This window comes from Nuphar pumila, chromosome 4 (assembly GCF_984573655.1).
Source record: "Nuphar pumila chromosome 4, dmNupPumi1.hap1.1, whole genome shotgun sequence".
NCBI classification, from domain to species: domain Eukaryota; kingdom Viridiplantae; phylum Streptophyta; class Magnoliopsida; order Nymphaeales; family Nymphaeaceae; genus Nuphar; species Nuphar pumila.
In genome coordinates, this window is record NC_143252.1 from 142,502,530 (window position 1) to 142,646,708 (window position 144,179).

The 144,179-nt window shown below is 37.8% G+C and overlaps 4 protein-coding genes and 2 pseudogenes across 7 annotated transcripts; 2 read left to right on the plus strand and 4 right to left on the minus strand.

Moving 5' to 3' along the window:
- Positions 1 to 4,675: 4,675 nt before the first annotated feature.
- LOC149841410 (transcription factor MYB25-like) lies at positions 4,676 to 7,366 on the minus strand. The gene has a single exon (XM_090003820.1). The coding sequence runs from the start codon at positions 7,317 to 7,319 to the stop codon at positions 6,678 to 6,680; it is 642 nt and encodes a 213-aa protein (XP_089859946.1). The 5' UTR covers positions 7,320 to 7,366; the 3' UTR covers positions 4,676 to 6,677.
- A 9,002-nt stretch (positions 7,367 to 16,368) lies between these two features.
- Positions 16,369 to 43,361, minus strand: LOC149841411 (peptidyl-prolyl cis-trans isomerase CYP40-like). 4 transcript variants are annotated; one of them, XR_016431650.1, is made up of 10 exons: positions 43,027 to 43,361; positions 40,864 to 41,364; positions 40,614 to 40,701; positions 40,465 to 40,517; positions 32,353 to 32,457; positions 17,208 to 17,283; positions 17,082 to 17,119; positions 16,949 to 17,002; positions 16,733 to 16,828; positions 16,369 to 16,652 (listed from the first exon to the last, which is right to left on the minus strand). XR_016431650.1 is itself a non-coding variant. In XM_090004793.1 (9 exons), exons 1-8 carry the CDS (start codon positions 43,195 to 43,197, stop codon positions 16,949 to 16,951), a joined length of 1,086 nt encoding a protein of 361 aa, XP_089860919.1. In that variant the 5' UTR covers positions 43,198 to 43,322; the 3' UTR covers positions 16,369 to 16,828. The 4 variants fall into 4 exon arrangements, 1 of the variants encoding a protein (XP_089860919.1); XR_016431651.1 differs by having other exon boundaries at positions 16,725 to 16,828; positions 43,027 to 43,322; XR_016431652.1 differs by having other exon boundaries at positions 16,480 to 16,652; positions 16,729 to 16,828; positions 43,027 to 43,322.
- A 6,581-nt stretch (positions 43,362 to 49,942) lies between these two features.
- LOC149841412 (pentatricopeptide repeat-containing protein At5g39350-like) lies at positions 49,943 to 52,408 on the minus strand. The gene has a single exon (XM_090005257.1). It carries the CDS (start codon positions 52,406 to 52,408, stop codon positions 49,943 to 49,945), a length of 2,466 nt encoding a protein of 821 aa, XP_089861383.1.
- A 1,651-nt stretch (positions 52,409 to 54,059) lies between these two features.
- Positions 54,060 to 54,461, plus strand: LOC149841413 (ribonuclease III domain-containing protein RNC1, chloroplastic pseudogene; annotated as a pseudogene).
- A 21,831-nt stretch (positions 54,462 to 76,292) lies between these two features.
- Positions 76,293 to 76,841, minus strand: LOC149841414 (secreted RxLR effector protein 161 pseudogene; annotated as a pseudogene).
- Positions 76,842 to 112,054: 35,213 nt separating this feature from the next.
- LOC149841415 (putative BOI-related E3 ubiquitin-protein ligase 3) lies at positions 112,055 to 114,390 on the plus strand. The gene is made up of 4 exons (XM_090004794.1): positions 112,055 to 112,205; positions 112,389 to 112,486; positions 112,581 to 112,870; positions 113,816 to 114,390. Exons 1-4 carry the CDS (start codon positions 112,165 to 112,167, stop codon positions 114,344 to 114,346), a joined length of 960 nt encoding a protein of 319 aa, XP_089860920.1. The 5' UTR covers positions 112,055 to 112,164; the 3' UTR covers positions 114,347 to 114,390.
- The last annotated feature ends 29,789 nt before the right edge of the window (positions 114,391 to 144,179 follow it).

Here is a 144,179-nt window from a genome sequence, read left to right on the forward strand (position 1 = left end):
AATCATATTTTGGAGAGACTCGCAAGACAAAGTTACTTTTGCTTTCTTGATGGATATTCTGGGTATAATCAAGTAGTTGTCCACCCCGAGGACCAGGAGAAGACAACATTCTCCTGTCCCTATGGCACCTTCGCATTCAGGTGTATGTCGTTTGGGCTATGCAATGCCCCGGCTACTTTCCAGAGGTGCATGATGGTCATCTTCTTTGATATGATGGATAATGTACTGAAGATTTTTATGAATGTTTTTTCGGTTTATGGCTCATCATTTGAGAATTGTCTTTGTAAAATTCAAAAAGATCTTCAAAGATGTGTGAAGACCAATCTAATTCTTAATTGGGAAAAGAGTCATTTCATGGTCTAGCAGGGTATAGTTCTGGGACACATTGTGTCCAAAAAGGGGATCGAGATGGACAAGGCAAAGGTGGAAACCATTGCCAAGTTGACACCTCCTCAGTCTGTGAGGGAGATCTGGTCCTTCTTAGGGCATGCTGGTTTTTATCTATTACTATACTTTATAAATAAACAACATCGTTTTCATCATAAAGTCATCTCTTTAATCTTATCATCGATAAGATCCACTTCTAGGATTGCCTAATTGGTTAGGGTTAAAGTCATCATGTCTAGAGACCTTCGATGTGGGTTCAATTTATGTAACATCTCTATCCAGGACCTCACAAGTTCGGGTTCGTAGGTATTAATTCTTAAAGGGAAGAGTTCAAAGTGAGCACAGTGAAACCATGATAATTTTTTTTTCTAAAACAAAACATCATCATTCCATAATAAAAGCCGACTACATTATCCATACATATATGAGTTCAATTAAATAAGAACATAAACCAGATGAAAGTCAAGTCTTTATCTAGCCACTTAAGAACACCTTCTGAAGTTGCGACTACGTTGGTCTGTCTCTTAAAGACCTCTTAGAATCTGCAATTGTAATTATTAAAGGAAGGTGAGTCTATAACTGAGTAAAGAATATTTATAAGCAATTTAAACTTTGACTTACAATTGTAGTTACTCTAAACTCCTAATCTTAGTTTAGTTTTTCATCATATAACACAGGTGTTTGTCTCTTTTAAATCCCTATTAACCTTCTCAAAACTTATAAGTTAGCATATACCCAATATTAACTATTTATCTAGATTGACTATACTAAAAATAGCCTATTATGGGCGTAGCAATCCATATAGAATACTACAATTCTATGATGTTGGTCAGACTATGAACCACTCTAAGCAATCCCGATCAATATCAGTAAACACTATAGTGAAAAAAACTCATTGGTAGCTAGTCGGAGAGTCACACTGAGGAGTTATACCTGCCCCTAAGGTTCATGACTCATGCTATATCCCAATCTGCCTAGTGTCTCAAATCATTGTGTGAAACATAACTCTTATAAAACATTATGTAACTCTTGTTTTTCTCACATAAACTCCCTCAAGTTCATTTTCTTTTTATTTCAAGTAAGTTTCTCATAGTATTCTTGGGGTTTTGATATTAACAAAAATCTTAACATGTAGATGATGTGGTGTCTCTACATTAATAAATCGTTGGTGGCCCACGCCTATGGTGACTCTCACTTTGACTGCCATGAGATAGCCATTTTTATCTGTCGCCTTTTTTGAAATTTATAGGGTTAAGTCTAACATGCTAAGATATCTTAAATTACAATAAATATAACTAAAAGAAGGGACTCAAGAAAATCATTCAAATACTCAATTTTGTTCACATACATTAGTTATATATTCTCAAGAAGCATAAAATATAAATTTTTGTCTAAAATAACATAATTTTCTCATATGCATAAAAAAACTCAAGGATACAAGAAATCATTCACAACATTGTAGCTAATTCACATGCATTTGTCCAGTCTCTCAAGCATACATAAAAATAATTTATAGAATACAACTACATTATATGCAAAGTAATGACTACATTATCAAACAATACATGATTTCATGCAAACTATCTTATACTCACAAACAAATACAATGTTTATTATTAACTAGAAAATGCTCATAATATCTCTTACCTCGAATACCGACACTGAAATCTAACTTGCAGTCAAGTTTCTCATAGTAGTAATAGAATATGTTTGTACATAAAGACTCACTTAATTACTAGACAGATATCTCTTATGTTTTATAAAATTATCAAACTACCCCTCTCAACAGTAGTCTGTCATAGGTCATTTTTCATGTTGTGTATTTGGTCATGAAAACAAAACAAACAAATTTTCTTTTGTGTCTAAATTCAAACGAACTAAACCTCACCCAATTATGAGTTTGAGGTGAGGAGTTATGACCAAATTACAAAGCATATGCTATAAGGGTATTTTTGATCTTTTTAGTAGGTTGTGGGTTAGACCTGACTTCGTCCATGTCATAATTGGGCCTAGTCTGTGTTCATTTTAGACTTGATTGACTAGGAACAAGTTTGGATGTCCCAAGACTCACTCAACTAATATATATATATAAGTAGTATGTATGTGAATAAAGTTTGACCCAACCCAAGTGGATCTTTCCTGTTTTCTTATTTTCTCATTCTTACTCATTCTTGAATTTACTGATCTTATCGAAACCTAGCTTGGTTTGGGTTCGGTCCATACCAATCATAAAAAGATTCAGTTACCAAACCTTTTCTAACAAACTAGGTACAGATCTAGTTAGACCCAGTTGGGTCCCCATATGGTACAACCTAACCCAAAACTGATTCGGTTTCTGTTTGATACCAACAAGATTCAGACCTAGTTCAGTCTGGATTTAGTTCAAACTGAATTCAAACCCAACTGGACCTGAGACCTCTATGGATAATCGAAACTAGACCCAGGGTATGGCTATCCATAGAGGTCCTTACCTCAATTTTTTTCTTCTTCTTTTCTTTCATGACCACACTCGGTATGGCTATACCGAGAATGCGTTGGTCTTGTGCAGACCCGATTTGGGTCACACCCCGACCTAGACCGAGTTGGTCTTGGCCGACTCAGGCTGGTTCAAACCTTGACCGAGTTGGTCTGAGTTTGTTTTAAAACCCGCGACAGAGGGCCGCACTCCCCTGTCGCCTCTCTCCTTTGAGCCAAACAATGTCGGCAACCACCCGGTTGTTGGCGGTAGTGGCAGGGGTGCCACAGGCGACCCCTCCGGCCGTTGGCGGCTGAGACAAGGGTGGTGCCCCCTTGTCTCATGCCCTCATCTCTCTCTCTCGACTAATCCTCACCGGCAACCAAATGGTTGCCGGTGGCTGAGGCAGGGGTGCTCCGCCCCCTGTTCGGTACAACGACAGCGGTACTGGCAACCAGTTGCCGAACGTAGGGATGAAGGCTTTGCTTTTTCCCAGTCCATTTGCAGCGAAGCTGCATGTTGGGGAGGGTGGCTCCACCTCCTTCTCCCTTGTCTCTCGTTAAACTTTGAAGCTGAGGGTGAACCCTTCCTCCGCCTCACCTCTCTTTCTCTGAGACAACATCGGCAACCTCTTTGGTTGCCGGTGTATATTTCTTTTGAAAGAAAAAAATGAAACACAAAAGAGGATGGTAGGCTACCTACTTGTCGCTCTCCCTCATCGGACGGTACTACATCCGACTCTCTCTCTATCCCTCTCTGAAAATGGAAAAATTGAGAGAGCTTGTGGGCTCTCTTATAGAGCCTACTAGAATCATTCCTCATGAGGAACGGTTTCTCACTACAACTCCCCGGCTCACCTACTATCATTGTGGGAAGCATAGGCGGGGGGCGGGGATCTGCCAGCTTTCTTCATAAAAAAAATAAAAGGTTAGCAGATCTAATCACCTTAGGTTGTGTTTGAATTTTTTTCCTTTCAAAAAACACGGATCTTTGGCAGGGCCACAGTAAAAGATGGAATTGCATCTACAGTTTCACCAGATTTCAAAAGCAAGAATGAATTGAACGAGTAAACATTAGGTGGGTGTCTGATAAAGCATGTGTTAAGTCATTTGTAATGACTTTCTTTGATCAACCATTATTTCCTCAAACCAAAAAATGCACCCTCTTAGGAACGGGTTTTTATGCTTCTATCCGCGATTGAACTCAAGAAAATATTGGTGTTACTCACAACTGTCACCGACTTTCTTTAGGCTTTGTTTGGGAAGCAATGTTAGGAGAGATTTGCAAAGAGTCAGAAGAACTACAAAAAATGAACTTCAAGGAAAATGGATTTTAAAGGAGCTGTTGATTTATTTTTTTATTTGAAAGATTCAAACTTTCAACTCTGGATTCCTCACCATGTTTTGACTGTAAGCGGGTGTAGTTATAAGTAAAGGCGGGCAATGAGTCAGACTGCCCAGCCCGTCATGGGGCATGCTCGGGCCTATAACTTAGGTCCAAGATTGACCCGAACCAAAATACATTGGACTGCAGCTCAGCTTGACCCGTGTTATATATATATATATATATATATATATATATATATATATATATATATATATATATATATATATATAGAGAGAGAGAGAGAGAGAGAGAGAGAGTAATGGATCGGTGCTAAACCCATTTGGTGCTAAACAACATGCTAAGTAGGTTTTTCAGACTTTTTCATTTTATTTTTATAGGGATCGGCTCTTGAAGCGTTTGATTCCAATACATGGGTGGATTTTTATAAAGTTCAAAAAATCAACAGTCCAAAATCTTTGTAAATTTTTTATGTTCTAAACATAATTGTTTTCATTGAAAACACATGATCCAGGTGTGGATTCTTAGTAAAACCATCATGCCCAACACATTTATAGGGCCAAAACTGCATAAAAAGCACAGGAAAAGCTCAAAACACATTTAGCACCAAATGGGTTTAGCAGGGACCCATTACTCATTACATATGTATATTACATATAATATAATAAATCCAGCTTGACCCGATTAGGCCCATGAGCATAATGGGCGGGTTGTGGGCCAAAGTTTTCTCAATGGGTTGGCACGAACCGAGCTGTTTACTCAACCCATCAATTTAAGAGTCAAGCTTTGACTGGGCCGGCTGGGTCAATGCCCAGTTGGCCTGAGCCATTTAGCTGGTCAGGTTGGCCGGTTGCCCACTCCTAACTGTTAGCCTCTTAACTGCACCATTATTACAGTTAATAATGAGGTAAAATAGATGAATATAAGATTTACTGAGATAAAATGAGGTAAAAAATTTGAACCATTGAAAATTCTGGACATAGAATCCTTGTGTGATTCAAGGAGTTGTTGTAAATACCTCCTCTTAGAGGAATTGAAATTTGAAATTTTTGGTATTTAAAGTTGGCTGACTCGCAACAGACATTAATCACTTCCCTCTCCTTTAGACCCCGCCCCTGATGTAACCGTCTCCGACATCCTCTTAACTCCTCTATACCGTTCTCCCAATCAAAGCCTTTAATAACATATTCTAAAAGGGTGCTTGGAACAGTCACTTGTTCAGAAAAGTGAGATAAGTTGGGATACTATAAACGAGTGAAGTTTCTCAAACATATCTCACTTTTTCTACAAATGTAGGCTCACACTGCATTCCATCAAATAATGCAGTTATATAACATCGAACTCTTATCAACTTTTAATTTTACCAATAGGCACCAAGGCTCGGCCTACCTGGTTCCTGTGGAATCATGGCTCTGGGCAGCAAGGGGGCCACTTCTGAACCAATACGTGATGAAGATGGCATGGGGAAAAGCCATTGTTACTAGAAAGCTACTATTGATAGTGGGTAGGCAGTGGGGGACCGGGGGGGACACTACCCCACAACCACAAGCATTGTTGCCAGATGGTAAACGAGGACTACACGCCCAATGCCAAATACAAACATACCATATACAAAGGCACACTCCATGCTAGTGTGTACCTTCAGTGCGTCTAACAATAAAGCTTTTAATCTAAAATTTAAGACAGGTTACTTGTCTCCACAACAGGGATCAGCCTCTCACTCTCTCTCTCTCTGTAAGACAGAGTAGCAGAGCAGAGACCACCCACCCTCTGAAATACATGAGCACAAAAAAAAATAGTGTACCAGTAGAGGAATTTGAAAGAACCAACTTTTGACATAAATAATGGCAGACGGTTAATCCCTGCACAACTAAAAATCGTCATCATAAAAGTTGCAGAAAAAGAAGAAAAGGGCTTTCTAGAGTGTCTTAGCTGAAGAAGAGGCCTTAGTTTCAGCAAAGCAAAAAAAAAACTCTTCAAGATTGTTGGCTTCAAAAGTTACACAAACACATCACAACAATGCAATCTTTCCCCTCAATGGGTATCTTTTCTTGGTGAATTAATAAACACTACAAACACGACTAAACTAAACAAAGTTCTTCATGGTCTGAATCTAGTCTTCTCTTTTTCATTTGTAAAACTTTAGATGAAGAAAGATGGTTGGTCGAAAATAGGAATCAAAATAAAACAGCAAAGTCCCTTAAAAGATTACCTGTTATACAAACCATGTTTTATATGACATTGAAGCACACTAACAAACAAAAAGCGTTCTCACAAAAACTTTTTTTCTCCCCTTTCTTTTTCATCTTTGCTTTACCCCGAAGTTTTCCTTTATTCTCGGCTGTTTTCCTGCATACTTTCTTTTTTCCCTCTCTTTTTCTACGTACATGCGTGAGAGAGAGACTAACAAGAAGAAGAAGACGGAGACCAAAATCTACCCCCTACGAGGAAGCAGAAACAGGGGAAGAGAGAGAGAGAGAGAGACGATCACTCACGTCGCAGAACCACCAAAAATCGATTCCATGTAACTCTTCACCTCCTTCGCGATCACCTCCCTCAACACCTCGACGCCCATCCTCCCCACTACCTCCGCCGACGGCCCACCACCACCACTACCATTTTCCGGCGACGGCCCGCCTCCCGGTGGGGACAGGCTCAGCACAGTGGCAGAGTCTGGAACGTACTCCCTAAAAGCCGACAGCCTCACCTTCTTCTTCTCCTCCACCGTCACCACATCCTCTTCCTCCCCACCACCGGCGGCGAGGAGGGCCTTGCGCTTGAGGGTGGAGTTCCAGTGGTTCTTGACGGCGTTATCGGTGCGGCCGGGGAGGAGGCGGGCGATTGCGGCCCAGCGGTTGCCGTGGATGGCGTGGGCGTCCATGATAGCGCGGTCCTCCGCCTCGGAGAAGGGGCGGTGCTCCACCTGAGGGCTCAGCTGATTGTACCACCTCAGCCGGCACGACTTCCCCGACCGCCCCGGTATCTCCCGGCTGATAACGGACCAGTTGCGAGAGCCCATCCGGGCCACCGCCCGGCTCAGCACCGCATCCTCCTCTGGGCTCCACGGGCCTCTCACCCTCTCCCCACCACCGCCCTCACCTGATGACGTCGACGACGTCGGCGAACCGCTCATCTCCCTCTCCCCCTCTCTCTCTCTAACGGAGAAGAAACAACCCACCGACATCCGTTTCTCTAAGCTGTCTCGCTCTATATATAGAGTAGATATTGGTTTCTTCAAGAATTTTCAATGTTTTGTATATCAAATTTGTTTAGTACGAGTTTTCTTTTTAATTAAAAAAAAGTTGTTTTGAATCATGTGATCATGATAAATCATCAAGTCTTTAAAGGTTCAAAAATCAACGGCCCACAATGTTTCAAATTGTATAACTAAAAAATACCTTTTTACATAAAAAAATACAAGCACAATTCAGATGCATAGCAAACAAATCATGCTGAACATATCTAACCGGCTTCATTGAGTCTATGCAACTTGACCTATGATTTCTTGCTCATTAGTTCCTTACCTTTATTAGTATATATATATCATAATTACAATAAAAGTTATTGTTCTTGCTCCAATGTTCTTTTTAAAGATATTTAAAAAAAAAACACGCACTAAAACTTGATACTAAAAGGTTCAATTTTTTCTTTAAAAGACTCCCATCTAAAGTATTTTTTTAATAAATAAGCTATGATAAAGACATCCCCGTAAATAAATAAGTTAAAAATAAAGCAAAAAACAGCATGATTTTTTGCAGGATCTTACACACACGCATTCCCGTAAACAGTTTAGCTTGGTTTGTTTGCCCGGAAATAAATTTTTTGTTATGATTTTTTGAAGTAAAATCATGATTTGTTTGAGTCCTAAAATATTTGTATGCTATAGTGCGTTCATTTTTTTTAGTTCTTGAAAATCCTTACACATTGCAATTGCATGACTTAAAACCTATTTATTACTAAATAAACCATGGAACTCACATCTATAAGATTGATGTAAATGAATATAAATATAAATAAATATGCATGTAATATGTAAATGATTTTCACTAAACCTTAAAATGGTAATATTATAGTCAGCTGCATTCAAGTGATTGAACTCACCAAAACAACTTTAAAATATAGTATTTTTTAAATTTCATAGTTAGGTTTTATTTTTATTTTATTTTTTTGGGGGGGGAGGGGGGTCAAAAAACTTTCTTCATGATCCAATTTCAAATTTCTAAAGTAAATTTTATTATATTTAAAAAAAAGGTGTAACCTTTTGTTTTCTTCTAAGTGCAAACTTGTTTATTTGATAGTTACATGGAGAAATTGCTCCCAAGAACAAAGACCTAGGTGCTGGCTTTGTCAGATGTACTTAATGCCTTGTTTGGAAACTAATAACTGGGATAGGAAGCGCCATTTGAGTAAGTGGGAACTGCCAAATCTTGGATTTGGCAGCTAATTTGTCAGCTACCGCCTCCTGTGGATTCCGTTCTTTAGTGTAAATACAAAGTTATGAGGACCTCACTTTCCATTCCAAATACACAAACAACTATCCCAGCTACCAGTTTCCAAACAACCACCACAAGGTGGTTTGGCCAGTTTTGGCCGAATGCTTTAACTCCTATCCCAGCTCCTAATTTTTACTTGGGCATACACAAGGAATGATGCCTATGTAGGGGCGTCAATGGGTCGAGTTTACCCAGACCCGACCCAAACCAAACCCCATCTGATCCGAGTATGGTGATAAATAATAAGACCTGACCCAGGCATGTACCTGAAGATCCGATTAATACATAAACTTGGGTATAGTTTGTGAAATTTTATCCGAGACTCAGGCTTGACTCGAGTTTCGATTAAGACCTGTAAATTTTCAATGTAAAAATGATACAAAATATGGTTTTAAAAGTATGACACATAGCCGCGAGTGGCTGAAAAGACCCCGTAGCATGGAGCATGAAGTTGAGCATATGCACTTGAGAAGTAATGTGCACACTAAAGCTTGATTGCTGAGCTTCTTAGGAGCAATATTGTGTTTTCTCGTACCACCACCTCATGTCATAGTTGAACTATAAGAATTTTTTATTCGAATGCATAGCTGTTTCTATGATCCTCAATTGCTCGTGTGCTCATCACAAGAAGGCGGCACACCCATTCCTCGTAAACTTACACACTCGTATGCCAAAGACTTTGGTATCGTCCCGTTCTATGGACCCATTTAATTATGTCGCTTTAGATATTTAGGTGTGCTAAGCGTGCATGAGATATACATGCATCAAATTCGCTTACGCCAAGCTTACGTAGCTCCTCCTGATCTGGTTCATGTAGTTCTTATGAAGTTGGATTATGATTTCTCTTACGGTGAGTTTGATTAGACTCATCCAAACCCGATACCATAACAAAAAATCAGGGCCAGAGGTTTGGTGATCCGAACCAAACCGGACCCTTTGACACCCTTACTCTCCTTAAAGTGCAAACTTTATACCATTCATTTGAGCAGCATTCTTTGGGCATAACTTATTTATATTGTACTTTGAGTCAACTAATTTCCACTTTAATATCTGTGTTTTGAAGCTTATGGTGGAGGACAGTAAGGTCAAGCTTTTCCATTTGGTGCTGCCAATTGTAAAAAGTAAAAGCACAAACGGATGCGCTTTTGATTTAGGAAAAAGGAGGAGGAGAAGACCTTGAGAATAAATTTCCCAAAATTCTACGTTGCAGAGAATGACAGGAGGCTTATCTTATAAATTCAACTGATGATGTTGGCGTAACCGGAACGACGAGTTATTAGTGTTTGACGGAATTGCCCATCAACGGAGGGAAGATTCCTGTGTTCAGTGAGAGGTATTATGGGAATTTAGAGCAAATGGGGGAACATTAGGTGTGTTTGTGAGTCATACGGCGGTAAATGATCTGTGGGGCCCACCTCGGCTGATTGACACCGTCGGGGATACAGCTGGACCGGAGGACGTTGACACGTGTGTGCCAGGCTTTGCAGGAAACGGACGGCTGAGATCGGTCTCTTGTCACTTTCGAGATTTTTTTTATATTGTAAAATATAAGAGAAGAGAGAGGGCGAGAGAGGGAGAGTGGGCCCCACGACAGCCTGGACGAATCTCGCGTGAAGGGGAGGGCGTTGAACGGTTGACCGCCCGCGTCCCCCAAAGACGACGCGGCGGTGCATCTGTGTCCGTCCACGTGGAGATCTGACGGTGAAAAACGCTGTTCCGGCAATCGCCAGGGGGAAGTCGTTGGTCAGTTACAAGCGGGGGGGCATTTTTTGTTGTTTTCCTCGCTGCCCCGTTAATCCCATAGCTGGCCTCCAGTCGGAACCCCCACCGACTTCTCTCTCTCTCTCTAAGTGTCGACATCCACGTGGCAGGGCACGGAACACGTCGGAAGGAATAATGATCTGGAGGCCCGCCTGGCTGCGGGCCCAACTTAAACGAAAATAGGTAGGTTTCCGTTGGTCGATTTGTTGGATGGGACCCACTGCCGGTTTATGGCTCCCTTATGTTGTGACCTCTTTTATTAATCAAAATTTGCTTGCTTACGTAACAAGGCCCTCATCGGAGAAAAAGCGAGGTAAATATATCGGCACTATTCTAGACGCCATTTTTTTTAAAAGGTGCATATATATATATATATACTAGAATATGTAAACTGATATGACAGATTTTTATACAAATACAAGTAAAAATAAAAATAGTTTTTATGATAATAAAGCAAGTACAAAAATAAAAAAAGATTCTGGTTCCAACCTTTGATACTGGGCATGATCCCATTTTTTGGGTTTTGATCCAATTTAGATCTAGAGAGTTAGAACCAATTATTTAGGATTGGGACCCTGAACCTATATATTGCCTAGATTTTGGGGTAAAAAAATTTCCAACCATGGTGCGGCAAAATAGGCCATTTGCCAAGAAATTGGGGATTCTGGATCTGGATCCAACAACTTTCTATGTTTCTATGTTAAAATCAAGGGTTATAGGGATGTAAAAAGTTTGAATTTGGATCAGATGTAGCCAATATCAGATATGATTAGATGGATTTGAATTCAAATTTGGATGTGAAAAGCTCATACCATATCTTGTCTTTTACACGTAATGGGATTCAAATTTCCATCAAATCTGGATATTTGTCAGATTCAGTAGCAAAAAGTCAAAACCATATCCACATCCAATTATAAGCAAATTTGGCTTACCAAATCAGACTAAACAGAGTGCCAGTTGTTGTATAAAATATGATCCTTTGACATCCCTAAAGCATTCCACCCGTTTTGGTCAAACTTGATCCATGTAAGGATCCGGATCCAAACTCCAGTGTCCACTTTTTGAGTAGAGATGGCTCGAGAACAGATCCTATCCTAGTCGCATGATCCCATGTTGATCCTTGCCATCCAACTGGAAGGCTAGAGTTAGATCCAGGTCCGGGTAGCAGGGACTAATCCCAAGCGCTAATTGGATGGCTAGGATCAGTATATCCAAACAAGGGCACACTGAAGAAGTCTTAGGGTTAGTTGGCCTTATGCATGACATGAGTTTGGTTAGAGATTAGGGATTTAGTTGAGAAATGGGAGGGTCAGGACTCGAGGCTCGTTGGGCACTACCATTGGCCTTCTGTGGTTAGGGTGGAAACTGCCCACCCTGACCCATACCCCCTTGAGGGGTTTCAGTACCTGCTCACCCTCAGCCCTTGTTGATGACAGAGTGACCTAATAATTACTAGAAAGTAGAACGGATACGAGAAGCCATGCATAAAGTGGGAACAGGAAAGCGATGCAACATGCATGATTGGTTTTAGAAGCAACTGTGAAAGAGTGAGAAACGATAAAAAAATGTCAATAGAACAAAGGGAAAACAAGTTGGAAGTGAGGGGGAGCAAAAAAAAAAACAAAAACAAATAATAACAAAGACCAAGAGAGAAAAACAAGAGAAAAGTGAGTGAGAAACAAAAGTCATGCAAGTGGAAAGTTTGCTTCCCATAAACAGAAAGTGAGTTTTCCTCATGCTTCCACATTTTAGAGGAAGTATGGTGCTTTCCACTTCGGAAGCACGCTTCCCCCTTAGGGAAGCGCTTCCTGTAACTATAGTTAAACCACTCCAGTTGTATCCACTATAAACCAACCGCCCAAAGGGCAAAACCCTGAATACGAGCCCTCTTTTTTTTTTTGAAAGGCAAGCTGGGGTTGGACAGACCCCTACCAGAACAACAGCCGATCCACGCAGCAGAGGGATTCGATCCTGGGCCTTCTGCTTGACACAAGACCCCGCTTACCACATGGGATAGCAGCCGTCTTGGCTAATGGGAAAGTGCACCCATTAACCATACTGCCCCCCTAATTGATTTGCTTCAATTCTCAATTGGACTTAAAACCCTAATGAAAACTCTTTAATTCATATCCTCCCTGTCCACGCATATTGTATCCTCAGAGATTTGGAAATAACAGGAAACCTAACTATTGCCAAACATTTACCAAATTTCAGATAGTCTGTTAGGATGCTAATTGTCACCATATTCAAGTGCAAGCCTCAATATGTTGCCCACAAGGGCTCCATGCATCATGAGCAATGTTGTCAGTATCCGATATCGGCCCTGTATCGTTTGGCCAATGAATCATTCTGAATCAGCCAAAAAATAATTAAAAATATTATGTGCCAATCAGAACGTGACACATGTTACAGCCATTAAAATAATATTTTAAAAATATTTTTTATATTGATTAAAAATAGCCAATTCAGGGGTAAAGCGTGTCGATTTTCTGCCGAAACTGACAACATTGATCATGACAGTTCGATAACTGTGGTGCATCTCTTGCCTTGTGATCAAAGCAGAAGCTCCTTGCACTCAAAAAGGAAAACCAAAGGGGTTTTACTTTTAATGGCCTGGCGGGTCCCTGAACCGGCAAAGTTTCCCTTAGGAAAAAAATTTGAAAAATAAAAGCTATACATTTTAATTTTATGAAATAAACTAACAAAAGAGAAATAGGCATCACTGAAAAGGTAAAAAATTAATTATAATTGGTTAGCAGCCTAAGAAATAGGGCGGCAGATCAGGTGAAATCACATTGCACACTTTGAGTGTGCTGCGGAACCTGACTGCCCTCCATTTTTTGCAGTTCATCCCCACAACTGACAGGCTGTCAGCCAAAGATAGAGGGTAACCAGGTAAAGTGGCACAATCAAAGTGTGCAATGTGATTGCACCTGATCGTGCACTCGAGAAATAGATACCCATCTATACAAGAGGATGACATGCAATTTAGGCCCATTAGCCTAACAGCCACGCTGTTGGCTGCGAACTAGGCCAAGCCCCACCCGGTCAAGCCCATCCATGAACCGGGCTGGGCTGTCCAGGCGGGCGCATTGTCTGGCCTCCACTTTGGCCTTTGCAAAAATGTGAACCATTTTCTAATATGAAAGTGAATCAAATTTCTTTTTTTAGTTTTACTTGGAGAAACCGCCACAGGTGCAGAAACCTAACCGTGCTGGCTCAGCCTGCCCTACTATGCTCTCTGTCCATGTCGGCGTAAAACTCTGAGGGCTTACCCCTAGACCCCAAGGAGTTGGCAAGTTTCAGCTTGCGCAGGGGGTGACACCCATGGGATTTGAACCTAGACTGCCTGTCTAACAGTTTAGGCCCCCATCCCAGTACGTCAAACCCCTTGGGTCTAAAAGTGAATCAAATTTATACAAGTAAAAATGAAGCCCCATGAGTAAGATTTTCCGTTCCTAGGATGGAAGCAACTAGGGGCCTAACTGGGTCGGATCCGGTTTGGGTCTTGTCAGACTGATTGTGAATAAGGTATAAAAATAAGATCCAATCCCAACCCCATCTAATTAGGGGTACAGCTTAAAACTGTTGAGCCATATGGGTTAACGGGTTCAGGTATAACCAGGTCAGGTCTTTAGTAGACCCGTTTTGATTTGGGTCGGGTTCAGGGTCTAGGTATGGCTGAAAAAAGTAAACCCGTATAGGTTAACGAGTTCAGGTTTTAAAAGTTTGGGTCTTAATGGGTTCGGGTTTCAGCTCGGGTCTTGATATGATCAGTATTTAAGACCTAATTACTCGCCAATAAAAAATATGTAAATTAATAAAATCAACTGTTCATTACCAAGATTATATGCTAACAAAATAAAAGCTTGATATCTATTCTAAATAATGTCAAAATCTGAATATAAAAAAAATACATTCACTCAAACCAAACATACTAAAAAAATCAATGATATATTATATTCAAAATGTATCAAATCCAGTATTGTTCTGGGATTCACTTGAAATCCGACAATTTTCATCACAAAAGGGTAATAGGAAGTATATGCAAAAATTAATTAAAATTTAGATTACCAAAATTGCAATGCATATTAATTTTAAGTTTATCAACATCTTTAAATGTTTAATTGAATATATAATGTTTACCAATTGAAAAGTTTCATATGGATCAGGTATGAAGCGGGTTCACGTACCATTAGGGTTCAGGTGTATAGTTGGGTTGGTTTGGGTTCAGGTGTATAGTTGGGTTGGTTCGGGTTAAGGTATATAATTGGGTCAGATTCGGTTTTAAAATGTGGAGAACCATTTGGGTCTGAGTACAGAATCAAGTCGAGTCTATTCGGGTTTGGGTCTTCAATTACAATACCCAAGACCCAAACCATTTTCACTTCGGGTCTATATTTTGAATCCGATCCAAACCCACAGGTCCACCTATATTGGTTTGGGTCGGATATAATCGGTTCGGGTATACACGATCCAGTTACACCCCGAGAAGCAACCAAACCCTCTTACATGTAAACTTGTAAAGGAAGAAGGGTCCACACAATTAAGAGTCTAACTAAAGAGAATAAAATAGCTTTAGCAATTATCTTTATACAAAAGAGCAAATAAAATATGTAAAAGTTTATAAAATGTAAGAAAGACAAGCAAACAAGAAAAGTCATGTCTAAAATAAGCACATAAACTCAAAAGCATGACATTGACATTGACATTGACATTATATTTTCAAAATATCCACGAAACCTACGCATGCATGTACTGTGTTTCAAAATCATGACACCATGTAGTGGTTGACACTCTTTTTTGCTTGAATACATTTTTGATCAATGTAAAAACTCATGAAGTTTTTATACATACGTCTTACCCATTATGGACCGTTGAATTTTGAAGCCTTTAGAAAATCTGCTTATACAATTGGGCGATCTAAAACATGATTTTGACTAAACAAACCATATAAATCATATCCTTAGAGTTTTTTTTTTATTTACACCAAGAAACCACCTCCAGGATCAAAGACCTAGCCACGATGGCTTTGCCTGCCATATTTACCGCCTCTGCCTTGGCAGCTTAAAACTACGTGGGCTTATCCCTGGACCCCATGGAGTCTGCACGCTTTGCAAGGGGTGACACCCATTGGATTTGAACCTAGACCACTTGTCTACTGGCCTAGGTCCCATCCCACTCCTTTTGGGGCTCATATCCGTAGAGCTTGAACCACAAAAACTTCAAGAAAATGTGATGGAATGGGTTGTTTATATTAGAGGGTATGGTACACTTGAAGATAACCAATATTTTCATATATATAGATTATTATTGGCTACTAATGAAGGTATGAAACTAATGAGCTAGAAATCATAGGTGCAAGTTGTATCGACTCAATCTAACCACAGATGTATTCAGCATGGTTTGTTTGCTAAGGATCAAGCCTTGAATTGTGCTTTTCTGATGTAAAAATGTGATCTTTTGAGTTATGAAATTTTGGCACATTGTGGGCCATTGATTTTTGGATCCCTTTAAAAACATAATTACTTGTCATAATCACATAATTCAAAACAAGTTTCTTACTAAACAAACCACGTAGATCTCATATGTAACATTTGATCTACAAAAAAATGGAAATTTTTTAAGAAAAAAATGATTTCTACTCATTAGTTTCGTGCCCTCATTAGTAGCAAATATTAACCCTATATATATATATATATATATATATATAGAGAGAGAGAGAGAGAGAGAGAGACCTTGTACGGCTCCTATTTCTAGATATAAGGAAATATGACTAACAATGGTTCAAATGTATATACAAAGCATTTCTTTTTTACACTTAACCCGATAGTGATCATAAATCTCATACACAGTGGAACTAATGCACAAGCAATAACGGCTACAGTAAAAAGAGTAAGCCTGGAAAAGTTGGACCGCAAAGAGAATGAAGGGAAAGGCGCCAAATAATGAGACTTCATGGGCATCAACAATTTTAGTAACATCTTTTATCCATGGAATCTAGACATAAGTAAAAACAAGAAAACAGCCAGGATTAATCAAATGTTAATTATGCTACATTTCACTTGCAAAAGAGAAAACATTACCAATCCATTCACATCCCACCCTAACCGTAAGTAACAACTACCCACAACAAAAATGGTGCAATTGAGCTTCCTGCACATATCACTCAAGGGATCCAGAATTATCCTTGGCCCTTCCAAAAAAGGATCCTGAAATTTGACGAACTTATATGACCTGATAAAATGTCTGTATCAAGGAAAACAAACAATGGGAATGCTTACCTACCCACCTAGAGTTAGTGCAAGTTGACAATACTGTATGGAAGTGAAACATATCGGATGCTGCTCGGTGCAATGTCAGCTTATTTCCTCCCAGGAATATTCAACTGCAAAGGTGAAAACCAGAGCCAGCCACAGGTACTGTGCATGTTATCCCAGGATAAGATCATCTAAAGAATTTTTTAGCAGTAAAATTTCAATTACAAATGAGGATAGTTCCTGCATACTTAATGAAACATTCTGGAATAGGCTTTCCGCTCCTGTTCGCGTCTGTCAGTAATCTGCAAACCATTTTTTACATTAAAGGACGTGTCACATTATAAGCACCCATGATTCCTTTTCAAGATTCATTTCACCAACCTTTTTCCTTGCAGCCGCAAGCTCCTTCTTTATTCCTCCTGTAGAATACAAGGAAAAAAATATAAACCATAAGCCCCAGAGATAAATTGTGTCACTAAATTCCCGAATAGTTGAAAGTACACCAACCGTCATTTGGTTCCAACTCTGAAGCCTTCTTAAAACTTTCAACAGCAGCATCAACATCATTGAGAGCCATGTAAGCCTGTAAGTAGTTCCATTAGAAAAATGAAGATAAACAAACATGTATAACAAATATGAGGCACAAGCTCTGTAACATGGGCACTTCTACCAGCCATTCGTACCCATGTACCCACACTGGCGCGGGTACTTCGGGTATGGGTCAACTGAGTCTCAGACTTCATTCAACACATGTTATCCATTAAATGATCCAATGAATGTGTAGTTAACACTCGGAATCAAATGAGTCCAATGTTAACTGTATACTTTTTTATTATGAATTGTTAGTTATATTTCTTTAACATGTTTTAGACCATTAGTTCGAATTCACCCTCTACAACTTCATGTGCAAAGTATTTTGTAAAATATAGTATAGTTGTGCATCTCTCTCTCTCTCTCTCTCTCTCTCTCTCTCTCTCTCTCTCTCTATATATATATATATATATATATAGCCATAGGCCCATACGCATTGTTTCGGAAATTCCTGTGTCGTACCCCAGACCTGTACCTGTACCTATGTAAGATAGGGCACAGGAAATGGATATAGTGGAACCTTTTTTTTCTTCTTTTTAATAATCAATCTTGGTGTTAAACCCAATTTGGTACGAACCTGATATCCTTCTAATGAATCATTACTAAAATTGCACATAAGAAAAATATGAATTTATTTAAAGTGTTTCATCACTTATTCAGAGGAACAAAAACACAGTAGGCGTGAAAGTTTCAACACATAACTAGAGAAAAACTGAGCTTGAGGTGCTAGAAAAAGGAGAGTATTACACTGATATAGTGTACATCAGACCAGATTACATCAGGGTTCAAGATACAAGACTGGCCCAAGTCTTACAACTGGGTAAACCAAAACTAAATCACAAACAAAAGTACAATCACAATGCTACTAAGAGCATACAAGAAAGTGCGTAAGCACAAGCCCACAAAGGCAAAACACTAGCCACCAATGGGCAAATACAAGGCCACTAGGCACACTCACAATAGCACACAAAAGAGTATAAAAAATAATATTGTATTCACTGTAGACTGCTTAAGAAAAGCACTACAAAATATATGGGAGAGATCACATATATATAGAGAACAAGGAGAGCAAGAGGGCTGGTCCAACAGCTAGTTGGGCTAGTCCCAACGGCTAGAAAGAATTCAAAAAATGAAAAATAAAAAAGTACAAAAATGCCTCTACAAGGCATGATCTACTACAAATACAAAATAAAGAAAATACATAAAATCCTAAAAATATATACATATATATGTATATATATATATCAACACATATACATATGTATATATATATATCAACACATACATATGTATATATATATATATATCAACACATATACATATGTATATACATACATACATATATATAATAACTATATAATTTAACACTCTCCCTCAAACTTATAGTGTGATAACCAAAAATTTGCATAGAAGATAAATGAAACGAAGTGAAGGTAAGGCCTTAGTGAAAAAAAATCTGTCAGCTGACACTTGGAAGTCTCATAGGGCAATTCAATTGTTTCTCTTAAGTACTCTTCTCTAACATAGTGGCAATTCATCTTTATGTACTTTGTTTGTTCATGGAAAGTATGGCTGCTCGCAATGTAGATATCACTCTTGTTGTCGCAGCACATCTTCGAAGGACTAGAGATGACGACTTCCATATTTTTTAGAAGATTTCTCAACCAAATAATCTTCATAGTTGTCATTGTCATGGCACGATATTCAACTTTCGTTAAAGATAGCAAGACCTTTTATTGCTTCTTGCACCTCCAAGATATTAGAGACTCAAGTCCCTTAAACACACACAAAATCGAGTAGTTGAGACTGTATCATTAGGATTTCATTTCCAATCTCCAACAATATAAACAATTAATTCCAAAAAAGAGTAAGAGGATAAGAAAAGCCCTTTAGTTATAGTATTTTTGATATATCTGACTATCTTCAAGACTGCATTCATATTGGGATGTGATCTGGATCGGATCCATACCCAAATCCAATACATTCAGCTTGGGGTGTTATTTTTATTCACATGTGTCTTTTAGTATTATTTATGTTTTCTTTATTACTCCTATTTGTTGTGTATTCTCTTTTGTATTAATGGGCTAATGTAACATTACAAAAAGGTAAGTTCATATATGATAGAAAGTAGACCCACACGTTCTAACATTAGGAAAACGTGATTTCAGAATTCTGTCCAGCCCTATTCTCGTCTTCCTCTTCTCAGCAGCATCTCTGAAACTACAGCAAGATACCAAAATCTTTCATAGTATGAGAGCAAGGTTCCATTGATTGGGCTATCCAAGGTAAGTTCTTAGAGATTTTTATTTTTTTTCCAGATCTCTTCTTCTTATATTTTGTTTTTGTTCTCTCTTCTTCTCCATCTGGTTTCTTTTGAATATCTTATTTTAATCAGTCTCTTAGTCTGGTTTTCATCCTTCTTCCTATCATCTCGATTTAATATCTTATCGCACTAACTTGCTTTACAAGTTAGGTTCTTTTGTCCTTTCTTTCAAGGATCAGATTTGATATATTAAAATATTGCATATCATATCTGATCTGCGTGTTTTCTTTTGTGATCGACCTATTGTAAAAAACTTTCTTTGTGATTTGCATGAATCTTATCCTAAATCCCTAGAATCTTTCTTGGTATTTTCTCTAATCTTGTGTAGCCTACATCCTTTTGCGTTAAAAGGTTGCTATTGATCCATATTGATTATAACAAAGTTGTTGATACAAGGGATCTGATTTTCTGATACTGCACGGAAAAAAATGTAGCTTTTATGATCCCATTTATTTCTCGTATAATGATGGACCATATGGAGTAGGTTACTTTTCTCATTGTTTCTCGGTCTTTCCTTTTATTCTTGAATCATCCCTGCCTTACTTTTCTTTATTTATGTCATTATTACCTATATCGTGTCATGGATTCTGTTCAATATTCTCCAAATCTTTTGGTTAATTTTCTTCCACAGTTAGTCTTAGAAAAGCTCAATAATTCCAATTTGTTGATTTGGAAAAGACAAATTACTCTTTTCATAAGGAGTTAGGATCTACCACGACACTGGGATGACTCTGTCTCGGTCCCTCCAGATTTTGTTTTACAAGAAGAAAAAGATGAGAAATGACAGATCATCAAATCTATGCTGGTTAGAAATCTGACTTTTATCAATTGGATGAAGAAGGCTCAAGCACTTGTTGCTTATATCACTTCGACCCTTTCTCAAGAAGTTTTGATTAGGATTCCAGATGATTGCACAACTATGCAATTGTGGATACACTTGGCTCAGGCATATTCTCAGATATATGAGTCTAAAGTCATGTATTTGAAGCGAGAATTTTAAAATTTTAAAAAGGATAGAAATACCAGTATTTTAGATTATCTAAACAAGATTAAGAGAATAACAAATCAGCTTGCTCTTATTGGGTGTAAAGTTTCAGATAAATATAGTATGCAGCAAGCCCTCAATGGGTTAGGTTCAGAGTATCATATTCTAGCTACCACCATGTCATGCCTTGAGAAGCTCTCAACCTTTGAGAATCTGAGACTCAAGTTACTTGACTATGAGATGTCACTTAAAGGTTTGTCTGATAACTCAAGTTCGTCTCCCGTGGTTTTCATGGAGGCAGAGGTTGAGAAAGGAACAATGGAGGTGGGTGTGGCTTGTTGCACATGCCCAATATGCACCCTTGGACAAATAATCAGAGGACGTGGTGTTCCCACTTGCTTTTTGTGCAAGAAACCTGGTCACATAAAGGCGAATTATTGATACAAAGATGATCCTAGGAAAGTGAAAATCAAGGTCAACAGAAGGCTCAATCGAGTGGGACAAATAGTTCCACCAATATTACCTTGGACAAGAACGTGTTATTAGCATTACCAGGCTGAATATGAAACAAAATGAGCAAAGGATATGGTATATTGATTCTGGTGCAAGAAATCATATAAGTGGTGATGTGGGTAATTTTTCTAAATTGATTCCTTATAATGGAATAAGTAATGTAACTGGTGATGGAACTCAATATCTCATATCACATATTGGTCAAATTTTCATTCTCATGTCTAATTTCAAGTCTCTTACCTTGTCCAATGTCCTTTAATCACCTGAAATAAGTATGGAAGATGAGCAGATAGGTATAGAGAGTGTTGAACGAGGTAGTGTACAACAAGATGCAGCTGATCAGCCCTTACCTGAATTTCACTCGTACAAAGAGGGTGCAGTGTACAGTAAAAGATTCAAAGCTGCAGAAAAAGGACCGGCAACCCAGGAGATTCTGCGTGTAGGAGAAAACCTTATTGAGCCAAGAAGACTAGGAAGGATCTGACACCCAATAGAGAGATGGGTAAGTTATGATAGTTTCTCTATAGATCATCAATTGTTCTTAATTGAGATAACTAAGCATGATGAGCCCAGATCGCATAATCAAGCTGCCAAAAATCAAAGATGGGTGGAGGCTATGAATGAAGAAATGAAGGCCCTTTATGAGTGTCGAACGTGGGAAGTTACATAAAGGCCTAATAAGAAAAATATAGTCGGTTCAAAATGGGTTTATAAGATAAAGTATAAACCCGATGGCTCAATAGAGAAGCACAAAGCTAGACTTGTGGCAAAAGGCTACACCCAGGGGTATGGTCTAGATTATGATGAGACGTTCAACTCTGTTGTCAAGATGTGCACCATAAGATTGATTTTATCCCAACGGTCATATTTTATGGTATGGATTATGATGAGACGTCCAACAATCATATTTTATGTATGATAGTTGGAGACTAGCCCAACGACTAGTTGGGCTGCCCCAACAACCATATCTTACAAAAAAGAAAAAAAAAAGCAATAAAAAGAAAATTCCCCTATTAGGCTAGTACTTATTACATGAGTGAAATGATTGAAATACCACTGATGGGTATTTCAGTTTACATAGAACATATATATATAATTTAACATACACTAAATCATTTAGGTCACTGTTTAAAAAGACATTCTTAACATCTAATTGGTAGATAGATCATTTTCTAATGGACGCTAAGGCAATAAGAGTCATTATACTAGTCATCATGTGCAAATATTTTCTCATAGTCAATACCATACTCTTGAAAGTAATTCTTGGCTACTAATCTAAACTTGTATCTCTCTAAAGATCCATCTCCTTTAATTTAAACTTTATAGACCCACCTACATCATCTTTTTCCCTATAGGTAGTGATTGAATTTCTCAAGTTTTAGCTTTTTCTAAAGCTCCTAATTCTAGGTTCATGGTATCTACCAATTCGAGAAGGGCTTCACCTTAATTGTAGGAAGAGGGTTCATGAAAGGAATGAATGGATATCAGGCAAACTCTATACCTAGGCACAAAGGACTCATAGGATACAAATCTATCAGGAGGCCTAAAAATACAATCAGATTTCCTAATGTTAGGTCCTTCAGAAATTTGGGTTTCAGTATATCTATCAAATGCATATGGAGGATTTTCAACCGTTCTTTGAGAAAATGTTGAATATCATGAGCCGACACATCAACATTTATAGAATCACTAGAGTTATCAATATGCATAATTACATCATTATCATGCTCAATCTCTAATTCACAATCATCATTAGATTTATCAATTTTTAAAAATAAATCAAATAAGAAGGGTACCCAATGCCATCCTTAGGTTTATCTATACAATAACCACTTTCATTTTCAAGAAAATTTACATTTCTTGAAACATACAATTTGTCATTTTTTAAATCATAGCATCTATATCCTTTTTGGTTTTCCGCATAACCAAAAAACACATTTTAGGGCCTTAGGAGAAAACTTATCTTTTCCTTCAATAAATATAAAGCAATTACATCCAAAAACTCTTAGGGGATGTTTGGTTTGTTCCCACATAATCGCTTTCTCAGGAGAACTTGAGAAAACAATTCTAAAAGCCTGAAATCTCATGTTCAACCGAACATGAGATTTCAGGCAGCCTGTGATTTTGAATCATTCTGATTCGAAATCACGGTAACCCGTGAGATTTCAAATCTCACAGGTTGCCCTGAGATTTGGAATCAGAATAATTTGAAATTATTTTGATTCCAAATCCCGTCGAGTTGAGGCACCCCAAGATACCCTTAGTCTACTAAAATCGAGAGTGGTTTTATAGAATTTTTCAATTAGAGAAATGTTTTGTAAAGAAGATGAAGGCATTCTATTTACAAGATATATCGCGATAAGTGCACCTTCGGCCCAAAAATTCTTTGGAACGTTTTTAGAAATAAGTAAAGTTCTCGTGGTTTCAATTATATGACGATATTTTCTTTCGGCCAAACCATTTTGTTGTTGAGTTTTTAGACAAGATTTTTTATGAGTAATTTTATTTTATTTGAAATAATTTTTGAAGTCATTAGGCAATACTCTCCTCTAGAGTCCAATCGAAAAATAATAATATTGGATTAAAATTGATTTTTCACAAGTTCTTGAAATTCATTAAAACATGAGAACGCTTCGTATTTAAGACTAACAAAGAGTATACCGAGTATAATCATCAATAAACACAATATAATAAGAGAAGGTTCTTTTTTATACAACAGGAGTTGGTCCCCATACATCCTAATGCACAAGTTCAAAAGGTTTTTGGAAGACAAAGGTTCTATAAACAAAAAGAATGAATTTCATTTTCCCAAGAATAAATCAATACAAATTCTTTTTCAATATAAAAATCCTTCAAAAAATGAAAAATGAAAAAGAAAAAGTTAGACACATTCGAATGGCCCAACCTTTTGCGTCGTAAATCGATATCCTTTTCTTTTACAAAATTACAAAAATATTCTTTGGGAATGTGAAGAAAGTCCACGTAGTAGAGATCTCATTGTAATGAAACCAAATTCACACAAGTACAATGCCACTAACGGGCTACAAAGAGTGCACAAACACAAAAGCATCCAATGAGCAAAATACAATAAGCCACAAAGGCTAGCACAAATAACTCACAATGAGTATTAGAGAGAGAACACACAAAATATAAAAAATATTTTATATTGAAAATGACTGAGACAAGCATCCCAAAGAGAGGCAAAAAGCCTCTTTAAATAGGCCTTTATAAGACTCTACGAGTCATTGAGGAGCTCTCAACGACTCTAAGGGCCATTTACAAGAATGTCCTATCACAAATGTGAAAGGGCCAAAATACAAAAATAACAGAAAAATAAAATTAAAAAGTACAATGCTGCCCCTAATGGACAGCTCCTATTACATAATAATGAAATGACAAAATGCCCTTATAGGACATTACTAATTACAAAGAGCATAATCAAAATATATATAAATAAACAAGTCAATATATACATATATAAATATGTATATATTTTAACACTTCCCTCGTATGCCCTTCCCCAATCGGCGCGATCTGGCACCCAACACTTTTTAGATGAGAAGGAGACCTCATACCCATGATCCAAAATTTGAGAAGCGAAAAACAAGTTTAAGTTAAGTTTAAGAACAACTCTAACTTTAGGAACTTGAAATTCTTTGAAAATATTTTTAAAAATCCTAAAGCTTTTAATTTCTAAAGTGGTACCATCAACGGTTGAAACACAAGAGTTATAAGAAGATTTAGTGCATTCGGATAGAAGAGATTCAAAGGGTGTCATATGAAAGGGAAAAAGGACATAATGCCATTGGCCTGACAAGTGCCAAGAAGTCGGACCTAAGGCAAGCAGTTGCCCAGGAGCCTGTGCTACGATTGCAAGACCATGTCAAGACCTTCGAAGTCCATACTGATGCAACTTTGCTATAGGAAGTGTCTTGATGCAAGAAGGCCAACCGCTGGCAAGTATCGAAGAGCACATACAGAGAGAAAAAGATGTGGATACCACAACTCCGAAAATGAGTTGAAGACAACTTAAGGAATTGTTGAAGAGCCTCCACAAATTGGTTAATGGACATATCCTTAAGATCTTTTTTGTTTGTCTCATCTCTCTTTTTGGATGATTCTTCAACGCTCACCTTCTTGAGTTTAGAACATTTTGATTTGGTATGTCTTGGTTCATTGCAAAAATGACGTGATTCTTCTTCCTCCATAATTGTTGTTTCTTCCAAAGTGAGAAAGTTTATATGTTCTAATGTTGTTGTCAGATCTTGATAAGGCAAGAACTTACTCTCCTCCTTTGGACATACCAAGCCACGTTCCAGCGAGGTATACCTCGGCTAGAGTTTCATCAAGAGAAGTAGCAATGGTCCTATGTAATATAGAGGGCCTAACTTGTTCAAACTCAAGTCTTAACTTGAAGAGAAAAGTGAATAGATCTTCTTTTTCTAATTGTTTTTGCCTCATTTTAATGGTCGGACATTCTCACTTAGGTTTTAAGTAATGCCAACTCAACACATAAAGGGGAGAGGGATCCATAATAATCCCTCATACTTTTATCTCCTTGTCTCGTAGTGAGAATCTTCTCTTGAAGAAAGTATTATCGCACTAAATCTTTTTGCAGGAACAAACTCTTGAAAAAAATCCAAGCATCAGACGCCTTTTTAAATTTTGATAATATTTGCGGCAATCTTGAGTTCCATGCTATTTAGGAACCAAGACAAAATTTGGGCATTCTCGGCTTTCTAATCCTTCATCTTGACATGATATTCTTCAAGGGCCTTCTCTCATTCATCATCATCAAGCACTTTAATTTGATCATCTTTCTTTGTAAGTATGATTTGTGGCTCACAAGTACAACCACTAACATACCACCAAAGCTTCTTTTTTTTAGATGATTTTCCATGGTAGCGGCCCACATAAGGTACTTGGAATCGTTGAACTTAATGAGATCACCGTCACGGGTTCCTTCTCGGCAATCTTTGGAAGAGAGAGCTACAAGCAACACTTGAAGATTACCGCAACCACGACCCTCGAAGAAGTACAATAGGATCACAAGAGCCTATGGCTCTGAAACCATGTAACGAAATTACAAACAAAAAGTACACTCACAATGCTACTAAGAGCATACAAGAAAGTGCTTAAGCACAAGCCCACAAAGGCAAAACACTAGCCACCAATGGGCAAATACAAGGCCACTAGGGCACACTCACAATAGCACACAAAAGAGCACAAGCAATATAAAAAATAATATTTTATTCACTGTAAAATGCTTAAGAAAAGCACTACAAAATATATGGAAGAGATCCCATATATACAAAGAACAAGGAGCGCAAGAGGGCTAGTCCAACTAGCCATTAAGCTAGTCCCAACGACTAGAAGAGATTCGAAAAAATGAAAAATAAAAAGTACAAAAATGCCCCTACTAAACATAACCTATTACAAATACAAAATAAAGAAAATACATAGGAATCCTAAGAATATATATATATATATATAGAGAGAGAGAGAGAGAGAAATGGGTCCTTGCTGAATGAAACATGCTAAATGATGTAATGAAGTGTCGAATAAGAGGAGCGATGTCTCCAAGAGCAAACAAGAGAGCACACACATACACAAATAGCCACTAATGGGCAAGAGTACAACAAAACCACAAAAGTGGCAAAAACACTCAAAAGAAGAGGAAAAAAATATATTTCACTCAAGAAGGCTTCAAAGAAGCATACTTTACAATGAGGGGAAACCCCTTTATTTATAGACAAAAGAGGAGGCCTTGGAAGGGCTCCTAGAGGGACGTTGGAGCCCTTCCAACGGTCATAAATATGACCGTTGGATGCTCCACATTCCTTCTAGGGGGGCCTTTCCAAGGTGAAAAAAGAAAAAGAATAAGAAAAGAAAAAAAAGAAAAGGAAAAAGGAAGAAAAGAAAAAAGGAAAATTACAATATGCGTGAAAATGTAAAAAACTATTTTACCCCTAGTGAGTATTTACAAAAGAAGTATATATTTACATATGTAGATATACACATAGACATATATATGTAATATATATGTGTACGTGATATATATAGAAATATATGTATAACATATTTTAACACCCCCCCCCCTCAAACACACGGTGAGACCACCGAGAGTTTGTTAAGGAGAAAGTAGAAACGAGGCGATGGCAAAGCTTTGGTGAAAAAGTCCGCCAACTGGTACTCGGTAGGAACATATGGCAATTGAATGGTGCCCCTTAAAAACTCATCACGAACATAATGACAATCCATCTCAATGTGCTTTGTTCTTTCATGAAAGGTGTGATTGCTGGCAATATAGATAGAACTCTTGTTGTCGCAGCACAACTTTGAAGGAGTTGAGAATGAGACTCCCATATCTTTAAGCAAACTTCTTAACCATACAATTTCAGTGGTGGTAGTGATCATCGCACGATACTCTGCTTCGGTAGAAGAGAGAGAAACTTTATGTTGCTTCTCACACCTTCATAAAATAAGTGACTCTCCAAGAAACACATAATAACCTGTGGTAGAAATACGATCATCGGGGTTACCCCCCAATCAGAGTCAGTATAAGCAAGTAAAGTAAGAGGTGAAGAAGAGGGTAAGAATAATCCTTTTGTTACGGTGCTTTTCAAATATCTGATAATTCTCATGACAGTGGCCATGTGAATGGTGGAGGGAGCAGTCTGAAATTGGCTTGCATTATGAACCACATGAGAAATATCGGGCCTGGTGATAGATAAATATGTTAGTGACCCAATCAATTGACGATAAGGTGTGAGATCTGCTAAAGGAGTGTCATCACTGGCTCTCATCTTGGCGTTGATCACTTCTGGCGTCTCCACCTTCTTGTCATCTGTCAGCCCAGACCGATCAATAATGTCGAAAGCAAGCTTACTCTGAGAGAGAACATACCCCTTGGGGGAGTATGCAACTTCAATTCCTAAAAAATACCATAGATAACCAAGGTCAAACATATCAAATTTTTTTTAAGAATATTTTTAATAAGGTCAATACCCTTCTTATCATTACCTGTGATAATCATGCCATCAACATATAATAACAAAATTGTAATGTGCTCATTAGAATTTTTAACGAACAAAGCAGTATCAGTATAACATGAAGAAAAACCATTATCGAGAACTACTTTGCTAAAAAGATCATATCAAGCTTTTGGTGCTTGTTTAAGACCATAGAGAGCTTTATTTAACTTTAGAATATTTCCTTAACCAATTTCAAGACCTGACGGAGGATCCATAAGAACTTCTTCACATAGAGTTCATTTTAAAAATGCATTTTAAACATCAAGTTGATATATCAACCATTGCTTAATGGAAGCTAAGGCAATTAATGTTCGCACACTAGTCATTCTAGGTACAGGAGCAAAGGTTTCTTCATAATCAATCCCATATTCTTGGGCATAGCCTTTTGCAACCAAACGAGCTTTGTATCTCTCTAGAGATCCATCACATTTGGTTTTGACTTTATATACCCATCTACACCCAATTGCCTTTTTTCATAATGGTTGACGAATAATGATCTAAGTTTGAGCTTTGTTAAGAGCCTCTAATTCAACTTTCATAGCTTCAATCCAATGTGTATGATCTTTAGCTTCTTTAAATAAAGTAAGCTCATGATATGAATGTATTAACATGAGACAAGCCCTATAATTAGGTGAGAAAGATTCATAAGATACAAATTTTTGTGGTGACCTACTATTACGAGAAGATCTCCTAGGTGGATCAATAGGTTCTTCCAAGGAGGAGTCTTGGGAATATCTCTCAAGAGCAGGTTGATGATCATTTTTCAACCACCGGGTATATCCATTTATATCATTAAGGTTCTCATTTTGAGAAATATTACTATGTTGTGGCATATCATTATGATGTGAAATGTCATCACAAGTATTATCGCAAATAATTGCATCAGGAGACTCAATTCTAGGAGCTAGATCAAATAGGAAGAAATAGTCAATGTCTTCTCTAGATGTGTGAACATCAAATCCATTTTGTTCTTCAAGAAAGTTTACATTTCTTGATACATAGAGTTTATTATTTCGAATATCATAGCATCTATAGCCTTTTTTATTTTCACCATAGCCAATGAATATGCATTCAAAAGCTTTGGGTGATAATTTATCTTGTCTTTGAACAAGCACAAAGCATTTACATCCAAATATCCTTGGTCTATTAAAATCTGGAGTAATTTTAAATAAATTTTCAAATGGTGATACATTTTTTAAAGAAAAAGAGGGCATAAGATTGATAAGATATGTTGCGGTAAGAAGAGCTTCGGTCCAAAAAAATTTAGGAACATTTTTAGAGACAAGAAGTGTTCTTGTAGTTTCAATTAAATGTCTATGTTTCCTTTCCGCAAGACCATTTTGTTGCGGAGTTTTAGGACAAAATCGTTTGTGTAAAATTTCATTTGTTTTGAAATAATTTTGAAAATCTTTAGACATGTATTCACCTCCAGAATCGAATCTAAATATAGCTATATTGTTTTGAAATTGATTTTGAATAAGAACATGAAATTCTTTAAAATTAGTGAAGACATCGGATTTGTTTTTAATAATGTATACCCATGTATATCTAGTAAAGTCATCAATAAAAGTAACATAGTAGGAATAACCCCCTTTGGACATAACGGGTCCCGCCCCCCATACATCGAAATGCACAAGTACAAAAGGTCTTTTTGACACAAAATTACTATGCGAATACGGAAACGAATGAATCTTTCTAAGAATACAATCATTGCATGTAAATGTATTTGTATTACAAAAAATTTTCAAAAAAGGAAAAAGATACAACTTGGAAATACTAGGATGTCCAAGCCTCTTATGCCAAGTCTCAATATCTTTAGATAGAACATGATTACAAAATGATTTGGATGGCAAAGACAAAAAGTCCATATAATAAAGATCCCTTCTTCTATGGCCTTGCCCAATCCGCTTCCCGCACCGGAGATCCTGCACATAGCAATGGGTAGGTGAAAAAGAGGCATTAAATTCAAAATCAGAAACTTGAGAAACAGAAAAAAAATTTAAATTAAGTTTTGGAATAATTCAGATTTTGGGAACAAAAAAATCTTTGTTTTGGTCATAAGTTTTCGCAAGGTTTTCAATGCCTTCAACGTCCAAGGATGTTCTATCGGCGGTGAAAACATATGATTCAAATTTATTGAGACTTGGTTTTGACAAAAGTGATGCATTTTGAGTCATATGAAAGGAGGCACCCAAATCAAGAATCCAAGATGTCATATCTGGAAAAGAGGAGATGGCGGCACCGGGAGTGGAGGGTGAGGAGGAGGATGTAGAGGTGTTCATCTTTATAAATTGTTGAAGAGTTTCGGTCATAAATATGACCGTTGGAAGGGCTCCTAGAGGGACGTTGGAGCCCTTCCAACGGTCATAAATATGATTGTCGGATGCTCCAACGTCCTTCTCGAGGGGCCTTTCCAAGGTGAAAAAAGAAAAATAATAAGAAAAGAAAAAAAGGAAAAGGAGGAAAAGAAAAAAGGAAAATTACAATATGCGTGAAAATGTGAAAAGACTATTTTACCCCTAGTGAGTATTTACAAAAAAAGTATATATTTATATATGTAGATAGACACATAGACATATATATGTAATATATTGTATGTGACATATATAGATATATATGTATAACATATTTTAACAAATGAAACGTGCAAAATGGGTTTTTCTGCTCTTCCGGTGTTTTTTTCGCAGTTCCAACCCCATAAATGTTTTGGGCATGGTCGATTTACGAGGAATCCACACCTGGATCATGTGTTGTCGATGAAAAAAATGATATTTGGAGCCTCAAAATTTACAAAGATTTTGGACCGTTGATTTTTCAAACGTTATAAAAACTCACCCATGTGATGTGTCGGAATCGAACACTTCAAGAGTTGATCCCTATAAAATCAAGTACATAGATCACATCTGTATGGTCATAGAATTTAAAAATAAAACGAAAAAACCTGAAAAACTCATTTAGCATATTTCATTTAGTATGGAGTCTACGGACCCATTACTATATATATAATAACTATACAAATCAGGCATAAAGTGCAGTACAATTGTGGTTAGTTGAGCTATCCCATCTACATGTAATATGGAGGCCCTACACAGCAAGCCATGGACCCATGGAACGTGAGTAGATCCACCTGTGGAAGAGTGTATATGTGCAAGAATGCATGTGAACAATTTCACGTGCATGTGTGCTTGCATTCATGTGTATGTGCATGAGAGAGAGAGGGTACAACAGTATATCCCTGTATGGAGATTTTATGTGTTCAGTCTCAGTCTCGACTCTTTGAATATAGTTAGATGTGCAAAGGTTGTCTGCAGTTTGAAAATTCTCTATCTTCCTATGGTATCGTGGAAATAAGATATTCTTCGGGAACTAATCAAGCCCCAAAAATTGCTGTTCACCAGAAAAAAACCAATCGCAATGCATCAAAAGAAATATTCAATCTCCCTCTGTTCTGTTCAGTCCCTTTTTTCCTGTTGAAAATGAAAAAATGTAACTTTATGGAAAATGAAAATTTTGAGCAGTGACAATATGAAAGTATGAGGTAAACATGCAAATACCAACCAAGACAACACATCTTTCACTACAGGAACCACCTGTGCTCTATTTGCAGCAAGGCGTAGTATGTTGCCAATCTTTTCTTCCTAATATTTAAGTCCAACAGTTATAATTTTCATTTCAGAAAAGTTATCTGGATTATATTATATAATTCTAGTAGCTCTTCAAATGTTCACAACAGAATACAAGGAGGACGCAATTTGTGCACGTGGATGCAAAGATTTTTACCACATTCAGCAAACCCAAAACTAATATCTGGCCCAGCATATTATAACTCACATTAGTTTTGAACAAGTATATATGACTGAAATGAGATACAATCAATCCCTGTTAAAATGGCAGTCCATAATTCTTCATATGTTTTTTATATGAGGATGAATGCCTTCAGGTCAACATGGAACAAGCTTGCTACAGAACTTCTCAACATTAGGGCCATGGCATTTGGATGACCTGCTAAACCTCACAACTGCTACCAAGCAAATCTTTATGCATGAGAAATTGTCCTAAGAAACTATAAAATAAACTGGTTATCATAGCTTTCACAAGCATAAATGTGTTTATACTTGAATCATCAATGACAAAAAACCAAGTGCAGCTGGTTCACCAAAAGCCAATCTCCAAATTTTTGAGAACTCACATTCAAAAGAGACTAACCTGACCCTGGCGGAAAAAGGCTTTGACATTGTCTTCTCCATCACGCATTGCAAAATCAGCATCCAGCAAAGCACCCTTCAGATCACCCAGTTTCAGCTTACAAGCCTATAAAGAAGTTTAAGGCTTTAAGCCAGATTGCAAACTTAATTCTTGAGAAAAAGCAGCTAGCCAAGGTTAAAAGTAAAGCAAATACATGTATAAATTTACTTAATAGTGGAAATCATTTGATGATGCACTTCACAGGCGCTCCATCGTTACAGGTAATAAGGAGGAAAAGATTATAGCTATTCGTCCTTGTTTGGCCGACACACTTGCCACAGAGTAGGAACTGCTCCTTTATTCACTGGAAGCTAGGTGAGGGTCTAGTTGATGGTCTAGCCAACCTAGGCTACCTATGTGAGCCACTAGGTGACCTACGCAACAACTTTGTTGATAATTGAATTATTGCTATCTTTAGTTTTTCATGCATTATATTGCCAGGTGATGCCAAGATATGGTTAGATAGGCACTTAGGATTGCCCAATGACTAGGCATTTGGCATACACAATGATTAGCTAATAAACTGCTGCCACAGCAGGCTCATTCTAGAGGACAGCCAAAATGAAATGGATAGTCTCCAAATTGTCGCATAGGTACCTAAACAATGGACGATGTGGCAGCTAAGGAAGGGCTGTAGATGAGTAAACATAAGTAAAGCTTAAAAGCTCAAGACAACCTAAGCTTGAATTGAGCTCAATTGCTCAAGGTTGAGCAAGGCAATGTTAAAATACATGTAATCAATATATATATATATATATATATATATATTCAATCATACCCAATAAGGGTATTCCTGTAATTCTGCCCAATAGGGGGCATTGTAGTCTTTTTTATTTTTGTTTTTGTTTTTCTTATTTTTCTTTTTCTTTCTTTTGTTTTTTGTTTTCTTTTTCCTAAAATGCATTTAATGCATTCACATTGGAGGTCCCAACTAAGAGTCGTTGGGCTCCACCTTGTTGGGCCTCCCAATGTGGTCTCTCTCTCTTACTTTTCTCCCTCTCTCTCACTCCTCCTTGCCTATAAATAAGTGGGGTATCCCCCTTTGTAATGTATGGCTTCTTGAAGCCCTTTCTTGCATTTATAAGAATTTATGTTTGCAAGCCATTGTTGGCTTTTGTGTATGTCCTTTTTGGACTTGTTCTTTGCTTTCTATATGTGAATGTCCATTGTTGGACATTTTTTTATTCCCGCACATTTCATTACATGGTATCAAAGCCAAGTGTATGCTCTTGATTCTTGATATAGCCAGTTGACGAGTTATATTTTTCATATTATATTTCTCTTTCTTGGTTTGTCTTTTTGAGTTTAAAATGGAAGGAGAACAAAAGATTGATCTCTCCTTCAAACTTAATTGTTCAAACTACATGATGTGGGCCGCCGCCATGGAAAACAACCTCAAGGGTAAAAAGCTTTGGGGATACGTCATGGGCACTATTCCGTAACCGCAACTCCAACTCACCAAGATGGATGGTGATCAAGAAAAAGCTCTTTAAGGAAATGTCTTCATGAAGGCCATTGAAGTGTTAAAAATAAAATTGTATTCAAATACCCGATAAGGGTATTTTTGTCTTTTATCATATAGTACAATCCACTAAGGACTGAAATGTAATTTAGCATTGTAATAAATAAACTGCCATGCAGTTCAAGCACAACAGTCATATCTTGACTGTTGTGCACAACAGTCAAAATATGACTATTGGGCAGCAGTCCAACTAGTCGTTGGACTGCCACCCAACAGTCATAATAATGACTGTTGGAAGGCAGTCCAAAGAGCTGGACTATCTCCCATGTGTTGGAGTGAGGCTCTATAAATAGAGCCTCACTCCCTTGTTATTCTTCAATGCTTTAAGAAGCATTTGAGGGTTTTCTCTAGAGTTTTTTCCCATCTTATAGGCTTGTATCCTCTTTTGCTGTTTTGGTATTTTTATCTCTCTTGAGATTGTATTTGGTTCATTAGTGACCAAGTGAGTTTATTAAAGCCCTTTGTTGGCATTGTGTTTGTTTCACTATTGTTCCATTGTACCTTGTTTCATTACGAAAGATCACCAATCTAAAATGGAAGATTGGGAAAGCAAGCATGCAAAAATTCTTGCTTGGTTCATGAACAATGTGGAGCTTAAAATTTGCGCCACCATTGCTAAATTTCGGATGGCAAATGAAGCATGGTTCTTTATGAAAGGTATGTATACTAAAAAAGACCTTGCTCGTCAATTCTTTCTCCAAGAAAAAATTCAAACTATTACGCAAGGTGAAATGGGAGTAAGAGATTACTTTAGCACCCTTGGACCCTTATGAGATGAGTTATCTCTACTAAAACCAAAGTGGGTTTCTAGTGAAGATGTGGAACTAAGAAGAGAACAAATGAAAAAAGAACACTTTTTCCAATTTCTACATGGGCTTAGGCCCAAATATGAACAAGTTAGATCTTCCCTACTTCATAGATCTAAGCATATTCCTTTGGAAGACGCCATAGCCGAAATATGCCAAGAAGAAACTCGTCTTGGCATGATTAAGGGAGGAGATGAAGTTTTGGCTGTATCTAAACCATGGTTGCCAGTTGAGGAAGCGGGAGCGGGAAGCGAGGCACTTTCAAAATTTTAGGAAGCGGGGAAGCGTGGGACTACTTAGGACCGATTCGGGAAGCGTCTCGGAAGCGACCTAGGAAGCGTCTCGGAAGCGACCTAGGAAGCGTCTCGGAAGCGAGGGGGAAGCAAAAAAAATAAAAAATACAAAAAATTGAAAAAACAGGGGAAGCGTGGGGGAAGCGAGGGGGAAGCGTGGGGGAAGCGTGATGGGAAGCGCGCTTCCCATTAAAGGGAAGCGCGTCCCCCATTAAAGGGAAGCGCGCTTCCCAAAAAAGGGGGACGCTTCCCCCCACGCTTCGGAAGCGCGCCGTTTCGCGCTTCCCCTTTTAGCTAGGCGCTTCCGGTAACTCTGATCTAAACCCAACAATCATGTAAGAGCCTATAAGCCTCCACACTTTGGGAGGCAAAATAACTATAATGACAACTATAGAAAAGCCATTTGCCATCATTGCCAAGAACCGGGTCATATAAGACCTAATTGTCCTAAGCTAAATAAAGCACCAAAAAGTAAGGTTGCCTCCGTTCAAGAAATTACTCAAAAGGAGGAGACTATCAAAGGGAAGGAGTTCTTCTCTCTAGATCAACTATCAGAAGCACTTCAAATTCTACTCAAATCGCCATCAACTTCGGGTGCCGCCATAGCTTCTTCTTCTCCTCCAAGTATGTCTTCTTGAATTCTTGATTCAGGAGCTTCCTTTCATATGACCCCTCTTGAAAATAGGCTTTCCGATTTATGTAATAACTCTAAAAACTCTTATGTTTCAACCGCCGATAGTACATCTTTACAAGTAAAAAGTTTTAGAACTTTAAATTTTTCCAAAGATTTCTTTGTGCCAAATGTAAGAGTGGTACATCAACTTAATTTAAATCTCCTTTCTGTTTCTCAAATATGTGATCAAGGATGTGAAATCTCCTTCTCAACTATGGATTGCTCTATACAGGATCTCCAGTCCAAGAAGCAGATTGGGCAAGGCCATAGAAGGGAAGATCTCTATTACATGAGCAACTTGAAACTTCCCACTAACTCTTTTTGTAATCATGTCCAAGATAAAAATATTGAAACTTGGCACCAAAGACTTGAACATCCAAGTTTCTCAAAAATGTACTCATTTCATTTTGGAAAGAAATTTTGTAATGAAAAACATTTTGTTTGCAAGAATTGTATTTTTGGAAAAATGAAATCCACTCATTTTCCAAATAGAACTTTTGTGTCCAAAAGACCTTTTGAGTTAGTCCATTCGGACGTTTGGGGCCCTTCTCCGATCATATCGAAAGAAGGATACTCTTATTATGTTACTTTCATTAATGACTACACTAGATATGTGTGGATCTATTTTCTTAATTTAAAATCCGAAGTCTTTGACTTCTTCAAGAAATTTCATATGATAGTCAAAAATCAATTTTCAAGTAATATCGCTACTCTTAAATCCGATTTGGGTGGAGAGTATCTATCAAATAAATTTCAAAATTATTTGAAAACAAATGGAATTTGTCATCAAATATCATGTCCTAGGACTCCTCAACAAAATGGGTTAGCCAAAAGAAAGCATAGACACATTTTGGAAACCACTAAGACACTTCTTATTTCCAAAGAAATTCCAAAAAGTTATTGGGCCGAAGCCGCTTTAACTTCAACTTGATAAATAAAATGATATCTTCATCCTTACAAAATACATCTCCATATGAAAAATTATTTGAAAGAAGACTCGATTTCAATAGATTAAGAATTTTTGGGTGTAAATGTTTTTTCTTTACATATAAAAAAGATAAATTATCTCCTAAAACTATTGAATATGTTTTCTTAGGATATGAAGAAAATCAAAAGGGTTTTAGATGCTTCGACCTTAAAAATAACAAATTATATGTATCTAAAGATGTAACCTTTTTAGAAAATGAAAATGGTTTTGAGAAAACTAAAGATATTGACGAAAGCGAATATGCTTTCTTATTTGATCTTCTCTCTCAAGAAGATGTGACTCCTCAAGAAGAAGAAATCTCTATTGATTTGTTGAATGATCTAGAGGATATTCCTCTTAACAATATTGAAAATGAAAGTGATAGACCCATCCAAACCTATGTTAGGCGTGGTCAACAAGTTCCCATGAGTGCCTTAGAAAAATACTCTCAAGGTTTCAACATAAAATAAACCTCTTTAAGGAGATCCGGCCGAATCTCTAATCCTCCTAATAGGTTTGTTTCCTATGAGTCTCTAACACCGAAGTATAGAGCGTGTCTAATTGCGTTACACTCTTTTCATAAACCTTCACATTATAATGAAGCAAAAAACATTCCCCATTGGGTTGAAGCCATGAACTTGGAACTTAGTGTCATTGAAAAGGCAAAAACTTGAGAAATAACCTCATTACCCACCGGAAAGAAATCTATTGGATGTAGATGGGTCTTCAAAATTAAAACTAAAAGTGATGGGTCATTAGAACGCTATAAAGCCCAGTTGGTAGCAAAAGGATACGCTCAAGAATATAGTATAGACTATGAAGAAACCTTCGCTCCCGTAGCTAGGATGACTAGTGTTAGGAACTTAGGACTCTTATTGCGGTTGCGTCAATTAAAAAATGGCATATTTATCAATTAGATGTTAAGAATGTGTTCTTAAATGGTGAATTAAATGAAGAGGTTTACATAGATCCTCCACCAGGAGTATGTATTGGTGAAAATAAAACTCTCAAACTTAAAAAGGCATTATATGGTTTAAAGCAAGCTCCAAAGGCTTGGCATGATAGATTTAGCAATGTAATGACAATTTTAAATTTTCGACATGCTATACTGACACTGTTTTGTTTGTGAAAAATGCAGGGTCTTCAGTAGTTATTCTACTACTTTATGTTGATGATATGATCATCACTGGAAGTAATGAGCAAGGAATCAATGATATTAAGAAAGTTTTAAAAGAGAATTTTGATAAGTCTGACCTTGGTTTCTTAAGATATTTTTTAGGAATTGAAGTAGCATACTCTCCCCGATGGTACATTCTCTCTCAGATAAAACTTGTTGCTGACATTTGTTTCAAGTCTGGCATCTCCGATGATAAGAAGACAGAAACCCCTGAAGTTATCAATGCAAAGTTAAGGTTGGAAGATGAAATACTTATCGAGGATCCTACTCCCTACCGCCAACTTGTTGGGTCTCTGACCTACTTATCCATCACTCGGCCAGACATAGCTCATGCAGTTTACTCAGTCAGTCAGTTTCAACATGCACCTACAACTGTGTACATGAGTACAGTCTTAAGAATAGTCAGATACATTAAAAACACCATAACTAAGGGAATTTTTCTTTCCTCTTCGTCATCACTTGATTTAATTGCTTATACTGATGCAGATTGGGGAGAAAATCCCAATGATAGAGTCTCAACTACTGGTTTTTGTGTTTTCTTAGGTGACTATAATTTCTTGGAGATGCAAGAAGCAGCACAAAGTATAATTGTCCTCAACAGAAGCGGAGTATCATGCAATGGCCACTACAACTATGGAGCTTGTGTGGCTTAGAAGTCTCTTCAGTGATATAGGCATAGTGATCTCTACTCCTTCGAAGATGTGTTGTGACAACAAAAGCGCAATCTATATCGCAAAAAAATCACACCTTTTATGAGCGTACTAAACGCATCGAGATGGACTGCCACTACGTTCGTGATGAATACCTAAGAGGAACCATAGCACTGCCTTACGTTACATCCGAGTACCAGTTAGCGGACTTCTTCACTAAAGCCCTTGCTGCTCCTCGTTTTATGTTCCTTCTCAACAAGCTTTCGGTTATATCCCAGTAAAGCTTAAGGGAGGATGTTGAAATACATGTAATCAATATATATATATATATATATATATATATATATATATTCAATCATACCCGATAAGGGTATTTCTGTAATTCTGCCCAATAGGGGCATTGTAGTCTTTTTTATTGTTGTTTTTCTTTTTCTTATTTTCCTTTTTCTTTCTTTTATTTTTTGTTTTCTTTTTCCTAAAATGCATTTAATGCATTCACATTGGGGGTCCCAACTAAGAGTCGTTGGCCCCCCAACGGTGACAATTGTGACCGTTGAGAGCCCAACGACACCTTGTAGGGCCTCCCAATGTGGTTTCTCTCTCTTACTTTTCTCCCTCTCTCTCATTCCTCCTTGCCTATAAATAAGTGGGGTCTCCCCCTTTTAATGTATGGCTTCTTGAAGCCCTTTCTTGCATTTATAAGAATTTATGTTTGCAAGCCATTGCTGGCTTTTGTGTATGTCCTTTTTGGACTTGTTCTTTGCTTTCTATATGTGAATGTCCATTGTTGGACATTGTTTTTATTCCCTCATATTTCATTACAGGCAATCCAACAAATTATAATTTTTATTTTTGTTTTATTCAATAATGGGATTGAAAGGAGAACACTCTGGGTGTAAGGCTATTAATTAAAAAAAATGCTATATTTACATACATGTGCTTTGAAATTCTTGTATTGGTAGCACTGTGCCTAATCACAGCTTCTGTATTGAAAAGCACAAAAAGTACATACAAATTGCAAAATAATGCAACAATGGCATCAAGCTAAAACCAAGCCAATTCCAGACTTGCTCAAGCTCAGTTTACTTATGATGCTCAAGAGCTAGACTACAACTTGGCCATCAGTGTAGATCCCAAACTTCAACAAGCTTTTAAACAAGATGGTTCGAGCTACTTACTAGCATAACTCAGAATGCTGTATCAAGTGAAGAGGGAATGGCATGGCAGTAGTATGATCAAGAGAAAATTTGAAGTTCTCGTGACAGTACTGGTTTTTGGGGCATCTAAAGAACAGAACTGTAACAGAAAGTGGCAGACCAAAAATACTAAACTCTCAAGCAGGCTACACAAGAGAGAGAGAGAGAGAGCTGCTTATTGAAATTGAAACTATAAAATTCTCACTCTTAGAAATCACTATGACATAAAACCGACAACTTTCATTTGCCAAAACATAAAAGATGTCTTGAAAGTTTAAATATTACTTTTATTTATCACTTCCTGCATTAGAAAAATGAACATGCCCTGCTCATACAAACCCTCTGTACAGGTGCATGGAGATACTTAGCCACTTAACATGTAGAGAAACATCACAAGTACAAATGCAGAATTACATGGCAGCAGATTGCCAAACATTCCTAAGTTACAGGCCCTGCTTCAGCCCCCAGACAAATGATTGTGGATGTTTGTGTGTGTATGTGTGTAACAAATAATGAAAAATAAACAATAACCTAATCAACAGTAAGTACACCAAGAACAAGCAAAACCGTGCAAACATCCAAGAAGGCCATTTGTTCTTTTCAGCACATCCAATTGAAGACAGACATTAATTGCATGCCACAAATTATAGATGTATAGCAGTAGTTTCTATGATTCATCAACTACTAGAGTAAAGATAAAAATAGAAAGAAGACTATTAGCAACAAAGACACTTGTATACAAAGAAGAAGATTGATATTTTGCATGCACTAAGTGAACACACAACTTACAGAGCTGTTGGTAAAGATTTGTGACTTTATCTTCCTCAAAATTGAGCTCTTCTCTGAAAATTTCATATGTCACGATTGATTAAGAAACAGCAATATGGCAATAAGGTTGTCTGAAATGAAAAAGCACATGAATAGAAAAGGATGTGTGCCTTCATCAATGTCTTCTTTCTCCCAACACACATCAAGATAGCGCAACGCCTTCCTATACTTCTTGAGAGCCATTTTGTAGTCCTGCTTCTGTTGCAGTAAGGCTTCAATCAGTTAACAAATAGGAGATGACTAAGTCAATTGTTTCGAGTATCCAAAGGCAAGTTGCATAGTACACCATTCTAAAAGAAAACAATTAACCAACTAGAAGGGGCTACAAAATTGCAAATCCTGACATTTGATCAACTTCACCTTGTAGTGTTCATTCCCAAAAGTCTTAGCCGAATCAACAGCAACCATCCACCAAGCAATGCCTGCTGGCTTCTCATCGAGGTCAGCAGGCCAATCCGGATGCATGTCACCATCCTTGAAGAAATTGGTGATTCTGTCATCCTGTCCTTCAAGAATTTCTCCACAATCGACAATCTCAACATCTACATTTGGGTGGTCATGCTCACCCGTAGGAGTGTGCTCAATCGCCCTGACCACTCCCATACCTTTAACCACCTTGCCAAATACAACATGCTTCCCATCAAGATGTGATGTTCTGGTGGTAGTGATGAAGAATTGAGATCCATTGGTGTTTGGACCAGAATTAGCCATTGACAACATCCCTTTCCTCTCATGCTTTAATTCAAAATTTTCATCATCAAACTTTAATCCATATATGGACTCCCCTCCAGTACCATCGCCTGCTGATATATCACCACCTTGAATCATAAAACCTTTGATAATCCGGTGGAAACGATTTCCCTGAATCAATAATGATCCAATGTTAGTGCATATTCAACAAAACAAAAGAAAAACCAGCTAATTGACCAAAAAAGACCAACAAAGAAAATTATTTGTTCCACACAGAAAGATGATACCATCTGATATTGAAGGCATCAAAATGAAATTGGTGGTAGTGCAGAGATTGCTAAAGCCTATTTATCCCATGAAAAATGAAGACAGACAGTATAACAAAAACGAAAAAGAAAGGATCCATGAAACTTATTTAATAAAAGATGATGAATAATAATGAAAAGTATAACTATAGAAAAAATTAAAAACCAAAATCAACAATAGAATCAAACATAGAGTGCTATATATGATATAAGACGATGGGTAACTGAGATTCTTTCCTGTATTACAATGTGCAGAAGGGAGGAGCGGTATGAGATGGAAATCTCACGCATGGTTCTGGAACAGAGATCCTTGGAAGGGAATGAATGACCGTAACGGATGTCAGCTCAAGCTGAAGGAAATTAAGGGAAGCTTTACAGAATTATTATGAAGCTATGAGACCAGAAATTGATCCCTACGATCGAAGTTATACTCTATAATATAGGCCTTATAAACAAAGATCCAGAGCTTTGATTCAAAATCATATGGACATGGAATCCAAGGCGGAATTGCCAAAACATTTGACTCTGCACTCATTGCAATATAAAGGGGTAGTAAATCAAATAATAGATAGTAAATCAGTCGGTTTGAAAATCAATGATTTGCTAATCATAGAAAGGTTCGGACAATTTTTTCCCCTTTCCACTGAAAGAAGTGGATGGATTTGATCCAAATTTTGATCCCATTCAAGTATCGCAAATGGATCAGCTGTGATATTTTTCATTCACTGTATGCTCTTCTTTCTGGCCCCCTCTTTCCGTTCTTTTCCTTTTCGTATCACAGTAATGAGGAATAGAAAATAAATCTCTATAAGGAAAGGTCTCTCTTAGAATAACGGTATCAATTGGTATTTGATACATTGTGTGGTTGGTAATGTTGGTGAATTAGATGAGGATACGTAAAGAGAGGGATTCTAACCCTCGGTAAACAAAATCCCACATAGCATTTCCAATGCTAAGCCTCAAACCACTTGAACATCTCTCCTACGAAACCTTATTAATTATGACCCAGAAACCAAGTGAATAACGAGTCACTCATATTACTGGGTACAGGTACGACCGATCCATTATTCATATCAAACTTTTCGTCAAGGAACGATTCATTAAAACAAACATGGTAGTGATGCAATGCACACTAGAATCTCTCTCTCTCTCTCTCTCTCTCTCTCTCTCTCTCTCTCTCTCTCTCTCTCTCTCTCTCTCTCTCTCTCTCTCGTAACATGAAACATACAAACGAATCAAGAACACGCAAGAAATGCAACAAGACGAGAAGAAAAGCACAATCAAACATCAAGGCAACCAAGACAAAGCGAAAAAACGAAATGGGTACTCATCCATCACCCAAATGCGATTACTCCCTTTTTTTGAGAGAGAGAGAACCCAAATGCGTTTACTCCTCAACCCGAAAGAACCAATCAACCACCATTCGATTATTATCTCACCAACAAGGAAAGAAAGAAAGAATCGTACCGACCGTCCCATAACCTTCGGAAAAGCAAAGAAAACGAAAGAAGAGGAAGAAGAAGAAGACCTTGAAATGCAAGGGTACGCCCGTGTTTGGTCCGATACCCTTCTCCCCTGTACAGAGCACTCTGAAATTCTCTGCCGTTTTGGGCACCACGTCGCTGTAGAGCTCCACCACTATCCTCCCTTCGAGCTCTCCCCCGATAGCAATGTCCAGGAAGCACCTCGTATTCACCATCTCTCTCTCTATATCTCTCACCAGAGAAAAAACCTAGAGTGGAGTTCTTCTAAACTCTCTCCCTCTCTCTCTCTCGCTTTTAGCTTTGCCTTACCTCCTCTCTCTTTCTCTCGAGGGATTCAAACATTTATTAATAACACAGAGAGAGAGGGGACTCCCTCCCCTTCCCTTCCCACCACTTGCTGCAAATCTATTAATTTACTATTTACTCTGAAAACTCATAATTACAAGCCAATCAGATAATCTAATAAAATAGAGAAATGGATTATTTAAATTAAATTATGGAATAAATTTTGAAATGGCCTCCATGTTTTCCTAATAATTCATAAATGCGACTATCTTTTGAAAAAATATTAGTGCGCACTAGACACGTTATCGCTAGTAAAAAGGAACTTATCGATGAAAAAAAAATAAGAATTTAGGAATCACTCTTTTTTTTCTTTTCTTCCCCACTAAAGTTCGATCCCCCTACTTTTTTTTACAAGTTTTAGCCAATTTGTTGTAACACAAGACAATGACAATTTGAAGATAAAAAAATAACAAAAACAAAAATTAAAAAAAGATCTCAATTCAATACTCGTCTAATTATTCTGGCACTAAAAACCAGTTTGAAATATTAATAGTAATTGCAGTTAGGGGTAATTTATATATAGGCACCTAAAGTATGGAGAATGCATGTTTAGTGGCCTTAGTTTTCAAATATTCAAGATAATGACTTTCTTTTTAAGAAATTGCTCATATGAATGTCTATCATTCATTTCACCCTTTAAAATTACTCATTTACCCTAAAAAATGTGAGCAACAAATGTGGCATCCATATAGAAAGAAAATAAGGGTGTCAACCAGTTGGGTTTTGTTCGAAATCAGGTAGAACCAGACTTAGACCCGATTTTCGAGTATAGAATTAGGTTCAAACTCAAGTTTAATCGGGTTTACTATAAGAGAAACCATACTCATACCTGATAAGAACTACATGAACTAGACCAGGTAAAATAACATTTTTTATCATTTTTACATTGAAATTTTGTGGGTCTTAATCGAAACTCAGGTCGAGCCTGAGTCTGGTATAAAATTTTACAAACTATACCTGGATCTATGTATTAATTGGGTCTTCTTATTTATCACCATACCTGGACCTTATAGGGATCTGCACAAGAAAAGGGTTAAAAGTATCATTTCAAAGAGTAAAGTTTACTCAGGCCGTCATCATCGAGCAATTTCCTGAAAAGTAGCCCCTATCTTAAATATTTGAAAAATGTGTTAGTTTTAGTTACTTATAAATTCGCCTCATTTTCTAAAAGCATTTGTGTTTCATTTATATTATCAAAACTTTGAACCCTTTTTTCAAAAATTTCCAAACATAGAAGACCTTATTGAAATATGCTATACTTTAGATGCAATTTTGAAACTTGTTCCAAAATAAAAAATATTTAAAAATAAAACGAGTGTGCGGAGTGGTGGTATAGGAACAGTGGCGAGTGCAGACGACAATGTCAGGGTCTGGGTCTGGTCTGGTCTGGTTGGACAGTTATTACCTAAAAACAAGGTGTACGTTAGCCACAGTACGGGTGATTTTCTTAACATACGGACCCTGAAAGGGCAGAGCATAAAGACATGGGCCCTGTCATACCTCTAGAATTACCCCCTACTGTCCCCTGGAGGATGGTGGGAGTGATTGGATCCGGTAGACCCGATCCAATTTGAAACATGATCTCGTTTCCACTTCGTGGTATCCGGAAATGTTGTCAATATCCGGAAATGTTGTCAATTGGGAAAGTAAACTATTAGGGTTGGGATAGGGTGCCACCAATATCAGATCTGACCAATCGGATATTGGCAAAATGGATTCAGATTTGGATCAGATGTGACTAATACCCGATCCAACTGATCGGATATTGCCTAAAAGGGTTCAGATTCGGATCATATGTGATGAATACCAGATCTGACTAATCAGATGCTAGATGAACAGATTCAGATTTGGATTAAAACTCAGGTTGTGAAAGCTCATAAGAAGTCTGGTTTTTACATGAATTTGGATTTGGATGTCCATCAAATTCGGATATATATTGGATTTGGTAGAAAAAACTCAAGACTCTATCTGCATCCAATTATAATCGGGTTTAGCTTACAAATATGACTAAATGGAGTAGGATTCGAGCATATATCAAACAAAATCTGACCAATTCTTGATCCCACTAATTGGATGCTAACTAAATGGATTTGGATTCAGATTCAGACTCATATGAAATGTGCATATATAAAGTTTGTTTTTTTTAGTAATTGGATTTGAATATCTTTCAAATCCAGATATCCATTGGATTCAATAGTAAAAAAAAAACACCAAATCCAAATCCGCATCCGGTTATAATCGGGTTTGGCTTATTAAATCTGACTAAATGAAGCCGGGTTCTGACATCAGATAAAATCAGATCAATTTATATCCCAAGTAATGAGGCTAAGAGAATGGGGCAGTAAGATTATTCTTACCTTGACTTTTTGTGAAAGTTTGTCACAAGATTGACCTTGTGACCAACAATCATTTTTAGTGAAAATTTGTTCATTCTGATCAAAGTTATCATAACCTTCCGGAAAAACTCCTCATTTTCCCCAAGAAGCTTTGGCAAACTCACTTCCAAAATATGAGAAACCCGATTCCTTTGAGTGAGAAGCTTGGTTCCTTTTTGTTTCCCACATCGATTCTCTTTCGTTTGCTTAAAGTTTTTTCTCGCGTTTGTCACTCATATAAGCTTGAACCAAACAAGCTGAGTTCAAGTTGACCGACTTAAGTAAAAAAAGAGTGTTTTTTTCTAATCAAAGAGTATAGAGTAAAAATTGAATCCTTGACCTAGGGGTGTCAATGGGTCGGGTTTGGTTCGGACCCCGGTGAAACCAGACTTGAACCAGATTTTTGGGCATGGTATTAGGTCTGGACTCAGGTCTTCTATAAGAGAAACCATAGTCGGACCCGATAAGAACTACATGAACCAAACCCGTACCATACCCAGTAAAATAATATTTTTTATCATTTTTACATTGAAAATTTGCGAGTCTTAATCGGAACTCAGGTCATGCCTGAGTCTGGTATAAAATTTCATAAACTAAACCCAAGTCCATGTATTAATCAGACCTTTCGGGTCTGGACCTAGATCTTAATAAGGTCTTCTTATTTGTCACCATACCCGGACCCTATAGGGTTTGGTCCGGGTCGGGTCTGGGTAAAACCGACCCATTAAAACACCAACCTTGCCCTAGTGATTACAAGTATATCCACCTAACCAATTAAGCTATCATCCTTCTTTAAACATGCATGATATATAAGTACCATATGAATGATCTAAACAAGATTATACAAGCCCGGCCTAGATGAACAGCTCCTGTTTGTGACAAACCAAACACTAATGAATTTAGAATGAACTGATCCGGAGCTGACCCACGAGCTTTGTGGTAATTATTTACCAGCCCTACTTGCTAACATTTTAAAAGTGAATTAGATGTGTGGCCCAAAATATTTTTAAAACTGTTTCTTGTTGCATTTATTGCGTCTTACAAAGTGGGGACACATGGCTATATATACAGGGAAATGAAAATCTCTCCGATGAAAACCCTCCCAAACCTTCTCAATGAAATTTTTTTGGTATTTTTTTTCAAAATTCTCGTCATACAGATGTGTTCAGCATAATTAATTTACTATAAATCGACACTTGGATCATGAATTTTAGATATAAAAATGGTATTTAGAGCCTTGATAAGTGTTCAACACGATTGATTTATTATAAATCAACACTTGGATCATGAATTTTGGATATAAAAATGGTATTTAGAGCCTTGATAAGTGTTCAACATGATTGATTTATTATAAATCAACACTTGGATCATGAATTTTGGATATAAAAAATGGTATTTATTTTGCCACCTTTTTGCCCATAAAAGACTAGGAAAACATTCATTGTGTTCACTTTTTCCGGAGGAAGAAGGCTCCCCTTAACCCTGAGAAAGGCTTTCATAGGAAATGGTCTCACCGGAAAACATGGGGCCCAACAAGGTGCCACCTATGCACTTTCCCACGGAAAAGTAGCCCTTTTCCTGCAGAACCCTGCCGGTTTTCCTGTGAAACAAATGGGCCCCAAGTTCAAGAAGTCCAAGTCATGGACTCAGCCGGGAAACATGTGCATGTGCACAGGAACCAAATATGACCTTAGGTTAGCCTCATCTAGTATAAGAGGATCCAGGTCCAGGACGGGTTTTGGCCCAACTATATATATGACCCAACTTCATCATTTTTCAAGTGAAAATCTTTCTCGTCTCTAGATCATGAAGGACCTCGATGAAATCCTTGTCTGGGTTAGGAATACTTAATCCGGGTCATCTTTCGACCAGATGAGGACCCCACTGCTGTTTGTCCAAACCTGTTGGACCTGTCTGATCCAAATCCAGGTCCGAAACCCGATGCAGGGATGCGTGTTTGTGGCTGTGGGTGCAAATCATTCACAAGTAGCAGGTGATTATATTGGTGTAAGTGTGATCATAATTTAAATATTGCCCTTATCAGGGCCTGCATGCTCCAAGTATTAGCAAATGTGAGTTGAATTGGATCTGATCCAAACATTACAGTATATTTTACACCATAACATAGCATCTCGATCCAGGACCTTCATAATAGACTGTTTTAGGTCAGGTCCAGATCCGGACATTGCACCGACATAAGTTTGAGGGGGCGACAAAAAACCACATAGCCCTTTTAAGCATACACTATTTACTGATATCCATCGCATGTTTTGGGTTGTTTTAAAAAAATTCATTTGTTTTTTTTTTCATAATTCAAATTCATACCTCAAAATCTAGTTAAAAAACACAACCAACTTTATCTTCAGTTGCTCAAATTCACACTGCCACCCGGTCGCCCGTGTGGCCAGCAGGGTGGCTGAGTGTGCTAAGATGAAGGTGTTGGATCAAACCCCGCTGGTGCATGGGTGTGTCCATAGTTTTCAGAGGCGGGCCAGGCAGAGTAGTCATGGGCCCCACCCAGGGTTTTCCTTGCTTCAACAAGGGATGATCGGCATAAAAAAGATATCTGGTAAGTGGTAACCATTCAACTTTAATTTAGCCATAGTAAATAGTTAATTCAAAACTATACCAGTGTCGTCTCATTGAATGTGATGAGTTGTGGAGCCTGATTCACTGTTTTTGCCCCTGCAGGAAGGGGGTCCGGGGGCTCCCCCCGGCACGGGCCCCGCTGCGCAGTCAACGGGCGGGGGTCCAGGGGGGGCCGCCCCTGGCGGGGGGTTATAGGGGGCAGCGCCCCCCAGAAGAAATTTTTCTGGGCCTTATGTTTGGGACCCGGTTTTCAGTGGATCCGACCCGATTTGGTTAGGGTTAGGGTTGTCGCCCTTGCCTTGTTTATATTCTCGCTTTTCTTTCCCGAGTTTGTAACTGTATGTTAAGAGTAATAATATTTCTCTCTGGGCGGCCGTGATTTTTTACTCTCTCTCGGATTTGAGGAGAGGTTTTTTCACGTAAATCTGTGTTCTTCTTGTGTTTTGTTTGATCGTTCTTGTTTTTTGTTTTCTTTTGATTGTCTCTTGCTCGTGGTTTTTCCTAACAGAATGTGCTTGACTTTGCTTATTGCACCGTCATTAATCACAGTAAAGCCAATTCCTATCAGCTTAGTCATGAACTCATGGTGGTCAAGTGAGGCTGTTCAGTAAAGTTGTTTACATTGAGGGTGCACACTCTGCACGATTGGTTCAAACCAAAAGATAACTTGAAAAACACCCATTTTTTTCATATGATGTGCAAGAGCGAACATGGGGTAAGTGGCAACAAATTATTTAGAAATGTCAATGAATTGGATCTTACCCGATATCCAGCTCAATTCAATTCTGTTTATTTGCATTTAGTAAGTCAAAACCATATACAATTATAATCGGATGCGGATATGGTTTTGATTTTTTGCGACTGAATCTGAAAATATCTGAACTTGATGGATATATGAATCCATTTACATGTAAAAAAAAACGGAACTGCTATGAGCTTTACACCATCCGAATCCGAATTGGAATTCCCTTGGACTTTAACCAACATCCTCAAACATAGTTCAAGGAACTTTAAATTTGTTTCGCTCTTAGTATGTTTTTTTTTCAGAAAGGACACGAATCTCCCTATTTTTTCGACCCTCTTCCTTATTTTTTTGCTAAAAAGTTGCAAATTCCTTCAACAATGGTTTCTAGAATTAAAATCAAGTCCATCCCAAACCACCCCCCACCCCCGAACTGTGTGTCTGTGTGTGTGTGAGAGAGAGAGAGAGATCATATGCAAGGCCATCTAGCTGGGAATACATTTGCTATAATTGTTTGTGTACAATATAGTTGGATCTCATGATGCAAATAGTTTTGACTCAATCTGACATGATAGATATGTTCAGTATGGCTAGTTTGTTAGGAATCGACCATTGAATCGTGCTTTTTTTCAACCAAAAATATTTCTTAGCAGTCAAGAAATTTTGAAGTGTTTATGGCTGTCAATTTTATAGATCGCCTGAAAAACCCAATTAAGCATCGGAATCCAGCGATCCAAACATTGATCCTTACAAAATAGACCATATAGATCATATTTACAGGGTCAGATTTACCAAAAACAACAACAAATAAAACAAGGAAAATCGCTAAGTCGTTTATACATACAAACTATTGTAGCAAATCTTTTCCCCATTTAGTTCCCTAGATAACAAATGCATCTTCTCACACCTTCAAGATCTCACCTCAATACAACTCCATCCAGGAGTTCTCATTAACCGTCCTGACTCCACAGCGCATCTAACTTCTGCCACGTTGCTCCACCTACCTGTAGCAGCGTATAAGTTCGACAACAGTACTTGGTAGCCACTGTCTGTTGGTTCCAATCTCATAATCTCTGCTGCAGCTATCTCTCCTAGCTGCACCTCACCATGAATCCTGCAAGCACTTAACATGGCACCCCAAACAGCTTCATCAGGCTGCACAGATGCTGCCACAATCATTGACCTTATCAACAAATACGCTTCGTAGATAAGGCCTTCGCGCCCAAGAAGATCAACAACGCAAGCATAATGCCTAGACGACGGTAAGATCTTGTATACACTCTTCATAGCCTTGAAGTATGACAGCCCTTCTTTCATCAATCCTGCATGACTGCATGCAGAGAGTACCTCGAGAAAGGTTATATCATTTGGTGTGGTGTAACCCTGTAGTTTCATCTCCTCAAAGAGAGCGACAGCATCATGACCACAACCATTGATGCCATAGCCTGCAATCATGGCAGTCCAGGATGTAGAGTCCTTATGAAGCATTCCCTGAAAGAAAGACCATGCATCTTCCACAAGCCCACATTTGGAATACATTGTTATGGTAGCATTTCCTACTGTGACATTTCGCTCTAATGCCCTTTTCACTATATAAGCATGCAACTGCCTACCCTGTTCCAGAGATCCTGAATGCGCAGCAGCTGAAACCACAGATGCCACTGTGATGAAATCTGGTTCAGGTGTGGAAACCTTATCGGCATTCATCCGATTGAAAAGAGCCAAAGCTTCATCAGTAAGTCCGTGCTGACAGTATCCAGCAACCATTGCATTCCATGCCGCAATGTCTCGGTCGGGCATCTCGGCAAACATCCGGTATGCAGAAAAAATGTCACCACACTTTGCATACATGTCCACTAGGGCAGTTGCAACAAAAGGATCCCATGATAACATCTGCTTGGCAGCTAAAGCATGAACGCATAGCCCATTCAACAGATCCCAAGTGCATGCAAACACTTTCAAAACACTGGAAAGAGTGACCGAATCAGGAGCGACACACGCCGAATGCATCTTGTTGAAGATCCTTACAGCTTGCTTAGGATATCCATTCTGTAAGTAGCCCCGTATCATACAATTCCAAGAAACTGAATCTCTTTGATCTTTTAGAGTAGAAAACAAGCACTCTGCATCCTGCAAGTCTGCTGCCTTAGCATAGAAATCAACAAGAGAATTGACAGTGTCAACTTCCAAGTCTAAGCCATTCTTGACGGCATAACCATGGATGCATCTGCCAAAACAATTAGCTGCTACCAAAGAAGCTAACCATAATAAACTCCTTATTGAAATGGAATCAGGAGATAAACCACTATGTTTTAGCTCATGAAAGATCATGACAGCATCCTCAAGATGACCTTCTCGAGCATACACATTCATGATCGAATTCCAAACCACCAAGTTTCTTCTAGGCATATGATCGAAAACAACCCGTGCAATGCCCAGCAATCCACAACTCGAATACATGCTGATCAGCCCTGAGCCAACATACTCATCACACTCCACACCAGTCTTTACAAGAAGGCAGTGAACCCACATTCCACATTCCGCATCACCACAATGTGCACATGCAGATAACAGATCCACCAATGTGATCGAATCCGGATTCACGTCGAATTCCCGCATCCTAACGACCACGGAAATCGCTTCGGCTAAACACCCGTTTTTAGCTAACCCGGAAACCATGACCAACCATGAAACCGAATTCCCATCTTCCAAGCCGGCGAACACAGAGACCGCTCCCCCAACGTCCCTGCACTTAAGATACATGTCAGCAAGCGAAGTGCCCACCAGAGAATGGGATTCCAAGCCCATTTTAACAACACATGCGTGGACACACTCACCATCTCCAAGCCGGCGACACGCAGGGACCAAGCTAATCAGTGAGACGGCATTCGGCCGCACACCATCTCCAGTCTGCATGCATTTGAACAACGCAAACGCATCACCGGTGCGCCCCATACGCGCATAGCCCTGAATGAGCGCCGTCCAGGAGACGACGTTCCCGTGAGGCATTTCGTCGAACACTTTGTGGGCGTTCTCGATGCTCCCGCACTCGGCATACATATGAACGAGGGCGGAGCCGACGAAGGGGTCGGGCTCGCAGCCGGACTTGCGGACGGCGGCGTGGATGGCCTGGCCGAGCCGAGCGTCGGAGAGGTGGACGCAGGAGCGAAGAGGGGAAGGGAAGGTGGAGGCATTGGGGTGCAACCCCGCGGCTTGCATGCGGCGGAAGAGCGATAGAACGGCTTCATGGTGGCAGGCCGACGACCGCTCCTGCAGCAGCGAATTCCACCGGAGTACGTTCTGCACGCACCGGATCTGAAGGTCCGAAATGGTGGCCCGCTTGCTGCCGTTGATCATTAGGTGGCGGCCCAGCATCACCGGTTGGAATAATGGAGCAGGTCCATTTTCATGCATCAATCCACATGTCCTATGAAAGTGAAAGAGCCACTTTGAAGAGAAAGTGCTTCCCTATGAACCCATTTTGACAGAAAATGTTTTTTTAGCATTTGTTACGTGGGCCCTACTATATATTTTTCGTAGGGATGTTTGTTTCACCTTTAGGGCACGTTTGAAAGAGAGAAAACTCACATAGGAAAAAAATGTTTTGCCTACGAGAGATTTTGATAAGAAGTATTAAAAAAAAAGATTTTCACTTGTTTTTGTAGCATGAAAAAAACATATTGGGAAAATATGAAAAAATGAGAGGAGAAGGAGGGCGGTGGTGATGGTAGTGGCGGGGAAGACTGTAAAAATATTTTTCTCTTAGTACTAAACATTCTTCTATCCTTCGTGGAGGAATGTTTCTTATCAAAAAGTGTACGCCAAAAAATATCTCTCATTTAGAAGGATAAAAAAATCCGTATAGATTTTTCATTTTGCATGTAGGAAAAATGATACAAATTGAAAAAACATTCATCCACCTTCATTTTTTGAAAAATCTCTTTGAAACGAGAGAAAATCTCTTTGAAAAAGTTTTTCTAAAAAATACATTTTTTTTATAAAAAACATTCATCCACCTTCCCCGGGATGATTCCTAACAAGAGAAAATAGTGTGGTTCACTCCTCACCACTCACTGGTGATGCAATGAAAACAACCTTGTAGGATTAAGGCTCCTCGTCTTCGCAGCGGCTTTGCTTGCAGTTGGCGACGAGGAAGATGATGAGTTCATCTGCACGTTGGGATGGATTGGGGGGACGTTCTCAGATGCTGACTTAGTCCACCGATGATTGCCGGCTGACTGGGGCTTCAAAGGAAGGAATTCTGACGAAGAAATCTTCCTCGAGATCCCAACTCTTTGATTCCCCCAGCTCCTCATATCCTTGAAAAAAAACAAAATCCAAAAAATTAACGAATGGTGAGGACTAAAAAGGTTTGCCAAGATATCATGCTTTCTGATGAACACAGGTCCAGGAATAAGAAGATGGCGTTCAAGTGATGTGCATGTGCCCAAGGGGGTTTGGCGTAGTGGGGTGGGGCCTTGGCTGCTAGACGGGCAGTCAAGGTTTCATTCTCATGAGCATGGGCCACTCTGCACAAGTCAATGCTTAGCATAGGCCCTAGGGGCAAGGGTCCTAGTCTCGGAGTTTTACGCTGCTGGTATGATGACCATCTGAGCCAGCGTGATCAGACCTTTGTGCCGGGTGCAGTTTCTTCGGGTTATAAATTTAAAAAAGTGATATGCTAGTCTATGCAAGATTCAGCATGTATTCAATATGCCTAATTCAAGTCTATGCAGACTGATATATGCTGAATTTTCATTTGCTTATACACTAAGCCTATCATGCAGAGCAGCGGCGGAGCCAGGGGTGGGCATGGGTGGGCGGTCGCCCACCCCAGAATTAGAAACCGAGTCGACTATGGACTCGGTCGAGTCAATTTGACTCGGTGTCCAATCCCGAGTATACTGCAACTCGGTCGAGTCAAGAGTCAGAACATTTCAAAAAATTAGGGATTGACTCCAAATCCTTCCCTCTCCTGAGTTCCTGCCTACCCTCTTCCCCTCTCAACAATGCCGATAAGCAATGGATGGATGAGTACCTCCTTGAAGCAAAGCAAACGCTGGGGTGGTACCTGGTGGAACCCTCCAAGAATTTGAACGACTCCAGTCCTTCAAAGCAATTCGGCACCCTCTTGTATTTGGCGTTTCAGCACCCTTACTGCGATCGGACGAAGATGAGGCACGCCCGGTCAGGGCACTCGAGGCTCTGTTTCTTGAGGCAGTACGTGCTCGAGCTCACGCTCGTCGAGTTCTTCCTGCAGAGGTATCCCAAGGAGTTATCGGGGCCTATGTGGGAGCGAGTGTACGGTTTGATTGGGAAGAGGCACTTTCCCAAGTGGATCAAAGCTGCGAGCTTACATAATTTGGTGTTTCCTTATGATGACATGGATAAGCTCATCAGGAAGGCGAGGGATCCACCGGTCAAGTAACTCTCTTTTTCTCTCTCTAAATTCTGGTAGTTGTTTGTTTTAGAGTGTTTTCATGTAATCACATTTCACTTAAAATGTTTTTATCCTATACTTTCATTTACTTGTTTTCCGAGTGTTTGCACCACAATAAAGCAGTGGATTAGCGACGACCACATTCCGTCGCTAATCCGTCGCTAACCGGTTTAGCAACAGATTAGCGACGATGAGGCGACAGTATGCTTACGTCGCGAATCCGCCGGTACTAAACGGTGACCTCGGTTGGCGACGAATTTACATCTGTCGCTAAGCCGTCGCTAGATTTATATGCATAGCGACGGAAACATCCGTCGCTAATCCGTCGCAAACACGAAAAAAAAAATAAAAAATTTATTTGAAAATTAAATACCGAGAACGGTACAATTTATATTTCCTGTAAATAAAAAAACAAACTACACATAAAATTTCATATAAAAGGAATCTACAACAATTAATCGTTCCACCTTAAAATTAACAAGTTTAATTATTTACAATTCAACAATTACAATTTGGAAACAAAAAAAATAGAACTTCTTCAACACAGTTCTCTAATCATTGCCAAGATTTTGTGCGTCTTCTTGTTCATTGCCTTTATCTGTCCCTTCAGCTCCGCTACGCTGATTATCGCTAGTAGCCTACACAAGAAAAGAACAGTCAGTATTGATAAACAAAATATAATGAAATAAATTACACACTATATGTGATTCTATCATGTGCTCATATGTGTTCTAAGGCAATAAAAAAACTTTATATGTGATTCTATCATGCTCATATGTGCTCTAAGGTAGGCAAAAAACTCTATATGTGATTCTATCATGAATTATATGTGTTTTAAGGCATTAAAATTTTTTTATATGCGATTATATCATGCTCAGATGAGTTCTAAGGCAGCTAAAAAAACTCTATATGTGATTCTACCATGCTCATATGTGCTCTAAGGCAGGCAAAAAGCTATATGTGTGATTCGATCATGCTCATATGTGTGCTAAGGCAGTCAAAAAATTGAATATGTGATTCTATCATGCTCATATGTGCTCTAAGGCAGGCAAAGCAAAAAACTTTATATGTGATTCTATCATGCTCATATGTGCTCTAAGGCAGGCAAAGCAAAAAACTTTATATGTGATTCTATCATGAATGATATTTGTTCTAAGGCAGTAAAAAAACTCTATATGTGATTTTGGCATGCTCATATGTGTTTTAAGGTAGTCAAAAAACTGAATATGTGATTATAACATGCTCATATGTGTTCTAAGGCAGTCAAAAAACTGAATATGTGATTATAGCATGCTCATATATGTTCTAAGGCAGTCAAAAAAACTTTATATGTGATTCTATCATGCTCATATGTGCTCTAAGGCAGGCAAAAAACTTTATATGTGATTATAGCATGCTTATATGTGCTCTAAGGCAGGCAAAAAACTCTATATGTGATTCTATCATGCTCATATGTGCTCTAAGGCAGGCAAAAAGTTATATATGTGATTCAATTATGCTCATATGTGTTCTAAGGCAGACAAAAAAGTGAATATGTGATTATACCTGAGAGAGACCTGCAATCGAAGATCCACTGTTCAGCAAAAAACTGTTGAACTCATCTCGGAGAAAGGGGGCGACAGTGTCATGGAAGTAGTCATGCAGTGTGTCCTTAATGATCTGGCGTACATCATCACTGGAAAGAATATGTTGCTGCTTGGAGCTTATGTCGGCGGAAGAAGTCTGTGAGTCGTAACTGGAAGAAGCAATAACTGGTGAAGTGTTCATATTACTCCAACCCGAACACGTGACTTTTTTTGGGTTCACCTGCTGCAGTCACCCATGCTGCAGGATCAAATGATGGATGCTGAGTATCGTCATCGCCATATCGCTCTACCATCTGTTGCTCATATGCCTCCTACAAAATAATATTTAAAGTATGCATTAATAATTAATGATAACTTGCATATTGCAATAATTATTAATAGAATAAATACATACTGTTGTCGTTCTCGCCTTCTCCCGTGGTCTTCCATTTATGTGTTTCAACAAACACATCCTTATATGGTATAATGCCTCATTTTTCTGCTTCCTGCGAAGTTAAAGGACAAAAGATTTAGTTCACAAGTTTGCAACAATACTTATAAAATTAATATTATATATTGATGAGTTACTATTTTCTTCAGGTGGCTCCCAAATGTCTTAGATCTACCTGTGTGTAGATGGGCTTTGGGCATTTTCGCTGAATTTTGTGCAGCCTTCGCAGAGCGATTTCAAAATGCATCTCTTGCCCACTTATCACACATTTCATCTCAATAATCTCTCCTGATAGTAATAGGGTCATGGCTCTTCCACTGTAGTGGATCGTCTATTACGCCAGATGTTTTTTTTGCTGCAGTATTCATATTGTGCAACATGTCTGCAAATCGATTGACAGTCACCTTCTGCCACACCTTCCTTGCATCATTTTCTTCCACCGTAGTTGCGAAGCGATTCGAAGCCTACAAATATTTTTAGAAAGTTAGTAGACATGACTTAAAAAAATTAAATATGAAACACATTAACTATGAGAAACAACTGTATACCATGAATGAGGACCACAATCTGTCTAACACCTCCTTTGGGTACTCTTTCCATTGAGCAACCGGTCCTGGTAAATATTGAAGAAGTGAATTCCTAATCTCCTGTACTACTTCTTGTGGCTCAAACCTCGTATTGCACATGAATTGGTACATAGTAAATATCAATATAAAATATTTATAAGATATGCAATAATTGAAAACGAAATACTTACAGTCGATTATCGATATACACTATTCGAATGAGTCTTCTTGTGCCAGACTGAGAAGACCCTGCTTCTTGTGTTGGCTCCTAACTTGTGTGATCAACTGGTGTAGGTGAGTCGTGTATAGGCAAAACATCGTCTGTAAAAAAATACGTTAGAAATTCTCAGAATGCGCATTTGAACTAATCAAGCATCCAATTAGTTAAATGATATACCTATCATAGAAGCCCGTGAAGATGAAGGTTGGGCCTGACTACTACTGGATGAGCGACCATTGTAACCTCCATGAACCATATTCTAACAAATAACATATGTCATACAATACATTTAAATAATTCACATCAAGTATTACAATACATTCAAGTCATTCGCATCAAGTATTACAATAATTCAAATCATTCACATCAAGTATTACAATACATTCAAATGATTCGCAACAAGTATTACAATACATTCAAATCATTCATATCAGGTACTGCAATGCATTCAAGTCATTCACATCAAGTATTGCAATGTATTCAAATCATTCAAATCAAGTATTACAATGCATTGAAATAATTCAAATCATTCACATCAAGTATTGCAATAATTCAAATCATTTGTATCAAGTATTACAATACATTTAAATAATTTAAATCATTCACATCAAGTATTGCAATGCATTCGAATCATTCGTATAAAGTATTACAATACATTTAGATAATTCAAATCATTTACATCAAGTATTGCAATACAACTCATTCATTCACATCAAGTATTATAATATATTCAAATCATTCACATCAAGTATTACAATGCATTCGAATAATTCGTATAAAGTATTACAATACATTCAAATAAAATTTTTAATCATTCACATTAAGTATTGCAATACAACTCATTCATTCGCATTAAGTATTACAATATATTCAAATAATTCAAATCATTCACATCAAGTATTGCAATGCATTTAAATAAAAGTTTATATTATAAGATTTTGCTCACTAGCTTGAGAATTCTTCATCGGCACTTGTTTGACTTTCTTCTTCTTCTTCATTGTTTACCCATCCACTTGGTACATCATTTGGATCACATTCCTCTATGAATGTTTCATCAGCCAATGGAGATATGACATGCATATCATGCGCAACATCGTGACCATAACGAAGTCATAGATATCATCTGATTGATAGTAATCGCTGCCTTCGGCTAACTTATCTTCCTGTAACTGATCATACTCAGGGTATAGTTTGGATTTCACCTTGCAAACTGCCCACCATTCATTTCTATCTGACTTTTTTATACTCGGATATGAAGTATAATAAACTTGTTGAGCTTGCGAGGCTAATATGAATGATTCATATGTTTCAAACCTGGATTTATGATTCACCTCCACAATGCCTGAAGCTTTGTCGAGTCTTGTTGCAGTTGGATCAAACCAATGACACTTGAATAAAGTTACTCTGTTATTTATGCCTAAGTAAGTCAACTTCATTATTTTCTCTATAACATCGTAGTAATCATGTTCATTTTCATCGTAGCTGCTACCCTTGACACACACGCCACTATTCATCATTGATTTGTTTATATCATAATTTTTTGTATGAAATCGATAGCCATTTACGATGTACCCGTTGTAGCATTCCACAACTTTGGTCAGACCATTTTCTAAATCACATATTCCTTGATCTTTAACATCACCATGGCGGACCTACGCACAAACAAAAATAATGATTGTGATCACGACCAATTAAGTAACTTAGTGTTGTTTACAAGTATAAATATTATGTTAGCTTCTTTACCAACTGTTTCAACCACTCCACAAACTTAGTTTCACGTTCTTTTTGTACTTCTGCATCAGTGACATGTGAAACTTCTCTTTGCAACTCCAGATCAAATTGTCTGCAAAGCACAAATACTTATATTACCGAGCCATGTATACACGTATAGAACATAAAAGGATTTATAATTGTGTTGCGTCTACATATACTTACTCAATGTATGGGTCAATCGTTGAGCAATTAAAAAGAATATAGATGTGTGCTGCGTTTTGCTCTTGATCTATCAAGAGCCTTGATCGGCAACTACTAAATGCATGCCCAAGTGGTTGAAATAACGACAACGTATCAGCTACAGTTACTTGTTCTCCATCATCGTTACGGGGCGGACATGTGTAACGTGTTGGAATATGAGGTTCGAAGTACATAGATGAGAAATTTGAAATCTCTTCTAAAGTGTACGCCTCACAAATAGAGTCTTCTACTCTTGCTTTATTACGAACCTTTTTTTTGAGGTCGAACATGCATCTGGCAAAAATATATATTTCAAATTTTAAATATCTGTCATTAAAGAGACAAATATAAAAAAATGTATACCTTTTAAATGGGTACATCCATCGATATTGCACAGATCCACCAACCCTTAGTTCATATGGCAAATGTATGATCAAATGTTCCATAACATCGAAAAATGCTGGCGGAAATATCTTTTCTAGCAGACAAACAATGGTGATGATAGAGTCCTCGAGATTCTTTACATCTGATACTACGACCTCCGATGTTCACAATGTTCTGAAAAATCTGCTCAACTCAGACAATACTCCCCATATAAGTTTGTCTAACATATCATGGAATGCTAGGGGTATCAATCGTTGCATAAAGATATGACAATCATGGCTCTTCAACCCATATAATTGTTCATCGTCAATCTTCACAGCTCGAGCAATGTTAGAGACATATCCATCTAGAAATCTCAATTGTCTCTACCATTGACATACATGTTTTATTTGATCAGGTCCGAGCACGTACTTTGCCTTTGGTTTCAGTACTTTGCCATTATACTCTTTGAGTTCCAATTATGGTCTTTTACATATTAATTTTAAATCCATACGGGCCTTCGGATTATCCTTCGTTTTCCCTTTAACATTCATTACTGTATTGAACACATTATCAAACACATTTTTCTCCACATGCATCACATCTAAATTATGTCGTATCAATAGGGTCGGCCAATACGGTAGTTCCCCAAAAATAGATTTCTTCATCCAATTGTGATCCTTCTCAAATCCACGGAAGGGTGTAGGACTGCGGGCATCTGTTAATACATCTAGAAAGTATCGCAATCTTCTTAGAATCTCTATGTCAGACAATCTTGAGGATGGACCTTCCATTTCAGTTGTGTCTGCTTTAAACACATTCTTTTATCGTCGGAACGAATGGTCGCTGGGTAGAAATCGACGATGGCACTCAAACTAGCAAAGTTTTCTTTCATGCCTCAATCTAAAAGCTTTGGAATCCTCCATGCAGTACGGACATGCCAACCTCTCATGTGTGCTCCAACCAGATAACATACCATATACAGGGAAGTCACTGATTGTCCATAGAACAACGACCTTCATGTTGAAATTTTGTTTTTTGTGGGCATCATACGTGGTAACACCGTCATCCCACAGTACTTTTAGTTCATCAATCAATGATATTAAAAATATATCAAGATTTTGGTCAGGTGAGGTCGGACCAGGGATCAACAAAGACAAGAAAAGATTTGGACGTTTCATACACAAGTTTGGTGGAAGGTTGTATGGAGTTACAAATACTAGCCATTATGAGTATGGAGTTGATCTACCCCCAAATGGATTAAATCCATCTGTACATAGACCGAGTCTAACATTTCGCACTTTCATTGTGAAGTTCTGATGAGTACGATCAAAGTGCTTTCAAGCTTCAGCGTCAACAGGATGCATGATCTTGTTTTCATCGTGTCGAACTTTATTTGCATGCCATCTCATGTGTTTAGCTGTCCTTGAAGACATATACAATCGCTACAATCTAGGAGTGATAGGAAAGTAGCGGAGCGACTTGTATGAAACTTTCTTTGATCTCGTGCTACCATTGCCTCTTGTCTTTGGCTTGAACAGAGGATGTCCACATGATGGGCATGATATATTGTTTTTATGCTTCTTGAATTACAACATGCAGTGATTTGGGCAAGCATCAATCTTTTTGTAACACATACCTAGAGCGTTGACCATAACTTTCGCACGATAGAAATTTTGTGACAATTTCTCATCTTTGGGCAACATACTTTTCACAATCATGCACAAACGGTCAAAACATGATTGACTCAAATTATACTCGGTCTTTAAATTCATTAGTTGAAGAACTGCAGACAAGATAGTGTGACTCTCGCAACCGTTCCAAAGTGCCTCATCAGCATCTTTAAGTAAATCATAAAATATACTAGCTGCATCGTTTGGTGATTCTTCATCTACGGCAGTTCTTACATCACTAGAACTCATAGCAGAACCCAGTTCTGTTCCTGTGGCATCAAATATCAAATCTGTATAGGGATTATCGTTTACCACATTCACCCGTGCATCAAAATTGTTTCTAAATTCTTCTCCATGAAACGTCCAGTTCTGATAATCACTCACAAAACCCTTCATGTATAGGTGATGTCTAATGCTATGAGGTTCTACAAATCGATTATTCTTACAAATCTTGCAGAGACACTTAATCTGACCTGTGGGATCTACTGTACTGACACTTGCCGTTGCAAATTCAATAAAACTTTCAACACCATCCATATATTCATGCGATAACTCATTGTCTAGTATCCTATGGTACATTCATTCACGGTTTGCAGTCATTTTCTTATGATGTTACGAATAATAACCTAACAAATTAAAAGAGAACAATCAGAATGCTACGATGAAGAAAATATCAAATTTATCATGCAATATATGATGTCATACAATAACAAGAATTTTGATGCATGCATTGATAACATAATATTTTCATGTGCAAACTATTAATGACACGATACAATCATTTGAAGCATGCTTTCATTATACAATTTCACATGAAAGTCATAATCAAATTGAAAGTAACTATATGCAAGCATGGATACAATTACATCAAACATTGCAATACATCTTAATCATTCATATCAAACAAATGACAAACATGTACTTGCAGCAAACACACTTCAATATTTCACTAACTACTACCATGCCTAGCATGGAATCCGTACTCAAAAAATAAGAACACTTTCATATTCATACATTAAAATCATGCTCAGCATGATCTCTAAACTCCAACAAAGCAACCCTAAATATCAACAACTAAGTGAGTGTGTGAACAATAAAGTGTTACATCTAATAAATTAAATAACATGTGATACACTTGTATCACTTATTCACCACGGGTATTTACCCGATTTGCATTATTTTTGTCACTTACTTACCACAGGTGGCTGAGCACAAGCTGGTTCCATTGAAAAATCTGCACAAAAAAATGTTGTTTTAAAATAAAATCACAAAAACAAAAGAGGTTGTTCCGCCAGGGGGTCGACTCCCCTGCTGTTCCGGCAGGGGGTCGACTCCCTTACGGAATATAGGGGGTTAACTCCCTTACGGAACATAGGGGGTTAATTGACCCCCTGTTCCGGCAGGGGTCGACCCCCTGTTCCGGCAGGGGTCGACCCCCTGCCGGAACAAGCAGGGGGTTAACCTTCCATTGTTCCGGCAGGGGGTTAACCCTCTCCCTGTTCCGGCAAGGGGTTAACCTCCTGCTTGTTTCGTCAAGGGGTTAAGCCCCTGCCGGAAAGGCAGGGGGTTAACCCCCTGCCGGGGTCGACCCCCTGCCGGAACAGGCTGAGGGTTAACCCCCTGCCGGGGTCGACCCCCTGTCGGAACAGGTAGGGGGTTAACCCCCTGCTGTTCTGGCAAAGGGTTAACCCCCTGCGTTTCCGGCAGGGGGTCGACCCCCTGCCGGAAAACGTGGGGGGTCGACCCCCTCGTTTACCTGTCTCCGGGCGGCGGCGAACGGCGAGGCTTGCAGACAGTGGGTCGGCGAACGGCCGGAACGGGCGAACGACGGGAGCGGGAGCAGCGAAAGAAGAAAAGGAAAAGCTGTCTGAGATTAGGGTTATTCGAAACTAGCGACGGAATATAGTCCGCCCCCAATTCCGTCGCTAATTAGCGACGGAAAATCTTTTGTCGCAAACGTCATCGCCAAATATTGCGGCTGTTACGACAAAACAATATGTCGCAAAATCCGTCTCTAATTAGCGACGGATGTTGCGGCAGAATATATTCCGTCGCTATTTTCGTAAACTTCATTCATTATAGCGACAAATTTTTTTCGCTCGTTAATCCGTCGCTAACTAGCGACGAAAGTATTCCATCGCTAACAATGTATTTTCTTGTAGTGTTGGTGCTCTTGGTTGTTGATTTGGATTATTCGAGATGGTTGTATTGTTCATTTAGTGGCGATTGTCCAAGAAGGTATCCCATAGAAATCTCCATATCTTCTTTTTTCCAAGAATTTTCATGCCCGTTTCAAATTGTTTTGTGTTTTATTGAACAATCATGTTCTAAAAAATATTACTAGGAATTAGATAAACCTGGCAGTTTTGTAAACTTAGTAAGTGCTAAAGTTTGGCTACTTAGCCAGCTAACTGCCTCAGTTGATAAAATGAGTATGTTCTATTAATTTAAGTTCCAAGGCTAAGTTTGATGGTGAGACAACCGTGATCTTTTTGTAGCTTGTATAAAACAGAGATCAGTATATAAAATATCCAATACCAACAATTCAGCAGTGCGATATATAAAATGGCTATTACCAACATCCTAGTATTTGTATTTAGCTGCCACTTGTCTGCCTGAGGTCCTGAGTATTGGAAGTCATCGAAATGGGATCTCACAAAAATGGCCAGAAATCAGAATTATTCAGACGACCTTTAATATTCTTGTAACCTATCTTAAAAGAAGTTTCGATAACAAATTAAATTTTCATGTATTCATCAAATGGTGATCCAAGTCAATATTTTGGGCCTTATTTGGTGCACTTTATTTATGTTTTGGAATGCCGGAAGTATATCATGTTCTCTTTGAGGCATTTGGAATGGACCCGGAAGATGAGATGTCAACCTTAACTAAGAAGGCAACTTGAAGATGTTGATTATGTCTCTGCTGAATTTGAAGACAGAAAGCTTAGCTGGCAAGACATTGCTGCATACAAGGTGAAGAAGTTTTTCTTCCTTTTTCTAACAGAAGCTTTGTAAACTTCTCTTTACTTATTCATTGATTTGCAGTTGTTTGAATATTCCAACTAACCCCATCGCTTCCTTTTTCCAGCCGCCAGAAGATGCACTCTTTGCACACCCAAGACTTTTTAGGGCGTGTGTTCCGCCAGGGATGCACAGGTTTCGGGGGAACATTTGGGACTATGAAAGTAGGCCCCAAGTCATGCAAGTGCTCGGATACCCTTTGCCAATGACAGATAAAATACCAGAAATAACTGAAGCTCGAAATATTGATCTGGGACTTGGGCTCAAGGTACCTTTCTGATTAAACAGTTTTTAATGAATGGTTTATCCTGTCTAGAGCATAGTGTATTTTATTGTTCTGCCAATACGTCAATATATTGTCTTGGACTCTTGGTTACATGGCTTTTCTTCTAGACCAGTTTCTAACCATAGGACCACCATATGATGCCTGTTAGATCTGGTAATAATGACTGTATTCAAGATATTTATATGCACATACTGAAACATCTTCTAATTCCTTGTTACTTTATTTTAAATCCTTATCATGCTTGAAAATCCTGCATCATGTTAACACTATGATGCTTGAAAAGGTAAGGATCTCACTCACATATAGCCTTTCATTTTAACACTATTGAACAAATAGTTTTAAACTTGAAAATCAATTGGATATATATATTGCAGAAATGTGAAACAGTGATCAGTTTTCAAGTTTAAAATCTTTAGCAAAGCTAGCAGAGATGATGGTAGCAACTCAAAAGCACATTGTATTTTCTTATGTGTATCTATTGATTAAGTTGGCATTAACTTTGCCAGTTGCAACAACAAGTGTTGAAAGAGCATTTTCAGCTATGAACAATATCAAAAGCCATCTACGTAATAGAATGAGAGATGAATGTATCAATGATGCTTTGATTACTTACATAAAGAATGAGACATTTGATACTATCAGTGATAATGCAATTATGAATTGTTTTCAAAATATGAAAAATAGAAGATGCCAATTGTAAAATTTTCATGAATTTAGTTGTTTGTATTTCTTAAGTGAACAATCTTTATTTTAGTTTAAAAGTACAATTTAAGGTTTTATCTTATTATGTTCATAAATTTAGTTGTTTGTGTTTGTAACAATTGTTATTTTAATTTAAAGGCTTATTTAAGTTTTATCTCTCCACAAACGATTGTTCCTCCAACAAAAAATTTCTGGCTCCACCACTGGTCCGAATAAATGGATAGCCCTTCAAGACCATAGCATTGTCCCCGAGACCCGAAGTCTGCCCACCCAACGAAAAACTTCTGGCTCTGCCACTGATGCAGAGTTACGTTATAGCTCTCAAACCCATCAAGCACAGACACCCCTTCATCCACATGGGAGGGTGAAAACAGGTCTGATTTGGGCCAGATCATGCTAGATCCGAATCCAAAATTGAATACCAACAATAGATTCAAATCTGAATGAGATTTGAAAAGGTTAGATTGAATCCGAATCTGAAATCCATGTGGTAATACTGGATCCAAAAAAATTGAACAAAATAAGTTTTTTACATATATGTAAAAAGTGCATTCGGGTTGGATTTTGATTTGAATCAACTCCAGATCCAGCTTAAAATGCTTATCCGAATCCGATCAGAATCCACATTTAGATTTCACTTTAAGAATCCATATCTGAAAAAGTATGCCAAACTCGGATCAGATATTCGACCATATCCAATCCTTTTGCAGCCCTGAGGATTCAGTACTTTGCAAGATGCCCGGTCCCAATGAGAACCCCCTCTTGAAGCATAATCACAAATATTGGCATTTTTTTTAAATCGTGCAATTTTTTGAAGGCCCATATAATTCTATTAAAATCATGATATTTCCAAAACTGTCAATCATTCTGACATAGAAGTAAATAAAATAAGCCAACCGACTCAACACACTCCACACAAAGACCACATCCAGTCATTCAACTAGGGATGTCAACGGGTCAAGTTTACCCGGACCAAACCCTATAGGGTCTGGGTATGGTGATAAATAAGAAGATTTGATTAAGACCAGGTCTGGACCTGAAGATCCAATTAATACATAGATCTGGGTATAGTTTGTTGAATTTTATACCAGACCCAAGCCTGACTCGAGTTCCGATTAAGACCTGCAATTTTTCAATGTAAAAATGATAAAAAATAGTATTTTATCGGGTATGAGCTGGGTCTAGTTCATGTAGTTCTTATCAGGTCCAAGTATGATTTCTTTTATGGTGTGTCCGATTAAACTTGAGTCCGTACCCGATACCATACCCAAAAATTGGAGCCAGGTCTGGCTCCACCAGAGTCCGAACCAAACCCGACCCGTTGACACCCCTACCTTGACACCCCTACCTTCAACCATACTGAAGCCAAGCTCCTGCAACCAATAACTAAATAACCTAAAAGAAATTTTTGGAACCCACTCATCCTTTAATATAAATTTCAAATACAGATCCATATTTATGAAAAATCCACGAAGATCCAACAACTTTGTTGAAATAGCCAAATCAAGACCTCGCGTTTAAATCATGGTATTTATGGTTTTTCATAAATCTCACGATATTTTAAAAACTCGCAAGAAATTGCTGTTTTAAACTTTTAAGCAATTTCTCACGATATTGTCACAAGATTTTCATAAATCTCGCAATATTTGTTACTATGGCTCTAATAAGATTGCAAGCAAGCTGGTTTACTCAAAAAAAAAAAAAAAAGAATAATGACATAGATGGCACTAATTTTTAGCACAATATCATATATGGCTGCAAACTAAAAATTATGACGAACATAGCTAATTTACTTTAAAAAAAATGACAAAAATGACTTTTCTTACAGTTTTACCTTCTGTGAGTGCCTGATTTTTTCGGGTGACTACTTTCATGGTGCCTAAAATTTTCAAACGGCAACGTAACACATGATTTTCATGCGACAAAATGGCAAAGCTGTAAAAAAAAAACAATTGACTAAATTTGTCATATTTTTTAATTTGGACTTTGATCTAAATGGACGACATTGGGTCTTGACTCGGTTATTTCTTCAAAACATGTGGTTCTTTTTCTAGATATTTTAAAAAGTTAGTTGTATATTTGGAACTTAGTATAAAAGATGGTCTCTATTTGAAAATATATTAAAAATATAGAGAGGGTGCGTGTTGGACAATCAATGTACTTTCTCTTGGTGGCAAAGGCATTACTTAGGGTGTCAACGGGTGGGGTTTCGGGTATGGTATCCGGTTCAAACTCGGGTCTAATCGAACTCATCATAAGAGAAATTATACCAGGACCCAATAAAAACTACATGAATCAGATTCGGACCATACTCAACAAAATAATAATTTTTATTATTTTTATATTAAAAATTTACCGGTCTTAATCAAAACTTGGATCCAGCTCCAGTCTAATATAAAATTTCACAAACTATACGGGCTCTATGTATTAATCAGACTTTTATGTTTGGATCTGAATCTTACCCTATAGAATTTGTTACGGGTCCTGACCCGTTGAAACCCTTAACATTAATCCACAAAGACTATTTTTTATATATTTATACGGAAAAACCGCCTCCAAGGAACATAGATCTAGCCGCGCTGGCTCTGCTTGCTGTACAAACCCAGACTCAATCGAGTCCGAATCAGGTGCAATCACATGGCATAAAATTTGTGCATTAAGCACCTGAATGCTCTTGGGCCCCATGACTGACAGGCCTGTTCTCAAGATGGAGGGTGATCAGGTGCTTAATGCACAAATATTTGTGCAATCATCTTGCAACTGATCTTTTCACGACTCAAGCCTGCCCCTCTCTCTCTCTCTCTACCCCACTTATTATATATCTCTCTAAACAAAGTCGGTGGTTGTTGCAAGAAACAAGCATGGCCATCCCTCAAGGCTACAAACTCATCGTCCTCCTTCCCTTGGACTTCCTCCCCCCACCACCAGCCAAGCCTTCTCCTGCACCAGCCATGGCCGACCTCACCATGAAGGAGCTAACAGCTGTGCAACAGCTCGTGCAACTCAGTGAAGACGTCGATGCCGGCTCGTCGAAGAGCCGCCGCCATGCTGATTCTTCCTCTTCTTCGTCTTCTGTTTCTCCAAAAACAGGAAGACCGTGTGCAGACAATAATACGTGCGCAGACAGAAGTCCGGTGCGGACGCGGAGGCGAAAGTTCAGGTCTATCTCCTGGATCTACGAGGCAACGCGGCCGGTCACCGGGTTCGTCGCCGAGAGATGAAGAGATGCGCTTAATTAGATGGGTTTGGTGTCTGAATCTTTGATGTAGGGTGCGTTGTAAATACTGAGAAGCCATGCCTGTTATTAGTGGGCGTAGTAATGACCCTTATTACTGTATGTTGGTGATAATATTTACAGGAAATGTTGTGTTTATTTTTTTGTTATTCGCAATGGAGATCTTCTACCTGTTTCAACATGACATGACAAAGTAACGGTTTTTCGTGTTGCGAGCAAAACTGTATTTTGGGTGTCCAATCCGCCGTTGAAGTTTTGAGATGGACGGCCCTCGATGTCGAGGGTGATATAGAATTCCCATGCACATCTCCCCGTGTTTAAGGTTGATGGGCAGTAGGTTTTGTGGGGGGTAATCCTTCTCTTCTTTTCCCACGTTGGTGAAGGAACCACCGTGAGAAAAAGTAGTCCTGATGAAACTAGTGTTCATGGAGTTGCAGGTGATAAATTAATGAATGTGATTTTTTTTTTAATAACGAAGGAAAACCCTCATCAAGAAATGGGCCCGACCAAATGGATATGTCCTACGATTTGCAGGGATAAGTATACATATCTTTGAATCAGACGGTAGTGAGGGCAATCATACTCTATCAAGCACGACAAGAAGCTCTAGCTAAAACGGATAAAATTGACCACTGACCACCATTCACAAATATTACTCCAATGCATGGCCCAGTGCTTCAGCTTATAGAGGCAACTTGCTGGCTGTTTCAGGAACAGGAAAATTTGAACCCCCAGTTATCATAAGTTGCTCCCAATATAACCCCGCAGTTCTAATCTTAATATGAAAGATGTCTTTTAGGCTGTGTTTTGGAACCCTGCATTGAGATGGAAACATCATTTACATGTGTTGCCAAAATATGGAATTGCCAAAATTTGGTGTTATGGAGTTGCCAAAAACATCTAGTCATTGACATTGAAATGTGGTGTTGGGGCTACCAACTCCATTCTCAATGCAGTGTTTGGGCAAAAATCACTGCTCCCACACAGCAGAGAACATGAGAGCACTGGCAGAAACCACCACACACCTCCGACTCAAGGCTTCCAAACAGAGCTAGTCTCTCTGAGTAGATTCTTCATGCCATACAGTAGACAAAACACCTGCTTAACCACCCAAATTTATCAGTACCTTAGAAAGAAGAACCCATTTTAAACTCAGACATCTATTAGGGATTAATGAGTCTCTGTAAACTCCATCAAAGTTGAGGATGTCTTAAACCAAATTATGTTGGGATGGTGAATTGATTCATCAAGAAAATACATGATGACTGCTTTGTTAATTCCTGAATGCGCAGTCTGATCCAGGTTTTTTGGGTATGCTGGAAACTCAAACAGCATGACACAATCCAACTGCCTGAATTCTCTAATTTTCTTAAAGATGATACACCATTTCTTTCATATTGTTTTAAGTTGATCCAAAAGAATCAGTTTCTCTGGCAGATAAGAATGGAATGTGCACCATGCCAGTTCACTCAGTTACATTACAGAATTAAGAATTTAACACTAAGACAAGCTTCTAGGTGAAGTCACTCAGGCGAAGGAGCAGATCTTGCACCCAACAGAATTCAACTATCTACTGAAACTTTTTCTCTTTAAATTCATCTTATCAGTAAGCATCAGGCAATCGAACAGATCATGCACTGTTGGTCTTCAGCACTTGACAACCAAATCAGGGAACTGTGAAGTCTTGTATCAAGAAGCACATAGTGATGGAAAGCATATGCCTGTTTTGCTAGCCATATGAGTATTATCATCTGGTAACCATGTTAAAGCAGTAATTACCATTTATTAAGACAAGAAATGGATGCTCCTTATCATCATTCATGCTATACCTGAACTTCACATCACAATTTCCTTCAAAGCAATCTTCTCAGATATTAGTAAATTCTAATGACTCAAAATAAAAGATTGTAAGTCGGATAGATGAAGATATTGAACACAAAAATCCCAAAATGTTTTAATCATTTTCCCTTTTCCAAGTTTGAGCAACTATAGTAGAGAATCCAGTATGGAAGATGAAGGTAAATGTTTAATAAACAACAGCAGCAGTAAGAAAATGCAACAAGATTAAGAAGTAAAAACAAACGACAATCACCTTCATACAATATTGTATTCTCTAAATCCAAAACCAAAATATAGATAAAGGTAAGTTGGCTCCTTTTCTATGCATTCATCTGGCAGCCCGGGATAATAGTGTTCTAGCAAAGCATGGTCGTCATGCCATCAACAGTATCCATGAAGATAGTGTTCTAACAAAGCGTGGTGATCATGCTGCCAAAGTCACTCATTCCATAAGAAGGCGTGAAGGTTCAAGTTCCACAAGAAATCAGTCCTCAAAATACATCATTTCTGATTGTGTGAAAAATACCAGTAGCATTAAAGGTTTGACAAACAAAAAACTATTATTGCTACCATTGTGTGCTCACATAGTTTCCAACAACATAGTTTCCAACAAGCTCGACAATTCCACTGCTTCAGGTCACAGGTCATTGGCCTAGAAAGCCATTTAGGAAGGGAACAACTGCAGAAGCTTCAATCGCTTACAGCGCCTGAGAACCAGGTTGCTCAATGAAAAGTGTGAAAGGGCATAAAAGAAACGAGACAGCATGGACAGCAAGGCATACTCTTGCTGCACAGACTTAAAATAACCTTAAACTTTTCTTATTGCCCTCAGTTGCAAGATGTACATGAAAATAATAAAGAGCAAGTGCTATGATGAAATTTACTAAGTGCTGTGGGGAAAACTGCAACAGTAGCAAGTTGATCACGAGATACAAATTGTTCATACCCAAAAGCCCATTCTAACCTCCGTGGATGCTCAAAAATTTTGTTCTTAACTGATAAACACTAAGAAATAGACCTCAGAATTTACAAAGCAAACCATTTTACTTTTTGCTGAAAAGTTGAAGATCCAGTAAGGCAAAAAACATGCCTACTTGCTATCTGCTTCGACCATTGAAACTTCATTCTTGATCTTGGCACAATAGTTAATTTAGAAAATGACTGTAAGTGTCAATTTCAAATGAAAGTACATAACTGAGAAAAGGAGTCTAAAATATAGTCAAATCACCATGGATGGGAATTGCCAAAAGCTGCTCTGCATTACAAATCTGATCAGAAGAATAGACAACTTCAATTGGGATTCATCAAAAAAGCAACAAAGAACACAAAAGATTACTAAAATGAGGTAAAAAGGAGAAAGAATAGGCAACAAGAATGTAGCTTTCAAGCATCCTATATTATAGAAAATTATCAATAGTAGCAGGCAGATCCATTCCCGTAGCTTTAGTTACTGCAATCATCACAGCCATGGCAATCTCTGTTCCATGTGATCACATTTCACCAACAAAATCAAAAGGAAAGAAAATGCAAGAACTCCTAGGATTAAGATGAATTCAACATCTAAGATATAAAATTAAAAGATGATGTTGAATATGCATAAAAGGCCAAATTAGTGCTCAACTTTCACAGATTATACTAAAGGGAAATAGACAAAATGGATACATGATACTGTTTGTGTTTGAACAGTCACATTGAACACAAGATGCTGGTGTTTCATCTCTAGGGTTATCTGCAATTCAAGGCTTGTAGCAGGCAACCAATCACAACCATTTAATAAATTAACAAATAAACACTAACTCCACCTTGTGCCATGCGATCAACTTTATTCATCCACCAGTATTGTAGAGATTGTGCTTCAGTTGGAAAATGCATCCTATGGTGGTGGTTGGATCAGAATGTCTGATGGACTTTTCAAGGACTCTGCTAAAGAGGTTTGCATGTGAAAGGAGTTATAGGGAGACCATTAGTGTAGAATGCAAACCGGTTAAAACCTCATATTCTCTGGGGTGGACGATGCAAAATCTGGTGGTAGCAGAGGGAGTCAATGGCTGCTGAAAATTTTTTAGCACGAAATCACCAGATGAATATCTCTACTCATCTTCAAACCACTATCAAATTTAAATAATAAGAAACATAAGAGCGATGCAGCTGAATGGGTGAACAAGGGTCTGTGCACACTGCAAGTTAGAGAAGGTGAGATTCTGACTGAGAACTCAAGGCATTCAGTTTGCAATTGACCTTATTTGTATAAACTAGATATAAGGTGAGACTATCACCAAAAAAATAATTTAATTGGATAAAAATTGGTGTGCATGGGTTGTTTTAAAAAGAAATGTTCTAATTAGGCTTAATAATGCGAAATCAAATCTATCATTCATAAAACCTCATGTTGCCAGCGATGGATATCAAACTTCATTAATGCTATTTCAACAGTGAACAGTTTTGAACAAGTGGACTCATATTTGTTTGTCATGGATATATTTGTCATTTTTTGGATTCCACTGTTTTGTGTCCACCCATTCACTATTCCAGATATCCAAGTTCTGTGAGTGGTGATATCCAATCCACTTACCCTAGATATTAGTTCTTGAGCACAGCGTGGGCTCACAGTTATAATAACGATATCTGATTCCAATATTCTAGCTTGCCTCCAATTAATTTCCTGAACACCACAGGCTTGTTATAGTTATGAAGGCAACCAGATATCCTAGAAATTCAGTTGTCTTCCAACAATACATACTCCTCTCAATAAAGTCAAAGGATCTCTTGTACCTATAAATGAGATGTGAGGCATCCATTAATGAGTTTCAATAAGTGGTTGCATTATTAGTACATGCTCACTAACAGCCTAGAGCTATGAGTAAAGTTACAAAAAAATCATGTTTAACCTTCTCGAGGAACCATGGATGAACAACAAAAATATGACACACTCCCCTTGTAGCAATAGAAGAGACAACAGTTTCAATTCGGTCTCCAACCTACAACTTCAAGTTCATGAATTGGTGATTATCACAAGCCCCTCTCAGGCCTTAATAACCAATTGATATTTTATTAAGTAAAATAATTAAATCCACTTCTAGGCTTCTAGTCATTGCTGTAGGAAGTCCTCAGAGAGCATCACCAAGTCCTCCCTTTTCACTGCACAGAGCCACCTCTGCCTATATGAAGACCAAGTAATGGCTTCACAACCTCTGGTAACATTTGGGTTTGAAAAAAAAAAAGGAGAAGGGGGGGGGGGGGGAGAGAAAATTATTAACTTCGACAACCTTCTTTTCAATGTTTTTTATTTTGTCTTTTATGCTTCTAAATTTTCAATACAATATTTTGGTCAAATGGGAGGTTAGCCTGAAATGCTTCTTCATTTCAGATCCATGAAGGATATTTTGTAACCTTAGGCATTGTTAGAGTCCTGATTACTTATTTACTGTAATCCCTGACAGATGTCTTGAACTATGAATACACCACGCAATCTGAGATTCAACAATATCTTCTGGACTAAAAGTTTTCCCAGTGCTTAAACACCAAAAAATGACCAAGTTGATCTGCTTACGCTTAGGTGAGCTACTTGGGTGTCATATTAAAGAAATGAAAAGTAGAGGGCTTCACATATTGGTTGAATCATGAGTAAACAACATAAAACAAAAGACCTTATGGAAATAGTTAAAACAAGGTTTAGGTTATCTCAGCAAATCATGATGCTTTTGTGTCTCAAATACATCAGGCAGTTCATAATATATGAATAAATGTCCTTTTCTACACTTATTTCAGAGCTTAAATAAGATATATCATTCATCTAATGTTTAACTGGACAGAGAACAGATGCCGTACAAGTTTTTCTATTAACTACTGAACAAGAAATGGCAATAAAGGGACTGGCCTTCCTCACATGCAACATATTGTTTTTTTTTTAAAGGCAAGCTGGGGTTAGGCGGACCCCTACCAGAACAGCCGCCCCATGTGGCAGAGGGATTCGATCCTGGGCCTTCAGCTTGACACAGGACCCCGCTTACCACATGGGATACCACCTCGGTGGTCACATGCAACATATGTGACAAGTGAAGTTAGGAGAGTTTGGTTAACTGTAAAAACCAAGTTTTAAAAGGAAAATGATAGTCATTAGATGAACCAATGAAAAGAACAACTACTCGTTACTCGTTAGGTTTAGCACAACTCCCCTTTATCTACAAGACGATGCACATCCAATTCACTATGCCTATGTTTATTCAGATGTTTAAAAATAGGACCCGCATAAGTAGCTTTCAGTCGAACACCTCTATTGGCCATCGTATCAATCAATGTGGTAGACTCTTTCAAATGATTTTGCTGACACAGCCCCAACAATAGAATGGAGTAGACTTCAGCATCAACAAAGCAGCATCGACTATCCATTTTACAGTACCAATCAAATGCATCCAGTGTATGATCCGTTGATCACAGTTCTTTAATCAAAGTACTACATGATAAACCATTTGGTTTAATGTCATTTGCAAGCATTGTCCCAAGTTTTTCCGCTTCTGCCATATTACCCGCCCGTAGAAGGGTGATCACAAGCAAACTGTAGCATGTCATGTGGCATATATTCATTCTGAACTGATCTTTCTAATAACATAAAGGCATCATCTAAACGCCCCTCTGTCAAAAGCCCCTTGAAGATCACAATAGTGTCACTCTGTTTGGCAAACACCCATTTTGAACCATTCTTTCCAAAACAAGCATTGCTTCCTTTGATCTCCCATCTTCAAAAAGTGCTGAATAGATAACAAGATTTGGTATACACACATGATTTCTCATATCCCCAAGAAGACCTCGAGCATTATCCAACCGATTCCTATTGCATAACCCCTTAATCAAAGCAATGTAAGTCAACCATATCAGGATAAATCCCATGCTCACTCATCTCTCCAACCAAACTTTCCACGACATCAATATCGTTTGTGCTATAGAGAGAAGCAACAGCATTATACAGAACTGCATCTGGCAGGCAACCAAATTCCGGCATCATCCTCAACAGAGTCAATCCCAGCTCTGTGAGTTTCACTTCTTTACAAAGACTGTTCTGTTAGATTTCGGGCAGCGGAAGCGTACCTGAATCCATGTTGATGGTCACAATGTGCTGCCTTGTAACAAACGATAATCCAGTTCATACGATCAAGATTCACATAGCAGGAAAATCACGATCCACGATAGATCGTGTGAGTACAAAGCCTTCTCTACGCTGTCTTTTCTCTCTCTCTTATTCTTGATGATGATGAGTCTCTTCAAGAAATATTAGACAGCCCAGAGGGACTAAGACTCCTCTTTATATTGGGTCTATCCATCAGGACCCAAAATGAAATTTGTTTCCTTACCCGACTTGAATTGTAAAATGCTCTCAAAGGTTGGGTCTAAATGAAAATAGATCCAATATTATTTTTACTTTATTTTATGTCACCTTAATGAAAATTCTAACAATCTCTCACTTGGCACAATATAAAATAAAATAACTGTAAGTATATCCAAAATACAACATTGGATCATAAAAAAAGTTTCATTCGAATGCACTCTGATAAACATACCCAACAATATGTATTTACAATTTATCATTCATACTTACTTTAAGAAAACTTATTGATATAGATCATGGCGGTTATATACATCAAATGATATATTTCCTTCCATGCATCATATTATCAATAAATTCACTTAAATAAGTCTTATATGGTAAATAATATAAACAGTCCCACTTTAATGTCAATACGACAAAATCTTCTATTTCACACATGAATGTTAACAAATAAAATAGAAGAAGATAAACAATCATCCATTATGAGATCTCAAATGTATCAATTACATCATCAATTATCCCATGAAATAAGACCCATACTCATTACATGTCCTGAGAAGACTTTAGGTGCCAAGGCTTTAGTCATGGGGTCAACAATCATGTCAGAACCACTGACAAAACTAATTGATACAAGATGACTGTTGTTTAGAGCTTTTCCATGAAACTGCCCCACCCACAAGCAAGAAAACATATCCCGATGTGGATTTCCTACTATCCAAACAACCAGCAAAATCTGCATCTGTATAACCAATCACTTCCAAGTGATCGGTTTTGCCATAAGTGAGCTTGAAATCTTTAGTTCCTTGAAGGTATCTCATTATTTTCTTTACTGCTTTCCAATGTTCTATTCCTGGATTGCTTTGATATATCGCAAGTAATCCCATATCAAAACTAATATCAGGACGTGTGCAAACTTGAGCATACATTATGCTCCCAAGGGCGACAGCATATGGAATAGTCTTTATTTTCTGCTTCTCAATCTCATTCTGTGGACACTGATGGAAACTAAATTTATGACCTTTAAAGATTGATACTTCACATGATGAGCCGCTCGACATGTTAAACCTTTCTAAGATCTTTGCAATATAGGCTCTTTGAGATAAACCAAGCAGTCTTTTAGTTCTATCACGATGGATTTCAATGCCAATAACACATGATGCATTCCCCATATCTTTCATATTGAAATGATTGAAAAGAAAATTCTTAGTCTCACTTAGAAGACTCAAATCATTTGTAACAAGTAATATATCATCCACATGGATTCAATCTCCTCATTCATGGCATTCAACCATAAATCAGATTTTTCACTTTTAGTGGCTTCTATGAATGAGAATGGATCATTATCAGTACCAACTGTTAAATTATATACCTAATCATTCAAATGTAATATATATATTTTATATATATAAGGTAATACATATACATATATTAATATATATGTATATGTATCTACTTATTATATATATAAAATATATATTTCTGTTTTGTTTAGCCGTAGGGGTAGAATAGTCTTTTCCTCTATTTTACGCACATTCATTTTATGAATGTGATTGTTGTTTTTTATTTTTTCCTTTTTCTTTATTTTTATTTTTCTTTTTGTAAAGTACCAAAAGGTACCTTGGGGGGCCCACTAGCATAGACGTTGGGCCCTCTCCAACGGTCACATTTGTGACTGTTGGAGGGGCTCCAACGTCTATGAGTGGAGCCCCTCCAAGGCTCCTCTTGAGTTGTTATAAATAGGGGTTTCACCCCCTTGTATTTTTCATGGCTTTGAGTCAAAGCCCAAGTTCTCAATAAATTGATTCCATTGTTTTTTATGCCTTTGTGCATTTGTGAGTTATTTGTGGGTTGTGCTTTTTGTGCATAAGTGTTCTAAAGTGTTCTTATTGTGCTTTCGTGGTGGGTTTATGTTAGAAAGTGACTTGAAATACCTTGGGTTCAATAATGAACCCATACTTATGCACGTAAAGTGCAAATATACCCATTAAAGGGAAACAACACACGCACATAATGTGCCAATACATAAAACCCATAAAAAGGGAAAAATATGACTTAAAGTCATAAGTTACATATCATTGAAGAATAATGGAGAAGGGGTGAAAACCCCATTACAATGGAGCATAAGCTCCCTCAAGAATACAAAATACAAAGGGGAAATCCCCTATTTATAAGCATAAAAAGGGACCACCTTGGGGGCTCCCAAAGGGGACGTTGGAGAGCCCCCAACGGTCACATTTGTGACCGTTGGGGGCTCCCAACGTCACTTTTGGGAGGCCCCCAATGTGGTACGAAACCCAAAAATATAAAAAACAAAACATAAAAATAAAACAAAAATTACAATGCATATTCCAATTGGAATATGCGTAAAATGCTAATTTACAAGAATACCCTTGAGGGTATTTTAGGAAGATAAAAAATATATATTTATATATATATATAAATAGAGATATGTATACATATATATATACGTATCTTTATATATATATATAAATATATATATGTACATTTAAGGATCAACATATTTTAACACCCCCCCTCAATCTTTGCGGGGAAACGAAAAGATTGAACAAAGGGAAAGACTCCAAGAGGCTCCGGCAAGGATGCAATGGAACTTGAAAAGGCCTTCCTCCTATTGTCTTCAAATTTCCCGAACTATCCAGGGTACTTCTCTTTGTCCTATCTCCAAGATCCTGTGAAATAACAACAAAGAAACAAGTAAAACAAATCTTTGTACTTTTATTCAAATGAAACATTTCTAACTAGCACAGGTTAGAAGAGATGCAAATTATGCAAAAATGACACCAAAGTTTCAAAATCATATATCATGTTTAAAACAAAATGAGCGGAAGCAAATTATGCAGAAATAAATTACAAGAATGCATAATGCATTCATAAGGTCCAACATTTGACAAATATAACCCCATAATGGGGAATAACAAAATGGTCCACTAAGGGACACCACAATAAGCCTACGAAGAGGCATGATATACATAAACATTATTGAATGAGGGCCCAAAAAGGCCATAAAGAGCATATGCATATACTTATCATGAAATGAATTAATACTCAAAGAACTCATTAATGAACATGCTTCAAACATGTAATGAAGTGCCAAACAAGAGAAACAAAGTCTCCAAGCATACTTTAGGCAAAATAAACCCAAGAGTTCACAAGGTTTTAAAATCATTTATGAAAGACATACTTAATACACATTTTGCATATAAATGTGGCAAAAACCATAAGCACTTAATATATAGATTAAATGCTAAGAAATCAACTTGATATGCATATCAAAAATATGATTTGCTTGAAAAACACAAGTCATGAATGAAATTTTGCAAATTTCAACAATAGTTTATCCATTACAAACATCTTCCTCATTAGTCCTCCAAAACCCATAAATCAAGTGTATAAGCTACTAGATCAAGAATATAAAGTCATTAAAGGCCAAAGACACACACAAAGGTGTGTAAAAGAACCTCTTGTCTACATATAATAATACTTGAAATAAGTGCATCTACGACAAGAACAAGAGAATACATGCCAACATGGACTAAAAAGTATCTCTTGTCTACGTAAAAAATACACTTAAAACCAAGTATGTTCAGCTACTAGAACAAGAGTAATAAGCCAACCATGGGCTAAAACATAATACATCTCTTGTCTACATATGATAGCACTTGAAATGAGTGAAATAAGTCAACCATGGGCATACATCTAAGCGACTAGAACAAGGACACAAACGCCAACATAGGCTAAAAATCACACACCATGGTGTGAATCAACGTGCCTTGTCTACATATAAAAACACTCAAGACAAGTGTGTTCAGCTACTAGACCAAGAGAGCAAAAGCCAACAAAGGGCTAAAAACACACGAAGGTGTAATAAATTCTTGTCTACATATGATGACACTTAGATAATGGGCATACAAGGAAAAGACTTTTGAGGCAATAAACTTGTAATGAAAATAAACCTCGAATGAAACAATATTCCTTTTAAAACATGAATACTCATAACAATAACATTTTGGAATAAATGCATGTAAAAGTATCTTCAACAAGATGATAAAATAATATTCTTTTAGAACAAATGTGTGAACATACACACACCAAGAACACTTGTGAAAAAACACAAGAACACATGTGCACAATAAGCACAACATTCAGAATCACAAATGTGCAAATGCACTCATAAGATTCATAAATAAAAGGTTGGGCTATAATCCCATAACACCTTGATTTTAAATATACCTTAAAGCATTTAAGGTTTCAAACACCATATGTCCATCACATTTACATAGAAGCATCCATAATATCAATGGCCACAAGAGAAAAAATGAGTGACCCACTCATAATTAGAGATCAAATAACAACTCATTTTAGAGTCCCAAGGTACCCATAACTCACCTCAACAACCATCTATAATATGGAAGGTGGACAATCTAAAATGATACAACACGAGGTGCCCATAACTCACCTCGACAAACATCTCTAATATGACAATAATAAGGCCAAATAAACGATGCATTAAATAACATGTGATGGACAAATATAAATGCCACAAAGGGGCAATAAACACATAAGGAATCATTTTCCAAAAAGTTTTTACAAAGAGGACCGATTAACAAATTGAATCAAAGGTCCAATATAATCCATCAAAAACAATTTTGCATAAACACGAATTATGCCTAATCTTTAAAAGAAGTCTTGTATCAAAAAGACCACAACATAAAGAATTCATCAAGACAATCAAGCTTTTAATCAAAGAAATCATAAGAACCGTAATGGTTCACAAAGAAGGCTTTAACACAATACTCAAGGAAAAAGTACTTGAAAATTTATAGATTTGGGATTAAATCCCATACAACAAGTTTTAAATATTCTTTGATTGAGATGAGATATGTGGAAACGTACAAAGTGCTATAAGCACTTACAATGATTTAAAAAGGACTCAATATCTAAATTCATTATGTTTTTCACAATAAGAAATGTGCATAAAGGCTCCATAATGCAAAAATGTCTACGAAGAGACAATACACATGTAAGCACACAAGGCTTTATAAAAGATGTGCACGAAAGCACTCATACAATACTTGAACAAATACACACCAAGGTGTCAACAAACATGCACTAAGGCATGTATATCATAAAAAAGAGGGAATGCATACAAGCGCAAATATTTTGAGAAGCAAATGTGCACAAAATACAAAAATACACAAAAGTGAGCAAGTATGCACTTTATAAAAAGAGCAATCCTTGAAATTCTCAAGTTTTAATTATGTAATTACATGCTTGACAAGTGCAATTGAGGACAACTAAAACTATATTATGGCCAATGTAGGCATTTTTAAAGATATTATTAAGAGATTTCGAAACCTTATGAAAAATACAAACCAACAAGTTTATAAGGATGAAAAATGAAATCATTTATACCAAAAAAAGGATGCAATAGATGAACTATGCATTCTATATGGGAAATTCTCTTTTAAAAACAATCTTTCCTAATGGTTTATCATAAATAATTTTTCAAAAAAGAAACATTGAAAAACTTTTTAGGAGTTCTTATAAGTTATCATTAACAAGAACTACTTTAGGATTCAACAAAGATTTTAGATGTGAGAGATTCTCATATAATGATTATATCAAATTTTTCAAAAATGCACTAAAATCCATAATCAAGAGAGGAACTCAAATCAAATTAGGGTTCATATGAGAGTTAAGAAATTTTAAGCAAAGATCATTTTTTTTTTGGCAAGAGATCATATATAATTTTAAAAGTTAACTTATAGGTCAATCATGAAATACTTATTTAAGAACTATAAATCTCACATAATTGAAGGTAATTTTTAAAAACATAAATTACTATTATATGCTATGAGTAGTTCGATAAATAGACACGAATTTTATATTTGGACAACAAACGATTTCACCAAATTTAGAAGGAGATATTTTCAAAATATATGAGCACACGAAATGTGAAAAGAAATAATTCAACTATCATGACCATCAAACGAACAAACTATATGCAAGAAACATACTTTCAAATGCATAATACTTTTTGAGAAAAGGGATACATACCGAATAACTTCAAAAGCATAATACTTTAGGAAGAGCAATGAATACTTCACCATTTCTTGAGCGACACGCTTTCCGTTGCACCAAGAGACAACCCCATCGTAACCTTGCTCTGATACCATGTTAGAAAGTGACTTGAAATACATTGGGTTCAATAATGAACCCATACTTATGCACGTAAAGTGCAAATATACCCATTAAAGGGAAACAACACACGCACATAATGTGCCGATACATAAAACCCATAAAAAGGGAAAAATATGACTTAAAGTCATAAGTTACATATCATTGAAGAATAATGGAGAAGGGGTGAAAACCCCATTACAATGGAGCATAAGCTCCCTCAAGAATACAAAATACAAAGGGGAAATCCCCTATTTATAAGCATGAAAAGGGACCACCTTGGGGGCTCCCAAAGGGGACGTTGGAGAGCCCCCAACGGTCACATTTGTGACCGTTGGGGGCTCCCAACGTCACTTTTGGGAGGCCCCCAATGTGGTACGAAACCCAAAAATATAAAAAACAAAACATAAAAATAAAACAAAAATTACAATGCATATTCCAATTGGAATATGCGTAAAATGCTAATTTACAAGAATACCCTTGAGGGTATTTTAGGAAGATAAAAAATATATATTTATATATATAAAAATAGAGATATGTATACATATATATATATATATATATATATATGTATACGTATCTTTATATATATATATATATATATAAATATATATATGTACATTTAAGGATCAACATATTTTAACAGTTTAATATCAAGAATATTAAGGTCTTGATATTAGTATCTTATTGGAGATACTTTCACATGGTATCAGAGCCTCGTTGGAAGAAAGAGGATCGTGCATCTCGTCTCTTGTGAAGCACCTCGAAAAACGTGCCCTCAAGCTAGTGAAGTTTTTAAGTGAAGCATTTACTTCGGGCAATATTTTAGAAGCAACTTTTGTGAAGAAAAGGTTGAAAATCCATTAAGGTACGCATTATTTTCCATCTTCTCTTCTCTCTAATGGGTGAAAAAGACTCACATTTCTCCCTTGGGTTTAAACTTAGTGGTTCAAACTACCATGTTTGGGCCGGCAATATGGAAGCCCATATCAAAGGGAAAGGCCTTTGGGGTTACGTTCAAGGCTCCATATCGGAACCCGAACCCAAGCTTTCTATTATAGAGAAAAGGGAAATTAAGATTCTTGAAGGAGAAGATAGACAAAAGGCATTAGAAGAATATTCCAAAAGGCATGATGAGTGGGAAATGAAGAACTTCAAAATATTGTCTTGGATTTTTTCGTCCGTAGAAACCAAGATCAATGCCAACATCATTAAGTTTAAAAGGGCCTCCGAAGCTTGGTTGTACCTTGAAAAAATGTATACTTCAAGGGACTTGTCTCACAAATACTATCTCCAAAAGAAAGCCTTGACTCTTCAACAAAATGATTTATCTATTCGGGAATATTTTGCCGAATTGTCATCTATTTGGGACGAGCTTGCCATGCTCGAACCAAAATGGAGCGGAGAAGCTATTGAATTAAGGCACAAACAACTAGAGGAAGATCGATTTTTCAACTTCCTAAATGGTCTTAGACCCGAATTTGAGCAAATTCGGTCCTCTCTTCTATCGGCTTTCACCAACCCATCTATTGAAGATGTCATCACCAAGCTAAGTGGTGAGGAAACTCGTATGGGGATTAGTAAAAATAACCCAAGCATCCTTGCTACACCTTCTCAAAGTGACTATGAAGTGGTTAATGCCGTGTCAAGACCCGAAAATAATTTGAAGACCTACAAACCGCCCCATTTCAAAAATCAAGGGCAAAATGATCGATATGGCAAGAGAGATTATAGCAAATTAACTTGCCATTTTTGTAAAGAACCGGGACATATCAAACCCAATTGTCCCAAATGGAAGAAATTTCTTGCCGCGGCTTTAGCATCCCAATCGGAGGAACGACCTTCAACTTCAAATGAACCTCTTTCGCTTCATCAAATTGTAGATGCTCTTCAACCTCTTCTCAAAGGAGGCATTTCTGGAGCCGCTATGTCATCCTCTTCCTCTCTTGGTAAGACATCTTGGTTACTTGATTCCGGTGCTTCGTTTCATATGACTCCAAGCCATTGTTTTCTTTCTGATTATTCTAAAAATTGTCTTCCATCTTTTGTCTCAACGGCGGATGGAACCCCTCTTGAAATTAAAGGAATGGGCAATTTTGAAAAACAAGACTTCTTTATCCCAAAAATTCGTCTTATACCAAAACTAAACTTAAATTTACTTTCCGTTTCTCAACTCTTGGACTGTGGTTGCGATATAAAATTCTCTTCTAATAAATGTTGGATACAGGATCGCCAGTCCGGGAAATTGATTGGGGAAGGCTCTAGGAGAGGAGACCTCTACTATGTTGATTTTCTTAAAATTCCCAAGAATCAATTTTGTAATGTTGCTCAAAACAAAGATATTCATGTATGGCATAAGAGATTGGGTCATCCCAACATTGTTAAAATCTCTTATTTGCCTTTTATTAAGCATCTTTGTAATGAAAATTTTGTTTGTAATGAATGTATTCTTGGAAAAATGAGAAGTCTTCCTTTTTCTCAAAGATCCATGTTTACAACAAAACCTTTTGAAATTGTTCACTCCGATGTATGGGGTCCGGCTCCGGTGATATCCAAGGGAGGTTTCTCTTACTATGTTATCTTTGTGGACGATTTCACTAGGTTTAGTTGGATATATTTTCTTAAACATAAACATGAAGTTTTTTTAACATTTAAAACATTTCATATGATGGTTTTAAATCAATTCAATGGAAATTTAAAAAATTTTAGAACCGATTCGGGTGGTGAATACCTTTCCAATGAATTCAAAAGCTATCTTGAAAACTATAATTCTCCATCAAAAGTCTTGTCCCAAAACCCCCCAACAAAATGGGTTGGCTGAACGAAAACATAGGCATATTATTGAAACCACACGAACTTTGCTCATTTCCCAAAATATTCCGAAAAAACTTTGGGCGGAGGCCGCTCTTACTTCTGTCTATCTCATAAATAGACTTCCATCTAAAAACTTGAACAAGATTTCCCCATTTGAAAAATTATATGAAAAAGAACCTGATTATAGCAGGTTAAGAGTTTTTGGATGTAAATGTTTTGTCCTTACTGATAAAAATGACAAACTCTCTCCTAAGGCCATTCCTTGTGCCTTTCTTGGTTATTCTGAAACTCATAAAGGTTTTCGCTGTTATGATGTTAAGAGTGATAAACTATATGTTTTCAGAAATGTAAGCTTCTTGGAAAATGTTAGTGGTTTCGAAAAACTTGAAACCAATGACGAGAATATTGACTATTCTTTTCTGTTTGATTTATTAACTGAAGATGATGATACTAGTGATGATGAAACAAATCAAAATGATGAAACTCATTCTGATCAACACAGCAATGAAGAACCACATAGAGATCCAATAACTTACTCTCATAGAGATAGGAGTACTTTTAGAAGTGCCCTCGAAAGATATGATAGTGAGTCTACCCCTCCAAGTGAAGGAAATCTTCGTAGGACTGAAAGATCAAGAAGACCTCCTTCTAGGTGTAATGAGATATTGCGGAAATATAAAGAGTGCATACAAGCACATACAACAATGAATAAAAGAGAAAATATCACAAGTCCACGAAGGGACAATACAAGCACAAGCCTTTAAGAAGGCAACAATATACAAAGCCTCTTATTGAAAAGAGAGAGGAGCTCTCCAAGATGAAAATACACAAGGGGATCACCCCTATTTATACAAGAGAAGGAGGAGGAAAAAGGAGGGCCAAAGGGCCTCAAAAGGAGAGCCAAAAGGGGGCTCCCATAGAGTCGTTGGGAGCCCCCAACGGTCACATTTGTGACCGTTGGGGGCTCCAACGACTTCTATGTTGGAGCCCCTTTTGGTCCTCAAAAATAATAAAAAAAGAAATGAAAAAATAAAAAATAAAAATTACATTTGTTCAAAAAAGAAAAAATAGTTGTTTTCTAAAACAACTGTGAAATTACAAAAATACCCTTATCGGGTATTGATGTAATAAACAGAATATATACATATATATATATATATATATATATATATATATATATATATATATATATATATATATAATAGGTACATTTTAACACCCCCCCTCAAACTTTACGGGGGAAGGACGGAAAGTTTGCCGAGAAGAAACATGAACCGAGGAGCCGGAAGAGCTTTAGTGAAGAAGTCTGCCAACTGATATTCTGAAGTGACATATGGCAGAGCAATAGTTCCTCGTAAAAATTCGTCACGAACATAGTGGCAATCCATTTCGATATGTTTCGTACGTTCATGAAAAGTATGATTGCTTGCAATATAGATGGCACTCTTATTGTCGCAACACAGCTTGGAGGCTTCAGTAATATCAACTCCCATATCTTTAAGCAAACTGCGAAGCCATACAAGTTCCATTGTTGTGGTTGCCATTGCCCGGTACTCAGCTTCAGTGGATGATAGTGAAACTTTCTGCTGCTTCTTGCATCGCCAGGCAATCAATGAGTCCCCTAAAAAGACACAAAAACCAGTAGTTGAGACTCGATCATTGGGATTACCTCCCCAATCTGCATCAGTATAAGCAAGAAGATTCAAAGGGGAAGAGGAGGATAGAAATAGCCCTTTATTGATGGTATTCCGAATGTAGCGAATGATTCGGAGAACCGCACTCATATGCACGGTTGTAGGAGCATGCTGAAATTGACTGACTGAGTGAACCGCATGAGTGATATCTGATCTGGTGATGGTTAAATATGTAAGAGACCCAATGAGTTGTCTGTACGGTGTAGGATCTTCCAGAAGAACCCCATCCTCTAACCATAACTTGGCATTAATAACCTCGGGAGTCTCTACCTTCTTATCATCAAAAATCCCAGACTTAGAACATATATCTGCAGCAAGCTTCATCCGTGACAAAATATATCCTCTAGGAGAATATGCAACCTCAATTCCAAGAAAATATCTGAGAAAACCTAAATCAGACATATCAAAATTATCTTTTAACATATTTTTAACATTAATAATACTACTTTGATCATTTCCAGTGATAATCATATCATCAACATAAAGCAACAAAATTACGATACTAGAACCTGCATTTTTAACAAAAAGAGCAGTGTCAGTATAACAAGAATGAAATCCTAATTTTATCATGATATCACTAAAACGATCATACCAAGCCTTAGGAGCTTGTTTAAGACCATATAATGCCTTTAAAAGCCGAAGTGTTTGACCTTGCTTAATATTTATTCCGGGTGGTGGATCCATATAAACTTCTTCACTTAAACTTCCATTTAAAAAAGCATTTTTTACGTCAAGTTGATAAATAGGCCATTTTTTGGTTGATGCGACAGCTATTAAGGTTCTGACACTTGTCATACGAGCTACGGGGGCGAATGTTTCTTCGTAATCAATACCATATTCTTGGGAGTATCCCTTAGCAACCAATCTTGCTTTATATCGTTCCAAAGAGCCATCGCTTTTAGTTTTAACTTTGAAGACCCAACGACAACCAATAGGTTTTTTGTGTGAGGGTAGATCAACTACTTCCCAAGTATTGGCCTTTTTTAAAGCATTTAGTTCAACTTTGTGTGACTGTAGTCCAACCGCTATAATAAATGCTGTTGAACTATAGTCCAACAGCTATAATAAATGTTGTTGGACTATAGTCCAACATCTATAATAATAAATGTTGTTGGACTGTAGTCCAACAGCTATATTAAGAGACGTTGGAATCCAACGTCTCTTTTTGGAGAGCTCAAAATGAGCTCTCCTCTCTCTCCCATTGTTTTGTATATATAGGGGTGAACCCCTTCAATGTAAATAACCATGCTTCTTAAGCATTTTGTTCATGAATAAAGTATTATTTATTTTTCAAGTGTTCTTCCCTTTATACCCTTTCAAGGGTCATGCTTGTAGTGTCTCCAATAGACACTTGTTTGTGAGTTATTTGTGCATTTGTTGAAGACCACCATTTCATTACATGGTATCAAAGCTACGAAATCCTTAGATCTTCAAGTGCTTCCGCCTCGATTTCCGTGCCACATTTACAAAAGGTATTTCATCACCTTGTTCTTGGCTCAAGAAGATTTGTTTGAAGAAAGGCGAATTTGTGCTACAAAAAAAAAATGGTTTTGTATCCTCTCTTATTCCTTTGTCTACTCTTTTTCTTTTCTTTTTATTTTTCTCTCTCTCTCTCTCCTCCTATTTATTCCTCTCTTACCCTTGTAAAAGATGGATGACAATGATAAGATCACCATCATTCCTATGAAGCTAAATGATACTAACTATGTAATGTGGGCTTCGATTATGAAACACCACATTTGGGGAAAAGGTTTATGGGATATAGTGGATGGTTCCGATTTGGAACCTAAACTATCTCTTACCAAGAAAGAGGGTGATAAAGAGGTTCCTCTAACGGAAGAAGAGAAGAGTAAGGCGTTAGCCACTTATGAAAAGAAATGGAAAGAATGGAGGATAGGACATGCAAAAATTATGTCATGGCTCATCAATAGCATAGACATTAAAAAATGCTCTAGTCTAGCTAAGTTTGAGCATGCCGATAAGGCTTGGGAATACCTCAAAAACATGTATTCCCTTAAAGATATTGCACATGTATGCAATTTACAAGATAAAGTTCGGACAATGACTCAAAAAGATAAAACTATTCGAGAATATTATAATGAGTTGTCCGAACTTTGGGAAGAGTTGGCTCTTCTTGAGCCCAAATGGCATTGTGCCGAAGACATCGAGCTTCGCCAAAAGCAACTCGATATGGAACATTTCTATCAATTTGTGAATGGTCTAAGGCCGGAGTTTGAATCCACCAAATCGGCTCTTTTACATCGTGGAAAAATTCCTTCTATTGTTGATACTATAGAAGAGCTCACTATGGAGGAAAATAGACTTAGAAAAAGTACTCCAAAAGTTGATGATGACTCCGTTTTAGCTGTATCTAGACCGGGGAATCATACTCGTACTTACAAGCCGCCTCATTTTGGAAGGCAAAACGGCGACTTTGATAAAAGAAAAGTTATTTGTCATCATTGTCATGAACCGGGGCACTATAGGCCTCAATGTCCAAAGTTAAAAAGAAGAGAAGAAAAAAGAGTTGCATCTGTTGAATCTGAGTCAAAAGATCAAGATGCACCTGTGTCTATGGCTCAACTGATGGAAATCCTTCAACCTCTTCTCAAAGGGGTATCCTCCTCAACCGAAGCCTCAACTGGAGCGGCAGTTGCATCTTTCTCCGGTCCAGGTAACTTTCCTTGGCTTTTAGATTCTGGTGCTTCTTTTCATATGACCCCAAATGTTAATAGTCTATCCGAATGTCTTAAAAATGACTCAAGTGTGTCAAAGGTTTTTACAGCCGATGGCACATCTCTCGAAGTAAAAGGAATAGGATGTTTTGAAAATCTTCAAAAATCCAAAAGATTTTTTATCCCAGAAGTTAGATATATCCCTAAACTTAATTTGAATCTCTTATCTGTCTCGCAAATATCTGATTATGGATGTAATATCTTCTTCTCTTCTCATGGTTGCTGGGTACAGGATCGCCAGTCAGGGAAGCTGATTGGGGAAGGCCATAGAGAAGGAGGACTTTATTACATGGACTTTTTGGAATTACCCAAGAATGCATTTTGTTATAATATTCAGAAATTAGAATTGGATTTATGGCACAAAAGGCTTGGCCATCCTCATATGTCTAAAATTCAATATTTTCCAAGTTTGGAAAAATTTTGTAATTCTGAAAATTTTTCTTGTAAAGACTGCATTCTTGGCAAAATGAAAAGGTTACCATTTCTTAGTAGAACTTTTGTTTCCTCACGACCACTTGAGTTAATACATTCGGATGTTTGGGGCCCCGCACCAGTTATTTCCAAAGGTGGTTATACATATTATGTCATTTTTGTTGATGACTTTTCTAGACATACTTGGATTTATTTTCTTAAACATAAATCTGATGTCTTTGCTAACTTCCAAATATTTCATAAAATGGTTAAAAATAAGTTTCAAAATGATATTTCTGTTTTTCGCACTGATTCAGGGGGAGAATTTATGTCCAACGAATTCAAAGACTATCTCAATTTACATGGTATTACACATCAAAGATCATGTCCACACACTCCACAACAGAATGGCCTAGCCGAACGCAAACATCGGCACATTATGGAAACTACTAGGACATTGCTAATTGCAAATCAAGTTCCAAAAAGTTTTTGGGCTGAAGCGGTCCTAACTGCCACCTACCTCATTAATAGGATGCCATCTTTCTCATTAAAGAATACAACTCCAATAGAAAAGCTTGTTAATTTAACTCCAGATTATTCTAGATTAAGAGTCTTTGGATGCAAATGTTTTGTTTTCACCAACAGAAATGATAAACTCTCTCCTCGTGCAATCCCATGTGCCTTTTTAGGATATGCTGATAATCAAAAAGGCTACAGGTGTTTCGATTTTCAAAATGACAAATTATATGTGTCAAGAAATGTATCTTTTTTTGAAAAAGAAAGCTTCTTTGAATTTGAAAAATCCAAGGATGTCACTGAATACTCGTTTTTAATTGATCCAACTTCAAAATCCAATGAATGTGATGTTGGATATGACCTTGACAATGATCAAAGTCCTATTGTTGTTGAAAATGATGATAATGAAGAGCAAATCCATAGGGATGTTAGTCTACAATATTCAAGACGTAGAGAGCAAAATCTTTCATGTGCATTAAAAAAATACTCTGAAGTCCCACCTAGAAGAACGTCTAGAATCTCTAAACCTCCAGAAAAATTTGTGTCTTATGAATCTTTTTCACCCACGTATAGGGCCGCCATTACATTAATACAATCATATGTTGAACCATCATCCTATTCTCAAGCAAAAAATCATATAGAATGGATAGAAGCCATGAAAATAGAATTGGATGCACTAGAAAAGGCCAATACTTGGACAATACAAGATATTCCTCCGGGTAAGAAACCTATAGGTTGTAGGTGGGTATACAAAGTCAAAACCAAAAGTGATGGGACCCTGGAAAGATATAAGGCCCATTTAGTAGCAAAAGGATATGCCCAAGAGTATGGCATCGATTATGAAGAAACATTTGCTCCTGTGGCCCGTATGACCACTGTTAGAACTTTAATAGCCTTGGCCTCCATTAGAACATGGCCTATCTTTCAATTAGATGTCAAAAATGCTTTCCTGAATGGGAATCTCGTTGAAGAAGTATACATGGAAGCCCCACCTGGTATTAGTATCCCTAAGGGTAAAGCTCTTCGTCTAGAAAAAGCTCTTTATGGTCTTAAACAGGCTCCAAAAGCCTGGTATGACCGATTTAGTCATGTTATGCTTGATATTGGTTTTCAACCTTGTTTAACTGACACTGCTTTGTTTGTTAAGAAATCTGATGCAGGCATCATTATTCTTCTTCTCTATGTGGACGATATGATCATCACCGGAGGCGACAAACAGGGAGTTGCAAATATCAAATCTCTTCTTAAAACTCACTTTGAAATGACTGACTTAGGTTTATTAAGATATTTTTTAGGCATTGAAGTTGCTTATTTCCCTCGGGGGTATTTGATATCTCAATCTAAATTTGCTCTTGATATCGTTTCCAGGTCTGGAATTACAGATGATAAGAAAGTAGACACTCCAGAAGTTGTCAATGTTAAAATGAAAATTGATGATGGAGAACTTCTTGATGATCCTACTCCTTATAGACAACTTGTTGGAGCTCTTTCTTATCTTTCCATTACTAGGCCAGTTATAACTCATGCGGTTCATACAGTTAGTCAGTTTCAGCATGCTCCCACCTCCGTGCACATGGGAGCGATTTTGCGTATTATTAGATACTTAAAATCCTCTCTTTCACGAGGACTCTTCTTGTCTGCTTCATCTTCATTAAATTTAATTGCATATACTGATGCTGACTGGGGAGGTGATCCCAATAATAGACACTCAACTACTGGTTTTTGTGTGTTCCTAGGTGAAACCTTAATTTCGTGGAGGTGCAAGAAGCAGCAGAAAGTCTCTCTTTCCTCCACCGAAGCTGAATACAGAGCCATGGCAACCACCACTATGGAGGTTGTTTGGCTCAGACGATTGCTAGCAGATATGGGAGCTAAAGCAACGCAAGCTTCAAAGATGTGCTGTGACAACAAAAGTGCGATCTACATTGCAAGCAACCGGACATTCCATGAGCGCACTAAACACATTGAGATGGACTGTCACTATGTCAGAGAGGAATACTTACATGGAACCATTGATCTGCCATATGTTACATCAGAATATCAATTAGCAGACTTCTTCACCAAGCCTCTCGCTGCTCCCAGATTTCACTTCCTCTTAGACAAACTTTCGCTCATTGTACCGTAAGTTTGAAGGGGAGTGTTAAAATGTAAACTGCAATATATATATATATATATATATATATTATTTAATATTATTATATTTTCTTTTATTATTTTCTTTTTCTATTTTTTTTATTTTCTTTTTTAGCATCTAGTTCAATAGAAACTAGATATTTTGATCCAGTCAAGTTCCTGTTGAAACTTGACTGTGCAAGTAGCTGTTGGACTGTAGTCCAACCGCTATAATAAATGCTGTTGGACTATAGTCCAACAGCTATAATAAATGCTGTTGGACTATAGTCCAACAGCTATAATAATAAATGTTGTTGGACTGTAGTCCAACAGCTATATTAAGAGACGTTGGAATCCAACGTCTCTTTTTGGAGAGCTCAAAATGAGCTCTCCTCTCTCTCCCATTGTTTTGTATATATAGGGGTGAACCCCTTCAATGTAAATAACCATGCTTCTTAAGCATTTTGTTCATGAATAAAGTATTATTTATTTTTCAAGTGTTCTTCCCTTTATACCCTTTCAAGGGTCATGCTTGTAGTGTCTCCAATAGACACTTGTTTGTGAGTTATTTGTGCATTTGTTGAAGACCACCATTTCATTACAGACATAACCGGAGAAGGACCCCAAACATCCGAATGCACCAATTCAAAAGGCCTTGATGAGAAAAAAGATCTAGTTGGAAAAGGAATAGACTTCATTTTTCCAAAAATGCAATCTTTGCAATTAATTTCTTTTTCCTTACAAAATTTGTTTCCAAAAGGAAAGAGATACATTTTGGAATAACTTGGATGACCAAGTCTTTTATTCCAAGTTTCCATATTTTTTTCTTGGACATAAGAACAAAAAAAGTTTGTAGGGAGATCAAGATGGTCCATATAATAGAGGTCTCCCTTTCTATGGCCTTGCCCAATCCGCTTCCCGGACCGGAGATCCTGCACAAAGCAACCATTAGATGAGAAAGATATTTCACATCCATGGTCGGCAATTTGAGAAACCGAAAAAAGGTTTAAATTTAATTTGGGAACAACTCTTACTTTTGGAACACAAAAATTTTGAGAATCTTTAAAAGAGCCAATACTTGAAATTTTCAAAAAGGTTCCATCGGCCGTTGAGACACAAGAGTCCTTTGAATTGATGCAAACATCACTAAGTGCATTCTCATGAGGGGTCATATGAAAAGAAGCTCCGGAATCAAGGATCCAAGAATACGTACCGGGTGATGATGTTGAAGCAATGGTCGCACCCGATGTGGAGGAAGAAACTTTAAGCATTTGTTGGAGAGCCATAGATATTTGTCCAAGAGTTTCTTTAATGTCATTGTTTTTGCCTTCATCTTCTTTGGAGGTGGTTTCTTCAAGAGAGGCTACTTTAGGCTTGAAGGCTCACATAAGCTTTGGACAAACGGGTCTAATGTGACCCGGCTCATTGCAATAATGACAAACAATCATTTTTCTTCCTCCATTGTAGTTCCCTTTCCCAAAATGAGGAGGCTTATAGGTTCTAACATTGTTACCCGGTTTGGATACGGCAAGGACTTCATCAACATGCTTACTCATGCCAAGCCTTGTCTCCTCTTGAGTGATTTCGGCAATAGCATCCTCAATAGGAGGAAAAATAGATCTATGGAGAAGTGAGGATCTCACTTGCTCAAATTTGGGGCGTAGCCCAAAAAGAAATTGAAACAATCGCTCTTGTTCCATTTGTTTTTGTCTTAAATCAACATCTTCCATAGAAACCCACTTTGGCTCTAAAAGAGCCAATTCATCCCATAGTGGGTTAAGGGCACTATAGTAGTCTTGAATGCTAGAATCACCTTGCTTGGTGGTTCTAACTTTTTCTTGCAAGAAGTATGCTCTTGCAAGATCCTTTTGGGTATACATACCCCTCATAAAGGACCAAGCCTCATTGGCTCGACGAAATTTAGCTATATTAGCACATACCTTAAGCTCCACATTGTTCATAAACCACGCAAGGATTTTTGCGTGATTGCTTTCCCAATCTTCTACTTCATTTTGATGATTTTCAATGGCCTTGAGACGAGCATCTCCCTCAAGAGCTTTTTCTTGATCTTCTTCCATTTTTGTGAGCATAAGCTTAGGTTCCGGAACGGTCCCCATGACATAACCCCAAAGCTTCTTCCCTTTGAGATTATTCTCCATTGCCAATGCCCACATCATATAGTTCTTTCCATTGAGTTTGAAAGAAAAATCAATCTTTGTCTCCATAATGTTGCCAAGAAGTGAGAAGATGTCCACCAAAATAAGAGATACACGAACCACACCTTTCCTTCAAGAATCGAGTGGCTCTGATACCATGTAATGAGATATTGCGGAAATATAAAGAGTGCATACAAGCACATACAACAATGAATAAAAGAGAAAATATCACAAGTCCACGAAGGGACAATACAAGCACAAGCCTTTAAGAAGGCAACAATATACAAAGCCTCTTATTGAAAAGAGAGAGGAGCTCTCCAAGATGAAAATACACAAGGGGATCACCCCTATTTATACAAGAGAAGGAGGAGGAAAAAGGAGGGCCAAAGGGCCTCAAAAAGAGAGCCAAAAGGGGGCTCCCATAGAGTCGTTGGGAGCCCCCAACGGTCACATTTGTGACCGTTGGGGGCTCCAACGACTTCTATGTTGGAGCCCCTTTTGGTCCTCAAAAATAATAAAAAAAGAAATGAAAAAATAAAAAATAAAAATTACATTTGTTCAAAAAAGAAAAAATAGTTGTTTTCTAAAACAACTGTGAAATTACAAAAATACCCCTATCGGGTATTGATGTAATAAACAGAATATATATATATATATATATATATAATAGGTACATTTTAACACTAGGTTCATCTCATATGAGTCTTTTTCACCAAAATATAGAGCTTGTCTAAGCGCCATTCACTCATACATAGAACCTAGGGATTTCGAGGAAGCACGAAAATGCCCGGAATGGATAGTTGCTATGAATAACAAACTTGAAGCCCTAAAGAAAGCAAAGACCTGGGAGTTTCAAGACCTTCCTAAAGACAAGAAAGCAATAGGGTGTAGATGGGTATTTAAAGTCAAAACTAAGAGTGATGGGTCTCTTGAGAGATATAAGGCCCGCTTAGTTGCAAAAGGATATGGTCAAAAATATGGGATTGATTATGAGGAGACTTTTGCCCCCGTTGCTCGAATGGTCACCGTCCGATGTCTTATAACTGTTGCTTCAATCAATAAATGGAACATCTATCAGATGGATGTTAAGAATGCGTTTTTAAACGGAGATTTAAACGAAGAAGTATATATGAATGCTCCTCCTGGAATGGAGTATCCTAAAGGAAAAGTGTTTCGTCTTCGAAAAGCACTTTATGGTTTAAAACAAGCTCCCAAGGCTTGGTATGATAGGTTTAACTCCATAATGTTAGAAAATGATTTCTCATCATGCTTTACTGATACTGCTTTGTTTGTTAGAAAATCTAATGCAGGGATTGTCATTCTACTACTTTATGTGGATGACATGCTTATAACTGGGAGCGACTCTAAAGGGATTAAGAGCATAAAATTCATTTTAAAGGATAAGTTTGAAATGTCTGACTTAGGCTTCTTAACTTATTTTTTGGGTATTGAGGTAGCTTACTCTCATAGAGGATATTTTCTATCTCAAACTAAGCTTGCATCTGAGATTATTGACAGATCAAGTATTACATATGATAAAGTTTGTGAAACTCCTGCTATAGTAGGAGCTAAAATGAAGATTGATGATGGTGTTCCCCTCTCCGATCCTACTCCCTACAGGCAACTAGTAGGATTGTTGATGTACCTAAGCATCACCAGACCAGATATCTCACATGCGGTGCATACGGCAAGTCAATTTCAGCATGCACCAACTTCTGTTCACATGAGTGCTATCTTACGTGTCGTAAGATACCTAAAGCACACTATTAATAAGGGAGTTTTTTTGTCTTCTTCTTCTGAGTTAAGATTGATTGCATATACTGACTCTGATTGGGGAGGTGACCCAAATAACCGCCACTCCACCACTGGTTTTTGTGTATTTTTAGGAGACTCATTAATCTCATGGAGATGTAAGAAGCAGCAAAAGGTGTCTCTATCATCAACTGAAGCGGAATATCGTGCTATGACGACTACTACCATGGAAATTGTATGGATTCATCAGTTGTTGGAAGACATGGGGATCACTATTGAAGGGCCTACCAAGCTTTGCTGTGACAACAAAGTGCAATTTATATTGCTAAAAATCATACTTTTCATGAGCGGACCAAATACATAGAGATGGATTGTCACTACGTTCGGGAGGCATACCTCAAAGGAATCATTGACCTACCATATGTGACATCCGAATATCAATTGGCGGACTTCTTCACTAAAGCCTTGTGTGCTCCGCGCTTCAACTTTCTTCTTAGCAAACTCTCGGTCATCCTGCCCTAAGTTTGAGGGGGGGTGTTAAATTATATACCTAATCATTCAAATGTAATATATATATTTTATATATATAAGGTAATACATATAAATATATTAATATATATGTATATGTATCTACTTATTATATATATAAAATATATATTTCTGTTTTGTTTAGCTGTAGGGGTAGAATAGTCTTTTCCTCTATTTTACGCACATTCATTTTATGAATGTGATTGTAATTTGTTTTTTATTTTTTCCTTTTTCTTTATTTTTATTTTTATTTTTGTAAAGTACCAAAAGGTACCTTGGGGGGGCCACTAGCATAGACGTTGGGCCCTCTCCAACAGTCACATTTGTGACCGTTGGAGGGGCTCCAACGTCTATGAGTGGAGCCCCTCCAAGGCTCCTCTTGAGTTGTTATAAATAGGGGTTTCACCCCCTTGTATTTTTCATGGCTTTGAGTCAAAGCCCAAGTTCTCAATAAATCGATTCCATTGTTTTTTATGCCTTTGTGCATTTGTGAGTTATTTGTGGGTTGTGCTTTTTGTGCACAAGTGTTCTCAAGTGTTCTTATTGTGCTTTCGTGGTGGGTTTAATATCAAGAATATTAAGGTCTTGATATTAGTATCTTATTGGAGATACTTTCACACCAACATCATAATCACGCTCTTGCAAATATATAATATAGTCATCTGAAACAGCAGGTTTCCTAACCCTCTGAGACCTTCTAAGTGCAGGAGAATGGTCTATATTATCAGTATCATCATGCGTGTTATCTTGCAGTGGTACATGATCAACATCAACCTCTACAGTGGGTAATGTGGTATGGTCTGACTGTTGATCTATCATATCATGATCAATGGGTTCAGACCTTACATTTGTCACAGAGGTAGTAGGTAAATGATCCCTAACTTTCTTAAATTCCACATTGCGTGGAATGTTACACATACTCCCACTATTTTTATCATTCTCAATAAACTTAGCAGTGCCAGTTTCAACAATCTTAATGGTGTGTGATGGACTATAAAATCTATACCCTTTTGACCATTCTGGATACCCAATGAAATAACAAGTAATAACAAGTAATAGTTCTTGGGTCCGATTTCTTTTCTTGTGGATTATATAATCTAGCCTCTGCTTGACAACCCCAAATATGCATATGCCTCAAGCTGGGTTTTCTTCCTGTCCATAACTCAAAAGGGGTTTTGGTAACAACCTTACTAGGAACTCGGTTGAGGATATACATAGCAGTTTTTAAGGCCTTATTCCACAAATTTAAGGGTAAAGATGAATTGCTCATCATACTCCTCACCATGTCCATGAGAGTATGATTTTGCCTTTCAGCCACACCATTTTGTTGAGGTTTTCCTGGCATGGTGTATTGAGGTTCTATGCCCTTATCTTCAAGGAATCTAGCAAAAAGTCCAGGAATACGACCCAATTGACCATGTCTACCATAATATTCTCCACCCCCGTCAGATCTCACAATTTTGATTTTCTTATTCAGTTTATTTTCTACCAAGTCTTTGTAATTTTAAACGTTTTCAAAGACTCAGATTTTTCATGCAATAAGAAAATAAAACCATAACGTGAGAAATCATCAATGAATGTGATAAAGTATTGCTCTCCATTTATACATTGTGGAAATGGACCACAAATGTCACTGTGAACTAATTATAAGAGTTCTTCACGTCTACAACCTTGTTTATTCTAGGCCTTGCTTTGTTTTCCTTTTATACAATCGATGCAAGTGTCAAAATCAGTGAAATCAAGATTAGGTAATATTCCATCTTTCACCAATCTTAACATTCTTGCTTTCGATATGTGACCCAATCTTTTATGCCATAGAATAGAGGAACTCTCATCAATCAAGCAACTCTTAACACCAATATTCACATTCAAAGTAGAAACATTATTAGAGAATGAGCAATCTGCATTTAATTTACAAAGACCATCACATAAAATTCCAGTACCTACTATAATAGAATTCTTAAACAAGCTAAACTTTAAGTTCCCAAAACTGACTGAATAACCCATTACATCAAGTTTTGATAAGAAAATCAAATTCTTAGATACTAATGGAACATAAAAAACGTTATAAAGATCTAAATAATATCCAGTATCAAGACAAAGTCTACAAGTCCCTACAACCTTGACTTTAGATTTGGTCAAATTGCCCATTAAGATGGAGGATTCACTCTCGTTTGGTTTTCTGTTGGAAAGGAATGCCTGCAAAGAATTTGTAACATGAATAGCAACACCAAAATCAATCCACCAAGAATTAGAGGATACATTCATAAAATTGGTTTCAAAACAAACACATAAATGAGAATTACCTCTTTTCTCAAACCAATTTTTGCGCTTTAGACAGTCTACCTTAAAGTGTCCCTTCTTATGACAGAAGTGACACCTGTCATTCAACTGTCTTTCCTCTTGACCTTTCTTTGGTTGGAATTTCTTTCCTTTTCCTTTCCGAGACTTATAGTGCTTTGATGATGAAGCTAAATTGACAACCAGTGATCCTTCATGTTTCAATCTCTCTTTCTCTTGCACACACATGGATATCAATTCATTCAATGTTCATGTTTCCTTATGTGTGTTATAAGATATTTTAAACTGTGAAAACTGTGATGTAAGAGAGTTGAGTACAAACATAACTAAAAAAGATTCAGAGATTGTCATCCCCAATGCTTTAAGTTTCTCAGCTATGTCAGACATTTCCATAATGTGCTTTTGCACTCCACTGGTACCGTCATATTTCATGGAGGTCAATTTATTAGTGAGCATTTCTGCCATTGCTTTGTCCGATACACTAAACTGTTGTTTAATGGAATCAAGATATTCTTTAGCACTCTCGTTATCAGGAACAAAACTCCTGATATTCTTTGTTGTCGAACTCTTGATTATCATTAAGGACAATCTATTAGAACGCTCCCACCTTTCAAATTTGACCTTTTCTTCATTTGTATTGTTATCAGTAGTGTCATTAGGTTTTTCAGTTCGTAGAGCTAAATCAAGATCTAAACAACCCAACGTGATGAAAAGCTGCTCATGCCAATCATTATAATTTGATTCATTCAGTGCAGGAACATGAGATAAATGAGAATGCAGGGAAGCCGGAGTCATAGTTGAACAATCAAAGTTAAGCTCACATTACTATCATGATGTAGATAAATCATTATGTGCAATTCCAATAATCATTAATATAATCACAACTAATCATTCATAATTATATGAATATAAATTACGAACAATGTTAATAATGCTATGATAATGTCCATTATATTTAATAATCAATTAAAATACTTAAAGGCAAAGATATCTCTCCTTTGGGATAAGATTCTTCATGTTAAGCATTTTTCAATCGATTATTAAATTTCAAGTGATACATCGAATTATAGTTACCTTTGGGCAAAACTACAATTCAACACACTCTAATGCAATTTTCATTTCAAGAGAAATATCCAAAATTTTCTCTAAAATTAACAACCCTATATATTAACACATTCTAGACCCTGGGCAACTAGAATAGTGAAAATAAAATAGGATTGGTAAATATAAAATTGTCGATAATTAATATTCATAAATATTTCATGCACCTTTAAATAAAATAAGAGCATGAATATTTAGTCCAAATCTTGATCCAATTATTAGATCCATTACATATGACTTTAAGTCTTTAACTGGATCTTATTTAAGATTCATTCATGCTGAATTAGTATACGGATCCTGTTAAATCATAACCCGGATCCACCTCATAACACAACATTTCATGAATACGGTTAGCAATGGTAAGTAGGAAAGTCATAAAGACATGAGGGCAAAATAGTCAATCATGAAGAGGCAAAACAGTTAATCCCAATAAAGTAGGGCCATGCAGTTTCCTCTTTATTTCCCTTTCTACATGCATACGGTAATTGAGGGAGTGAAAGAAAAAACATCCAACTGGTTGATGTCATCATTTGTAACTGCAGCAATGCAGTTACCATCAATGGATGACAGTCATCATCCGACCCTCTATACACGACCATGCTGAAGGTTCTTTAATGGCAATCATAGAGGGGTCAGAATGGGTTTCAAGCTCAATACATCTCACTGGATCTAACTTAGATCACGACAACATCGCTCCTGCGATCAATTGAGCAGAACGATGGCAACTCTAATGGTTGTATATTGATATTTATATAACTTAAATACAACCCTTGCAGTCGATTCAACAAGACTAGCATACTAAAAATGCGATTTACAGTAAATGAACTGTAATGAACTGTAAATATTTCATTAATATTTCTAATGAACTGTAAATATTTCATTCAACAAGATTGATTCAAAGTAAATACGATTAAAAGAAAAAATAGTTGGTTTTAATTTATTATAGTCAATGGCTATAATCATTCAATCATCTTAAACAAGAAGATCATCAACATGAGCCAAGATACTAACCTGTGGCTCTGATACCATTTGTTAGATTTCGGGCAGCGAAAGCGTACCTGAATCCATGTTGATGGTCACAATGTGCTGCCTTGTATGTAACAAACGATAATCCAGTTCATATGATCAAGATTTACACAGTAGAAAAATCACGATTCACAATAGATCGTGTGAGTACAAAGCCTTCTCTACGCTGTCTTTTCTCCCTCTTATTCTTGTTGATGATGGGTCTCTTCAAGAAATATTAGACAGCCCTTTACCCACTTGAATTGTAAAATGCTCTCAAAGGTTGGGTCTAAATGAAAATAGATCAAATATTATTTTTACTTTATTTTATCCAAAATTCTAACATGTTCATCTCCTGAAAAGTTCTAATGGAAACAGCACAACCTTCTTGCCTATAATCCTCTACGACCTGAACCAACAATTGGGGATGCTGATACAGCCCAAGAACATCACAGTCAATCCTATACATCAAGTGGGTGTGCCTATAATTGGATTGCTGGCCTGCCCAGATGAAGAACCTAAGACCTAGCAATCGGTCCTGGGTGCCACATTTAGCCAGCACTCTCTGGATGCAGGAAGACACCATGGTCGTCCTAATCTTCCCCAGATATTTCTCTACATTTGGCCTAGAACTGCTTTCTTTTAAGTGATTCCAGTAATCCTCTGCAGCACCAACATGCTCTTTCGTGCTAGAAAAGTCTCGAATCGATGAAATTACTGAAGATTTCCCACAAAAACTAGATAAATACCGAAGGTTACTCCCACGAAGCATCCCTTTCTCTCATACCATCAACTGCAGTACAAGGAAACCGAAGAAAAAACGAAGTCCCAACGAATCAAAAGGCGAAAAAGTGCTAGGATTTCCCTTTTTTTTTTGCTTGTCAGTAGCTGAGGGATACCAAGAAAGAAAACAATCACGTAAATGGTGACTGAAATTCATTTTTTCTTTCTGGTGAGAGAGTATGGCTAGTGACAGAACCCGTGCTTAGTATGCATAGATGCTGATAATGAGGAAGAAGCGCTGTAATCGAAGAAGACGACCAGAGGACTCGCTAGGAGACTAGAGAAAAAGGCGAACTTTTCTGTTCATAGAATGTTGTCACAATCGGATTTAAAAAGGCTCGAATCGGCCTGAATATGTTTAAATGATTTTTTTACTAGGAGAAACCGCCCCAGTCACATATGTAGCCGCGCTGGCTCAGGCTGCCGTACGCTGTCCTGTCAGCATAAAACTCCCAGGCTTATCCCTCGACCCTAGAGCAGGGGCGGAGCAGGGGTGAGGAGGGGCTGCAGCCCTCCTAATAAATTTTATTATTTTATTATAAAAATTTATACTGCCTTCTTTATGTTTTATTTTATTATAAAAACTTTTAATTTTTTTAAACAAAATTCTGAATATTTTTTTATTTTTATATTTTATTTTATTATCAATTTTTTCCCCATTTTAAGAAAGTTTTGAAATTTTTTATTATTTTATTAAAAAAATTTATATTTCCCTTTTTTTATATTTTACTTTTATATTTCATTTTTATTATATTTTTTTTTGCTCTCAAAAATCCAAAATATATTTTAGTTTTATATTTTATTTTATTATATTTTTTTTGCCTCCATTTAAGCAAATTCCTAGATCCACCGCCGCCTTAAGGATTAGCCAAGCTATGCAAGAGAGAGTGACACCAAAGTCACGATTGGGTCTAATCACACAAAATTTGTGCATTAAGCACTTGATTCCCTTCAACGAACAAGCCATGTCCTCAATATGGAAGGTGATCAGGAACTCCATGCATAAATATTTATGCAATCATGTACAACAATTTGCTTTTTAAAATGTCAGGCTCTTTGGTTTGTTTTTTATAGTGGCAACCTCTGCACGGTTATACATCACGAACTACTTAAAATATATATAAAAAAATATAAGACAATTGAGTAATTCATTAAAAACACTAGATATACGTTAAAAAAACAATTTACAATAATCAATAAATCTTATATTTTATAAAGCATATGTATTATAACATACTATTATTCGTGTTTTCGCCTATTGGGGCAAATCTCATAACAAGCATTGCACTTGTATTACATAACATCATTGTGTTTTATTCTCTATCCGTTGACATTAGGTTGCCTTATTTTACGAACCATTTTTTAGAGATAGACAACTATAAGAGTAGATAGAGTGATATATGAGACATTATCTACCATCGGGAAGAATGAATATTGATTATATATAGTTTGATACGATTTAACTATGAAAAACTTATCGCAGTAATCCTCAGATAGGTTGCCCTAATGCAAAATACATGCGATCACATGTTCGCAAATAATCTTGCTAATCTGTCACTCTTCACAAGAGCACAAGTGCCTTTGAAGATCAACACAGTAACTGTGAGATCAGTTGTGAGCTTCGTACCATTGTCGAAAGTAATGCACTACTTGTACACATATTTATTGTGCCTTTTTTTTCAGTTTCTCTAGTTTTTCTTTCATCTTCAGCGTTACGTCTGTCATATATTACCTCGCAATCTTTCTTTTCTAAACAAAATCATTAGCATGAGACAAAACTTTTCAATAAGTGAAATTAGGAGCTTGTCACGTGTGTTGAGAATTCACGAATTGAAACTCTCTGTTATATTAGATGTTAAACAACCATATCTATTTGTTGAAAAGTGATAATTAGCTCAATGTTTCAGATTCACGTTAGTGACAACATAATTGTATGAGTCTATGCGTTGTTCCTTAATTTTGTCAAAAAAATAACTGCATTATTTTTCTTAGTTGCTCGAGCTACACTCCACCAAAGTAAATGAGTGGTGAACCAATTTTTTTCAAAAAATTCTCCATCAAATGCTTCATGCAAAATTCAATATAACATGTAGGTCATGTGTGGGAGACAACATACTTTAAATCATAAAAATATTACATTCATCATCACACCTACATCTCAACTATAAATTATATCAAAATTATAACTTATACCTAGCATTATCATATGCACATGAAGGTTGCATGTCATTCAAATTACTACAATGAAGATCACTGACACTGGTTTTCTCACGTGATTCCACATCCTTTGCAGTGATCCATTGATCATGTATAGCAATAATATCGTCTACTATTTGGGACAGTTAAATAATCAGCAAAGAACTTAACTCGACAGATGGTGCTTGAGTTACATGCACATTCTCTACGATATTCACATCATTCCATTGATCAACTATTGATTAATTTGCATACATCAAAGTAAGCATCATTACTAAATAACATTGATTTTACATCATCATTATTCTCAACATCTATCCATATTTCTTGCTTGTTTAAGTTTGGAGAATAATTATACCCGAGGCTCACTGAGTCTTTTGTATATCCGATTTTATGAGATATCAAAGCCACAAATTCCTTAAAGGTACCATTTTTGAAGACCACTATACATTTTCAATTAATATAATCAGACATACTTTAATGCACTTTAGCCATTTCAGACACCTTCATTGACTGCCTACAACAACCACGGTAGTGTACTTTAGTCATTTCAATGCTTATGCATAATGAACCCTAGCCCCATTATACCAACAAAAAAACAACAAATATAAATTAAAAGATAAGCAATCATAGAATTCTATAACAAAAACATATGTATATAAAAAAATCGTAAACATAATAAACCCTAAATGGTAAATCTGGTGGTTGGAAAGTCAATGACAACACAAGAAAACATACAAAAAATATCTATAGCAATAACCAAACAAAAATATACATGAGGATATTAAATAATCACAACAACAACAACTACGCCTTCATCCAAAAAAAAAATGGGGTCGACGATATGAACCAAAAAAGAAAATCATTTCGGGTCTTCCACATGAAGCCTTCTCCTCCAATCATTTATATCCAATGTCATGTCCTCGGTGAGGCTCAAAGCATTCATATTCTTTCTTATCATCTCCATCATAGTCTTCTTAGGCCTACCCCAACCTCTTTTAACTAATATATTATCCCATTTCTCCATCCTTTTAACTAGAGCATCATTAGGCCTTCGCCGTATATGTCCAAACCACCGTAAACGATTCTCTCTCATCTTATTTTTAATGGATGCAATGCCTACCTTCTTACGTATCTCCCCATTTCGAATCTTATCTTTTATTGTATTTCCACACATCCATCTAAGCATACGCATCTCAACTACACTCATTTTTTGAATATGATGTATCTTGGCAGCCCAACATTCTGTACCATATAGTAAAGCGGGCCTAATTGTCATCCTATAAAACTTTTCCTTCAACCGCAATGGCATTCTACGATCGCACAACACTTCAGTTGCACTTTTCCATTTCATCCACCCAACCTTTATCCTATGATTTACATCTCCATCAATTTCTCCATACTTTTGAATGATAGATCTCAAATATTTGAAACAATCATCTACCTGTATTTCCCGCTCACCAAGCTTCACTACACTCCCATCACTACTTAGTTGCTTACTAAATCGACATTCCAAATATTTTGTCTTACTCTTACTCAACTGAAAACCTTTGGCTTCCAATGTCTGTCTCCATAATTCTAACTTAGCATTAACCCCAGCTGTAGTCTCATCAATCAAAACAGTATCATCAGCAAACAACATACACCACGATACATTTTCTTGAATTGATCTCGTAAGCTCATCCATCGCTATAGCAAATAGGAAAGGGCTTAATGAAAATCCTTGATGTAACCCAACCGTTATAGGAAAATTGGTTGTCACCCCTCCATAAGTGCGGACATTGGTTACTACTCCGTCATACATATCTTTAATTATACTAATGTACTTGAGAGAAACACCTTTCTTCATCATTGACCACCATAGAACATCCCCAGGTACTCTATCGTATGCCTTCTCCAAATCAATAAAAACCATATGCAACTCTTTGTTCCTCTCTCTATATCTCTCAATAAGTTGTCTAAGAAGATATATAGTTTTCATAGTTGATCTTCCAAGCATAAAACCAAATTGATTCTTTGATATCATGACAAGCTTACTCAACCTATACTCAATCACCCTCTCCCAAAGTTTCATAGTATGGCTCATGAGTTTTATACCACGATAGTTTGTGCAATCTTGTATATCACCCTTATTCTTATATAGGGGCACCAACGTACTCTTCCTCCACTCATTAGGCATCTTATTTGTCTGCCAAATCTTGTTAAAAAGATTTGTCAACCATTTTAAGCCTTCCTCACCCAAACATTTCCAAGCCTCGATAGGTATACCATCAGGGCCAACTGTCTTTCTTGATTTTATTTTCTTCAAAGCCTTTGCAATTTCTTTCTTTTGAATCTTGCGTATAAAGTCACGATTCATCTCATGAAAAGGAATGTAGAAGTCTCCAAGATCATGAGCATGACTTCCGTTAAAAAGCTTATCAAAATAATCTTTTCATCTTTCCTTAATCTCCTCATCTTTGATTAAAACCCTTTGCGTTTCATCTTTGATATATCTAACCATACCCAGATCCCTCGATTTCCTATCTCTCCTCTTTGCAAGCCTGTACATATCCTTCTCGTCCTCTTTGGTATCCAACTTGTCATAAACCTCCTTATAGACCTTATCCCTCGCGTTTCACACTACTTTTTTAGCTTCCTTTTTTGCTAACATATACTTCTCCAAATTCTCATTACCACGACTCTTACTTAGATTCCTGTAACACTCTCTTTTAACCTTAATAGCTAATTTGACATCCTCGTTCCACCATGATGTATCCTTACCTAGCGATGCACCGCCTTTATACTCACCCAATACCTCCTTAGCCACCTTTCTTATGCAACCCGCTATCTTATGCTACATTGATTCTGAATCCTCCTCGGTACGCCAATCAACTTCCTTAACTACCTGCTCTACAAACATTCCTTGTTTAGCTCCTTTCAGTGCCCACCACTTAATTCTAGGATCTATCCTATGCCTATCCCTTTTGCAACATTTTCTAATTCTAAGATTTAAAATTAAGACTCTATGTTGTGTAGCTACACTTTCTCCCGGTATAACCTTACAATCAATGCAAAACCCCCTATCTCTCTTTCTAAGTAGGAAAAAAATTATTTGACTCGTATTAACCCCACTTTTAAATGTTACTAGGTGAGACTCCCTCTTCCTAAACCAAGTGTTTGCTAAGATCATATCATAGGACAAACCAAAATCTAAAATTCTTTCTCCACTTTCGTTTCTTTCTCCTATACCATAGCCTCCATGGATACTCTCAAATCCATCCCGACTAATGCCTACATGTCTATTTAGGTCATCGCCGATGAAAAGCTTTTCTCCATACGATATCCCTTGTACTACTTCATCTAAATCTTCCTAGAATTGACACTTAATGGAATCATCTAAACCTACTTGAGGTGCATAAACACTGCTAATATTAATAATATCTGTACCTAATACTAATTTAATAAGTAAAATCATATCACCCTTCCTACGGACCTCAACTATATTAGCTATAAGCTCACGACTAATAACAATCATTACTCCATTCCTAATCCTATTTATTCCTGTATACAAAATCTTATATCCCCAAGGTTCTATCACTTTTGCTTTCTCACCTACCCATTTAGTCTCTTGTAGACATAAAATATCAATCTTTCTCCTACACATAACATCTACTAACTCTAGACCCCATGTTGCAAGTGGCTAACCTAAGTTTATGTTCCTGAACTATCTTCTTTACCCCCACCCGCCCAACAAAATGAGTGAACCCTTGCCTATTTGACACCACACCTGGGCGCCGATGTGATGCGTCGCTTCTGGGAGACGACCTAGCAACCTTTGCCCATTTATCACTGCCTTCGGACCTATCTAGTACAGTGCATCGCTCAGTAGTGAACGCCCCAACAAAATTCTTATATTGGTTTATATGCATAAGTTGTGACTAAGTTTTTATGTTGGCTGTCACTGGCCTACCACAACCCTCCTCCTTTATCCGAGCTTGGGACCGCCAGTGTACACTAAACAGTTATACACAACCTAAAATAGTTAAACAATTAAGCATAAAAGTAAATTCAGCAAACAAGAAAATAAAGAGAAAGAAACCAACTCAAAACGCATCACACTTGGGTTGAAATTCCTATTTGAAGAATTTTAACAAACACTTAGTCTGCAGTTCCAAAAAAGTTTTGCAGATTTTAGTTCCTTAAATGCAGGCATGGAGGCCAAATCAAGCATACAGATTTCTCAACGTAGAATTAGGAAGAGGGTAGAGGGACTCAAACCATAATAGACTCAGGCATGGAAGGGATCCAACTGAGGGGGGATGAAGTCGACAACACCGACGTCACACACAAGCCAACCGAATCCACTTCACACCCCCACAAACTCAGCACGAGGGTCTCACCTACGTAGAATCAGGAAGAGGCTCGGGTCATCGTCGTGGAAGAGGGCGGTCGCCGACGCAGGGTTGGTAGGGAAGGTGAGTCTCTGACAAGCGAGGTGCACACTAAGGGGGGATGGATGGCGTGCGACACTCGCTAGGTGGCCGGTGCTGAGAGAAAGTGAGGGCTCATGGTTGTCGGAGGTCAATGGGGCACAAGAGGAACGAGAGGGCTCGTGGTCGTCGATGGTGGCCGGTGTTGGATGGCGTGCGACAGTGGTGGCCAACAATGGGGTGGGATGAGGGTTTCCGACGAGTGCACAAGGTGCCCGGTGTTGGATGGCGTGCGACAGTGGTGACCGACGATGGGGGTGGGATGGAGGTTTCCAGCGAGGGCACAAGAGGGCCAGTGCTGGATGGCGTGCGACAAGATATTAAATAATCGCGATCTGAATTTGTTTGTAACCTTGATTGTAGGTTGCTATATTAAATAAAATTCCACATGGGGATACACATATATATTATATGAAACTCACTTTTCGAACTTGTAGACGAAGAAGTCGATCACAAGGATGATATCATAACCTCCTCAAAATGCAGAGACAAATTACTAGAGAATCGCTATAAGAGTTCTATAGAAAAGTTATTTGCAGAAACAAACGAAAAGAAGAAATCCTCAAATAAAGAATGAATATATATATATATATATATATATATATATATGATTCAATAATTTTGCAAATATTTTAAAAAATATATATAATAATAAATTTGTAAATATTTAAGTAAGATATTTGCAATTTTGTTGTTTTCCTTTAAGTGGAGTTTTATACATATATTTATGCAAATTCGTAATGTATACGCGAAAAAATAAGATATTTGCGATTGGAGTTTCACAAATATATTTATGCAAAATATTGATGTATATGCGGAAAACATAGGATATTTTCAATTTTGGTGGTTTCAGTTTCATAAAAAATTCACAAATAAATTTATGCTAGTTCATAAGGTTTGTATAAAAAAATGTGTGATTCAAGATTTAAGTGTGTATTTGCACTGGTAGATGGGTGGTACGATTCTATCATAATAAGATGTTAATTTACAGTTGTAAAGGGTAAAATGGTCCTAATGATGTTGAATATTTGTAAGTATGTACATTAAGAGACTATAGAAAATCATGTCAAATTATTCAAACTGTAGAATCATTTTTCTTTTTTTAAATCATAATATTTCTCACATTGGGTACAAGAACCCATCAACCGACATAGACTCCAACTTAGAGAACGATTCAATTCATGCTAAGAACAAACCCAAACCCAAGTGAATGGCTCCAGCTTGCTTACACCCATGAGCCATGCAAGTAGGGGTGTCAATGGGTCGGGTTTGGTTTGGACCCAGATAAAACCAAACCCAAACCTGATTTGAGATGTTGATACTGGGTTTGAACTTGGGTTCAATGGGACCCACCATAAGAGAAGCCATACTAAAATCTTATAAGGATTACATGAACTACACTCGGACCATATATGGTAAAATAATATATTTTATCTTTTTTACATTAAAAAATTAGGGATCTTAATCAGAATTCGGGTCAGGACTGGGTCTGGTATGAAATTTCACAAACCATACCTGTCTCCTTATATTAATCGAATCTAACCCGGATTCTAATCGAACCTTCTTATTTATCACCAAACCCTAACCCTATGGGGTTGGTACTTGTCGAATCCGGTTCGGACCCATTGACACCCTACATGCAAGCCTGATTCACCTATTTTTTTTCCTTTATTACACAAAGAATGAGAGATTGACGTTAGAAAGTCCTGCCGAGCTATGGTTATCGCAATAGATGGATGGCTTTTTCTTATGAAAGTTTCTTTTAAGAAAGGTTAAAACAAACATATCTACGAAAAATATGTAACGGGACCTACCTAATAAATACCAAAAAACAGCTCTATTGTGTTCATACCTCTTCTATAAAAAGACTTTCCCTTCAAAGTGACCCTTTCAAAAGACAGAGGCTTCTTTTTTAGGTGGAAGTGCTACAAACGCAAGGTTTTCCCCCTCGTCCACCAGGTAGAGTCTGCTGCTTTCATCTGACCGTGTACAAGACAGACACGGAATTAAATATCAACTTTTCCATTTGTTTTAAGTGATTGAAAATTTAAAGAGAAAAAAAAGTTTTTATTTTGCATTGATCTTGATAAGAAAAAAAATTCCATATAAAAAATGGAGAAATGCTTCCTAAAAAAAAAATCAGATTTTGAGGTGCAAACATAGTGACAAACGTTTTTTTTTTTTACAAAATCTCGTTTTTCAAAAACTCACAAAAAATTGAATTTTTTTCATAAATCTCACATTTTTTTCAGCAAAATCTCGGCAATAAAAAAACTAATTTAAAAATATAAAACACAATTTTTATAAAAAAATATTAATAAAATTTATTTAAAAAAAACACAGTTTTTTTCACGATAAATAGCCGTTAAAAACCTAAATATCAGGTTTAAATAATGGTATTTATGTTTTTTCATAAATCTTGCGATATTTTAAAAATCTCATGAGAAATATCAGTTTTAAACTTTCGGGCAATTTCTCACGATATTATCGCAAGATTTTCATAAACCTCGCTATATTTGTCACTATGGGTGCAGCCCTCATTCTAAGTTTCTAACCAAAACGCTCGAACATTTTTCTCTCTTGATTTTCTCACATCACTTTATTAAGGTCTCGTTTGAAACTTTGAAAGCAAGAAAAAACTCTCATAAGAAAAAAAAATTTGGCTGTGAGAAGTTTTGATATGATAAGTTTTCTAAAATAATTTTTTTCGCTTGTTTGTGTAGCAAGAAAAACAGTTTGAAAAAGCATGAGAAATTTTTTTGTTTTTATGAAAAAAATTTCAGGAACCCCTCCCACTCTTTCTCTCTCCTTCCCTCCCTCTTCTCCACCTCCATTGCTGGCAGCAACAATGGCATAGTTGGCTGGAGACCACTTGAGGAGTGCCAAGAGCTACCTCCTCCAATTGGCTGGCGGAGGGACGTAGAGGAGGATGATCTGGTCCTTATCGATCTGCGCGTGTGAGAGGGCCCACTCAAGTGCCCTCATCGACTCCCTTGTGGGGCTCGCCACTACCATCACCTTTCTCGATGCTGCCTCCCCGCCCTTGACTGCTGCCAGTGGTGGTGGTGGTGGTGTCGTTTCCACCGCCACCTCATGATGTGTCTGTCTCCCGTCGGTCGACGATACAATGAAGAGGCCTTCGTCTCGTCTGTCTTCTTTTCTCTATTTTTGGGCTTCTCAGATTGTGCATTCTCGTTGGTTTATTACAACTCATTCCCTTTCCTGTAATCGATGGATGAAAACGAAAGTGGAGGGGGCTAAAGAGAGAGTTTTGCCTTCAACCACAAATATTTTGATAGAAAAGATTCTTCCACCTCTACAGAAAAAACTTTCATTTTTGAAAGATTCTCTCGTTTGGAATGGTCGGGAAAACCGTATTTTTTCCTTACCTTCACTTTTCTTACTTTTTTTCTCACTTCCAAACGTGCCCAAAAAACTTCTCATGAATAAATTTTTTTTCTTATGAAATTTATTTCCCACTTACAAACGTGCCCCCTCGACAGCCTAACCAAGTGTGTGCTGAACCATGTGGGGTTACTTGGTGACCCCACTTTCCCCAATATTCCCCGGACCAGTGGGCTTATATTTTCATGGTGCGCCGGAATCCACAATATTTTTATACCACCAAACGGGGATCGATTCCTCGAGAAACCCATCTTCCCCCAACGCCTCTTCTTCTTATTCACACCATCTTCTCCAGCGTCTCGCTTCCACCGCCATGGCCATTCCTCAGCCTTACCAGCAATCCAAGCCATTCAGGTACTCTCAGAATCCGAAAAATCGGGAGAATCCCAACTCCCCAATTCATCTTTCCTCCTTCTCCTCCTCACTTTTTCTCTCTTTTCTTCCCTTCGTTTCCTGTGAATTATGGTTTGGTTGGTGTGATCGATTCGTGCCTTAATCCCTCTCTTTCTGCTGTGTTTAATCCGAACGACAACGCAGGAATTTGTTGATGGATGAGATCCAGAATCAGATTCCGACGCCAATCACGTTCATCGGCCCCGCCTCCTTCTCCGATCACCCCCAATACGTCCCTTCTTGTAATCTCTCTTTCTCTCCTCTCTTGTTTCTGTGTTTGACAAACTGGGGAGATGATTTTTTCTGTTTTCCGTTTGGTGGTTCTTTGTTCTGTAGATCATTTTATGAAGCCATCGATCGGCCACGAAGGGGCGGACCAACAGCAGCAGCAGCTGTGGGGGAGGAGGTCCAAGGAGCGGGAATTCTTAGAGAACTCGCAGATATCGTCCATCGATTTCCTTCAGCACCAGGGGTCGGTCTCCACCGGGTTGGGCCTTGCGCTCGACGATAGGAAATTGGCGTCGTCCGGGGATTCTCCGCCGATGGCGTTTGGTTTCTTCGATGATGAGATCAGCGTGGAGTTGCATCGGCAGGAGGCAGAAGTCGAGCGGTTGCTGAAAATACAGGTATTTGCTTTGTTTGCATTCTTATCCGTCGTTTTTGCATTCGTTATGATGGCGTTTAGGATTGGATTGCTTCAGACTCATGTTGGGCTGGTGAAATTTTTAGATATTGAGAATGGAACTCGATCAGGAAGGGTTCCTTTTTGCATCTTTTTGGTTTCTTGGTCGTTCAATTGTGTGTGTTCGGTTTTCAGAATTTCTTTGGGTTCAAATTCAAAGGAAAACGCTTCCAATTTGGGAGGAAATCTTTGGTTATTTCCTTTAAAACATTGGATTATATGCTGAAAAGAATTCTTTATTCTTCTTTTACTATTTTTGCTGCACTGCTGAGCATGAATATTCGTGAGAAAATTATGCAAACAATGAGGTAGTGACCATTTTTTGCTTCTTCACTTTCGACGTGGCTGAAGGTTTAGTCTGATTGGTTTCGAGGCATTTGATAATAATGCCTCTTTTGTGTGATCTTTTGTTGGGTTGTATGTTGTTTAGTGTTGGTGCCAGTGGTGCCATTTTCATTGCTGATGCTGTCACCCAGCAATTAAGGAGTCCAAGCAAAGCAAGCAAGCAATGGTTGCTTGTTTGTTCTGTATTTGTGTTAGTTTAAGAGTGATTCAAGTTGAGTTTCTTGATTATTTAAATTTCTTGTCAATAACAAATCTCAGACTCACTTCAATGACTGTTTCTACTGCCTGGGCAACAATGATCAACGTGAACAGAATGTTGGAAGCAAGTGTGTATTTTCACTCTTTTCTACCACTTTCTGATAAGTTTAGGGTTTAGTCCAATGGTTTTGGGGTGATGGGTGAGGAAAAAAATGTATGCTTGGTAGGGCCTTTCATTGCTTAATGAAAAATAATAAAGAAAACAAAAACTGAATTTAATGTTGATAAGGAATTTTGATGAATCACTATTTCTTTTCATTGTCTGACATTACTAACCGATGCTTAGGGTGAACGTTTGAGGCAAGCCATTGTGGAGAAGGTCCAAGCTCAGCATCTCTCAATGCTGTCATTAATCGAGGAACGAATTCTTAGGAATCTTCGTGATCGGGAGGCTGAGGTGGACGAGTTAAACCTCAAGAATGCCAATCTTGAAGAGAGGATGAAGCAGTTAAACATTGAAGCTGCTACCTGGCAGCATCATGCTAAGTGCAATGAATCAATGATCACAACCCTCAAGTGTAACATACAGCAGGTGTATGCGCAAAGCAGGGAGAGCAAGGAAGGTTGTGGTGATAGCGATGTCAATGATGCTGCTTCTCGTTGTGATGGTGGGGCTGATGACACACATCTCCTAATCTGCAAGGAGAATAAGGATTTGAAAGAGCAAATGAGTTGTAAGGTTTGCAGAGTTAATAAGGTCTGTATGCTTTTGTTGCCATGTAGGCATCTTTGCCTTTGCAAGGATTGTGAGAGTAAGCTAAGTTTCTGCCCTTTATGCCAGTCATCTAAATATGTGGGCATGGAGGTCTTTATGTGATTAGATTGTGTATTATAAATAATTAAATATCATATTCTCATCAACCATGTCTCAGTATCTGTCTCATGGTTGATGTTAAATTTTGCTTTTTTGTGGTTCTTTGTCTTTGTTCTTCCCTTTTTTTAACCTAATTCTTTTTACTTGTCCCTTGATAATGGGGTTTGCTGATGTATTTCCAAATAATTAAAATGATGTCTTGCATGAAAGAGATTGTATTAGCAAACAGAATTGGGTTTGTGTATTAAATATATCTTGTTCCAATGATTCAATTACAAATTGAAGTGACAAATGTGTCTCCAAAGCCTAATAGTATTGCAACCTTTGTTCTGCGAATGTGTTTGAATTATTCTGAAATTGTGACTAAAAGAGAAACCCATGATTTTTATCCATCTCGTGCAATCATTATACTGATGGCATTCCTTTTTATAAAGTATATCTTGTTATATCTTAATAAATAACTTAAGGTTTCTGTCTATTCTTGTTTCATGCACATAACAAAATGAATGCTACCAAAGCGGAAAACCTGAAGAGCAAAATGTGTATCACAAAATTTACGAAAAGTACTACAATTAAAGGAAAAGTATCACAGTCATATCTGAAAATGGTTGAAATATTGCTAAATATGGAACAAAAATAGTTCTGGGCTGTCATGTATACCTCCTCACATTACTAGTCGTTCAGCCATCAGTCTCATTCATAGTCACCCAATCTAGCAATATTTTCAAATTTATCATGTTTTTAAATGATTTTTTTGTGATATCGCGATATTTATTATCATGAGTTTTCATTTATTAGTTTCTGTATTTTTTTTCAAAAGTTCCTCAGATTTTAACAAGTGAAGCAACTTTTCTTGAATTCTTCATTTGCTTAATCTACACTCTTGTAAAGATATTGCCTGGATGGTTTGTTGTAGTTTGTTGATCTCCTTAATAATGTTAAATAATGTACTCCACAGTCCAATAATCCCAAACCTGGCTATACCAGTCCACCTTCAATGACTGCTCTCTTTCCAGCTTAGTAAGCTGATGTCCACCCCTGCAATGTAAGTATTTAGCATAAAACACATGTTGTGCACAATGCTTTGCGGCATTAGGCTGTTGGGTGTCCTTGTAATGTAACAAGTGGGTGACGGCTTTAAGGGCTTTCAAATTTGTGTTTCATCATCAAGTTTAACATCTTTATGTAGCTTTGGTTGATGAAAGCCTACTTTTCTTGCATTTTAATTGTCCCCATATGTCTGGCATTTCACCTAAGCAAAAGAGCATTAGGTTGATACAGCATCTCCATGTCTTCACATTTGAAAAAAAAAAACAAGGTGAGCAGCCACCTTGTAGTTCAATACATAGTGGCAAATCAGGACTTCTGTTTATTATTATATGATATGAGGCTCTATATCTGAATACATGACCCCTCCATTATTACATTACATGTTATCATGGAACTATAGTTTAAATGATTTACTTGCTAGTCAGAAGCTTATGAATCTAGTACACTTTAGAGTGATATGGTCGAAACAGTAATATTTTCAGTGAGAAGATGATGCATGAGATTTAGCCAGTTTACATCTCCCATACTCATCGATCAATGGCCCAGTAGATTGCAAAAGCTGTTGCCTATGCTGGCTAGATACGATATCCTGATGTTGGTGGCTGTTTAATGCACCGGTAATAGATGCCTCGGAAGGGTTGGATTGCCTAGGAAGACATAGGTTCTCTGAGTTGTACAATCCTTGTCTGCTTTTGTGAGCCTGGTCATGGCAAGACATCATATGGAAAGCAACTTCACAATAAGAGAGAGAATCTGAACAACTTTAAAGTTAAAAATTAGCCAATTGTTATATTGATTGGGTGAAGCAACAGAGAGCTAACCTTGGGGAGTTCCATGATCTATTGATTAAAATACAAATTTAGCTAGATTTGTTGATAGTCAACTAAAACAAGCTCAGTGTTGAAATTCTGCTATCTGCAAAGTATGACAGCTGTGGAAAGGAAGAAGTTAAATTTATAAAGCTTGAACTTTCAGAACCTGGAATGCATGGCTACCATAGATGCAACAACCAACAGGAAAAGTAATATAACTAGTAGAAGCAATGACAGCAGGAACAACTACTTGTATGCCTCAATATGAAGTTCCATTGGACTTTACTTTGCCTTATTGGACAAGCATCCTTGAAATGCCCGACTAGTTGCACCAATAGTAGGAGCAGTAAGTTTCATTAGTCTGTTTTCTTCCTCTTAATGTGACAAGCATTCTTCCTATACCTCTCGTTCTTTTAGTTCTAAGATACATCTGTCGGTGGAAACTATGGTAGAGGGTTCTTAAGTTTCCATGTTCTTCTCTATGCAGAACGATGCAGTAGGTAGGTTAGATCATAAACATGGTGGATGAAATGCACAAAAATTTAGACGTTTAGAACCTAGTCTACAGGTAAACAAAAGGATCTTGTAGAGGACGGTGATTTGGTTGATTATGGGTGATACTTGAGATAAAATATCAGTCTCTCAAAGAATCAAGACCAGAGCAAAAGATTAATGGGAGAAGCAAAAGTTGAAGCCTAAACCGTAGTTGCCAGAACAGGACGCGAAAACTAGAAGCAATAACAGAAATGGACATGGAAAGCACTGTTTTAAAAGAAGAAGATTTGGCAAGTGAGAAGTGGACAGTAAACACTATGAGAAATGTTCGGGAAGCAATATATGGAACAGCTTGGGAGAGGATGTAATATTTGTGCGTGAAATATTGAGAAATTGATGTAAGGAAAAAAAAGAATTAAGAACGGAGTTCATAGTCAACAAACTGTATTAGCTTATTATAAAATCTTTAGATCACTTAGTTAAAAGGATAAAATGAAAATTTACTTGCTACAAGACATTCAAATCAATGCCTATATATGCAATATCTCAAATGCAATACATATTTTATAACATATATTACAAATCTGAGGAATTTTCACCAAGCATAAATCTTAATAACATAAATCAGCTAGTTTATGATATTTCTGTTCAATAAAAAACATATTATGTCTAGGAATTTCAATTCCTAGAAATCGAAAGCAAGATTCCCATATCCTAAGAATCATGATTTTGAAAAGAAGTCATCATTCACGAACTGGGTTTCTTATCCAAACCCAATTTGTGTTTATCTAATTACAGATTTCAGCACATGTTCATTAATAGTATTAATGGCATATTGTAAATTACCTTTGTTGTATGATGGGTATTTTCGTACCCTAGTAATTGTAACAGTGTGTATTTAATGGGAAGCCCAATACAGCAGCCTCCAGTTGAAGATTCTGCAGCTCTCACGTATTCTCCTCTCACCTTGTGCTCAGTCTTGTGTATGAGAAGGAACCCACGATTTCTATCATGGTATCAGAGCCTTAGATCAAGCCTTAAGGATCATGATCTTCTTATGAACATCCGGTAAAGCTTCTTCATCTTTTAGATCTTCTTTTTTCTTCTTATCCATCCGGTAAAGCTTCTTACTCCTTTTCTTATTGTTCCTCTGATTTCCTCCTTTATTCCCCTTGTCTTTAAATCAAATCATTCAAATAACGTCTTCCTCTTCCAAAACTTGGATTCTCTGTTTGCTGATTTTCTGTTCATGCTTTTGTATTGGCATATTATTGCATGAGATCTTATACATTAACAACCTAAATAATCACGCAAGCTCGGATTTAAACCATTCGATTTTTGCATGATCTCAAAGCTTGAATATGATCACGTCCTTTTGCAATCTGACGGCACATCAGATTCAGATCTGGAAGTGATCCCAGATCTGTCTTGACTCTATATTCTTCTCTGTTTTACATTGCTTGTCTATATTCTCTCATATTCTGAAAGGAAACACATTACTTTCCAAGTAACGTGTCCCTTTGTTTGAATTTTTAATTCAGAACAGATTCTTACTGCGTAGTTCTATTTTTCTGCCTCGGTTTTATCATACCAATCGTGAAAAAAAAAGACGGTGGCAGCAGAATTCTCTGATATTGAGTTTATGTTCTGAATTTTATTAGAATTCAATAGAAGTTTGGTTTTTGTCGTAAAGCCATTTACTTATTTCTTACTTCCTATTCTTGATTTCGATAGAATATGGACTCATTTCCTAATTCTCAGTCTGGCCTTTCCTCAAACTTTCTTAGTTAACTCGTATCTGAAAAGCTAAACAATTCCAATTTTCTAACTTGGAAGCGACAAATCATACCATTCATAAGAAGTCAGGACCTTTCTGGACATCTGGATGGTTCTGTTCCTGTTCCTCCAACGTTCATATCACAAGAAGAAAAAAATGGTGAAGGAGATCTCTCTATTACCTATGTTAGAAATCCAGAGTATGTATCCTGGATGAAGCGAGATCAGGCGTTGGTTGCCTATATCACTTCTACATTGTCACAGGAAGTGCTTGTGGCAATCCCAGATGACTGCTCCGCAATGCAATTATGGCACCGATTGGTTCAGACATATTCTCAGGTTTCTCAGGCCAGAGTATTATTTTTGAAGAAAGAGTTTCAAATGCTGAGGAAGGACTCCATGACTATCATGAGTATTTGAACAAAATGAAGACTATTACAAATCAGTTGGCCATCGTGGGATGCACAATTAGTGACAAAGATATGGTGCAACAAACTTTGAGTGGGCTGAGTTCAGATTATCATATGATGGTTACTTCTTTATTGTGTTTGCCAGATTTACCTACATTTGAAGATCTTCGTGCCAAGCTTTTATAGTATGAGATGACCTTGAAGGGATTTTCTGAAGATACTCATGCTCAAGTTGGAGCACACGATGTCCTTGCCACAGGAGTTGCCTATGGACGAGGATGTGGTAGGTATGATTTTCGGGAAAGAGGGGGTCAAGAAAGAAATTGACAAGGAAGTCGTTGAATATTACCTACACCCAATATTCCTCCTAATGGGCAGAGGCAAAGACCAATACCCACTTGTTTTTTATGCAATAAAAGAGAGCATATCAAAGCTAATTGTTGGTTTAATCCTTAAAATAGAGGCAAACAACCAGAGACAAGAAAGGGGTCAGATCAATTGAAGAACAATGGCGAAGTCAAGGAGTTGTTACTATCTGCTCTAGCTGAATTGAATTTAAAACAAAATGATCAGGGCACTTGGTATGTCGATTCTGGTGCAGCCACTCATGTCACTGGTGATGCTGGTAAGCTCCTAACTCTTGTTCTTTATGCTGGTAGAAATAGTATAGTCACTGGAGACGGGTCTCACCATCATATTTCTCACATTGGAAACTTTGTCATTCCTATGTCTACTTCTTCTCTTGCTCTTTCAAATGTCATTTATGCTCCGAATATCAAGAAAAATATTGTTTATGTCTCTAAGCTTGTAGATGACATCAATGCTTTAATTGAGTTTACTCCTTTTTCTGTTCGTGTCAAGGACCTTCACACGAGGGAAACATTCGCTGAAGGAAAACGACAAGGGAATATGTACGTGTTTCAAGAGAATCCTTCCACCTTGAAGCTCATATCATCGTCTTCTTCAGTTCCTCCTGAGAATGTTTTTAGTCTTTCTGAGTGTAATAAGCCGAATCTTTGGCATGGTCATTTGGGTCATTGTAGTAGTCGTTTTATTGAAAATCTTGCTTCAAGCAGTCTTATTCCCAAGTCAAGTCTAAATTCAAATGTTAATGATAAAAAATGCTCTAGTTGTCTTCAATGTAAGAGTCATGTTCTTTCATTTCATTCTATTAATAAATGAGCTTCAAGACCATTTGAAATCATTTGTTCTGTTGTTTGGGGTCCGGCTCCAGTCCCCTCTTTGTCTGGCACCAGATATTATCTCATTTTTGTTGATAGCTATTTTCGGTATACATGGATTTTCTTTATGAAATGTAAATCTGAAACATTCAAGTTATTTCATAACTTCCATTCCTTTGTTCAAAATCAATTCTCTAATAATATCCTTTGTTTCCAATGTGATGGAGGGGCTGAATTTGAAGTTCTCTTCAAATGACTTTATTAATTTTCTTCAGACAAATGGAATACGTAGGCAGGTGTCTTGCCCTCGTACACCTCAACAGAATGGAATTGTTGAACAAAAGCATTGCCATATTGTCGAGAGTGCAATGAGCATGATGCATGATAGTAACCTTTCAGTTACCTTTTGGGCAGAGGCTTTTCATTCAACCGTTCATATCATAAACTGATTGCCCATGAATATCTTGGAAAACAAATCACCCTACCTTTCTTTACATGATGTTCATCCAAATTATCATGATTTGCGAGTATTCAGGTGTGTATGTTATGTTCATGTTGACAGTTCAATGCGACACAAGTTTCAGGATAGGGCCTTGAAGTGCATATTTGTGGGGTATGCTGATGATTATAAAGGGTACAAATGCTATGATCTCCTGAACCAGCGTATCAAAATATCCAAAAATGTTGTATTTGGTGAATTGAATTTTGACCACAATGTTAACAACCTTCCTGAAATTGAAGTTTATCACCTATGGTTGAACTCTGATTTCTTTTCCAGTGTTGATGATGTTTGTCCTTCAGAATGTAATCAAAGAGATGAGGGAAACATGTCTTATAATGTACAAAAGACTCAGGAAAGTATACTTTCAGATCCACCCTTGCCCCCCAAAAGGTATAAAGGCATTGCTTACTCTCGACGTGAGAAGGGGGCTCTCTCCAATTCTGATTAGGAGATGAATTCTTCTTCTGTTTTTGTTCCATCCTCTGTTCTGAGAAGATCCACTCGACCTCGACATCCTATTGATAGATGGGTAAGTTATGAGAATTTCACTATGGATTTCCAACTCTTCTTAACCTCTTTAGGTAAGGAAGAACAACCCACAACATTTCATCAAGCAACAAATTCTAAGCGATAGATTGAAGCTATGAATGAAGAAATGGAGGCTCTTCATGAATGTGGCACTTGGGAGATTGTTCCCAGACCACATGATCGAAATGTGGTTGGGTCCAAGTGGGTGTATAAAATAAAATATAAGTTGGACGGTACTATTGAGCGATATAAGGCTAGACTGGTTGCCAAGGGATTCACCCAGGAGCAAGGACAAAACTATGATGAGACCTTCAGTCCGGTTGTGAAAATTGGCACTATTCGAATCATATTATCATTGGCTATTGAGCATCAGTGGATTATCAGTCAGCTGGATGTAAAAAAATGCATTTCTACATGGAACTTTAAGGAGAAAGTGTACATGGAGCAACCCACCGGGTATGCAGAAAGGAACTCCAAAGAATATGTGTGTCAATTAAAGAGAGCTATATATGGTTTGAAGTAAGCCTCTCGATCTTGGTTTGACAGTTTCTCTCTTGAAATAGAGAAATATGGTTTTAGTCAATCTCTTCTTGATCACTTTCTCTTCATATTCAAATGCAAAGACACAATTACCTTGTTATTGATATATGTTGATGACATAATCATTACATGTAACTCTAATGAACATATTGGGCAAGTCAAAGAACTGAATCACAGGTTCAAGATGGACCTTGGTAAACTGCGATATTTTCTTGGAGTAGAAGTTGACAGAACTATTGACGGCGTGACACTTACCCAACATAAGTATACTATTGATGTTCTCAGCAAGGCAGGTATGAAAGATTGCAAGCCTCTAAGCACGCCCAGTGTACTTCACTAGAAACTTAGCTCCCAAGATGGAGATTTATATGAGGATCCTACTGGATATCGCAGGATAGTAGAGATGCTTCAATATTTCACATTTACTCGCCTTGATATTGTCTATTCAGTCAATCAGGTATCTCAGTTCATGCATGAACCACGTATTGGACATATGAAAACTGTTAAATGAAAGAACTCTTAAAATAATCAAGGAATCGGTGTGTGAGAGAGAGAGAGAGGAGAGAGAACTCGATATTTGGGAATCGGCAACCACTGTTTTTCCTTAGCAGTTGCAGTAATGCTACATTACTCTTAATAGGGTTACAATAACCTTACAAGGACAAAAATGCCCCTCATTAGTAACACATGTTACATTAGAGTACAAAGGAAACAAAACACGTGATTGGATATGGATCATTTATCGGATCCATATCCAATCCATACTCCATATTCTAATACCCTCCCTCAAGTTGTGCATGGGGTTGAACCATGTGCAACTTGTTCTTCAGATACCAGAAGCGGTGACTTGTGAGACCTTTTGTAAATATATCGGCAACTTGGTCTTCTGAAGGGACATAAACTGGTTCAATCTCTTTGTCGACTATCTTTTGTTTGATGAAGTGTTGATCAATCTCAATATGCTTAGTCCGACTGTGATGAATAGGGTTGAATGCAATTTGTATAACACTTCTATTATCACACATAAGTGTTGAGTTTGAGATATCCTCTCCCATCTCTATAAGTAGATGCTTAATCCAAGTCACTTATGCTGTGGCAGCTGCCATAGATCTATACTCTGTCTCTGTGCTAGATCTTGCCACTGCCTTCTGTTTTCTGCTACTCCATGAGACAAGATTTCTCCCAATGAAAACATAGTATCCTGAAACAGACCTCCTCTCATCTGGATCCCCTGCCCAGTCTGCATCTGTATAGGCCAATATGTCATGTTTTGGTGTCTTCCATGAAGATTGAATATATATAAGTCCATCACCCACCGTTTCTTTTAGATAGCGAAGGATGCGTTTGACATCATCCATGTGACCAGTCTTTGGTTCATGCATAAATTGAGATACTTGATTAACAGAATATACAATGTCTGGTCTAGTAAAAGTAAGGTATTGTAGCATACCCACTAAACTGCGATACTTGACTGCATCAGGATATAACTCACCATCACAAATACTGAACCATTGGTTGACAACACTGGGTGTGGGTAGAGGTTTACAATCTGTCATTTCTGCTTTAGCCAAAAGATCAAGAGTATATTTGTGTTGAGTTAATGACATTTTTTCATCTTGTTTGTCTACCTCTACACCAAGAAAATATCTCAGTTCCCCAAGGTCTTTCATTTTGAATCACATACTCAACAAAACTTTAATTCGCTGAATGTGGTCTGGAGCATTACCAGTGATAACAATATCATCAACATATATGAGTAAGAAAACCATAGTGGTACCATCCCTATATATAAACAGAGAATGGTCAAGTTGGGAACAAAAGAAACCATGTTTTGGATTTCTAAGGAAAATCTTTCAAACCATGACCTAAAAGCTTGCTTCAATCCATACAAAGCTCTGGTTAATTTGCATATATATTCTTTTGGGTCTCTCTCTGCATAACCTTGAGGCTGCTCCATGTAGACCTCTTCCTTTAAGTCCCCATGAAGGAATGCATTCTTAACATCAAGCTGACTAAGGATCCAACCATGTTCAATCGCCAAGCCAAGTATAATGCGAATAGTTCCCATTTTTACCACTGGGCTGAATGTCTCATCATAATCCTGACCATACTCTTGAGTGAAACCCTTGGCTACAAGACGCGCCTTATACCGTTTAATGCTACCATTCGGTTTATATTTAATTTTATAAACCCATTTGGAACCAACAACATTTTTATCTGAAGGGCGGCCAACTATCTACCATGTTTGACACTCATGAAGTGCCTCGATCTCCTCATTCATTGCTTCAATCTATTTGTTGGATTGGATAACTTGATGAAAACCAAGAGGTTCATCGTGTTTTTCAATCTAGGATAGAAAAATCTGAAAGTCCATAGAAAAGTTGTCATAACTAACCCACTTTTCAATAGGATGCCTTATCCTGCCTGATCTTCTTGGTGCTTCTCTGTTATTAGATAATGCAATGTGTTCTTCAGCAGATAGGTCTCCTGGTATACACATTACCTTTGTATCTCAGACACTCTACTTGTGATGTATCATCTGAAACTGTCTCACCATGTATGTTTTCAGGAGTCAAAATAGTATGCTCAGCAGCATGTGAAATAAGTTCAGCACTAAGCAATGGGTCATACCAATTAGTAACTGCACCAATATGTTCACGATTGACGTCTGCTCCTTTTTCCAGAAAACTATTTTCATCAAAAACATTTCTGGAAATTCTAATCTTTTTATTGGCAGGATCATAACACCTGTAACCCTTGTGTTCATTTGCATAACCTACAAATTGGCATATAGAGGCTTTGTCCTGAAATTTAGTCCTCATGAATTTGTCAATATGTACATAACATGTGCATCCAAAAACTCGTAACTCATTATAATCGGGATGTGCACCAAAGAGAACATAATAGGGAGATTGATTTTCAAGAATAGGCATAGGAAGACGATTTATCACATGAGTGGTAGTGTGAAAAGCTTCAGTCCAAAGACTAATGGGTAAATTACTCCCATGCATCATACTCATTGCACTTTCCACAATATGTCTGTGTTTACGTTCAGCAATTCCATTTTGTTGTGGAGTGTACAGGCAAGAAACTCTACGATGCATCCCATTATCTTGGAGAAAATCTAAAAATTCTTTGGAGGAATACTCACCACCTCCATCACATTGAAGAATTTGGATATTTTGAGAGAATTGATTTTTAACATAGGCATGAAAATGACGAAAAATGGAAAAAACTTCTGATTTGTGTTTCATAAAGAATATCCAGGTAAAACGAGAGAAACTGTCAATAAAAGATACATAATATTTACTTCCAGAAGAGGAGAGATTAGGGGTTGGGCCCCAAACATCTGAACATATTATCTCAAAAGGCATGGAAGCTCTTTTATTTATTTGATGAAAATGGAGTACATGACTTTTGCAGACCTGACAACTGAGATATATTTTATCCTTCAATGAGAGTGAAACAGACTCTGAAAGAAAACCATTGGACACTAACTTTTCAATAAAGACTTGACTACAATGACCAAGACGAGAATGCCAGAGATCTGACTTATTACATTTGGATGTACTTAGGACGCTTTTAGAGATGAGATCGGACTTGGGCTTCAGGACACTGGAGGCTGGATCTTCATTAAAGACATACATGTCTCCACGTCGCTCTCCTTTAGTGAACATCTTCTTCATTTGAAGATCCTTGACAAAGATAGAAGTAGGAGTAAATTCCACAGAAGAATTGGTAGAATCAACAAGTTTAGAAACATATACAATATTTTTCTTTATGTTCGGTGCATGAACAACATCAGATAAAGGGATAGATGACTGAGACAAAGGAATGAGGACATTGCCTATGTTTGAAATAGGGTGGTAAGTCCCATCTCCGGTTACAATATTAGATTTACCAAAATAGGAAGTCAAAGTAGAGAACTTACCTGCATTGCCAGTGACATGAGTTGCTGTCCCAGACTCAACATACCATATTCCATCATCATTCTGCTTCAGATTCAAGTTGGCCATAGCAGATAGTAGGAGATCCTTAGCATCATCACTGACCCGAAATGTATCTGCAGTTCCTGATATACCAACATTTCTATTGTTTTGCATTCTATTCCGATTTTGTGGGTTGAACCAGCAGTTAGCCTTGATATGACCTCGTTTGTTACACTGATAGCATGTGGGAACATTCTTTTAAAAACTGACATTGGAAGTTGGTGTAGGTAGTAACCCGCGTCCACCCTGGATTGAATTTCCCTTGCCTCTGCCACGTTCTCCTCGTGCACGATCAACTATCACCCATGTGGCAAGGACCTCATGCGTAGATAATTGTCCTGTTGAAGCTTCAGACATGCTTTTCAGTGTCATCTCATACTGAAAAAGTTTGGCACGTAATTCCTCAAAAGAGAGCAACGTAGGCAAGCATAATAAGGATGTAACAAGAACATGATATTCTGATCCCAGGGCATTCAGTGTTTGTTGCACCTTTTCTTTATTTGAGACTGGACATCCAACCATGGCTAATTGATCTGTGATGCTTTTGACTTGATTTAAGAATTCAACAATGCTCATTCCACCCTTTCTTAACATCTGAAATTCGCGTTTAAGAAACAACACTTTAGCCTCTGATATTTGAGAATAGGTCTGAGCTAAAGCACCCCACAAAACTTTAGATGTGCAATCATCAGGAATGAAAATCAAGACTTCTTGTGACAACGTGGAAGTGATTATGCGACGAGTGCCTGATCATGCTTCATCCAGGTAACAAATGCAGGGTTGTGAATAGTATTCGGCAATCCTCCATCCTCTTTGGCTTCGGTGGTGATAAATTCTGGAGGCATTGGAGTCGATCCATCTAAGTGGCCTGAAAGATCTTGACTCCGAATATAAGGAGCAATCTGCCTTTTCCAAGTCAAATAGTTGTTGGTAGTTAACTTTTCTGAAACAACTGCCCCAGGAAACTGGAAGAGAAACCTGAATTACCCGAAGAATCCATTGATAGACTGTTTGACAGCGGAAAGAAACTGATGGCTGGAACAGAAAATAAAGGACTGACAAAGAATTGAAACAAAGACAAAATAAGTAGGTGTGTCAGACAGATTTGAGGGCTGAAAAGAACTGATAGTAGATCTGAAAATATTTTCAAATCTGCGAGGAATAGAAGAAGGCAAATCTGTCGCAACTTTCAGATTTGCGATAGAGAGAGAGACACGATAATAAATCTGAAGGAGAGACACAATAATAACTTTGTATGAATACCAATTGATAGTAGATCTGTCGCAACTTTCAGATTTGCGACAAAGAGAGAGAGACGATAATAAATCTGAAGGTATTTCAGATTTACGATAATATCAGACCTGCAAAATAATAGAAGGAAAGAAATAGGTGCAGAAAAGAAAATGGAAAGAAATAGGTGCAGAAAAGAAAATAGGGATACCAACTTTCACGCTGAAAAGAAAGGAAGATTAGGTACCAATTTTACAGCAGGAAAAGGGATATGCTGTTCACGCAGATCAATCACGTGATCTGTTGTTCACGCAAAGGAGGTTGGGCAGCTATTTCAGCAGGAAACTGCAGTTCAGCAGGAAACTGCAGACACGTGATCTGTTGTTCACGCAGAGAAGACTAGGGTACCCTTTTTCAGTAGGACCAGATGAAGTGCTTTTGCAGTAGCTTTTGCTGTTCACGTGATCTGCTCTGATACCATGAAAGAACTCTTAAAATAATCAAGGAATCGGTGAGAGAGAGGAGAGAGAACTCGATATTTGGGTATCGGCAACCACTGTTTTTCCTTAGCAGCTGCAGTAATGCTACATTACTCTTAATAGGGTTACAATAACCTTACAAGGACAAAAATGCCCCTCATTAGTAACACATGTTACATTAGAGTACAAAGGAAACAAAACACGTGATTGGATATGGATCATTTATCAGATCCATATCCAATCCATACTCCATATTCTAATATTAAATGCATTCTCTGATATTTGAAGGGAACTATTGGGGATGGTCTTTTGTACAGAAAAAGTATGAGTGAACATCACATGCTTGAACTTCTTGTTTACACAAATGCAGACTGGGCAGGAGATCCAGATGAGCGTAGGTCAGTCTCAGGATACTGTGTTTTCGTTGGCCTAAATCTTGTCTCTTGGAGCAGTAGAAAACAAAGGGCTATTGCCAGGTCAAGCACAGAAGCTGAATATAGGTCAACGACAGCTGCTACAGCTGAAGTAACATGGATCAAACATCTATTGACAGAAGTAGGAGAATCAATATCTAAATGTATTTTCTTATGTGACAATCAAAGTGCCATCAACATGTCATTCAATCTTATCTACCACAGTCGTGCCAAGCATATTGAAATTGATCAACATTTTGTAAGACAAAAAGTCGAAGAGAAGGAAATTGAACCAGAATTTGTTCGGACTATTGATCAAGTTGCTGACTTGTTTACCAAAGGGCTTATCAAGGACAAATTCTGGATGTTGAAAGGCAAGTTGTTCATGGTTCAAAACCATGTACAACTTGAGGAAGAATGAAAAGAAGTCATCATTCACGAACTAGGTTTGGATCTTATTCAAACCCAATTCGTGTTTATCTAATTACTGATTTCAGCACATGTTCATTAATAGTATTAATGGCATATTGTAAATTACCTTTGTTGTATGATGGGTATTTTCGTACCCTAGTAATTGTAACAATGTGTATTTAATGGGAAGCCCAATACAGCAGCCTCCAGTTGAGGATTCTGCAGCTCTCACGTATTCTCCTCTCACCTTGTGTATGAGAAGGAACCCACGATTTCTATCAGATTCATGCTTCCAGCAGACTGCAATTCCTATATTTAATAAAAGGGTTTCTCAGAGATCGTGATTCCTAAATTAGTTATTGACTTGTTGTCTCTTAGTTTTTGAAGTTGGCTGCTTCTCGCTTCCAAAGCACACTTCCTAGAACGCTTTATTGCTAATGTTGTTGGGTGCTGCTGGTATATATAGCCTAAACTGTAATTGGAATTGGTTTTAGATCAACATTAGAAGATGTTGAAAGGAAAGGTTTGACACTACGCAGTGAACTTGGTGGATTTTAGGTCAACGATGATAAAAGACTTTTGAAGCAAAAATATTCCAAAGCCATCCTCAGGCATCAATTCTCATTCTAGGGATCAGAAACCTCGAATGAATATTAGTGGTGAAATTTCTGAACTAATCATACTTTCTATGTTACCTTGCACAAAAATTGTTGCTACAAAACTGATACTAAACACCTTCAAAAATTTTAAACTGTTGAAGCTAGTTCAAAGGAGCTGGTCCTCCTTTACAAAAGGTATATTTCTTGAACTTATGTTAATTGTTGATGTTAAATAAACCATAAATTTGATTTCAATAGTTTTTGTGAAAAGAAATAAAGGCAAATTTTACATCTCAGATTAAATCTGATAGGCTGATTTTGGGCTTACCAGCAAAGCAATGCCCAGCCTTCCATCAGTGTTGTTTCTCTTAACCACTGGACCGTCTGGTCTCTAGCCCCTTAACTTGCGATTTGGTTTTTGTGACTTTTTATTTCATTTTTGGTCTGTCTACACTGTGATATTGTTGTCATTTTATATATATCCTTAAACAATAGTTGAATCACTCTAGGGGTTGAACAAGATAATCTGGACTAATTAGAGGTACACTATCTTAACCGATAGGTTGGCTATCAAGAAAACTTCAACGACATATGAAAGAGTGTTTTTTTTCTAGTCGAACAAGATATGTAAAAAAGTGCTCGTGAATATCTGCTGTTTCTGAGAGCAACTGAAACAAGATAGTCCTAATTTTAACTTTAGTTTCAGATGTGACTGAAGTTGATGAAATTCCACAAAGGTCGTGTAATAAGGGAAGTTGATTCTGCCTTATTTTCATCTCTCAATGCTAGTGGTGCCTATGCAGATTTGATGGAAACTTGTTAAAATGCCTCCAGTTCTCTGTTGGATAGTTTCTTAGTTTGAGCCTAGAACTTCCTAAGATTTGTGCCCTTGACTGAAATGTGTTTTGTTTCTATTGATGGTGGATTTAGCTTGACTGAAATTCTACATTATTTTGATATATATTTGTGAACTTTTGTCAAAGAGTCAATGGGCTGCAAATGCTTTATTGGTTTGGAATTTTTTCACACTTCTTAGTGTATAAATCGGTTTGTTTTAAGGGTTTGGAGGATGGTATTGTATTAATACCGCAAATCAGTAGATGCCATCAACTTAGCAGCTGCGAGCAGTATGTACTTCACTACAGACAAAATGTGTCACTCTTCATGCGATCAGAATGAAGCAATACCAAACATAAACAGCTAACTAAACAAAAGAAAAAGGTGGTAGCTTCTAGACTCGGAATTCATCTAGTTACTTCCTACATGTGTTCTACTTGTTTATGTTCCTTTCTCACAGCTGTTATTAACCTGTTTGTCATGACTGGCATCATGAGCCAACATATGGCCCACCCCCCAAGGTTAAAGCCCTTTGGCCACCCACCTCACCCACCGGGGAGCCTGCTATTTCGCCTTGTAGCAAGGCATGCACGCGTTTCACTGATCCCTGTGCATTGCTTTTGAATCATTGTTATTTGAATGCCAGTCATACTGTATGAAAATGCTGTTCCAATGCTGACAAGGATAGGAAGCCTGGCATGGATGTTAGAGGAATTGTTGGATGTGGGCATCTAGGAAAATCTACGGCCAAATCTCTAAATATCAAGACTTTAACGCATTGCTGAGCATAATTCAACTCTGTAATGGATCATCTATTGAGAGAATCATTAGTACAGTAAAAAGGGTGACTTCTCAACTATGCCCTTACATCTTGTGACCAGGTTGCAGTCCTACTGTACACTGCAGAGCTAGTGTTTGTAATGACCTCAGATACGAGGGCTGCAATAAGATACGGGTGGTACCAAATCATCCAGTCATGTAGAAAATAGTGACTGGGGTGCCAATGGGTCTGGTTTGACCCGGACCCATATAGGGTCAGGCTTTGGTGATAAATAAGAAGGCCCGATTAGAATCCGGGTCAGACCCAAAGAGTCCAATTAATATATGGAACCGGATATGATTTGTGAAATTTCATATCAGACCCGGGCTGGACTGGAGTTCGGATTAAGATCTGCAATTTTTCAATGTAAAAATAATAAAAAGTATTAGTTTACCGGGTCTGGTTCTTGTAATCCTTATAGGATCCGGGTATGGTTTCTCTTTTGATGGGTCTGATTGGGTCTGAACCCGGTACCACATCTCAAGTCAGGGTTGGGTCGAGTTCCACATAGGTCCAATCCAAACCCGACCAGTTGACACCCCTAATCGTGACCTCTTGTCTGACTATGCCATGCTTTCTGTTGAGGTCAGACTCTTGGTTTGACAATAAATTAGGACTATATACAGGGTGACCTGAACCAGGTTTATGAGCTGTCACAAAGACACAAGGACACGTGACATGGGTTCGATTGGTAAGTTCATTTTTTTTTGGAAAATAGAAAAATGAGGCGACATTTTTTTATTTTTTTATCAATAGAAATTAATTTTTTGATATTTTTAACGTTAAAAAAGTCATTTTGATTGAAATACCACTGTAAAACATTAAAAAAATAGTAAAATAACCTTAAAATAGTATCCATACGTGTCAGTGTTTGTGTCTACGTATCCACTTGTGTCACCAGGGACACTACCAAAATGGCATGTCCCTGTGACAGTTTATGAGGGACTCTGCTAAACTTTTCAGTTGTCATGTTCATGCTCTCATTAACGCCGGTTGGTGCATCTCTAGAGCATGTCTTCAACCCAATTAAAGCATTTTCTCACCTGACAAATTGGAAAAGTTTTCTCATGTGAGAAAGTGTCATAGGGCTTATAAACACAACTCGTTTTCTCCGAGGAGGAAGGGAAACTTTTTGCTCAGATGAGAAAATGTTTCTTGTGAAAGTTTCCCTAGCTCTCTTCGGGGGAAAATGATTCACGAGTTACTTTTGCCATGTGAGAAAGTGGCTTATAGATTCCACGTGGTCTTGGTTTGTGTAGTTCCAAGCTCAGGTGGATTGCTTAAGTTTCATGTGTCCGTTGGTTTTAGTTGACAAATCCAATTTCTCTTGATTTTATCACATGATAATCCACGGTTCACTACGTTAGCGTGATTTTATCCTTTTTTTTTACAAAGTTTTGACGAGTGGAGGAAACGGCCTCGACCCAGGGGTTCCCCCTCCTCATTAGGGCCAACTGCGGTGATCAACCATCACCACTACCCTGTTAATGCTGGGAGCTGTGCGGCCTCATCTGGCAACATCCTAGAGGTTCACTCCTGGGCGAGAGTGGTCGAAGGCAAGGAGGATTTCCCTGCTAACCTGGTCATTGCTATTAAAGCCCAATCCCTATGAAACACCAAAAGTGAAGATGGCTATGCACAAATGTTGGAGGCCCTAAAGTGGAAAGTTATTGCAGGGTTTTCAGGAGGTTTTGGAGACAGGAGGCTCACCTACAGATTCATGTTTGAAGCCCTAAATGCCTAATAATAACCCCCGATGCCATCCTGAAGGACATGTCGTTTCTCATTTTCGTTTGGTAGGAAAATCAATACAGGATGTTTACCCAAAGAGGTGCTTGGAAGGTAGCAAGGAAGACCATGATTGCTAACGGATGGAAACCAGGGTCTCCAATCTGTCTAGAGGTGACAACAAAAGTTCCTATATGGTTCTATCTACCAGACTTATCCCTAGACCTGTGGACAGAGGACACATTTGATTTGAAGGTATTGCAACGGCTTTAGGAGGAGAATACACAGGCACACGAACACTTACACTAAGACGAAGGAAAGGGCATACATACATTCAAGACGTTATTTATGAGAGCAGTATCAAATACTGCTCATCGTGCGGGGTCTATCTCCCATGCCAATGGGGTCTATATAACACAATCAGAAGCGAACCCATTGAAGATGGCGGGGAGCCAAATTGGCTGGACTAAAGTCAAAGTATCGCGTAGGTTTCACAAACGGGCTAAGGATTCGAGCAATCAAGACCATGGGAACCAATTTGCTCCCTTGCAGGTTAGGGCAGAAGAGGAGACTCACAATGAGGAGGGGATTCAAGCAGACAGAACAAAGAAGAACTGGCTGAAAATCGACTGGGTGCAGGCCCGTCAGGTGGCAATGGACATCCAGAGATGAAAGGAAACTTATCATCCAGGAAGGGAGGAACCCAACCAGCAGAGAAGGGAAGAAGAGAACCCCACGTAGTGGATCAGTCCAATTTTAGAGAGAAGAATCGTGATTTTGCTGTTTTAAACTTTTGTCACTATGATCACCCCAGTAATGTCCCTCATTACGGCAAACCTTTTTTGCATATGTTTTGTAGATTCAATATACAAAGTTTTAAATACAATTCTATCTGTATAGCTAAATTGTTAGCAAAGATTGCTAAGGAGGGTATTGTCAAGTCTTGGAAGGACCACCCCTAGATTGGTTCCCCGATGGAAGGGACATATATGATTTACTGTAATGCTGTTTATTTTGCTAATGATATCTGGTAGGGGTCTGCCTAACCCCAGTTTGCCTTTTTATCCTTTTTACTTTGTTTCCAAATTATATTTCTTATTTTTTTTTATTTACCAAGATTTTCCGGATGTTCTTCCTTTTCTTCTTCTAAGGTCTAACCAAGATTTTCTATACCGAGAAAATCCTTAGACTTGTGTGACAATGTTTCAGATCCATGCATAAAAAATTGGAATTGGCTGTACTTTCCTTTTGTCTTCTATCCAATATAAAAGCCTTGTATAAAAACAGGGTTTTAAAATTTTTCCAAAACTTTGCATTGCAATTATTTGCTTTTCAGGTAACCAACATTATTTGCAAAAAAACTAAGATCAATCTTAATGTTTTTTTCCCCAAAGGAGTTTGGCCATAGTGGGATGGGACCTAAGCCGCTAGACAGGTGGTCTAGGTTCAAATCCCATGGGCACCCCCCCTTGTGCAAGACTAAGCGTGGTGACTCCCTCGGAGAAAGGGGTAAGCCCACGGGATTTTACGTTGTCAGGACAACGATGGTAAGCACGGCAGGCTGGGATCTTGAGAGTGGTTTCTCTGCGTAAATATTAAAAAAAAAATCTTAATGCTTTTTGAGATAATTGCTTTACTGGTTGATTGCATATTCTCGTTGCATGTGCCGTTGAAAAGAGACGATGAATGAGTGATACTACGCATGTGCTTTTCTTAGCACTACTTTGCACCGAAAAGAAAAAAATGGAGTTCTTTTTCCTTCTAATGATCTCTTTAACTTTTCAAGTTACCCATCTCCTATGTACTTTACAGTTGTTCCATGAAAATGACTCTCTCTCTCTCTGCAGTTTTTGGAAGATTGAGAGTATCTTTGGCCTATGAAATATCAAAACGAAACAAACTTCACGTGTCAACAAACTATTTGTCTGCTAGGCTTTTGATGATATGCCACGGATAGATAGAAGCCAATGAAAAGGAAAATGAGTTCAGTTCCACTCATCCCCTATGTCATTCCCTTCTTAAATCTTATGATGCAAGTGGTTTTTGATCAAATCTAATGGATTCAGCATGGTTGATTTAATATGGATTGACTCTTGACCTGAATAGTATGGATTTTAAATAACAGAATTTTGTGTTTTGAAAACTGCTGATTCTTGAATTGCCAAACAATCCTGCAAAAAAGTCGGATTTCAGCAATTTAAAAGTTGTTCTTCACTATGAATGATGTAGATCGTATATGTGGAGTCCTATTTGATTAAAACAACTTCCATTAATGAAATCCCAAGAAGGGGTATGAAGATAGGGATGACATAGGGGATGAATGAAACCTGTTTGGACAAGAGGGATCATGTTAATTCTAATAATTCAAGAAGAGGTGCAATCGACCTCAAGGGTTTGCCCACATGGTCTCATGCTCTTGGATAGGAAGATATCTCCCTACCCTGAGTTTAAGTTCCCCTGTAGGCATCACTTCTGTAAGGTGAAGTAAGATGCTCCTTATTGGTCGAGGGGGTGCTATAGTTTCACATCACAGAAACAGCAATCGTAGGTATAGCGTGCAAGATAAACCAGCTTGACTGGATCTCTGATTCTGGGTGTGGTTTTTGGTTCCACATGAAAAAAAAAGTGCAGTTATATAATGAAAAAATATATGAAAATCACCAACATCTGAAAATTATCTAGGCAATGCTAAATAAGATGGTGGCCTGTTGGAGAGAATGAGCATTTAATCTTTTGGGACGTGCAGGTGGTCGCCCTGATTGGCTTGGCTCATGTTGCAGCTATAACTAATTATGCTGACCACAATAATAAAGAATAGGGGTGTCAAATATCGGTCAGTTTTGACCCGGACCCGACCTGTACCAAACCCTATAGAGTCAGGGTTTGGTGATAAATAAGGTCCGATTAGGATCTGGGTCAGACCTGAAGAGTCCGATTAATATATGCGAGTATGGTTTGTGAAATTTCATAGCAGACCCGAGTTCCGATTAAGATCCACAAATTTTCAATATAAAAAAGATAAAAAAAATATAATTTTAAAGAGTATGGTCTGAGTCTGGTTCATGTAATTCTTATAGGATCCGGGTGTGGTTTCTCTTATGGTGAGTCTGATTGAACCGAGTACCACCATCTCAAACTAGGTTTGGGTCTGGTTTCACTTGAGTCTAAACCAAACCCGACCCGTTGACACCCCTAATAAAGAGTGCCTGTGCATGGACCGGAACCTAATCAAGACTTTCTTGGATGATACTTCTTTATCTGTTATAAGCCAGCCTAACCAGATGGGCACCAACATTTGAGCAACCCAATTATATCATCATCATCAAGCCTTATCTCTAGAACACTAGATTGGTTTTATGAGTCTTGATATTTTTTATCTACATCTACAACTTCCGTTATCTTACAATCCTTCAAATTGTTTGTCACTGCTTCCTTCTAAGGTGCGAGCCGGCGCGCACACACATACCTTCTTTACATATGTTTATCATTTTTTATTTACTGAAAAATATACTTTAAATTTAATCTTTTTTAATTAAAATTTATTTTTTAGTTTTCGAGTTTTAATGTAATACGAGCCATTGATTTTTTTTATCACTTTAAACACACTTCTAAACATGAAAAAGTGTCTCATATAAAGTATGATCTCTACTTGTTAAGTCATCATAAAAAGTTATATATGGAATGCATCTTTAAGTTGAGATTTACACACCTATACATATATTCTTGTAAACTGTTTAGGATGGTTTGAGAGATTGAGATACAAGATTATTTGGAGAGAGAGAGAGAGAGAGAGCCGAATCAAAGATATCAACATTACGACCGGTTCAACAGCCGTTGAAACCGACAAACAAGACAAATAAGACAAAGAACACATAAGCCAAAAATAAATATAAAATACAGATAAAAACCGATGCGATCAGTCTGGATCCGGGGGAGGCCTTAGCGGCAAGTGGCGTTGAAGATCCGGAAGGCATATGCGTAACGATGCGTATACATCCGCCAAAATATAATTTACTAACTTGTTGAAATTAACCGGGGTCTGCCTGAAAATAGCATTGTTGCGCGACATCCAAACGGCCCACCAGGAAGAGAGCAACCAAGTTCTCCAAATGATCCGCCAACTTTTACATCTACGAACTGGTTGGGGTCCCCACAAGAGGTCTACAGCGAAAGACTCCTGGCGCACGGACACGACTGGTTTATTCCAGGTAACCTTAAAGATATCTTGAAAGACCTGACATTCCCAGAATAGGTGCAACGCAGATTCCTCGGCCCTCTCGCAGAGAACACATTTACTCACAATACAGAAACCTATAGACTTGAGGAAGCTATCCGTCTGCACCCGATCATGCAAAATAAGCCAAGCAAGAAAGCGCGTTCTCGGAGGAGGACCTTTGCCCCAGATAATTCTCATATGAAACCGATTCACACCTGCCGGAAGGAGAGAAAGGTAGGTATCTTTAGTGCGGACGGAGCCATTCGGGGTGATCGCTCTACAAAGGAACTGGCTCTGAGCGACATCATCGCCCTCACCACCCCACACAACAGACCAAGCTTGAATCCACGATCTCCGCAGATGCGAAATGGGCGACCTAATTGCGTGCTGACCCCCAAACAAAGACTTCACTGATCCATATTTAGCCTGAAGGAAATTCGCACAAGGGGACCCCGATTGATGTGCAAGCCAACTTTGCTTAACAACCAGAACAATACTTCTTAACCTAGGGTCTGAAATCCCCAAACCCCCTCTATTCTGCGGTAGCCTTATCGTTTCCCAACCCACAAGGTGACGTTTTTTATTGTTACCTTGCCCAGACCACAGAAACCTGGTCAATACTCTAGAGAGCTTCTTATTTATCCCCACAGGCATAAGGAACATAGACATAATAAATTCTGGCATCGCATTTAAAACATGCTTGATGAGAGTAAGTCTGCCGGCAATCGAGAGGTAGGAGGCTTGCCAAGTCGAAATTTTAGTCTGAACCTTTTGGAGAGTGGCGTTCCAAGCAACTGATGGAATCCGTGAGAGCTGAAGCGGCAGACCAAGGTAGGAGAAGAAATTATCCGAAGTGGCACACTGAAAGATCTTCTGCCCAATGGCCTGCATATGCGGAGGAACATTGATCATGGACATGCAACACTTATCATTGTTTAGCGAGAGGCCCGACATCGATAGGAAGAAGAGGATGATGAGCCTGACTCTTAACATCTGTTCGATGGATCTAACGCCGAACACAATCATATCATCTACGTAAGTAAGAATATTGCTCTGAAACTCCTGAACTCCTAGTGGCTTAATAAAACCACACCCCACAGCCCTCTTGAGCAAGACTACAATGCCTTCAGAAACGACGTTAAAAAGCAGAGGGGACAAGGGGCATCCTTGCCGAATACCACGCCCAACCTTGAACTGCTTACCACAGGCCCCATTAATCTGAATTTGGGATTGTGCATTAGTGACCAACTCACGCACCCAGCTAGAGAAGCGCCGACCAATTCCAAAGTTCTCCAACATGTGAAAGAGAAAAGGCCAGTGCACCGAGTCATACGCTTTGTGGAAGTCAAGTTTAAGAGTAAAGAACGGCCTCCCACTGGACTTCATAGAGTGAACCACCTCTGTGGCCAAAATAAATGAATGTTGCAGCCGTCTATGGGGAATGAAGGCAAATTGAGCATCTGAAAAGATCTGATTAGCGACAGATCGCATCCTGGTAGCCAATACCTTGGCGATGATCCGATAGATTCCCCCTGACCGAGATAGGACGGTACCACGCTATGTCCACCGACGTAGCATCTTTCGGAATAAGAGATACAATGGCCAGATGATAGATAGATGGTAACCGACTGTTGCGGTGGAACTCAGCGAACATACTCAGAATATCACCCTTAACACACGTCCAAAAGGTGCGATAGAAGTCCACAGGATAACCATCAAAACCAGAGGCTTTCCACCCGGACAAAGCTGTAACTGCCGCAAATATTTCCTCTTCTGAAAAGGGCACTTGCAAAGACTTGGATAACGCATGGTCGAAGCAACGAATGAAGTCCGTACCCATCGACCCACCAGCCGAGGGGTTTCTGGCATAAAGCTTGATGAAGAAATCAGTCACCGCTGGTAGAACCTGATCCCCATAGCGGTAAACACCTTCAATGCATATGGAAGGGATGACATGCCTACGATGCCTATGAGAGGCAACAGAGTGAAAAAAGCGAGTATTTTCGTCATCCGCTTTAAGCCAAATAGCACGAGACCGCTGCCTCCACCGGATCTCCTCTTTCATGCGCCACGACCGTAAAAGCAGAGTCAGCTCTGCAGATCTAGCATTCAGGCAGGCAATACCTGAGTTCGACATGGAGGCTGAGTCTGAGAGAGACTGGTGGATCGACGACAGCTCACACTCCCAATCCTCTATATGCTGAAATTTACTGATATGCCTCGAGATAAGCCATGATTTAATTGCTCGAGCCAAGCGGCGACACTTAACCACACAACGAGTAGCCGCCCTAGCTGCGGTGCATGAGCCACACCAAGATAGACGGACTACAGACTCAAAATCTGGCTCCGTGATCCACCATTGCTCAAATCTGAATTTGATGTGGCGGGAAAAACCATGCCCCCATCGGATGACCAACTGACTATGGTCAGAGACAGATGGAGGGAGGAGACAACAAGAGAGGTCATGTAGCGAGGCCAGCAGAACAGGAGAGACGAGAACACGGTCAAGCAAGCGGTAGCATGGGCGAGCGCGACGATTGGATCAAGAGAAAGCTTCACCATGATGCGGAACAGAATACAGTTGGTTCGATTGAATGAAACTTTGGAACCCAAGCATAGAAGCCGAGCAGGAGATGGGATTACTTGAGTCGGAGGAGGACAACAGACAGTTGAAATCACCCATGATGAGGTGCTGGTCCCCGAAAGACAGAAGGATCCTATTCAGGTCGAGAGAGAGAGAGAGAGAGAGAGAGAGAGAGAGAGAGAGAGAGAGAGAGAGAGATGGTTCCGAGCACAAATGATTGCACAAACCTATGATTCATACCAGTGTAACAAATATTGCGAGATTTATTAAAAATCTCACAATAATATTGCGAGAAATTGTCTGAAAGTTTAAAACGGCAATTTCTCGTGAGATTTTCAAACCGTGATAAATATCACGATATTTACTGTTTTAGTAGATATTTATCACGAGTTTTTTAGTTTTAAAATGTTGTATTTATATTTTTTATAAAAATTATTTTTTTATATTTTTTATTGCCAAGATTTTGCAGAAAAAAATGCAAGAATTATGAAAAATTTCAAAATCTCCCAAGTTTTTGACTCCCGAGATTTTGCTGTTTTTAACTTTTGTCACTATGACTCAGGGTCTGCCAAACCCCAGCTTGTCAAGCAAAAAAAAAATCCTTGTTTTGACTCTTTTTTTTTATATTTGCTCATAAAAAAACCACCCTCAGGATCAAAGACTTTGCCTGGTCTATGCTTGCTATACTTACAGCTACTAGAGTAACAACATAAAACTCTGTGGGCTTATCTCTTGGCCGTCACACTTGGCTTGTGTAAGGAGTGATGCCCATAGGATTTGAACCTAAATCACAAAACTAGCGGCCTAGATTCCATCCTACTACGAAAACCCCCTTTGGGGCCTTGTTTGCCACTTACTTTTCCTGATTGTACAGTAGGTTCTTTTCAGTTTTCACGCTTCTCCTCTTTCCTCTCACCCTTTTACTTTTCCTTTACTTGCTTTCTTTTATAGCACCTCAATTCAAAACATTGAAAAAAAAAACACTTGTCAAAATCTCACAGGCTCTGGTTCGGTCTAGACCAAGTTGTGCCCAACGTATTGTAAAATGACTCCTAGATTTCTGTCAATTGAAGGGAAAAGTTGTAATAAAGTTCATGAGATAATCGCTTGGGTTCTGTGTAGGGAAATTGGGGTCCTCCTAATATTAAGGGGCTCCATATACCACTAGTTTTCCTGCGTTGGAACATGTTTTGTAATTGAGTCCCAACAATTGTATTCAACATTTATTCTTTAGGAACCAATTTTTGGTTCATGTTTTTTATTGGAAAAAGTGATTTATTGTGTGTTGAAAAATTTGAAAAGTGTAGGCTGTTGATTTTTAAGCCATTTAGAAGTCATCATATGTATAGTAATAAGAAGATCCAAAAATTGATTTCTACTAAACAAATTATCTAGATTACATCTATAAGGTCAGATTACCCCCCCCCCCCCCAAAAAAAAAAACGAATATGAAAAACTAGTGTTTTATGCATTAGCCGGATAATTGTGTTTTTCTATTATCCATTTTTACTGGTGTTATAATAGCGCCAGTAAAAGCGTGCTATTTTAGCACCAGTAAAAACTCATTTATTAGCGCTAATGCAGAGCGCCGGTAAATGCTTGATTTCTTGTAGTGCTATCAGAAGAACCAATTACTCTCTCTTATAGATAAGTAGCTCCTAAACAAGTTATGCCTTAAACGTTTTTAGGAAACATAGTCACACATTCTTTTTGCTTAATCCTAACATGTGGATGTGTTCATCATTGTTTATTCACTAAAAACTATGTTTTGGATTGAATCAATTCACTGAATTCTATTTCACTAAAATTTTGTGCAATATGCATCAATTTTCTATCGCTCTAAATATGCATCTAAAAAAAAAAGATGTTTAATTAAATACATGTTTTCTACTAAGGTGTGTAAAATACATCATTGAGTTCAAATTAAGGAAACACCAAAACTTTATCCTTTAAAGCTCTTTAGGACAGTTTAATATAAGATTGATTGAGAGCCCTCATTACTCTCTCTCTCTCTCTCTCTCTCTCTCTATATATATATATATATATATATATATATAAGATTGTTTAAAGCTCTTTAGGACAGTTTAAGGGCGGTTTATTATTCAGTCCATCACTTTTTGGGCCTACCACCAGTGATTAGGTATTTTAGGGTTGTTTTTCACAAATATGACCCCTGCAGATGTGTTCAGCATGGTCAATTTGTTAGAAAATGATTCATGGATTATGTTTTTGGATAAAAAAGATGATTTTTATGCATTGAATATTTTTAAAATTTATAAACTATTGATTTTTAAATCATATAAAAACCTGGGTAATGGAATGGGATGATCCAAGAGTCGATTCCTATAAAATCAAGCATGTAGATTATATTTATATGTCAAATTTTAGAAAACAATATCCTACAACACCCAACCCACTCATAAGCCAGCAGTGTGGTCCATGCATGAGCTTGATTCCAAAGGGAATAGGGTTAGAGAATTGCTCCTAGCGAGTAGCACACCTTTCCGCTTATGATGACCTCATGAGATGCAAACGTTCATAAACAGTATCGCTTTTTTTCTTTTTCTTTTTCTTTTTGGGTTGAGATTCATGCAATATCATTTTTCAGTACACTTTTCACTCAGTGCAATATTTTTGAGGGAATTTTCTGTTGAAAAGGAAGGATGCTTCTGTAATTAAGTTTAAAGCTTAAAGTGGATGAAGGTTTTGAACAATTCGAAAAAACAGTCTAAGGGCTTCTTTTGATTGATAAAGGGTAAAAAGAAGAGGATCCAAAGCCAAAGTGGAGGACTTTGTTGTTCAAACTTTTCAAGGGAAAAGAAGTAAAGGGAGGAAAGAAACTCAAGAAAGAAGCAATGCTCATCGAGTATACCTACCATAACATCTTTTCTTTGCATGTGTGCACCTGCTTGACCATGCTAAAAAAAAACTCATCTTTTTTGCTTCGTTATTAGCCAACAGAAAAGAAAGAAAAGAAAAAGAAAGGCAAAAAGTTAGGAAAATCATGCATTTTTCCAACTAGGGTGGTTAAGAAGATGCACCTGTTATAGAATGTTGCACGCTATGTCATAAGGACACGACAGAAAGGACACGAGGTGCGCCTTTTTCTAGAATTATCTATCTGAATATTTAAGCTTGCCCACTTTATGAGAACATTCTGGTTCATGAAGTAGGGCAGGCAAAGCCAGCGCGATTAGGTCTCTGATTCTGAGGGCAGATTCTCAGTGTAAATATAAAAAAAACCAAACTAGCAACTTTCTCGGACTTCATGAACTTCTTGCTATATGGTTTGAGTCTCACCAGGCACTTGTGTCATCTTATGTCACAAGGACACGCCATTTTTAGCCTGATGTCTAGTGACATATATAACACGACATGAGGATACAGCACTTGACATGTACATAACACTTACAAACAATACTTTACTTTTTAAATAAATTTTAATAGTTTTTATATTATATCACACAGTGTTAGATTGGATCACACATTAGCTAATTTGCTTAGAAAATTGAACGAGAGGGTGTTGAGTATGCACCCTGGAACACGCACTGTAGCTACAATGCATGTTCTGAGATCTCACTGAGCACTGAGTGGCGCTCAGTGGGGTGTAGCGGGAGCCGTACACCGCCATACACCCCACTGAGCGCCATGCGGCGCTCAGTGGAGACCCAGGAACAGTGCGTGTTCCTGTGGGGAACATATAACCTGCCCGCCTTAGTTACCGTTTGGATGGACACTGTTTTCAGTCAAAACCATTTTTTTTGGGGCCAAAACTAGGTTTTGTGTTGGTTTGGGTGATATAGAACCACGTTTTCACAAACCAGGTTTTGGTTCAAAACAAGGTTTGTGAAAACCTACACACCACCCCATTTTTTTCACTTAACCAAGTTAGCAAAACTTGGTTTATGTGGTTGGGGGCCCTCCACCCCGTCCCTCCATAGCTTTCCACAAACACTGGCTAGAATCCGGCCAGTAACCGGCCAGCCAATGGTCGGGATGGCACCTTCGGGCAAGGATGGTGCCATCCCGACCATCAGCCGGCCGAATTCTGGCCTATGTTTTTTTTTTTAAATCTTGATGGCCGGCCATTTTTTAGTCACCATCCTGCCGGAAATGTTGTATTTTTTTAAACCTTCATTCCAAACAAATTCCAGCCACTCACCGGCCGAAAAATGGCTGGGATGGTTCCTCCCAGCAAGGGTGGAACCATCCCAACCATTTTCCTGACAATAGGTGACAGTTTTTTTTTTATATATTTTTTCATAAAGAAAAGCATTTTAGGCCATTTTCCGGCCACACACCAACGGGAAAATGGCTGGGGCAGAACCATCCCACCCATTCTCCAGTCGGAGGGAATGACTGAAATAACTTTTTTCTTTCTTTTTTCATTATTGCAAAAAAAACCCTGAAAAAATCAGGTGTTTTGTTTGCCAAACACCGTGAAAGCCATGTTTTTGTCAAAAACCTGGTTTTGAGGCAAAACCAGATTTCTCTTAAACCTGATTTTGCCCCGTCATCCAAACAGGCCCTTATGGTTCACACTAATAGCCCTCTCTACAATACATCTTTTCCACCTACAAAGGCTCAACTTGTTAATGTGATCAAGTTGACAGGACGCCATGAGTTCAAAACCTATATAGAGAAGTCTTTGGCATAAGGTTGAAACTAGGGGTACGTTAGGCTGCTTCTTTCAAAAACATTATTCTAATCACTTTTTAATTTGCTTGAGATTCAGTACCTCTCATGTGATTTTGAATCTCAAGCAAATTAGAAAGTCTTAACTTTTTATGTTGGACTGCTTATACAAATCAGATTCCCTTTCTCATTCAAATAAGAAAGTAAATCAGAATGATCGATCCAACCGAACGAGCCCTAGGTAAACCCGGAGGTGGGCAAGGGATCTTGCCCGGATTCAGGGCTGAATCGTTATGAATCGTCCAACTTTTAACTGCAGACGTGTCAAAAATATTAAAATGATTAAAAACTATTTGTGATTATTTTTTTATTTTTGAATTAGCCGGTTCAGACCAGTTTCGTACCAATTTTCTGACCGATACGATAAGTATAGGGTGATTCAGGCCGATACGCACCGAAATTGACAATATTGGGGTGCCAAACACTTATAAAGTGATTTGCCATTTACATGGCGGCAGAACACGAACACCTTGATCTGGTCCGAGCAGTCCAAGGCCTGCTAATGTGATCGGTGATTCGGGTTTTTACTTGGAGACGAGGA

Coding starts and splice junctions, on each gene's coding strand:
- LOC149841411 (XM_090004793.1), bottom strand. CDS start 43,197: ATGGTGAATACGAGGTGCTTCCTGGACATTGCTATCGGGGGAGAGCTC. Junction 32,458..40,464: donor AAATCTTTACCAACAGCTCT/GTAAGTTGTGTG, acceptor ACTTCTTTATAG/GCTTGTAAGCTGAAACTGGG. Junction 17,284..32,352: donor CCTTTTTCCGCCAGGGTCAG/GTTAGTCTCTTT, acceptor AACTACTTACAG/GCTTACATGGCTCTCAATGA.
- LOC149841415 (XM_090004794.1), top strand. CDS start 112,165: ATGGCCATTCCTCAGCCTTACCAGCAATCCAAGCCATTCAG. Junction 112,206..112,388: donor CAGCAATCCAAGCCATTCAG/GTACTCTCAGAA, acceptor ACGACAACGCAG/GAATTTGTTGATGGATGAGA. Junction 112,487..112,580: donor CCCCCAATACGTCCCTTCTT/GTAATCTCTCTT, acceptor TTTGTTCTGTAG/ATCATTTTATGAAGCCATCG.
- LOC149841410 (XM_090003820.1), bottom strand. CDS start 7,319: ATGAGCGGTTCGCCGACGTCGTCGACGTCATCAGGTGAGGGCGGTGGT.
- LOC149841412 (XM_090005257.1), bottom strand. CDS start 52,408: ATGCTGGGCCGCCACCTAATGATCAACGGCAGCAAGCGGGCCACCATT.